The following is a 138195-nucleotide window of genomic DNA, read 5'->3' on the forward strand; positions in this document are numbered from 1 at the left end:
ACTTCAGGCCTGCTTGCACAACGCACATACTGTACATACTTAGCAGTTTTGCTGGGACAGTCCATATGAATTGCAGGCTTAGGCTATACTCAATCAGCATGACAGTGACAATGACAATGAGCAACTATAGTGTGCTCAACGCAAATCTTTGCCAGGCCGGTTGACCTACCCAGGGTTGTGTAAGAGGGAGAATGTGACATTGCAGGGATGATGTGTGGCATTACGTCAACTGAAGCCACTAGGTGTAGGTACATGTGTTGATAATAGGTTTTTAAATTAGGTGTTGTAATGGGGTCGATCGGACAATGCATTCACAATTGTCTAAAATTGGTACGTTATATGTTTATTACATGAGTCCAGAGATCATGCCTAGCAATTTGTGTGAGTTTTGTACAAAATTGGTAGGAGTTGCAAAAAGTGTGTTTTGAAGGAAAAAAATGACTGTAAATCTAGTTAGCAGACATGGGAGTGGCCTATATGGGCTGTTATGTCATGATCCAACGAATCCAGCAACACATTTTCAATGGGATCTCATAATATGAGTCAGGTGCCCCTTGTATCTCTTTTGCATTCGGCCTGGCAGAGATAATACTATATATAAGCAGGCATATGATCTGCTATGGTACTTAGTGTAGTACATCCCAGTATAGTCCATATGAAAATGTACCAGAGTAAAGCTGGAGTCATTAATCCAAGAACAGAACAGAAAGGGTGCGGATTGGTTATGGAGTAAAAAAAGGACAGACCAAATCACTCTGTCCTGTGCTGGGGGGGACATGAGTCTATGGCTGAAGGTGCTCCTCATCCCGGTGGCTAGCTCATTATACTGGGAGGGGTTCATCAGGATGGATTCTTGTCTCCTCAACCTCCCCTCCACAACCACCTCCAGATTGGGGGTTGTCAAGTTGAACTCCAACTACAGTTGTCTACATTGTCATTCAAAAACTAACGATGTTGCAAAACAAGTTTTCCAGGTTTTCTTGCTGCGTCTGTGAGAGAACCACGTGAATGAAACCAACCTGCTATGCTCTTCTCTCTTGAAACTCAAGTCATTTGATCTTACCCCTCAGTCAGGCACCTACAGTACCATCATAGCCTGGGGAAGTACAGATGCAGCATTAGACAAATTCAATTGTACCCATACAGGACACTAACGAACAACGCAGACTACTGCCGAAGCAAGCAATAAGGTATGTTTGGAATGAGTCCATTTGTTAGTGCGGAGGAAGGGTTGACTCAAGTGTGTGTGAGTGATGTTAAGTTTTCAGAGGTCTTGTTTTAGTTTTTCTTTGGCTTAAATGTTATATTGGATTTTATGAGAAATGTAGACTGCATTCTGAAGTTATGCTGAAATGAAAGTGTCCTATATTCCCCAAAACAAATAAAACTAACCTACTGGTAGCCAGGGAGGGATTGAGACCTGCGGGGGCCCCCGTGATAGGGCCCTTGGCCCATTTATCTTTTAGTCTGTGTGTGCGTGTGAGGCATTCCTCCATGTGCCAACATGCTGCTCTTGGTGTTTTACTGTAACATTTCAGGTACAATTAGTAATTACTTCTATGGCAGCCTGATGAGCATCTATCACAAGGTGTTCTGCACCCTGATTCATATCGCCATCTAGAATCTGTCGCACGTATTTGGCTGTACTGCATGAGGGCTTGTATACTGCTGAACCACGTGACCTTATATGTGAGGTTTTACCAACTTATGTACGTCAGTACAAACACTTCTGTGTGATGGCTGCATGGCTTAACACTACTAATGATCTGAAGTCGAATAACAAAGTAACCTCATAGTCAAGCTCAGTATCAGCTAGTGGCATATACTGTATGGAAATATATGTAGACGGTGGTGATGTTGTTCAGTGTTGGGAATGCCCATCAACTCGCTATTAGTGCATTGAAAATGGTTGACCTTTAAAGCTGCAGTATTTTGCTGCATAAAACCATTGTAAATATTTGAATCTCCAGCTGAATAAACTTTTATATCTAAATAATATATACATTATTTGTTTTTAATTTAATTTGTTCAATGTTGGAAAATATTCCTTTGCGTTACGTTATGACTGACTGGGTTCGCCTGACATAGAGGATACTTTGAGTTTAAATCTATGCATTTCCACCCCAACAGGTCTGTTATCCATGGGGGGCTCCTCCTCTAAGAAAAGTTTGTTTGGGAGGAAGAAAAAGAAACCTGCTACACCCTGGGGGAAACTGAAGAGGGCGCTGGGAAACAAGAAACACAAGAGGAAGACGGGCATACTACCACTGGACAAACTCAACTTGGATAACCTGAGGAAGGGTGATCGCTCCCAGAAGAGGTTCTCATTGGCAGGGAAGAGGAAGAAGTCCATTTCAATCAAAGAAATCTTCACAAACAAACCCAGGAAGGAATCTGGTGTAAAGACACTTCCACTGGGGAGGAAGCAAGGGAACGCAGGGGGGATGGGAAAGGTAGGGGAGAAGATAAAGAGACTTTCCTTAGGGAACACAAATAAGATATCACCAACACCCAAGAAGAGGTTCTCTCTCGCTGACCTTAAACCCTCTAAACGTGACCAAACCAAGGCGAAGCCCTCCAGTGTTTTGTAGAGACATGGAAATAAAGAGAACGATGTGACAATAAAATAAACAGCTGAAGTGGGACTAAGAGGAATGACATCCACTCAGCCACTACAGTCCTGTGCCTTCTATACATACATATTTTGCTTAAAAGTGTTATGCCCTGTTTTGTGTATACCCTGCCTTTGTAACATAGTATATGTCCAGCAGGCCCATGAGTAAATCAAGCCAGATATTCCAGACAAAAGTCTTTAATGACAGTTTTCATTGATGAGTCAGATTGACACAATACCGTGTCTGAGTCAGGCTCCCTGTGAGACACAAGCCCCACTCCAACTATATAGAAACACAATCTTCCTTCATATCAGCTTAGCATTACATTTGATAAAATATACAGCATTACATGTATGATGTATCACATAAAACGTTACAACAGAACATTGAGTGAACAGCAAAACAAAACATTTTCCCTTAATTTGCATCACATTTTCAAACAACAAACACTTGTTTCATCAAGAGTTACTAAGTGAAATGTTCTATCCATCGAACTGGATTAGACGGATTTGACTGTGTCTACCTGTTAATGATGTCATTACCGCTGAAAAGGAGGCAGCACAGTGTGCTACAAGTCTTAGACAGCAAACTAAATACAATATCAATAATGTGATTGTAAATAGATTTTTGGGGGGGAAATATTTCAACAGCAGTCTTATGCAACATACAAACCCCTAAGCAATTGTAAAATGAGAACTGACAAGTTGTCAACACATAGACAAACACACAGTATGTTGTTTTTTTTGTCAGTATTTTATAAAGCCACATTAAATAATCAGACATTGAGGACGGGTCAGCTTATAGTAGGGTTTTTGCACTCTAGGCATGTCAATTTATATCACTTGTGACAAAGCTTTTGAACTGGTTTTGGATCAGATCTACGGTATGAAGTTGTCAATAGACAGAATGTGTTGTAATACAATCTTATAGGTGCATTTTCTTGTGTGTGGACTTCTCTCTTTAATATCAGTATAAATTAACCACTAAAGCCCCATTTATACTTTATGGTATGGTGTCGCACAGCTAAAAAGCTGATCTACAAGCTTACAATGTGTCCCATCGTTGTGAGCTTGTAGATCTCTGCAATATTTTTTAAATGTCTGAACATTTTCAACAAATGTTGACTATAGTGACATGCTCAAAATAGTGATGCCACTTTGAAAATCGTTACGTTCATAACCATAAAGAGACAAAAAAATCTGGTGGTTTACATAGGCCATTGCATCCTTCACAAAAGGACTACATAGCCTTCAAATACCTCACGTATGTCACGCTTGAAATGCTTTGCTTGTTATTTTTCAAACAGGCACAATAAGTACAAAGAAAAAAACTAAACAATTTGATATTTTCCAGTAGAATTATTAAGGTAACGAGGACAGAGGTTCTTTCATGAGCATCAGTGACCTTCAGAATATATTTCATGAAGGTCCCTGAATTCTGAAGGTCAGTCTAGGCTCTCATTTCCAATAGAACAACCTCCAAGGATTTCTAAATACATTACTAAAAAAGAAAGACCAATAGGCGTTTTAAAAAATAGGGAATTGTCTATGGCTTTGTTACAAACCACAAGTTGCACAACTTTTCTTTCAGGTTGTGAATGTCCACACAGAGCTCAGTGGATCTCAGTTTCAAATGCCTGTGTGTGTGTTTCTTGAATGTATGCCAAATGTTTATCTCAGTTTGGGCTCATGTCAGCTCTCAGTAGAGGCCTGCATGTCTTCTGAGCCCTCCAGGATGAAAGGGGTTCCGTTGGTCACAGTCTTCTCCAGGTCGACACTACGGTTCTTATGAGGCTACATAGAGGAGTGATACAAGTTCAGGCCAGAGATGAGAATTAGGTAAGAAGTGCAGATAACAGAAAGAGTTAGGGATTAAAAGGGAGGGGATTCGGTATAGCACAGAAAGTGAACAGAAAGTAAAAAGAAGAGAGAGAAAACAGGGTTAGTCGTCGTTACAACCTGAAAAAGGAAGGAAATCTAAGTAGACATGCAGTTGTAATACTTCCTGATATGAAAATGCCAATTTGCATTTTTTCACAGACACACAGGACATAGACACACAACAGACAAACGAACAGGCTGACAGACATGCGTGGATTGAAACTTGTGTATTTATTCATTTTATAGCAAAACTTTCAGTGGTAATTTCTGTACAAAAATAGAACAAATATACGGTGAAATGTTTTAAAATGTCTACATACTAACAGTAAGGCTATAATATAAAAAATAATGAGTATCAAACATATTCCTTTCAAATCAGGAGATAAAGAATATTGATAGCTGGTACACTATATGTCCCATAACAACTTCTTATATTGACATTCCCTTTAAGAGTATTGGTGGTAGTTATAGTAATACATGACTAATAAGTGGTTGTATCCACACATCTATAGCTTCCTCTTTAAACACTATAATGGATATCTAGGCTGCCATTATGAAACTAAAAACAAAAACATAAAATCTTTATGCCATTACAACTCCTGGTGAGGGGAAGGTACTTTTTTTCTCCCCCATTCCATGTCATGACATGGCCTCCTTTTCAAGGTTGATGTCATTGACAGGACAAGTAAATATTTAAAATGGCATTTCTTAGGATTCAGGCCACACACACGCAAAGTGATATGACAGTATTTCATGGTTGCAATAATGAGAGAAGTATGGGCCTGTGATTGTCAGTCAGAGTGTGGGTATGTGATTAAGGGAGAGCGTGCTTCCAACGCTCGTGCATGCCAAAGCAACAAGTCAGAGGAAACATGGCAAGGAGCATGACCCATTGAAACCACCAGCAGACATCTGGAGTGGTTTAAGGCCGTACAGTGCTAACACAATATTACACAAACATTAGCAACAGCATAGTGAACACAGACCAGTCACACTAGATACGGCATAAACACATATTGCATAAACCTCTAGCACTTGCAAACATTTTAATCTCAAATGAGGCTTTGGGAGTCCGTTTGGAGGCCTTGATATAGCGTGATTTTCAGAACCATGATAAAATCAATCTGATATGTTTTTGTCTGTTGGAGAACTCTCAGTGAATCTATCTAATGTATGTGTTTGCCCATTTTGTAGTAATTTCTTCTTTCTACTTAAGAGATACACATTTGTGTATATACACAAAATGTGTGTACACTATCCGTAACACTGAGATGTGATGAAGTGTGCCAAAATCTTTCACAAACAACCTATGCAAATGATTTGGTCACAGCAGACATTTCCATTTGGCATGAGCGCCCTTCTGATACCGTGAGATAGTGAGACGGAGGGTGAAAACCTGTGTCACATGCCAAGATTTGCAAGACAAGCCTGCCATTAAGGTTAGTCTAGACACAATAACAGAGACAGAGAAGAAGATTCACTCTATAGTGTGCGGATGCCTTTACAACAAAAACAACCATCATTGTTGCCCCAAGAGAAAAGCTTCACTGCTTTTCATGCTTTGTTGAAGTTGCTAGCTGTATACATACGTACACTGCTTCACCCACTCTTCCTTTTATAGTAGTGATTAGGTAGTGAGCATTATAATTGAAATATAATAAAAGCCTCATCTCATTACAAAGTAGTTAATTGGCAAAAGTAGATCATGGAGAATTATGCAACAATTCTACCAGTTCAACTACTTGATCACTTGCGATGCAATCTTTTTTATTGTCATTAATTAGTATGTGCATTCTGCAGTCAATTGTTAGTGTGGTTGTTGGCTGTGTGATGGGGAGCTGCTGGGAAATCTGAGGCTCATGGGGGACAACACAGAACCTCCAAATATGTATTAAACAATGCAATCTATAAACTTTCAGGGGCCCAAACAGCCCCAGATCCCCTCGGAATCACCACCGATCTAGCACTCCTGCCTATGAATGTTGCTGGTATTTACTAGTTAGTCTAGTGGTTGTCAGTTCAGTGACATGGGGGGGTTGTCGTCACACTGCTCTCAGGACAGTGCCTGGCCGGTGGCTCTCTGGGTCATGTGGCCTGTGTTAGCCACTTTACAAATACATTGGCGTGTTGTGGTTTCTGTTAACAGCACTAGTCCTCGATGTGGTTTAGTTTGTGGCTGTTGACCTGATGGTGGCTGTCTCCGTTACTTGTTTCAGACAGTACCTCATGCTCCATGGTGTTGAAGCGAACTTCGGACTCCCTACTCCGGTCGTCGCCGCGTCTGCACAGGCGACACAGGATGCGCTTGAAGGTTCTCCTCATGTCCCTGTCCCTGAAGGAATAGATGATGGGGTTGACGAAGGAGTTGCACTCGGCCAGCACCAGGCAGTACTTCTCGTAGCGCAGCACGTTGCACGACTCACAATTCAGGCCGTCAAGAAGCAGTACCACCAGGCCAGGTGTCCAGCAGATCACAAAGCAACCTGCAGGGTTTTGGAGGAAACAATGGATAAATCAGAGCACAGCGACTGAACAACTACATGTACATTAAAGACTATAGGATCAGAACACTGGGGACATCTAAATTCAATATGCGGTGAGAATGGCCACTAACAAACAAGCGCTTACTGCATTGAAAACCAATCCTTTTGCATTTTTTAACCCATTGATACCTGGAACGCATCTGTGTCACTTTAGATGTCTTTGGCTATTCAAAAATAGCAGATATACAAGCTCATAGCGCGGCGCCGCGCTACGAGCTTGTAGATCTGCTATTTTTGAAAAATCGTGAAAAAATATTTTTATATTTTTTTCAAAAAACTGTTAGGATTTAGATTTTTTTAAAGAATCGCCTAAGGTCTTAATGGGTTAAATTTCTGAATTGGCGTTATGGTGGTATGAAGGCAGGGGAGGGGGGGGGGGTGGAGAGGTGATAGTGGTATGTAGGTGGGGGGTGATGGTTGGAGGGGTAGGGGGGTGGAGAGGTTATAGTGGTATGCAGGTGGGGGGGGGGGGTGAAGGTTGGGGGATGGGGTGGGGTGGGGTTTTGTTGTGGTATGGAGGGTGGGGAGGAGGGGGGTTGTTGTGGTATGGAGGGTGGGGAGGTGGGGGGTTGTTGTGGTATGGAGGGTGGGGAGGTGGGGGGTTGTTGTTGTATGGAGGGTGGGGAGGAGGGGGTTGTTATGTATGGGGTGGGGAGGTGGGGGGTTGTTGTTGTATGGGGGATGGGGAATAGTGATGGGTCGTTCAGGATTGATTCGTTCATAAGGACTAGTTCTTTGCCGTGAACGAACCCGTTCACTTCCTGAAACTGTTACTGTTCACGATTTCATTCATGTTTGAATAGAGTTCATGTTTGAATAGAAGATGATGCAATAGAAGATGATGCAAATAAATAGTATGCTACAACTACTATTCATGAACTATATTAAGTTAAAGAAATGGTTGGAAATCGATAGTCATGTGAGTGCACTGACTTAAGGTCGTGACAGACGGTAAGCGGTACACGCGGGCGTTACCGCTCGGATCAGCGGTTTCACGCCTCACCGCCCCTCAACTTCTCCGCACGTCCCAAATAATGGCCCGCCTCTCATTGAAAGTGAATTACATAGGCGCGTTGCCCGCTTGCCATCTGAAAGGACCTTTAGGCTGCTTTGTAAAGAAAATGGAGATAATTATCGACAAAAAACAACAACTTATTACTACATTATATATTGTAGTTATTTATTACTTCTACACATTATTATATTACAAAAGAAGGTGGTGCAATTAGATGGTGAATGACAGTGCTGTTTCTGTGCAGTCATGTCAGTGGGATCAGATATACACAGTTGCATACATATAGTAGCCCATGCGCTCCAGCCGGGACCGGAAGCGCTACTGAACGTTGAACGAATCAGTTGAACGGATCATTGCCGTGAACATGAACGAAATCGTTCGTTCACTGAAATGAACGTTTTATTCCCACCACTTAATGGGGAACTGGGTGATTGTTGTGGTATGGGGGGTGGGGATGTGGCGGGTTGTTGTTGTATGGGGGATGGGGAACGTGGAGATTTTTGTGGTATGGGGGGTGGGGTGGGCAGATGGGGGTGCTTTCAGGTAGGATGGGGCCAAACGCCCTAAGGGCACTTTTTTACTAGCTCATTGAATTTAGATGTCACCAGACATATGGGTAGGCGGAGATCTCTGAACATCTGGCTACGCAAGACTAGGATTAAATTAACAACTAGGTAGACAGAGTGGTGAAGAAGAATGTGAAGAAGTATGGGGAAGTCAAAAGGAGAGGGAGGAAATGACCACTGTAAATTCCTCTGTTCCACTGCATACTGTACAGTACACGTGAAACGTATCCACACACACACATGTGTGTGCGCACCATGTCAGTGTGTGGAACAGGGTTAGCCTGTAAGATCAGATTTCATTACTGTAAAACTTAATTACACAGGTTCACAGCCTCGGGAATCCATACTGTACCCACACAGTCACGTGTTATGTTTGTGCAAATTTATGCACAGTTGCAAACGCATAAGATATGCATATGAAAAAAATATGCACACAAACGCATGGCTGTCAGTGTCATAAAGCCTGATTTATACATGGCTGTGCACCAGTATCGTCCACCGACGATAGTAGATCTACAAGCTCACAGCGTGTCATGCTGCGACACGTGAGCTTTTAGATCGGCTATTTTTTTGGTGCATGACATGTTGCTCAACCGAGTATAACTCGGGCTTAAGGGCAGGAGAAAGGGAGAAACTAGGCGACACAAGAATGTTTTGGTGTGTCATGGTAGTAGCGCTGCTCTCTCTGTCTGGACATGCTCAGTGTTTCCTCACCCTCTCCACATGCCAGAGAACGTGAAGACTATTGAGCGAGAGACAGAGAGGAGGGAGAGGTATAATATTTCCTAACTTGAGGAATTTAATCAAAAGTAAAAAATGCACCAGCAGAAGCGTGGGGTGGGAGTGGGAGTGGGGTTTTTGGCATGGTGAGGTTGTGTGGTGGGAAGAGAGGAGTGAGGAAAAGTGGTCCAATCAACAGAAAAGAAAGGAAACAGGGGAAGGAGAGAGAGAATAGGGTGGGAGTCTGGCGTAGCAAGTTTAGACAAGCTAAGAGAGGAGCCTGCACAACTCCCTTTGTGTGTGTGTGTGTGTGTGTGTGTGTGTGTGTGTGTGTGTGTGTGTGTGTGTGTGTGTGTGTGTGTGTGTGTGTGTGTGTGTGTGTGTGTGTGTGTGTGTGTGTGTGTGTGTGTGTGTGTGTGTGTGTGTGTGTGTGTGTGTGTGTGTGTGTGTGTGTGTGTGTGTGTGTCAGTGTGCAGGCTTGTAAGACTTTGTATTAAGTCACTCTGCTCTGGATCTTAAGTACTTGTGTTCACATTGCCCAAGTATGAGGCATGTGAGAAATGCCTGTGACTGCAGGTTGCTTCCTGCATGTGACTGTAAATGGATGCGTGTTGTGTAGGTGGTACTACAGTACTTCAGCTTAAATGTAACTAATGGAGTGAGTGACTGAGCTAGTGAGCGGCAGACTTTCTCTCACCCAGGATCATGGAGACGGTCTTCATCAGGTTGACGACCGTCTCCTTGTGGTTCATCTGTGTGGTGTGCTGCGACATCCTCTGGCTCTTGTGCCTCACATACACGAAGATCCGGGTGTAGACGGCCAGCATGATGGAGAACGTCAGCAGGTTGAGCAAGCCCCAGAACACCAAATAGCTGCGGCTGTACATCGGAGCCATTGTGGAGCAGTTAATCAGGTCGCACATGCAGTGCCAGCCCATGGTCGGCACCAGGCCCATGATAATTGCCACGCCCCAAATGCCCAGGATGAGCAGCACCACGCGGCGGTTGGTCATCTTGCTGTGAAGCTGCATGGTGAAGATGGTTTGATGGCGCTCCACTGCTATGGCCAGCAGGTTGACCACGGATGCTGTCAGGCTGGTGTCGATCAAGCCCTGGCGCACAAACCACTGGTTGATGGAGAGCTTGTTTGTCCAGGGGCCCGTGTGAAACATCAAGTGGAGGTAGGATATGCCTGTCAGGGAGAGGCCAGGGAGGGAATCCGGTTAAAAGTTTAAACTAGAATCCAGTTTATCAAGGCAGCAAATCAACACAGTGAAATCCTCAATGTTAATTTAACTCTGAGCGCAAAAACAGACCAAAACGACCGAACCTTGCAACAATTCATTCGAGTCATTGCATTGTGTTGAGTGGTCATGATGCAGAATTAAGACTGGTGGAGTGGTTAGAAGAGGCCTAAATCTTACTGCAGATGGTTATATGTACAGTAGATACTGCTGCTATTAGTGCTACATGTGCAAGACGGGCTGAATTTCCCGTCTTGCACAAGTACAAAGAGTCAGCAATAAGCCCCATTGTAAATGTTTTATTATAGCTGTGTATATAGGCCAAGTACTGCTATCAGTATTTTAGGTACCTGAGCAGAGGTCTGCAGCAGCCAAGTTGCCCAACAGGTAGTAGATGGGGAAGTGAAATCTTCGGTTGATAAAAATGGCTGCAATGACCAGCATGTTGGAAAAGATGACAATGAAACACACCAGCAGGCCTAGGCTGACAACTACAAAATCACGGGGCCGCCAGTGGTCGCTGATGTTCTTGCCACTTTTCTCATAGAAAAACTTGACGGATTCGTTGCTGTAGCAGGTTTCGTCGTGCTCCATCTCGACCGGTCAGGTAGCAGGATTCAGAGTGTGTGGGGCGGAGAATGAGGGCAGGTCAGATGGTAAGTGGCTGGGCAGCAGGTTGGGGCTAGGGCGGCATTCAGATATGCTCTATTGGTAGTTTGAAGACGGACATGTCCTCAGTTGGACCAGTGGAGGCAAAGATGCATCTATTTTGACCGGTACGTGCACACGTTAATTACTGCCTGAGACATTGATCCCTCCTCTTGAATCTGTTGGAGAGAGAAAAAAGGAAAGTTTCATTTTAGAAGCATGTCTTTTCTTAAGTGATCATTCCAGAGTGACAGGTAAAGGTCTTTGCACAATGTAAATCAGTTTTTAACGCATCCGAAAAAAGCAGGAATCAAACTGGGAGTAGGTGTGCAGAAGTTTTAAACGTTTGTCTGTAAACGTCTGTTTTTCATGCAAATAAAATGTACTATTTACGCTTTAGGCTCTGTCCTTTGTCCTTTCTGCATTTGGTTACTTGTTGTTATTATGGTGTTGGTGGTCTAGGAATTGAAGAGCATTAGTTAAATGTAAATGTGGAATAAACAAACTTTCCATATACTGCCATTGCCATGTCTAGTGGTGTTAAATCTGCATGCTCAAACTTGTGCCCCATTTACTTATATCCTCTGATGGGCTAGATTGAACCCGACAATGCTTTTGCACATAAATGAATAAAACGTTAATATTCAACTAGTCTTGCGTTGCCAGACTGTTGCCTCCCACAATTTTCAAACGCTTCCGGTCATACATCTCATCATCTATATAGCGTTCATAGATTGTGTAATAGTTGACTGGCTACGCGAGACTAATATTCAACCAATGTGTATTGTAGTAGAGTATTAATAAAATATAGCCTAACTAGCACACCTGCAGTGGTTGGGGGTGGTCTCCCTACTCTTCCATTGATACATTTAGACAGTAGTGTCAGGTAGGACACCTACAGGTTGACAAGTAGTACTGACTGAAGGTCATAAGCAATTCTCCCTGGCCAAGCGGGGACAGAAAAGTATTAACTATAATGTGTTTTTTGGGGGGTTTTCTCACTGAGCTCTATATCGCAGAAGACGGCTTTGCAGAAAAGGAAATGCTTTGGGACAGAGAAGCTATAATCAAAGATAACCACATCCTTGGAGCAGAGTTCAACCAACTCACCCACCGTTGTTTGAAAAGTCACTTCCAAAAATGAGGACAACATTGAGCTATAATCCTGTTGTCGGTAAACTCGCAAGCACCACACATGGTGGATTTGAATCTACAGCTTTCCCCTCACACATGCTCACCCGTTCCCACTGACACTCACAGCCAACCAAACACTGAAGTACAGGGCCAGCCCTGCTTCTGCTCTCAACAATGGAAAAAGCAGTGCAGTTCCCTATAGCGGAGACACACCTCGCAATTACACAATCCAACTATGTAACCCAATCTCAAACCAAACACACACTGTGTGTGTGTGTGTGTGTGTGTGTGTGTGTGTGTGTGTGTGTGTGTGTGTGTGTGTGTGTGTGTGTGTGTGTGTGTGTGTGTGTGTGTGTGTGTGTGTGTGTGTGTGTGTGTGTGTGTGTGTGTGTGTGTGTGTGTGTGTGTGTGTGTGTGTGTGTGTGTGTGTGTGAGAGAGAGCCTCAATGACCTACTCTCCTACTGAGGGTATGGGATGATGCCAAACAAAAACGAGCAGGAATTGCAGAAAGCATTAGGGACAGGCAGAATACCAATGACAGATAAGATCATAATAAGGATGACAGAGAGACTTAGGGTTGTAGAGGTAGATCATAAGGTAGATCATAATCCTTAATTTAGGAAACATTTGTAAGTGAAATGTTCCAATTGGTGAGATATATATTGCTCTGTAACTGTTGCGCAGTTGATTAGAAATTAATAATCCACAAATAGCGCCTCGTTGACTTCCATTGTGCAGTGAAAGAAACGGCTCTCAAAGTGACTCGAAGTTAGCATATAAACGAACGCAAACAAATCTGATTCTGACAACATATAACATCACAAAACCCAGTATGGAGTTTGTTTTAATGAAAGATATGTTGATTTAGCCATTTGTGGAAGAAGGAAGGAAGAAAACCAGGACTGGATCCATACTGGGTTTTGTGATGTTATATGTGGTCAGAATCAACTTTGTTTGATTTCATTTATGTGCTAAAAGAGTGACTTAAGAGCCATGGGGAAGATAGTTAGACCCAGTTTTGAAGATAGAAATAGTATATTTTGCTGACTGGCGTCAAATTATGGACATACGCAGATGTGTGATATACAAACGTAACACTGCATATTTTGCACTTTTTCCATCTAGTTTGTCAAAATGGTTACACCAACATGGATTACCACACACACGGTTCCCTCTCCAATTTGGAAAACAGTGGCTAATGAAGTCTACTATCTATCTATCTATCTATCTATCTATCACTGCACGTAATCCTACAGGCTGGGGCGGCTCCTGTCAGAGGAGTAGGACGAAGGCTCTACGTCCTCACGGAAGGCTCCTCACTGGCAGGTGAGTCTGTAGGATACAACAGCAGTGACAACACAGAAATGTGTGCGGGAGGAAACGACTAAATTGGGGAGAGAAAAAAGAAGTCGACTGGAGCACGAGTCGAAAAACTGAAGAAATGTGCATGCCTATTACACTAGTATGTGGCTGAGGCAAGCTATTTGAGTGGACAGGAGATTGGGAAAGTCCCGGAAAAGACGCGCTGTGACTGGCCAGTAGTCACTTCTAGTTTTTAGTTTATTTCGATCCACATTAACAGTATTACTAAACATAACACACCGTAATCCAATACTTCATTCTGGATGATCGAAAAGGCATAGTGGCAGTTGGGGCAAACGCTCACCCCAAAACATGATTTACGATTCTGTGCCTATCGGTACATAACTCGGACTGTGCGGACTGCGGAGTCTGCTCAAGCGAACTTCGCAACGTTCGGCGACCGCAATGCTCGGTTTAGCTCGCATGGCGGTGCCTCTCGTGGCTCCAGTTCGCTTGAGACGGCGCGCCTCCATCGCGGTCAAAAACTGCGTTTGTTGGGAAAATAGTGGCGGCAGCGGGATTCGATTCCAGGGGGTTGGGGTTGGCAATCTAATGATCAGCGAGGCACACCACAGAGGCAGGTGCTGAAATGTTTTTTTCAGAACCGTATAGTTTCATATGCAGCGTGGCTGAGGTGTTGACAGTAAACCACCGACAGGAAGTAACAGCTGTGGCTCACAGCTCATGTTTACAGAAATAGTTCCTTCCTACACTAGGAAATAATGATGGTACACTTGAAGTCGTCTTTCCAGTTTCTGTTGTTTCTTAGACAGATAGATAGACAAATAGACAGACAGAAAGTAATCAAACAATCATTTGGTTGGAATATGCCGCATTGCTCATGTTTACAGAAAATGTTCCTTCCTACACTAGGAAATTATGATGGTACACTTGCAGTCATCTTTCCAGTTTCTGTTGTTTCTTAGACAGACAGATAGATAGATAGACAGACCGTAATCAAACATAATCATTTGGTTGGAACATGCAAGGAAACATCTTGAAGTAATAGTGATATTGTACACAAAGATAGAAGCCTTGGTATTGGCCATGCGCCGAGTGTTTTGCCTGGAGGCCGTCCACCCAGGGATACCTGTCTGTCAATCTCAAAAACACCATCCGCAGGCTGCCATCTGTGCCGCCACGATTACTTTCGTTTATCTGCGACCGTTTTTTGTAATACTTTTATTTGTCTAATAAAAGTATATTTTCCAAAATCTTGAGACTATTCATATTCATATATAAACTAGACAGATATTCCTCCTGCTCATTACTGTACTGTAGATACTTAGTGTTGTGTTGTTTGAGCAAAAGATGCATTTTGAACACCACACTTTTTTTTTATATATTCACCACCGCTGCTATAACTTCATCCTAGGGGAAACACTGTATTAACATACACAGCCAAAACAAACTTGTTACAGAATACTATGTAAACATTTAGGCCTTTCAATATGTCGGTCATTCCCCAACCATCACATTTCCCATTTGTGTGTCGCTCTCGCTCATGATAGCATGACCAAATACAACGGCTGGAAAGTGTGATTAATAATCATTAACAAGAATAATGTAAAACAGAAGCGCATTCTCGATCAGCAGCAGATTGAGAACACGTTTCCTTGTCAAATTCAAAAGGTTGTTTTGATCCGTCTTTCAATTTTGCCACTCCATTGAAACTACTGGATGGTAACTTGCCGGATGGTAAGTTTATGAGACCAAGCTACAGCCTAGGGCGAGGTCACACATGGGGCTAGGGACAGCGAGTGTGTAATGTAACATTAGCAGGGATTTGGGGAGAGAAAGTGGAGTTGGAGCATTACTTCCCCAAATGAAGAAGTAACAAACCAGTGAAATCATTTTCCGTGCAAGATACAATTAGCAGTAACAAAATATAGTCATTATAAGAATAGAAAATAAATTATAGAAAAAAGTCCGATAACAACAGTGACTAAATGAATGAACATGTCAATTATATGGATGGATATATTCATGGTATATTCATTTAACAGTCTATAAACACTGAGTATACGAATGTACAGACTATAAACAATGAATATATTGTGTACAGTCTATCAACAGGTAGCTAGGTTTTGTTTAATGTTTCTTTCTCTTTGATAGCAAACCCATATGAATACTGAATATAGGACTAATGTACCAATTAAAAATAGATACCGTTATGGGGTGCCTGGTGGCTTAGCCATTTACTGCACAGACCCTGTGCAAGCCAAGGAGGACCAGAGTTCGAATCTGACTCCCAGTCTTGTCTCACACGTCTCTTCTCTCTGCCCTTGGTTTACTGGCTCTCTACATTCTCTTATTTAAGAAATAAAGCATAAAAATATTAAGGATTACCACTGTGACAATCTGGGAGCCCATCGCCAAATAAAAAGGAAAAACAGCACCCTCTGCTGTTTTTACTTATTCATTTGGCTCTGGGCGGAGCTGAACGGACGACCCGTGCTCAGGGAAAGCGGGGTTTTGGTCTTTCACTTCCGGTGGTGCGACTATGTTTTCATTCCCACTAACAATATTTCTCCACGGAACACTAACACCATTTGTCCCAAAGAACATGGATCGTTTTTTTTATAAGCCCACTTGTTTCTATGATGAAAGAGCAATTTAAAATGTTACTAACTTTCCATGGTTTTACCCACTACATTTGATTGGGTAAAGCGCGGCCTGCTTCCTGATCTGATGGCACGCCCACTTGTAGCCAATGCGCACGGGTTGTCAACACGGCTACCGACAGATTCAAGCGCAGAGCAGAATCTGTTCTTGAGAGATTACCACTGTGATAATGTGTGCAGATTGTTAACAGAGAACACACAACCACTGCCAGGGTATCTGTAGTTCCTGAGTTGCAAACAGACTAACCAGCAGCTGCCAACAGCCTTTAAACAGTAGCATAACCCGTTCAGGCCAAACCAAGGCAGGTTTCACCTGGACCTGCCAGAGATTAACAAGTTATAAAGTAGAGAGCATGCAGTGCTGTTGGCAAGAAGCCATATTGCTTTAAGCATATTTGCTTCAATGCATCTGAATCTGTCTCCCTGTAGTTCAGTGAATCTGTCTGAAGGCATCAGGCTCCAGACATGAAACAGGTGCATCATCCTATCCTATATAGCCAGCCTACAATCACCTTAAAAAGGTATCAATGATTAAAGGACTTATTCTCAGCATTGCAACATTTAGAAAAGCTTGTCCATCCATATTCATGGACACAAAAACTTGACTACTTCAACAGTGTCTTTACAGGTCTCCCTACATAATTGATCAGACGATATGCAGTTGATTCAGAATGCTGCTGCTCGAGTCCTTACTAATACCAAGAAAGAGGATCATGTCACTCCAGAGATGAAATCAATTAATCAAAAGTAGTACCCAACCACACACACACACACACACACACACACACACACACACACACACACACACACACACACACACACACACACACACACACACACACACACACACACACACACACACACACACACACACACACACACACACACACACACACACACACACACACACACACACACACACAAACTAATCTACAAGCTCACGATGTGTCGCATCGTGAGTGACGCGTTGAGTTTGCAGATCTACTGTTCACTATTTTTGCACAACACCATTGTGTGACGAAGTATAACACTTTAATCGGTTAATCGGTTCGTTAATATATTAAAACATTAATAAATAAATAAATAAACACACTTCTGGATAATTTGATTAATCCAAAAAGTAATCTATAGAATAATTGTTAAGAATATAATCAATAGTTGCAGACGTAGTTTACAGTAGTAGTAGTAGTCTATGGTAGTGTGTCTGTGGAACCTTACCACATCCATGCCAAACAAAACCATAGGCCTTGTTCCCGTATCAGAAGTATTCACACTTCCACGTTCTGTTGTGCTTTATGCACGCCATGGGAAAGTCAACTGGGGTTGTGGGTTACTGTTTCACTTTCCTCCGAGTTTGGCACACACGCATGTGTACAGGGTTTCCACAGAATCCACACGGTGCAAATTTACATTTGGCCATGAGTGTGGGGGGGAGCTATTGTGACAAAGTACACAGCATAAAATCCTGAGTGTTGATTTAACTCTGAGTGTACAAATTGAACCGGAAGGGTGTCCATTTGTACGCAGAATCTCCCTAAAGAGATTCTCCATATCTCCTTGGGGGATGTGTGAAGTGTCCTGTTAAAGAGTGAATATTTGTACACTCCGAGTTAAATTAACAGTGACTTTCACAGGGTAAAAAGGCTGTTCTCAATATGGGCTCCTCGGTAAACAACTGCATATGTTCGTATGCATGAGTGTGTGTGTGTGTTCATGTTGTGTGTTTGAGCTGGGCTGAATCCATAAACAGCAGTTTGAATTCAAACCAGTCATTACTAGAGTGGCCACACCCATGCCCCCCATCACCAACATTTTCTCTCTCCATAGGAATAGACCTCAATAACGTAAATAAAATCTACGTTAAAAGGTACACATATTGTTGATGTCGGGCAGGAAACTTTGTATCTCCATATTTCAACTTTTAATGTTTTTTTTTTGTAAATTAATGGCCTACATTGTCGCACAAAAGTGTCATGCAAAAGTAGTGGAAATAGCCGATATACAAGCTCACAACGCGTTGTTGCGAGTTGCGACGCATTGTGAGCTTGTAGAGCATCTATTTTAGAAACTATTTTTAAGTGAAAGTGGTTCAGTGTGTCTGTGGGGTTTATTAATATTGAACCAAAGAAAAGTATAGGAGCTTGTGACTAAATAATAACTACATTGGATCCATCGGAACACACAGGTTGTTTGTTTTTTCATTTCCTGGCCATTCAAGGTTTCCACCCGACGATATCTTAAACAATTCAACAGAGGTCGATCAGGTCAGCACAAAATGACAATGGGCCCGATTCTAAGCAAAAAACGACGTTCAATTCACAAAGGGGTGTATAAAAACTATAAATCCCTGATATGTGCGGATCACAGTTGTTCCTCATTTTTGCCTGAAGGTCAGAGACGCGTTCATATGGAAGATCCTTTGCATTGCTCCACGTCCCCATTTAAGACCATAAAGCTGTTTACACTCAAAATATGGGTGTAAACAGCTTAGTGAATCGGACCCAATTGTCTAAGGGTTGGACTCTATTGTGAAGAGCACTGCTAACTCAGGCCTTAGTAATAATTCCACGTAAACGTAGAAATTCTGCGTAATAATACGTATCTCCTATAACTATGGATGTGTTGAGTGTCCTGTACAAGTGTGGTCACCCAGCTGGGAGCTCAGATGGATGCCCGGTGGAACTGCACTGAGAGAGCTTGTGTGCATAATGAGCAGCTTGAATATGAGTTATGGTTATGAATTGTGTCACGCACACACACCAAAAATAGCAGATCACAAAGCGACTGTGAGCTTTTGGATCAGTTATTTTCAGTGTGCGACATAGGCGCACAACTAAATTCTAAATCATGTGTTAGAACTGCTCCACCCGTTAATCAGTTATACAAATGCACACACACACACATCCTCCATGATCTCATGTAATGGAAAACCTACATGAAGCATTATCTTTGACAATCTGAAGCCGTTTCTCAGAAGATACACATCTAGCTGCAGATTGTGAAGTTTTATCAATGATACGCTACCTGTACAAGTTCTGACGTCTAGGTACCAAAGTGTAATAACCACTTCCATCCGTTAGACTTTATCAATCACGTTTAAAAGAATGTTTTGATTGCCATGATCAAGCCCCACAACAATTCCCAATAAGTGCATAATATGTCTCCAATTAAGTTAAAGTTTAATTTTGGGCATGCTACATTTATATTATTAGATTTTTTGGGTCTTCTTTTGTTTTATTACATACTGTAGATCATAGAAGAGTGTAAAGAGACAGTAAATCGAGGGCGGAGTGAACTCCGATCCTGATGACTCAAGGAGTATAGGTCACATTGGCTTGATAGTAATAAAAAAATAAATGGTATACTACATTTCACAATGTAATTGTGAAACTGGACAATTAACGAATTAAAATATGTATTTGGTCAGCTGTTGCACCTTACACAACTCAATTTATAAAGCACAATTCCAACAACCAAAGGTCGACCAAAGTGCTGCAAGGTCAAGTTTAAAAACAGGATAAAAACTGTTACCCTCATCGAATAGAATTACCCTCATCTCCTCACCAGAAGAATATACAACATGTCTCCCCATCCATCAGGCTCACAGAGGCACAACAAAATCACAGAGAACATTACATATCAAGATATGGCAAGAACAACAAAGCAATAAAAAAGGATAATACATAAAACATATTTCTCCACCTAAAATCATAATTGTGATAAATAATCATGATCACAATAGTAAGCAACATTGTTCAGGATTAGACATTTAGACAATCATGCAGCCATACCAGGTGCCCCAAATAATATGCTACATTTTAATCCAGAAAATGTTTTAAAAATCAATGATACAACACTATCATTGTAGCAGGTTCACCTGTCAAGTGTACCTACAAGAAAACCATGACTCGTGTTTAAACGTCCTAAAATATGATGCATGTGTTAGTCAGATTTGAGATTACATGCATTGGTATGACACGTAGGGCTACTTGAAATGAGAATCATTCTTTATTTCTTCACTAAACAACAAACACCTCTAACATGACCAAAAGCTTGACAGTTTCAAATGCATTTATTCAGTAGGCTGCAAAATATACTTTAGCTACGAATACATACAGATTAGACTGATCCCAAGATGTCAGTGAATACATTTTTAATGGCCTAACTATACAGCAGAGTAATAATGTAAGTAAGTGTAAGTGTGTAATAATAAGTGTGTGAGTGTGTGTGTGTGTGTGTGTGTGTGTGTGTGTGTGTGTGTGTGTGTGTGTGTGTGTGTGTGTGTGTGTGTGTGTGTGTGTGCGTGCGTGTGTAGTTGTGTGTGGACATGTCTACACATGGTAAAGAGCGACGCGTAATACTTGCTCGAGTCTGTGCAAAAGTGCCAGATTTGTTTGGACACATTGGGGGGGGGGTGTAACTAACATTTACGAGAAAAGACAGGGTCGAATTGAGAAGAGGCTGTAATGAGCTCCAGGCTCCTCCGACCCCCTGAGACACAATGCAGATGCCACAGAAATGCTGATGAGTGAAGCATGTCGTCCCCCCGAGAGAGAAGAAGACACACCAAGAGAACGAGGACAACAAGGACAAGAAGACTGAAAGGCTGTGGCAACAAGGTTTTTTTTTGTATTCAAAAAGCTTTTCATATAAAACCTCCACGTGGCTTCACGTAATACATTAGTAGCCTACCCTGACCATTTTAGCTTTAGCCCACACACATAAAAGAAAACATTAAAAAAGACTTGTGTTAATTTTAAACTCGACAATCAGGTAAATCCAGACTCGTGGTACAGTCCTGTAATGCTATTGTCGCGCCTACTGTACTTACACTCACCTTCACCTTGCCTACGCATTCCAACAACACCACCCAAGCAAACAACGACACATAATGGCATGTAAAACGGAAAAACGTGTGCTTTACTTACTGGTATTTTCTTCTTTGCCTCTGTTGAATATCCATTCCCTCCCCAAAAAAAGTGATTATTTCCGTCCAAAAAACACTCAAACTCGGGAGAATATTCCAACAAAAGTGCGTTTCAAAGTTCGGTTTGGTTTCGGTCGTACCACCTTACCTACCTGTGCGTGTCGTGCGCAGAGAGTGAACGGCCGTCTACGCCCGAGGACAAAAGGGCGCGGCGTCCTGCTCGCTGCTAGACTTGTTTCTATCACAATAGAGATGGAATCAAAAGTTTGGAACGCAGCGCTCGAGCGCTCTGCTCCACACTGAAGCACACAACCTGTGCGCCTGGCGCCAGTGTTGCCAGGTTGTGTGAGAGAGACAAGCAACCAGTTTTTTTTTTTTGATTGATTGAATATTTTATTAGGCAGAAATGTAAAAAAGAAAAACAGCAAAAGTACATTTAAAACACGTTGTCTAAAAGGTCCGTCCAAAAAAAAAGTCCTTGCTGTCTTGTTTCCATTGAGGTCCTTGGTATTCAATTCATAGACAAAGGGTCTATGAAAACAAGTCAAAAGAAGCGAGCCCTATCTTCGCCCTTTACACATAATTGCCTATTTGAAAATAGCTGATCTACAAGCTCACAACACGTCGCGATGCAACCCGCAACCATAGCCCGCAGCAACTACCAATATTTGCAAGCAACTTTAAAGACAAACAAGCCTATATTCGCTCATAATAAGCAGACATGGCAACACTGCTTGGCGCCCCGGCGTCCGCCCACAATACCTCCCATTGGACGCTATGGCTTTATTTGTGCTCCGTTGCACGACGGTGTCGCTCGTCTAAAATAGCCCGATTTACAAGCCCACTATCCGTCGCATTCGCGACGAGTTGTGAGCTTGTAGGTCGGCTATTTTTGGCGCGCGACACCGTCCGTCGTGCGAAGAGGTATGAACACGAGCTGAAACAACCAATGGGCGAGGGGAGCGAAGGTGTGACGGACCCGGGCTATTAGGTGTCATATTCGCTCCCAGGCTGTCATGAATTTGTTTTTTTTAAATCAGGAGTGAGTTATTAAAGGTTAGAGGGAGGTTGCTCATTTCTACACGGTAAAATCTTGAGTGTTATTACGGCTCCATCTGGCAGTGGTGGAAAAAGTAGGCCTACTGATTTTTTTTTACTTAAGTGAAAGTATCAATACTGCAATGTAGAAATACTCTGTTACAAGTAAAAAGTCCGGAATTCATTTCAAAATGTAGGCTACTTGAGTAAAAGTACAAAATTACATTACTGCCAGTATTACTAACAACAACACAACCACCAACCTCCACTGACTATGGCCTTATCGGCTCATGATTTGTTCAACAATTGAGCCCCCCCTCCCCAATTCTCTCTGTCACACACAACACACAACACACATACATGCATGCGCGCAGCCTCACACACACACACACACACACACACACGCACGCACGCACACTTACACACACACGCACACGCACACACACAAACACACACACACTCTCTGTCTCTCTCTCTCTCTCTTTCTCTCAATCTCTCTGTCTCTGTGTCTTCTAAACACACAGTGAGTTACAACTCTTGGCGACCATGCAGAGACCAGAGACCACGTAGAGACCAGAGACCATGCAGCGACCACACCCACCCACACAACCACATCCACACACACAAGCACACACACACAAACACACACACACACACACACACACACACACACACACACACACACACACACACACACACACACACACACACACACACACACACACACACACACACACACACACACACACACACACAGGCCAGCTCATCAAGAAGGCCAAATTCTTAATCCGATCATGGTAAGAGGTTGATTTTTGTAGACATTGAATGATTGAAAAGCAAACAGGGGTGAATGAAGTATCCCTGCATGTAGGCTAGCCCAGACGCCAGGGAGGGGGGATTCTACTTTGGCTGAGCAGTTGACTTTTGGTTTCCCATCCATGCAGGAGATCCAGGTTTGAATCCATCCAAGTGGTTCCACATAATCAGTGAAGTTGTGGTATAAAGGATCATATATTACTCAAGGCTGCTGAAATTGTCAACAAATTGCAATTGCGTGTACGTTTGGCATTACTTTTGGTCACAGATGAGCTAAATGATAACAGCTGCAACATACTGCGGCCGACAGATTTAATTTAGCCTATCAACAGACAGCTATTGTGTAGTACCAAGTGTCAAGGACGCTCTCCTTGTTGAATCCTCCACATGCCAAAGAGTAAAGAAAGACGTCAATGTAACGTAAGCACAGCATAATGAAAAGACTTAAGCCTTTTCTGTTTTCCCTTGTTACAATAATGTTAATGGAACTTCAGACATTTATCGGGAGTACAAACATCTAATAATGAAAATGACTCAAAGAATGAGGGGAACAAGATAAGGAGGTAATGATAGGGAGAGCGGGACAGAGGACGTGCAAGAGTGAAGAGGCAGGGTGAGGAATGAATATCCATTCTTTCCTGTTTACATGTTAGACTGAGTGTGTGTGTGTGTGTGTGTGTGTGTGTGTGTGTGTGTGTGTGTGTGTGTGTGTGTGTGTGTGTGTGTGTGTGTGTGTGTGTGTGTGTGTGTGTGTGTGTGTGTGTGCTTGTGTGTGCTTGTGTGTCTGGATGTGGTTGTGTGGGTGGGTGGTAGCATGCATAGCAGATGTCATGTGAGAGACAAATTGTGTTTGTCCTACATGTACAGTTTACTTTCCTCGTTGGGTGCCCTTGTGTGCGTGATACAGTATACTGTATGCCTCCCTGTGCTGCTGTGGGTATTGTTGTGCGCATCACTTTGTGTTTGCGTGCATGTGTGCGTGCGTGTGCAGTGCGTGATCCAATGGTCAAATTTTCCATTTGTTGTGTCAGGACCCCTCCGTCCACTGATTTCCTTTCAGTGGCACAAAGAGCTGCTCCAAAGCTGTATACTGTTGCTATATCAACCATGCCACTGCCATCCTCCAACACCTGTCTGAGAGGGCTAAGGAATCCCGTGAAGCCTCATTTATACAGTGGTGGAAAAAGTACTCACATTTCTTACTTAAGTAAAAGTATCAATACTGCGATGTAGAAGTTAAAGTCCGGAATTAAAAATTGACTTGAGTAAAAGTACAAAAGTATTGGTATCAAAATATACTTAAAGTACAAACGTAGAAAGTACTCATTGTGCAGAATGTCCCATTTCACAAGTTTTCAAATGTATAAAATTCCTTTGAAAATAGCAGATCTACTTGTAGATCGGCTACTTTCAAATGGCCGAAATGTATAGGGCTGAAGTGGTTAATGTATGTTTCTGTTTCCCAGTGGGGTGGTTAATCTATACATTTCCTGGTTTATCAATAGATTGTTAAATGTATATATAAATATATATATTTCCCACTGTAAAGGAAACATTTTAAATGCACCAGTTGGGCATGCATTATGGTTAGACCTCATTAGTGGTTAAGTTTAGGCGTGGTTTTGCTGTGGTTACGTTTAGGGTAGGATGTGATCTTGCCTAATAGTATATGATGGCTTTACAGCGGTGAACCCAAGTTCATCTACAGGACAGGAAGAGGAAGAGGAAGAGGAGTAGAAGAAGTGATTTAAGTCTAAAGACAAAAGGAAGGGTCCGGAGCATGGTGATTCTCTTCTCAGAGGAGGTTAGGGAATGTTTTAAATCTGTGGGTCAAAAACCGAAAGAGCAAAAGGGCAAAACCAAAAGACCAAGACAAGCAACAAGCACACTGCACTCCCATTCCATGTGGTGTTTGTGCTGGAATGTTTTATGTGTGTGACTGTGCATGTTTGTTTATGACTAATACTATGTGTATTTGTGTGAGTGTGCACTGTAAAATCCTCAGTGTTGATTTAACTCTGAGTGTACAAATGTAACCAATTGTGGGTCCATTTGATTACATTTGTACACTCTCTGAGTTACACATGGATACATCAAACTGAGGATCTGTGTGAGTGTATGTGTGTGGGGGAGATGGGGGGCAAATGTGAGAGTGGATTCAATTTGGACTATTTCAGATGTGTACAAGTCATGCTGTATGGGCGTTTGTGAATGAGTGCGTGCGTGTGTGTGTGTGTGTGTGTGTGTGTGTGTGTGTGTGTGTGTGTGTGTGTGTGTGTGTGTGTGTGTGTGTGTGTGTGTGTGTGTGTGTGTGTGTGTGTGTGTGTGTGTGTGTGTGTGTGTGTGTGTGTGTGTGTGTGTGTGTGTGTGTGACTAAATCACATATGGAGTTGCTTATTGTCATCTGGCGTCGATTTTGTGAGGGCCTTGATGTCCCAATGATTATCCTGATTCCTGATTCCAAGCCCTCATCCCACAAAAGCCATTAATGGGAGAGTTGCAGCAGCCCATGCTCACTCCTAGCAAAGTTGTGGTGAAAGAAACAAAGAGTGTGTTCCCTTAAATACTATGAGCGCATGTGTGCATGTATGTGTGCATAATGTTAATTGCTGGTAGGTACTGTGTGTGTGTGTGTGTGTGTGTGTGTGTGTGTGTGTGTGTGTATGCGCACGCGCACGCGCACACACGCACGAATACACACACAGTTTCCACACTTACAACAATGACATCATCTCCTCTGCATGGTCGCCAAGAGTTGTAACTCACTGCGTGTTTAGAAGACACAGAGACAGAGAGATTGAGAGAAAGAGAGAGATAGGGAGATTGAGAGAGAGACAGAGAGGGTGTGTGTGTGTGTGTGTGTGTGTGTGTGTGTGTGTGTGTGTGTGTGTGTGTGTGTGTGTGTGTGTGCGTGTGTGTGTGTGTGTGTGTGTGTGTGTGCGTGTGCGTGTACGTGTGAGCGTGCATGCGTGCGTGCATGTGGGCGTGCATGCATTAACAGTGACAGGAATAGCAGGTATTGGGCCAACATTTTAGTAGTACACATCTTAGGTGTTTGTAAGTAAATAATGACACATGATTTTAACATATAAACAATGTTAGAAGATCGGTGATCCCAAAGTGGACAAAAACATTTCCTCTGCATGTTTTTCCGTTATCTCTGTCTGGTTGACAGCAGGAGGGCACAGCAAACTGGGTCTGGATCCTGTGGAGAAGAGGCTAAGAATGTAGAGAGCTATATGGTTCTCTGCTTCTACAAGATGATCCTACGGTTGTTCTGTCAACACACCACACACAACGCTTACTCACACGGAACATCTCTCGCTACCATGCAGGCCTGCCTAAAGTAATGACTAATTTCCCACTTCCTTTCAACGTGTCTCAGATTTTTTATTCCTGTTTCCATTTTTTTCTCATCTGTTGATTTCTCCCCCTCTTTCATCAACTCAATCATCCTCTCACCATGTATAACACACATTACTGCTCAGGTTTATTATACAGTACTATCACCACTGGGACATGCTCACAGATGGTAAACATGTCCCAGGGGGTTATACCAAGTTAATGTTCCCCACAACTGGTATAGATTTCTGTCACAGCCAGTCGGCCACTATATGTATTATTTTCTTGTTGTATATTTCTACGTATGTATGTATGTATGTATGTATGTATGTATGTATGTATGTATGTATGTATGTATGTATGTATGTATGTATGTATGTATGTATGTATGTATGTATGTATGTATGTATGTATGCATGCATGTATGGACTCGTTTTAGTCTTTTTTCCTTTGGTACTGGACAGCAGACTGTATAGTAAACTGAGGGCAGAAAACGGGCAATACAGGTCTCTAGCCATAATCGAACCATGTGCACTATCCACTCATCTACCAGTGTGCCCCACACAATATTGACCTTTGCAGGCAAATGTGTAGGCAAAACAACAGTGGTGGCATTTGAAGTCATTTGAAATGCAAAGTTAGTGGGTGGGGAAAACCTCAAGCAGGGAAAACCTATCTAAAGGCTAAGCTGCTGACTACTAGATGTATCAGTCTACCTAGCACACCAGACACTGCTGTCTGACTTCTCAGGGTCACAGGCAATAGAAAGTATAACTTTGTTAATGATACACTTTCACAAACAGCACACATTCCAGCAGATGGCAAAGAGGCCGTTTAGATGCTGCCTTTGTGTTTCAAGAATCAAGGTTTTATTTGAATATATATATATATATATATATATATATAAAATATATAAAATATCAAACGGTAAAGAGCATATATCTAAATCAATAGCAGCAATATCACAGTCGTGGAAGGAGTTGAGCATATATACATATATGATATGAGTCATTTAACCCAATTGAATGTGCAAAGGAGTCGGCATATATATGTAGACAGATTTGCCATTTGGTGCCATTTCTTATTTTAGTTGTTTTTTGGTCCATGTCCTTGTTAGCTGTAGGGGAAAAAGCTTTTGTTCAGCCTCCAGCCCTTCGCTGTAATGATTCTCAACCGTTTCCCATTTCAGGAGACAGCTCCCTGTGGTGCGTTCAGCTGCCTTCACCACCTTCCGCAGTGGTCTTAATTCCTGTGAAGAGCGCTGTCCATACCAAATGGTCATGCCCTGACAGGATGCTCTGAGTTGTCAGGTGGTTTGGATCTTTTGAGACACCTTAAAAATGAGACAGTCTTCTCACATGGAACAGGAGTTGCAGTGCTTTCTTAGCCACAGCCTCAGTGTGCATGCTCCATGTCAGGTCCTTGGTGATATGCACACACTTGAAGCTGTCCACCCTCTCCACAAGCTCTCCGTTCCATCAGAAGAGGAGCATAGGACCTCTGTCTCTATACAGAAGTCCACGATCATCTCCTTGGTCTTGCCGACGTTCAGGAAGAGACCATTTTCCTCACACCATTTTGTCAGGCCTGCCACCTCCTCCAGGTAGGCCTGACAAAATGGTGTGAGGAAAATAGTGTCTTTGTCAGTGTGTGAACAACCTCCACCTGGCCTAGTCGTAGGCAGATTATGAGACAATTGACCCTTGGGCATGGGAGCCTTGGTTGTACAGCATCACTCGCCCACAGTAGCCATGGGTGCACAGCATCACTCGCCAACACCAGCGCCAGTCGGTGGTACAGCATTAGAGGTGCTGCTAACCGGCTGTACCTCCTCACCATCTCTACAGTGGGTGGGTGGCCCTAGCAACTTTGTGGTAACCTACCCATCTAATTAGCACCCTCTTCTGGCTGAATTTCAAATAGCACAGCACAGCATTTGGTACTAGTGCCAATGCAATTACAACCATTTCCCTATGTTCCCTTGGTTTAGGCCAGGGTTGGGGTTAACATAGGGCTCAGGTAACTAATTCCCCTTAATACGAATAGGTATGTTAGTTCTCTTGGCACAGATCATACCATTTGTGTGGATTAACAGTGCCTACAGCACTGTAGCTGTATATGTATGTCTGATTAGACATATAGTACTGGCAGCCATGGAGGGAACAAGCAAGCAAGATGGTAATAAAAAAAACAACCACACCACACATATAAGTGGGTTATTTTATTTTTTTAATATAATTTTAATACTTTTTTCTTAAAAAAAGAGATGTTTTACTCCATAATCAGAACAGGATGAAACTATCGCCCTCAATACCTCACTCACCAACATACCAACAGGTTGTTCAAGAAGTCAAAAGAAAAATGTCAGAAGGAAAACTGAAATAAAATATGATAAGGGAAAAGAAATAAAACATTAAAAAAATGTATAGAACCAAATACACTCATGGATGTCTGAGCCAACCAATGAGGTGGTGGGACAGCATCCTTCCCTCAAAAAACAAAAACACAATGGCACACAATAACTCCAACTGTTATCATGGACACTGAAAATATCATGGAAAGGGAAAAACACAAAAAAAAATAACTAAAAACGGGATTGCGAAAATGACCCTAAATTAAAGTATATCATACAGATTGTAGAAGCGGTGGTGATGAATACCATGACTATGATGATGGACGACTAGGAAAGATTTAACAAAATGACCGTCATAATGTAATATATATAAAAAAAAAGAAAATGTGTCAGTAATGAGACATTTAAGTGCAGTAGCCAGTCATTATGGCTACAGAGCTGACATTAGTGCCTGGTAAAGAAGTGACATCCAATGATTCGTAACCGCTTATTCACACTATTACAGAGCAAACTGGTGCATCACATCTTATTTAAAAGGGATAAAAGGAAAATCAAATTTAAATAAAAATAAAAATAGAAAAACAAAAAAAGGTAGCCTTTAATATAAAGTGAAAAGATGATGCAAGTTTAAGTGTAAAAAAAAGTATGGTGAATGAACCTTCAGCACTCAATAGATTGGTTTTGGCATAGAGTCGAGGAAAGACAGAAAAAGTATGAGAGAGAGAGAGAGAGAGAATAAAACAGACAAAACAATCCTTTCAATAGAATCATAAAAAAAGTTTTTTTTTCCTTCTTTACAGTAAATTCTACAAAAAAAATCAAACCAGAGCTCAGATATGAACACAGAGACGAGCTTTGCTCCCCACAAACTCCCCACAAATTCTTCTCATGTTCGCTTTTTTTTTTCTTTTTTGACTTTTCATCGTATATAATATATATTCATGTATCTATTTATATATAATATGTATAATTTGCAAGGTGTGATCCTTAGTTTACAGGCCAGAGCTCTAAGGCAAAGGACACATTCCAACACTTTGTTTAATAAAAATTCGTCATTCCTTTCTTGTTCCCCTCTCTTCCATGACAGCTTACACAGACCAGGTTGTCAACTGGACCGCCGAAATCCAACACAGACCTTGGTGATCCACATTGCGCCACACTGGTAGCATGACTTGTGATGAGGGAAGGAACAGAAGGAAGAGAAAGGTAGGAGAGGAGGAGGAGGAAAGAGATTGGAAGGATGTTGTTGAAAAGTTTGTGAACATGGTCCTGGGCGATCTGTTCCCACTGTGTCCTGAGAAACCATCTGACTCTCAGATGACCTCTGAACCTGACAAACTGGACTGTCATGTCACCCACCCCACCCAAGTTTAAAATTCGTTTAAATTAAATAAAAAAAACATTAGGAGAAATAAGTCAGGATTGGAAGAGGGGGGAAAAACAACTTGTTCACTTATTCTTTTCACTGCCTCTCTTCTCTCCTGTCAAGAGATTAGAAGGACAACGTTTTCTTCTTTTTCACATACTTCTTAAATTAAATCCTCTTCTCCAACACTATTTTTTGTTTTCCGTTTTCATATAAAAGTTCTGTCCCACTCCTTTGTCTTCCTTCTGATAGTCAGTGTCCATTGTCACTCTGCTGTCTCCCAGAAAATCAGAACTGAAAACCATAAACAAGTTAGACCCCAGAGACACAGCCGAGGTCGGAGGGCAGATGTTTCTGTGGGGTGTACCCTCTTATTTCACTCTCATTCACGTTACAAGCAAGTCGCTTCTGCTGAGAGAGAGGGACAGTCATTGTGTATGTCTGTGTATGCATGAGCAGCAAGCGTATTTATGAGAGCATTGCAATCTACATGTACTGTACATGTGGGTGAAGTGTGTCTTGGATGTGAGCCCAGCCTTTGTGGGACAGCAGACAGTTTGTCTTCTTTCTCTTGTCCTTCTCCTTTCTCACTTGCGTCGTCTCCGTTGTTTCTGCCTCAGAAGAGGTTCTCCTCAAAAATGGCCATGAGATCGCTCTGGAAGTTGATATCAATGGTGTCGGCCATCTATGGAGTAGAGAGAGTAAAACAGACGTGAACATACATCGGTCTTAGCTATCTATATTCGCTCAAATCACATCTTTAAGCAGCGTTCATACTATTTCATCAATGGTTTAGCAGCGTTCATACTATTTCATAAATGGTTTTGTGGCTTTTCCATGACTTCGCCATACGTTTGAACTTAATTTCCACGCCCAAGAGATGCCACTAAAATATGTCCAATGTAACATTGCAATTCTGTGGCCTGGAATTTGGATTTTTGAAATTTTACTGACTATAAGATTTTAGTGTGATAATTACCGCTTCTCTCCTGCGTCTTTCCTGCTCACGACGGCGCGCCATCTCTCTCTGGTGGTCAAGGGCATTCTGTGCGGCTGAGGAGGTGGGGGGCGGGGCTTGTGGCTGACTGGGAGGTGCCTGCGGAGAGTCAGTGGGTGTGGTGGAAGCCGGGGGTGTAGGCGTTGCAAGAGGCGACTGTTGCTCTTGTCGTCGGCGGGAGTCCTCCTGCCCTCGTCGAGTTTGCTCCATGGAATCCTCGCCATCGCGGCTACTGCATGGAGGAATGAGAATGTGGAATTACAACTGTAGTAAGATGGACCAAATGGGAATTCTCTTTCTGGCTCTTGAGTTTTCCTATTTGCCCCATAAAACTGTGGTACAGTTGATCATAGCGATAATGTGACCATGATGAGCTGTGTGGTCAACCATAGACTTGGAATAAACATGACTTTACTAGGCCAGAACGTGGCTGAAGCCGTAGTATATTGACCTAAAAATAAGTATGAGGCCGCTCGTGTGGTTATTAAGAAAATAGTTCTCACCCTCAGGCCAATCAGAATTGAGTGTTCTCTGTGCATACAACAATCACCTGATGTGTTGATATAGCACCCTAGAACGCTGGGTGAAGTAACCTGCCCAGTTGAATAAAACGTATGCAAAATCAAATCCTTTAATAACATAATTTATCTAACAAAAACAACTCCTGTGCAGACCCACAGCGCATGTGATGAAAATGGTGGATAATAAATGGAGAACTAGGCTTGCCTAGTCTTGTCTCCTTGCTTTTGCATTACACTCTCTACCACTATTCATGTTAACTGTACAGGGGTAACTGGCGGCTCGATGGGGGTTAGCGTTTGAAAATGTTAATTTCATCATAATCGAAGAGCTTCTGTATAATCTCACTCAAATGATGGAAATTAGTTCCTACCACTGATAGTTTTTAGCAACACTAGTGGTGTTTGCCAAAAACGAACAGATCTACAAGCTAACAACGTGTCGCTGCTCGACGCGTTGTTAGCTTGAAGATCTATTCCCCTTGCTCATGCATGCTTCCACCCGTCCCCCTTTTTGCAAGCTGTTCTTTGCAGCACAGCACACGCAGTAGCAGCACTGTACAGACAGACACATACACACAGAGGCGTTGCTTGTTCTACCTCGGTCTATGGAATTGGTTTGTACTTTGGATATTCCAAATCCGACAGGGTGCAAACTAAAGTTTTTTGCAAAGTTTGCAACAACAATGTTCGAACGCGAATTGACATAACTTTTAACCAAACGTGGACATGCACATGCCGCGCGTACCCGCGTGCGTCTACCTCGAGTATCTATCAAAAACACCTTCTTACAATAATCATATAATGAATCTCTAGATCATATATGTTATTAATAATCATAATAAAATAATAACAATCCTGTCCTAAAAATCGTGATCATGATACTGGCTGAAAAGTATCGTCATATAATATTTTGCCATATCGCCCATCCCTAGATTGTAAAGCAACTTGCCAAGTGTAGTCATGCTCCATGGAGAATGGATGGAATGTCAGTTGTTTTTTTAAGTTGCTGTAGGCCGGGTGGAATGGTCTTTGACAATATAGCCAGGGCTGATTTACTTGGCACTTTAAAGTTTAAGCTTTTTTGTGACCATATTGTGACGTGTTTTCTAGTGAAACAGGGGCCGGGTGTGTTTTCCGTCCTGTCCCCTCGCCTCAGGCATCTAAATGCAACTACATTGTCGGCACTCTCGCATTGCAACAAGGCAGTGCCGGATCACGCTTATGTTACAGCATTGTCTATTTTTCAGGCAATAAAGTAACATTAACTGTTTTCAGATAAATATTTTAGTATACTGCTTAGGCTGGAATGTACCATCCGGCCTCCATCTCAGCAGTGGCATATTTTAATATGGCCTCCCCAGTGTCTAAATAACATTCCCTCGCCATTCCCCCAGCTCTTAACCCGTACTTACCGTAGTTTCTCCTGCTCTCTCCGGGCCTGTTCAGCCTGTGCCTTCAATTGCCTCTCTCTCTCCTCCTTCTCCCTGGCGGCCCGTCTGAACTGTTCAAAGCTGTCACTGGAGGAGCGGAGCGAAGAGGCTGGGGTGGACTGGGACCTCTGAGCCAGGCTGGCCCATGACCCCATGTTCTTTAACTTCCCATCCTGGATAGTGAGGGAGAGAAACAAGATTTTTTTGAATAAGGAGTATGCTAGGTTTTGTTAAAAAGTGTGGGTCAATCTTGCTGCTCATCGCTTGCCCGCTACATTTGCCCAGTGCCATGTGTTTGCAGCTGAGTATCGTCCATGTTTGACATGCCAAGTTCCTTAGCAGGGAGCTGGTGGAACCCTAATGCCAGTTGAGCACGGGCAATTTAGCTGTGCTGATTTGTCAGCTGCCATATAACCCCTAGGGAAGGATATGGCTCCAAGGATCCGAACAGCTTTCACAACTCGCGGTCGCGGGTGGTTTCACTCATGGACGTCTGCTCTGCTTCACTCTCACACATGGACTGACACCGGGCCGCGCCATCTTGGCTAGTCCATTCATAAAAACGTGAGTGAGTAACGTGGGTGCGTCAGGGGTGTGTCGGGGACTGTATATGGCCGTGGGCGTGGATAAATGTAGGGGGTTGTGTGTGTGGTGTGTGTGCGATAGCAGATCTCTACAATACATACCTGCGACTTCTTGGGGGCAATGGGCGTTTTGGGCTCTTGCTTGACTTTGTTGTCCTGCTGGGAGGAAGGCGGGGCTGGCGAGTCTGGGAGGCGTGAGCCAGGTCGAAAACCATCCAATGGCTTCAGATCTGATCCTGTGTGGGTCAAGTAAGTGATTTGTCAAGGATTATACATGCTCACTAAAACTGCCCAACAAAAAGACATGTCTCTACAGTATACTCACTGTGACTATGCTTGTTGTCAAGGGATTTGTGTGTGTCCTGGCGCAAGGCTGGGTTAAACGTAGAGGGTGGCAGCACAGGTGAATGGGAGGGCTTCTCCTCCTTGACTCCCACCAGACTGGATCTCTGCTCCTGCAGACACACACACACACATGTAAGGGTCTGTGGCCGCAGAAAGTGTTTTCATCTTTCTGTCCTGCATTTCTATGGTAAAGACACACCAGGAGCGCTCCTTATCCCTGCGGGACGATCTCGCCGTCCAGTGTTTTTGGCAGAGCACCCTGGGCGCCTTGAGTAGAATAGTTCAACTTTTGGATAGGAGCGGTGCTCAGTGTAATTTTTTTTTTTAATGAAACATCACTCCCGGAGTTCCCCGCGACCAGTGAGTGAATCCAGCTGGTGTTGCTCGCCAAAAACGTCCGATCCACCACTACCACGACACATTGGGAGCCTGTAGATCGTCTATATTCGGCGGGCGACACCATCGGATTAATACATTTGCATAATGATTAGCGTACTTGACGTTGTTGTTGTCCTCTCTGCTCGTAGCAGGAGCTAATTAAAAACAATCTGGGAAGGAACCCATTCGGTAACAAAACAAAAAAGGAAAAAAAAAACGTTTTTGCTGTTAGCAGAATCTGTCTTGAGAGATGACATTCAAATTATTATAAAAACATTCATATTCGAAATACATTCGATTCACTAAAGTACTCCATGACTGTAGTTAGGAACTCTTTTTGTGAGCGTTATAAGCATAACATTAAATCGTTATGCAGAGATTAAATGGTGATGTTTAATTGCCGTAAACTAAACTTTGAAGAGATGCTTTCTTTGGGACAGTATCTCCGCCTATTCCCTGCACAAGTGTGAGGCATAGTGAAATAAGGTGATTGTTTTTTGCCTTGAGCATAATAATGAAAGTTAAGTCAGCGATAAGGTCATTTATTTCCTTGAAAATAATGAAAGGCAAAATGTAAAATAAAAAGAACATTTTGGAAATATCTTCTTTTTTTGTTTGTTTTTACTGTACCGAAACCTTGACCAAAAACCAAGGTGTGAACCGAACCGTGGGCTAACTGAACCGTTGCACCCCTAACTAAAACAATGCAGATACTCACAGATTTCTTGGGCTGTGAGGGCGACTGCTGTCCGATTGGATGGAAGTGAGGCATTTGAGGAGAATGCATCAACAGTGAAGAGGGGCTCTCTCTCAAAGGACCTTTCAACAACAAAAAAGAAACCAAACAAACAACAAATACCTCAATTAATTTACCGGCACACCAAGCCAATCAATGTAATAGAATGTTTGACTTATAATATGTGCAAATGTGTATGCACAAGTGCCTGCAATTGTGTGCATCTTACCTGTTGTGAAAGATTCCGTTTTGCTGCGTGGTGAGGGCTGTTGTTGATGCTGTATCTGCTGTAGTTTCTGTTGCAGTGCCGGCACTTTCGGCTGGTGCTGTTGCGTTGTCGAAGTGTGCGTGTGCGTGAATGGCTGCTGCATGTGTGTGTGCCCGGCCGTGTGCCTCTGTGTTGGGGCAGGGGGAGGTGTAGGTACAGCCTGTGTATGCATTGACTGCATCAGTTGCGGGGTGGCCTGTGCAGGCGAATTGGTGTGCGTGTGGGTGTGCGTCGGGGGCGGCTGACTGTGCGAGGGAGGTCGTGGCTGGAGCGATTGAAGGTACATCTGGACCTGGCTGAGAGGCAGGGAATGGGGCGGGGTTTCCGAATTGGTGGGTGTCGGCTCTTCGTCATCCTCCAGCAGGGCTTGAGGAGGCTGTGCTGAGAGAGCGTCCAAGATGCCAACAGAGGCGGGGGAGGGAACGCGGGGGCGGGGCACAGGCTGTGGGAGATTGAGGGGAAGCGATGGCTGAAGGGGGGCTGAGGGGGCAGGGGGGAGAGAGGGGAGGGAGGGGAGGGAGGACGGGGGAGGCTGGGAGGCGGGTTTTGGAGGGAGCGCTGCTGCTCGGTTGCTAGGGCGAGATGGTTGTTGGGGAAGAGCGTTGTGCAGGGCTACGGTGAGTAAGGGTAGTGGACACAATGAAGGATGACGACAGTGAAAAGAAAAGGGAAAAAAATTAGTTTCCTTGGTTGGTAACAGAGGATATTTTAACAAGAATATTTACACAAAGACATAGAGTGACAGGTGTGTCTGTATTCAAAATACATTCTTAAATGTTCTTGAAGCTCACACCATGGAGATACTAGTTGTAAAAAGGTGTTTCTTTGAGATATACGTACCCGGTGAAGGTATGATGGGATGTTGGTTCAGGAAGGGGTGCGTCTCAGCGGGTGTCTGGTTGGTGTGAGTGTTTGTGTTAAGGAGGCCCGTGCCGACGGGGCCCCCAGCAGCAGAAATGGTAGAGTTGGGCTCTGTGTTCGTCTGAGACATGTGGGGGTTCATGAAGTGGGCAAGGGGATCAAACGCTGCAGACGCCAACAGGGAGGAGTCCAGGGAGGGGACAGAAACATGGACAGGGGGAGGTGGTACAAAGGGTGGTTTGGACTGAACCACCTGATGCTGGGTTTGAGGCTGAGGCGGAGGCTGGGGAAGCACTGGCCCAGTCACAGTACTGAGGGATAGGTGTGGCCTCTTGGTGTCCTTGTTTGACGTTGTGGTCTTCTTTTTCTTCTGCTGCTGCTGCTCCTGCTGCTGCTGCTGCTGCTGCTGCTGCTGCTGCTGCTGTTGCTGTTGCTGTTGCTGCTGCTGCTGCTGCTGCTGTTGCTGTTGCTGCTGCAGTAGCTGCTGCTGTAGCTGCTGCAGCTTGGGAACCAGCCCTGACAAGAATGCAAGTAAGAGCAAGAGGAAGAGGTAAGAGGGAAAAGATAAGAAAGACGGGGAATCCAGACAGAGCTATGTAATGATTTAAGTATGTGTGATGAATAAAAGAAAAGCAAAACTTGCTGTGAGCAACCATGGTGGTCAAGTGGGTTTATATTGGCCAAATCCTTTCAGTAGTGTATGTATTTAATATTATGTTTTTCTCCCTTCTCTCCCTCACCCTGTCTACCCTGCATTTTCTTTTTCTCCCTTTCTGAAAAAAATAATTTCACCCACTTCTTTACACCTGTAAACCAGTGATGTTACAATAAAGTTGATATTTGATATTTATGTTACCTTTCTCAGAGTCTTCGCTGTCAGAGGAGTCGCTGCTACCTGATGAAGATCCGGTCTTCATCTTCGTCACATTAGTCACCTCCAAACCTTTATCTGCTGCTACAACACACACACACACACACACACACACACACACACACACACACAAGTCAATACACTTCATGACCACAGAGGTTAGCGACAAAAAAATTACAGATTTTAACCCTGTGATGTCACTGGAGCAAACTTGCAAGTTGCACTTTTATGGCTTCTAATGGAACACAGAATGTTGAAATCGTAACAGTGTCCCTTTAATGGGGAACTTTGTTCTATTGGAGTGAGTTTTGATGGATAGTGCATTGACACATATTTTCAAATAACTACATGTGACAGAATTCTATTTGGAATATGTTGGTATTTTTGTTTTCTATATGCAAAAACATTTTCATTAAACATTTATAATTGGTTTGGCTTGAGGGAGTCATTCTTACCTATATCATGATTCATGCACTTTAAGGGTTTGCAGGGCAACATAGGCTACCATTACATACTAGCCATATATGACAGCCTGGTATTTTCCTCCTTTGTCTGGCAAACTGAAATATCCCCTGACACATTGACCAGCACCACAAGTGTGTACATGTATATATATATATATTTTTTTTATTTTGGCGTTTAATTTCAGTTTAAGTTACTTTTACGAGTGAATAAGTAGTTGTAGTTTGAGTTATTAACTTGTTTTAGAGTTATTTTTTCAGTTATGAGGAAAACCTTCATTTATAGAAGATGAAAAGATAGGATGAAAGAATGCATGGCATCAAATATGATTTAGAAAATGTGTTATTGTTCATTAAAGGTCCCATATTTATTAGGCATCTACCTGCTGGCCTTTTCTTTTTCCTCAGGCTGGAGGAGACATATTTTTCCAGCTCTCTCAGAGTGGAGGGCTTCAGTGTCTCAAAGTCTATCTCGATCTCATCAGGGTTGGAGTTCTTCAGTGAAGGCTCGCGCGATTGTATAATGTGTACAACACGGCCCAGCTTGTCACCAGGCAGTTTGTTGATGTCCAGGCTCAGCTGACGCTTCTCCTCGTACGACATTGGCTTACACTTTTCACCAGACACGCCTCCAAAAACACCTGCAAGATATTGAGCATATTGAGGTTCTTGTTGATTTTTTTTGTAACTTAGAATAGCCAGTTGTACCCAAGTTTTCTACCAATTTAGTCATAATGACAATAAATCTTCCCCACACATTTCTATGTCTTGCCACTGGTGGTTTCCTACTGGCTCACCTACCAGTGAGGAGTCCTGGCCCAGAACTCCGTCCTGCTCCTACGTTCAACACCCCCCACTGACAGGTGCCACCCAGGCCCAGTCGTAGGAGTAGCTTGCGCAGTGACAAAGATTGCCCTCCAATTTTAATATAGGAAGGATAGCTGTTTGTTTTTGTTCTGTCAACACGAGTGCTGGGGTGGTGCAGGGATAAAGTACCTACTTTATCCCTGCACCACCCCAGCACTCGTGTTGACAGAACAAAAACAAACAGCTATCCTTCCTATATTAAAATTGCCTTGTGGGTGGACGTTGGATGGCGGGCGTCACAAACGTAACATGCCCATATATGGAGACCACTTTAAACTTTAATACATGCATCCACACATCACAATCTATATGTGAAGGCCATGTAGCGGTTATAAAAATAAACAAATAAACGTATGCTCAGTTCAATTCAAACAACTACATTTCTCAGTGTCTTTCTCATACACACCAATGTCTTCCTCTGCCTCCAGAGAGGCAGAGGGGACGAGAGGGGTTGGCCCAGCTTGAGTAGGTGCACCCGCGCGACTGTTCTTCATCCCTTCTTTCTTACTGTTGATGAGAGAGAATTTGATTAGGCCCCTTGAATTATGTAAATATAAACAACCATACTTGTCTGATTTATATATACGTCCAACACAACCCTTTTGACGAGCACAGAAGAGCGACATATGACAATATGTCTTGTTGCAAGTATAAATCAGCCTCAAATCTACATTGCCTACCTGGTCTTCTTCCTTTCCTTCTTGGAGGTGATCGGCTCCTTGCTGTTCTTTATCTTCTTGGAGGAGGTCTGGAGCAAGACAGGCGGCGGGGCCTCCACTGGCTCCTCTGTCTTTTTCTTGTGCTTCTCTTTCTTTCTTTCCTTTTTCTCTCTCTCTTTCTTCTTAGGCTTGCTGGGCTGGGGCGTGGACAGTGCGGCCAGCTGCTCGTGGACAGCCTTGAGCTGCAGGAATACATACACATACCATTAGGGCCTGAAGACAGACAGACAGACACAAACACACACACGGGTCATTCACATTTTCTTCTTGTGCAGCCGGATGAACTGAACAGCTTAATCAAAGGTGGGCTAAGGCTGGAACACAATTATTCATGTACCATTATATTGCGTAATTGTGAATTCTACAAATAATCAGGGTATACAGTTAATACTGAAATATTGTCTGTGCCATCTAGCACTCTAACACTCGGTATTGTGTATTTATCCTTTTAGTCATTATGGTGCAGCCTTGATTGCCCACCCAAATGTCATTTCTCGTCTCCCTCCATCCACATCCACTTTTCCATCCGCTAACCTGTTCTTGTAGCTCAGCCAGTCTCTGCTGTCTCTCATGTTCAGAGTCTCCTGCAGAGGATTCTGATTCGGAGGAAGTGGAGCTGTCATCGTCGGAGACGGCAGCGGGGGGCGGGACTTGTCGAATGGAGGGGGCGGGGTGGAGGGCTGGTGATGGGGTGTGGACAGGAGCAGGCTCCTCTGGTTCGTCTGGCATTTTGGCAAAGCGCATCTCAAATACATCCTGTAAGGAAGCACGCCATCAGGGATTTCCCTCAACATTGTTTTTTTTTTGCTTGAATTGAAAAGATTTCCTGCTTCCTTAACACATCCACCGCCAGAGGTTAATCTCATAATGTACTCACCAGTGCCAAGGTGTTTTTGTTGTTTTTTTGTTTTTTTCATGTCGCCATAGATCTTGTTAAAATCCTTAAGATTGAGCCGTGAACGGTCTGTTTACATCCGCGAGATCTCCCTGTATCTCCCAGTGAAGATCGCGTGTCAAACGGGGCATCCATGTTGTAGTTAGAGCGGATTACGTTAAACAGTGAAATCCGAGGAGAAAAAACTACAGGAAGAGAATTGAGTTTCAGTTTCGTCTGTAGAATGGGAGCGGGCGTGATCGTCGAAACCGGATCCCAAATAATTCTATTTCCTGTCATCAAACCGGAAACGGAAGTGGATCAAAAAAATTCCGAAAGTGCACCCGGACCGCGCATGCGCGAAAAGACCGCAGCCCGTAGGACTACGGGCTCGGCGCTTAACCGTTGGATTTAACGGCCCGTAGAACTACGGGCCCGGCGGTAAAGGTGTTAATCAGCAGTTTATGTGTCGTTAAGACAGATTAACTATGTTGCAGTATTCCTGGTACAATGCTTTATTGTTATTTGCTTAAAAATGTGCATGTCTCTTGTGTTTACCTGTAATTTGCGTGCCATGGCAACCACATCATGGTCTGGAGGATTATACTTGTAACAGTTTGAGAACATCAACCTTACATCAGCTGCAAACTCCTGGGCGTCTCGGTATTGTCTGTTGTCCAGCTTATTCTGAGGAAGGACACAGAGGTGCACACACACTTCATCATGATTAAGGACTATCCAGGAAAAAAATGTTGATTACAGTATACTCATCCATCCTGCAATGTTGCGGTTATGTGGTCCAGCACATTAACTGGATGTGCCAGTAGGGAGTCCTATCTGTCTTTTGCTGATGACTTCACCACTAGCCATCAAAATATCTTCATGAACACACTTCAACCCCTCTCCCTTGCTCTTCCCCCGTCCTGGAAAGCTTACCTTGGCGGTAAAGAGGTCCATGGGGTGCTTGATAATATCATGGTAGTCGTGGAGACCCAGGGCACGCACATCGACTGGTTTGTAGAAGGGCCAGGCGTATGCCACATGTTTCTTGGACAGCATATCTCTGACCAGGCCCGCGCAGTACCGCAGCTGCTCCTGGCACTTTAGAGCTGCTGTCGCTCCCACTAACAAACCGGCACCGACACTCAGCTGGTGCTGTGAGTCGGGCTGCAAGGTGTCTCTTTTGGGTTGCTTCATTGGGCGAACGCTCTCTCTGCGGGGGCGTATCTCGGCAGAGGAGATGGGCGATGATTCGCTGAGCTGGTCATTGGCGGTGGGTGTGGTGGTGTCGGCTTTTCTCTTCTGGCTCTTCCGCTGCTGCTTGAAAGACCAAGATCAGGGGTCAAAGGATAAACAACAAAACATGAATAAGAAAGTGACAGTTGATGTGTTACATCTTAGGCTTACTACTTGAGTAGTCTACATGATTCCAAGTGTTTGTGTGAGTTTGTGTGCCTAGATGAACACTGTTTTAGGCTTAAGCGGATCAATAAGTGCAACTGTAGAATAAGCTTCAGATTGTTGATCTACTACAAGCAACCAACTTTAAGAACAATTACTGCACACTATTTCTTCTCCACACTCTTCCTCATGAAGTTTGTCAATCACATCCCCCCCCCCCCCCCTCTTATTTCCGTACCTTGATAGGGGCTGCAGAGCTTTGTGGCAGAGGGCTGGGATGGAGGCCTGGATGGGTCAGCGCTGGAGGGGGAACGGAGGTCAGGCCCTGGGCTAGAACGTCCAGTGTAGAAAGGGGGAACGGCGGTCCCAGCTGGGGGGCATGGGAGGGTGGTGTGGGAGGCACGCGAGGAGGCTGGGGTTGGGCAAGGGGTAACGTAGGCGGGCCCTGAGGTGTGGGTGTCAGGAGTGGTGCACGGGTCTGGGGAGTGGTCGCAGGGGAAGAGAAGCCTCGAGTGTGTGGGGTGGAGGAGGGGGAGGAGGAGTCCTGGCCCGAATCCTGCTTGGTGATCGAACCTGGATGTAGTGAAAGTGAACAAAGGAAGACAATATTAACCACGTAAGCCCCATCTACAATAGATCTGCTATTTTCACTGATTTTTTGCCTATTTTTGCTTCATGTTTGCCTATAATGACTCAGAATAGATATGCTAATGAAAATATATTTCCCCCTACGTACTTACATTTTACAGCTATAAACTTATTTGAATGAATATAACATTACTTTAACAATTCTATAGGGTAGAGTGTGTAAATACAATATAACTAGTACATTTGCAGTGGTTGGTGGTGGTCTCCCTAGTCTTCCCAAATATGTTTTTGGAAGAGTGAGTGTCACCAGCGTATTTAGAGAACCGCCAAATTGATCGACTTAAAACTCAGCATGCGTATCAGGGAGGACCCGAGGGAGTGATGCGCCATGTGGAATCGGTCGGATTAGCTGATCTACCAAAAATGTTGATAAATCCCCATATATGGAGTACCCTGAAAGCAATACTTAAATTGCCATTAAGTTTTATTTTGAACATATACACGCTATTTTTGTGCGACACCGTTGTACGTTGAAGCATAAAATATGGATAAGTGGTTAATCAAACTAATCTATTTAGTCAATTATTTTGGCGATTTGTTGATATAAAAGAAATATAACAAATTATCAAAAAAAAACATGCTTCTAGATTTTTGTATTAATCAAAAAAGTAATCTAAAGCAGTGTATATCAACCCTGGCAAACGTCCCAATTTTGGGCCGGGGCTACTGCTGAGGTGTGCCGCGCCGTTTGAAAAAATATCATTTTGAAAAAAAAATTTAATAAATGTTTTTACAATAATAATAATCAGGCGTGCAAACAGCCCCGAGGTGAAAAGGGTGACAAAATGCTGTTTTATTTCGGGTCAGGTGTCACACTATTGCCCTATTTGGATTCAAAACGGCTAGTGGAAGCTGAAAAGCTACAAGTTTGCATGTCTGAATAATGCAAAAACTGAAATATTTGTTTGCATTTGCTTTTTTTCTCCCCCATATGATTTCATAATAAAAAAGTGCGTATCGTATCGAAGTTGTGTGCCCAATATCGTATCGTATTGTTTCATGAAATTAGTGTATCGGCACACCCCTAGTGTGTGTGTGTGTATATATATATACATATAATTATATATATATATACCGTATATCTAGGTGTGCCCTGGGATCTTTTGGCTATGCCAGGTGTGCCTTGGCACAAAAAAGGTTGATATACACTGATCTAAAGAATAGTTATCACTGAGAAAATAATCGGTAGTTGCAGCCCTAGCGCAAAATATTGGGAACAGCACGGTGTCAAATTTAACATGAACATACACAACAGATTCAACAGCTTGATCCTTTATACATGAGGGACAGGACAGATTAAGAAAAGGAGTAAAATGTCAAAAGGAAGCTGTACCTGAATCCCGTCTGCCCCCACGGCGACCCTTGGTAACCACAGCTATTTCAATCTCCTCCTGGGGCATCTCAGAGATCTTACTGAGAAACGCCTTCTCCAGAGATTCAGCCATCAATACAATGTCATCGCCAGGCTATGCAGAAACACAGAAATGCAAGTACGCACGCACACACGCAACGCTTAAAAATTGTAGATCATCATTAACAAATCATTCAAGTAGATTAGATTATATGTTGTGTGAGATTCTTGTTTTACCTTATTGTAGATGTAGCAATTTGTGAACATTGTGTTGAAGTCATGGATACACTCTTGGGCATTCCAGTAGTAACTGTTTTCCAAACGTTTCTTTATCGTACCCATGTCCATAGGGCACTTGATGATCTTGTAATAATCCTAGAGAAAGAAGGGTAAAAGGTTACAACAGAAAGACATTTTCAGTTGAAAATAAACAATATTTTGTCCCATCCTTCTAAGTATTTCATGCAGTTTTGTGTGCATGAATCTTATCATAAATACATACACACTCACACACACACAAAATACCCACAGGCAAGTTGAGTTTGATGGCATCGACTGGAGCCTGGAAGGGCCATGCGAAGTGGTGTTTCCATAAGGTCTTCAATACCACTTTCAGCAGGTACTACAACAGCAACATCACGTCTTATCAATCAACCTACATTACAATTTTAAGACACAGTTTAATTGAGCAAAGCACGGAACAAAAAGGTGCAGCCACGGAGGATCCTACCTGTAGCTGATTGGTCTGTCGTTTGGGCCTGGAGGGGTTCCATATTTCAGGGTGTGCAGGGTTGAAGGGAAGAGGGGGTGGGACAGGGGGAGGGGCCTGGCTGCTGCCTGCCTCCAGTCCGTCTCCCATGGTAATGGTGGGTTGCGGTGACTGCGCAGACAGGTTAGACCAATTGGACCTGGCAGGGGCAGGCGGGACCACAGGGGGGCCCCTCAGGCCATCACACACCTGGCTCGACTCTCTGAAGAAAAGACCAGCGATTCTGTTATCATTCAGCTCCAGTGCTGCTGTTACAGGGGTTACAGCTTCACTTTCTCATGAGCAGTGCTGCTGTTACAGGGGTTACAGCTTCACTCTCTCATTAGCAGTGCTGCTGTTACAGGGGTTACAGCTTCACTCTCTCATTAGCAGTGCTGCTGTTACAGGGGTTACAGCTTCACTCTCTCATTAGCAGTGCTGCCGTTACAGGGGTTACAGCTTCATGTACATCAGCTTATTCTTATTAAAGGGATACTTCACTTTCACATAAAATAAACATTAAAAATAAATATTTAAAAAAAAATCACACCCTGTGTGAAGTGGGCGGTGTCTTCCTAGCTAACCACAATACTGAATGGAGTCAACCAATATATATGCTTTGATCTGAAAGAGCCACTTAGTGTCAGCATGTGTCTTGCTAGCTAATCACAATACTGAATGGAGTCGATCAATCATGTACAAAAGATAAATACATTTATCTTTTGTAAAACACACTTTATGATGGACAAAACCATAACTTAAAAAAAACAATAATTTGTTTTTTTTTTAAGTTATGGTTGCTATATAGGGCTATGCACATGTGTCATGTGACACTGGCCAATCACAGTCCTGAATAGATTGTGATTGGCCAATCACAGCGCAGGATAATTGTACAAATTTCCAAACCTCACTTTTAGGGCCGGTTTCACTGCCCAAGATATTTGTACATTTTTCCAAATCTCACTTATAGGGGCGGTTTCACCGCCCACAAAGAAAGAAGTTATGGCAAAATAAAGGCCCCCTCACACATTAGTAGGACACTCTAATGCGTGAGGGGGCCGTGATTTTTCCATTACTTTTTTCATTTATTTTTAATATATTTTTTAAATGTTTATTTTATGTGAAAGTGAAGTATCCCTTTAACTACTACACAGTAAAATCCTGAGAGTTAATTAAACTCTGAGAGTGTACCAATATAACCAAAATCATTGTACATTCGAGTTAGAACTGGATAAATTATGCACATTAACTGTTTAAATCATCTGGCACCAGAACTGTTTTATATTTTCTTTGAGAAACAGGACATTAATGCCAACGGCCCACATATTCCACACTGGAGTATTCTTAAGTAGAGTCTACATTATACATACATGTTGAGGAATGCTTGAGCAATCAGGATGTTAAGTTAAATGGGAGCTGGTGGCGCACAACGCTTACACAAGATATCTAGTCAGGTCAGAGCCAGGATAAGTATTATTGAATTGACCAATTGAAAGGACCTGATATCTTCCCTGTTCACAAGAAAGGCAAAGCTATCACTCTTTTTGGAATAAACATGATTGTTCCAGACAATGTTTCCATTAGCCATGGTTATTTGTTTGACTACAATTTCAATTGGCCGGTGAATACATACAAACACAATAACTATCAAAACAATAAGTTAACGTTTTTTTTTATGAGCGATTGGTGATTTGTGAGTGGTCGTGTATGCGTTGGTCGTGTGTGGCTTACTTGCATGCATAGACTACTACTTTTCTTTTTTTTTGCATAAACTACTACTATGAAGAGAAAAAAGGAACATGCTGAAAACGTTGACGCCAGTGCCAGACTACCAGTGAAAAAGAAACAGGCTGGAGTGGCTGAGACATGAAACTGTGGAAGGTGTGGAAGAAATGTTCTGCACATTTTGATGAGAAATAAAGAAAGACCAACGGATTTACCAAGGGCACGACCAACATGAAACGGGAGCAATAAATGATCACAGTCGGATCACATCACCTCATTGCAAGCAAAAAGCAATGAAGGATTACTGTGATAAAGCCACAGAAGCACTCATATCGCAGGTCAAAGTTGTATCACGTCGCAAAATGATATTATTCATCATCAATTCGTTGCAGTGACGAGTTGCTAAAATCTGTAAAAGCACCTGAATTTCAAACCAACGTGGGTCTATAGTATACAGACACACTGAATCATCAATGACATGGTGACTTCCTTTGCATCATCATTGATTCAACAGTAAACATACATTTAAAAAAAAGATACATAAAGTTTTAATGACATGATGAAACCCACAACTTGTTTCTTTGGAAAATATGATATGATATACATGCAGGAACAACGCAATGCAACATTTCTAAAGTTGTCGAAGCGCTACAGGAATGAGGTGTAGTGATCATGTGTATTACATATGGCCAGTAAATTATAATTATAATCTTATCATCCAACCGGCCGGCCTAACAAATGGCTAGAGGAAACCCATTGCATCATTTAACCAAACTGAATGTTTCCTGCAGGAAAAAAAACTGTAGTCTAGGTGAGGGGGTACACGTGCCTGTGCACACTGGCGCTGCATAATATGGAAAAAATTTCAACCCCTATCGTTATGCCAAATATCTCAATAGCGATACAATATACACTATGACTATGGGTTCACATTTATTTTATATTTTAAGTGTAGCAACAGGGAAATCTAAACAGCTTTAAAAAACGGCTTATTACATGTCAATTATGCTGTTATTTCAAAATAACAGCTGAAACAATGTAGTGGGTGTTTTTTGTAGTTCTGTCTATTTCTACTGTTCATATTATATAGGTTTAATTTTGTTTGTTCGCACTATTTCATTGAGCATGATACAGAATACGGCACTTTGTGCAGATAGACAATAAACAATACTATATTTTGATATATTTCATTTATTTCGTTTATATTTTGTAAACTATGTAAAGAAGTGAAACATGTTAAAGATGCTCTGATATGTTTTGGTTAAACCAAAAGGTTTTTTGTTCAAATGTTAAAGCTCTATATATTAACCATTGCTATTGTTTGTAATAGGGTCTACATATCTCCAGCTCAATTTCACTTGATAATTCTGCCTCCTGATTGTATGAAATAGGTATCCCAACCTAGAGCTGAGGAGACCTATTACTGAACAAAGACACTGTAGCAATGAGCCAATGACTTACTATGAGGATATAGAGCTATTTAACCCTTATTTTAACAAAATAATAACCTTCAACAATGAGAAATCAACTCATGACAAACATGTCCAGCTACAATGGGAAAAAATCCAAAGAATGATGATAAACGGTTTGATATCATACAAATAACACCATTATAACCACGGAGGGGAAACAATTAAAAAGTAGCAAACAGGGAAGGAAGACGAATGCAAAGCAAACTGCTACAGCTATCAAGGGGACTTTTCACTTGTACTATTTAATGTCAGTTACATTTCTGACCAAATACATAATGGTGTTAATTATTAGGCCTACTTATTCCCCAAATGTTTTATTTAGGTTTAGCTGTGTTATATGGCTCGTATAAACTGCTTCACATGAGTTAACACTTGTATGCAGCCGCAGGCCCCTTTAAAACAAGTCTTACTATTAGTATGTATGTCCACATTTCTTGCCTTGATCTAATTCAGTGTTATTAAGCAATGTTAACGTAGCTGATGTCCGCAATGTATAACCCGAAAAGACAAGGCACACAACAAGATCGCTCTTTATTATGCAACGGTTGAGTGTATAATTTCCGAAGTGCACCTTTGCTTTGCTAACCTTCTACATCGGTGTGTCGCCATGTCCGCCGCCTGCCTGTCAGCAGACTAGACAGTTGACAGCTCCGCACGTAAACGGCCTTTCAGAATACAACTTGAAACGGGACTGCTATTCTCGAAAGGAACATACGTCGCATCTCCTATGTGCCCCCGCGCCACTGTGCGTAAACTACGCTCCCGGGGAAGACGTAACTTATGTCACGAATACGGCCTACGGGGGCTACAAACAAACAACCTAGCAGCTAGCTGTGTGAGGCTAGCGTGATGCCGTCCCGTGTCCTGCAGCCACAACGTGCGCACAGTGACAACACGGGAGTGCCCCGTGCGCTGAAAGCGACCACAACGCGACCGTTACCCACGGCACGAACACGACACTCGGCGCGCTGCAACGAATGCAAAGCTCCCTACGACGTTAATAAGACACATTTCATGTTGCCCGTGCGCCTCGCACCGGTTGCTGCGAGGCCTGCGGAGAGACAGCTCATGCTCCGCTTGTCACAGGCGTCCACTGACAGCGTGTGAAATACGCCGCCGACACGCATTGCGAGCGTCCCGTGCGGGTCCCCGGTTCACGCGCGACCGTTTCGTGTGTCGCCGTTGGCTGAAAAACACGCGTGAAGAGGCCACTTTTTACCTTCTTAGGTCGGTTGTCAGCGCGCGCAGATCTTCCTCGCCCCGAATCCAGAACAAACAGTCCCGTTCCGACGACGTGGGTGACGTCACACGCACGGCGTCGGTCGGACGAACGTCGTCACCCCTGCGCCCCCCCCCTCAGTGAGCTCGTGCAATACCATGCAATCATTACAATGATAGAAGTAGGTTGAGAAGGGAATAAACAGTGATGGTGGAACTTGGAAGAAATACTCACATGTTTTTACTTAAGTAAAAGTATCAATACTGCAATGTAGATATACGTTATTAGAAGTATTATAAGTACAAATATACTTGAGTAAAAGTACAAAAGCAATGGCATCAAAATGTACTTAAAGTACCTAAAGTGAAAGTTCTCATTATGCAGAATGTCCCATTTCACAAGTTTTCAAATGTATAAAATATGAAAAATCTTTTGAAAATAGCATGCGACGCATTGTGAGCTCGGCTATTTTCAAATGGCCAGAAATGTGGAAAGGGTTGAAGTGGTTAATGTATGTTTTGTAATAATCAAAATATACAAAGTAACAAGTAACTAAAGTTTTCAAATAATTGTGATGGAGTACAATATTTGCCTCTGAGATGACTGAAAACTGGTAATACTTAGTAAAGTAAAAATACCTCAAAATTGTACTCAAGTACAGTACTCGAGTAAATGTACTTAGTTACTTTACACCACTGGACTGCAGCCTCAGAGGTTCCATTAGTAACTTTCTTTCAAGTGCACTTGCTGCTGTTCTTGCCAGGAACTGTGTACATTTGAAATGCAGCATTTCCCATAGACTGTAAAGTGCGACGTCTAAACTGTAGTAAAAATAAAGAATATAGTTTCACTACTCACCAAAACAAAGGCTATTTTATGACGTTGAATGCCTATTCTCCGCGGTGGGAAGCCTCTCAGAGCCCCAGCTTTTGTATAAAATCCATCTTTTTGGCTAGAAAATAAAATATATCCACCAGACGGAAGTACTTCGATTCACTCCAGTGCGCCACCTACATATCTGGTCAATAAAATGCTACCGAGCAGATCTGTAGATGGCGCACTTGAGTGAATCATACGATTCTCCGTATGGTGGACCTATTTAATTTTCTGGGCAAAAAGTGGATTTTACACAAAATGTGGGATTTTGAGAGGGTCCCACCGCGGAGAATATGCTTATATCAACATCATAAAACTACCTTGTTTGTTGTTTTGGCGAGTAGCGACATTATATTATGCTTTATTTTTTACTCAAGTGTAGCGATCGTACACTTGGTCAGTCAGTTCCTGACAGGTACAGCAAGTGTAGTTCTCTCCAACACTATGTTTACTGCTCAGTCGAAGAACTATGGCTTTACATCCTCATTCTTGACAAGGACCACCTTCTTTGATGAAAATCACATAGGCCTACACGTTGATTTACTTGATTCTCAATGTCTCTTGTTAGAGTTCGAGATGGACCGGCTTCTATATTGTGAACCGTGTCCGGCATCATTGATTGGTAGTTTGGGATGGACCGAGTCGGTACGCCGCCTGGTGGCCAATGTCGATACCGCTTTTAAAGATAGGTCAGCCTGCCCTAGGTGATGAAACCCCAATAACCGAGGAGTAGACAGTGGCGGTCTGAACGATGAAAGTCAGAAGTGAAAACAAATCCTATAACAAAAAACTGTTTTAAGATTTGTTTCTGTCTTTTACACATTTGATGAGAAGAGGAAAGAAAAACTCCTCAATAAAACATTGATGTATTCAACAAGTTCTTTATTTGTACTTTGAGACAAAACAACTCTTCTGTTCTCACTGCTGTTTCCACCCCACCCACAGAAGCAAAAGTTAACCGTTTCAGATTTTTAACACAAGGTGAGGTGAATTTATTGTAGCATTTTCAACAATCAGTGACCGCTATCGGCTCTGTGCATAACTGTAGTCCTAGGTTTTCAGAAGGTGGCATACCCGTTTCCTGTTCATTTTCTAACAGCTTTGTCTGATTGGCTCAACATCAGGTTTGAGCACGAAACACCTTAACATGTTTGGGAAAACAAACCACAAAAGAAAAAGTGTATGCAACCTACTGAAAACCTGGAACAACAGTTATGCACAGAGGTGACTGACAGGAAAGTCCTCCATCACCATCATAAACAAGTTTAGACCACTGTGTCAACTCTCAGTGAATGAAAAATATAAATACATTTCTCACCACTTGACAAGTCTAAACTAATGAATTTCAACAAAAATAAAGGTCGAAACAAAGGCACAAAATAAATCTATAAACAAAAATAAAAGTATACATGATTTTCAGGCTTACTAGTCTAAGAAACCTGGGGGAGACAGGGTATTCCAACAGCATTAAAAAAAAAAAGTAGAAAATTCACACTGATGTTTAAAAATTGTCACTCTAGTCTAGGACCACCACTCCATCGTCATCATCATCATTCTTTAACTCATCTTCCACCTCTGTTGCCACTATTCCTTCATCCTCCTCATCATCTTCTAACAAATGTTCTACTCCCTCCTCATCCTCACAGCCCTCCTCGTCTCCGATCTCAAAACCTTCCTCATCCGCCTCCTCGTGTTCTCCCTGCTCCTCGTCCACCACTCCCTCTACTCCTAAATCCTCCTCCAACTTCTCTCCCTCTGTCCTGTCACCCTCAACCACCTCTTTCTTAATCTCTGCCTCTCTCCCTGCACCTTCAACAGCCTTTTGGCCAATCTCTCCCTCTGTCCTGTCACCCTCAACTGCCTTTGGCACAACCTCTCCCTCTGTCCCGTCACCCTCAACTGCCTCTGGCACAATCTCTCCCTCAGGTTCTGCCTTAATCTTTATCTCAGGCGCTGCCTCATCCTTGGTAGGCTCCACCTCTGCCTCGGTAGGCTCCACCTCTGCCTCGGTAGGCTCCACCTCTGCTTCTGCCTCGGTAGGCTCCACCTCTGCTTCTGCCTCGGTAGGCTCCGCCTCTGCTTCTGCCTCCACCTCCGCCTGGTTGTCATTGGTCAGCTCCAACTCTGAAACTTCCATGTTCATGGAATCCTCGGGATCCTGGTCGTCTTGGTTATCAGCAAAGGGATTCTCCCCCTGCCAAATGAAAGTAGAATCAAAGTTGCAGATGTATTGTATATAGCTTGAGCTTGGCAAGGGACTTGCCGCTGAACAAAATACTGTGATATTTTAATCCAGTAAAACATGATTAGTCGTGAAAACTATCTATGACAAATTTATCAGACATACTATTGCATTAGAATCTTACATGTGTCAAATTGACAATTTTGTATAAAATTTGATAAAATCTACTAAGATATTCGTTGTTGGAAGTTAATTTAGCTTGCAACACAAGCAAGCTTACACAATACCCAAAAAATGTGTGTATACCTTGAGGAAACTCTCCAACTTCTGTCCAATGACTTTGTGGTTAAGGATGCTACGAGCGACTGACAGACTGTCCCTCTTGGATTGTTCCATCATGCCCTTTGGTAATACCAAGGATAAATAAAAGTCATTCAAAAATATCAAAAGGAAAAACATGCTTAATACATATCAATATTGATTCAGCTTGACAGAGTACTTGATGTAGTCTCTACTAGTCTATAAGTATAATTCTTTACACTGTAGCCATAATAAATGCTCCATACTAGAATGAGGTTTGGTTCAAAATAAAACACTGGTGATGACCTGAAGGGCGTGACTCCCCTACCTGTCTAAATTATAATAGTAAATTATGTCCTGTATAGACTTGGACAATGTAACCAACAATAGTTAGCATACATCTTGACGTCTATCCTTGACAGTCCTTGTCTGACAAAAGATAATCTTCCATGGATGTGGTGGAAATAATTGATGCAATGTCAATTAACCTTCACCACATCTGCAGACCAGTTGAATAGCTCATATAATTTCAGACAAACAAAAAAGTTGATAAACCAGTTAACTATGACAATATTCAGTGTGTCAAGGGATCATGTGGGTGAACACATTATACACCTAAAACTTGTCAAACGTATTGTTATTTTGTCTGCACTGCATGTTATTTAATAGGGCTGTAACCGACTCAGAATTGAGTTGGTTGAATCAGATTTGCCATTTCAATCCTGATGCAATTACCTAGTGCAATTTTTTCAAATGAAAACATGACATAATTTGTATAGATATCCAGCCTGAGTCCTGTTACCTTTCGGTTGTAGTTGTGGTCAGGGGATCTCATGTGTTCCTGAATCAGATGGTGTTGCATGGGAATGAAGACATCACATGCCGCACAGTGGGCTGCCTCCACCTTTTTCATGAAGTGTTCCATACCTATATCTACAGAAGAGAAGAGAGTGAGAACATTCAGAATACTTTCAATGGGTACTACAACCATCGTCTCCAACATGCATGGTACTGGTGCCTTTACCTCTAGTGAGGTCCTGGTCCTTGTAGAACTGGCAAATGGAAGCACTGTGGTTCGCTAACTGAAGTGTCCTCTGCTCAGTCTTCTTACACTTGTCCATAATATACTCCTAGAACAAATACCCACACACTTGGTTTGAAAAATAAAAGCCAAAAACAACCTGTGCAGACGCTTCAATGTATGAGCTAGACCTGGGTATATTGTATGCTCTAATTTGACTGTAAATGGGGTTTTATGTCAAGTCTTACCTGTAGAAAGTCTGTGGTGGGTTTGGACATACGGTTGATTACAAACTTTAAGTGGGCCTGGTGGAAGCTGCTCTCAAGGTGAGTCATCAGGTCTTCTTTGTAGAATGACCGGAACTTACACAACAAGCATGCAAACATGGCTCTGCATGACAGGAAAAGGAGCATGTCACATTTCAAAAGTAAATTATCTTAATATACATCTTTATTAATTATTAAAGCTACACTGTGAAACTTTTTTAGTAAATAAAATTCTATTTTGACCAATCTGCAGATTTAGCAAACAGGCTCAGTGGTAAAAATGGCAGCACTTGTGCAGGGGACCCAGTTTGAATCCCTGATAGGACATGAAAGGCACTGAAAGTTACGGATCGCGGCTTTAATACTTTAAAATGGTGATACAAATTTGTATTTGTATTATTTCCTTATTTCAAATACAGAAAGCAGTGTGTTGTCATTAAGTGCAAGTCCACAGTAGTTTAAATCATTCATGACTGATGACTTATTACGCATAATATTAAAAAAAAAATGTATCATGCTTTGTAACCAGTCAGCCCCTTCTCCCTTGCCCCATTCGCCAGCTTCCACAGTCAGATACAGAGTTAGAACGAAAGAAAATGAATAGTAGGTATGTGTTTCATTTGTGCAGCAGGTCATCTCTCGAGACAGATTGTTGAATCACACAATTTTCAAATGCTTTCGCCTGAAAATTCAGGTCTCAGGGCCTGAATTTCGGGGAAGGATTGGGAGAATTGCGCACATTTTAATTGATTCCCGCAAATGTAGTACTTATTGCCACACTTTTACAGCAATGTTAATAGTAACCAGAGCCACATGAATGCGGGAGTCTCTTTACTGGCAAGACCTATAGTTAAGCTTAATATGTAGTATTCCCCCTAAAGTGTAAAAATCACCCCTATGTGAATCTTATAAGGGGAATTTCAGGCCCCGAGTCTGTAATGCTGAAAAGCTGCAGAAAATAAAGGCAGCCTCCCCTTCACTTTGTAGTCCTTCTATTGTAAATCTAATTAGTCAAAGCCTATCTAGCTTGCTGCTGATCAGAAATGGACATTTAAAAATATATTTTTGTGAAATGAAATGACAAACATGGCAGCTTCCTGCACAGAATTCTTAGGGGGCGTAATCAGACTCTGTACAGTAGCATTCCAAGATTGTGGAAGAGTTGGCCTGGGCCGCTGGCGTAGCGATTCAGGCACCTAGGCTCCAAAGTAGCCTGACAGCGATCCCGACAGCCTTTGCTGCATGTCACTCCCCATCTTTCTCCCCATTTACTGTCAGACTACTATCCTAGCATAAAAGCATAAAAGCAACAAAAACAAATCTAAAAAAAAGAAAAAAGTTGTGAAGAGATGTCTGGCTTATGAGACTAGTTACTAGCTCTCAGTGTTTGCGCTTGGAGTTGATTAATAATTTTATGATTTAGGAATGCCATTCATTCAATTAGCTGGAGCTGCCTTTTTCCTGCTATGAAACATCTGTGAAAAGGATCCATTCAAGGTCGGAAGACCTACAGTACATCATGTTAAACTCACTAAATTATAAATCTTTTTTATTATTATTAACTTATTTTTTACTATGTATTTTTGGCCCAGATATGTTATTTTCAAAGGCAGACAATTAATGTCAACAAGGTCGCGATGACCTCGTTGACATTTGTGAAACCACACAGTGCAACCCTCAGTGATTAGCACCCATCAGGGGATCGATTATACTGGAGATAAATATTCTGTGACTACTTGAAAAAGGTAAGAAAATTTAAAAATGGCTGGCACAGTACGCAATTATTTTTTTATTTCATTGGCACTGAATGAGTTAAAAGAACCCTCTGGTTTAAGCTTGGGTCATTATCGGGGTGCTCTTGGCAGCATTTTCAAATTATATATAGTGATAAATATACATATTGATCAATATGAAAAAGCCCAGCTCTATTTGTTGTTAAAACATTATTTCATGTTGAAAGATGATCTCTGACCTTTCCACGTACCCCCTCTTCCTCCTTAGTTTGGGGTTTCTTTCCTGGCCATGGGTTGGGGTCCATTTGCTCTGTGGCTTCTTCTTTGACTTGGAGTTCTCCTCCTGCACAGGCGAAGCTAAAAAAAGAAAAAGTACAATGACTTTTTCTATCCTTTACTCACAATGTGATGGCTTGAATAGGAGAACTTTCGTTTGTATAACAGTCCTTTACGTAGCCCCATTTGGAACCTTTCCCTCCGCTATATAGCTCCGAGATGAGGTCCCACATTCTCGGGTGCCTGGGAGGGGACACCAGCGAATATTTTCCACTATGCATGATTCTTACCCTTTTCCGCACATCGTATCCAAAAAGTAAAGGTCGTCCCCTCTGCTCTCAGATGTTTAAATTTTTAGCGGCCAAGAAAATCTAAGCGACGGATTGAAACAAGGTTTTAAATCGCTTATTTAGTCAGCCTGTGGCCAGTCAACCCCTGTCCGCATGCGCAGTACTTCTCCCGTAAGATTGCATTGGGAAAACATGTCACAGGCTGACAAAAAAAAAACTTGTTTCAACCCGTCGGTTAGATTTTCTTGAGCGCTAAAATTTAAAACATCTGAGAGCAGGGGGACTGACCTTTACTTTTTGGATACGATGTGCAAAAAAGGGTAAGAATGCATAGTGGAAAATATTCGCCGGTGTCCCCTCCTACAGGCACCCGAGAATGTGGAACCTCATCTCGGAGCTATACAGCGGAGGGAGAGGTTCCGATTGGAGCCATCCTTTACGGTGAATGAAGAGATCTCAACAAATAAATACTTCATGAACTGAAGTAAATAGGCGTCCAAGATTAACAGCAGCAAAACTACATTAACAATCTGTTTAAAAACTCCAAAATAAAGCTCACAGTGTAATCCCAAGTGTCACTCATTTACGACTGGATACAAGACACTTGGGATTACACTGCGAGCAGAGTTTTTGAGTTTATAACAGATTTTCTTACATAGTTTTGCCAAATTTAGTTAATCTAATTACTTCAAGAATCTTTTTTTTATTTTTTTTATTCTTCATTCACTGCAAACTGCGAAAAGAAATGTTATACAATTCAAGCCATCACATAGAAAAAGTCATCTTTGGGGTGAAATACTCCTTTAAAATGTGCCATTATGCATCTGATGCAGACTTAAGCAGAAATAGTCAAGTAGTGAATGAGAAAGACAAGAAAATAATAATAGGGAGTAGGAGCGCTTACCCGTCTCCCCCTCTGCAGTAGGTTCATTACTCTGTGGAAAAGACAAAGACATTACAGTAGAAAAAGAAATTCACACTAAAAGCATGGCTAATATTGACAAAAAAAGATGATCAGTAAATGAATGAAAAAGGTTATTCTTTAATATGCCGCAAAAGTTTGAGCACAGTGGTAACAGAAACATGTTTGTGCAATTAACACATTCACTGCCAGAATTAATTAAGTCAGCCAGTGCCAGCGGTTTTACTAATCTTTCGGGACCCAAAGAATATTTTTTTCTATGATGTAAACACAAGATGTCTCGGGGGGGAAAGTCTCTTCTTTCTTCCGAAAAAAAAATGTGTTACCACGATCTTCCGTTCTTTAGCTATAGGCAGTTGAATATAGCTTTTTTTCACCAAAAACGCAATTGGGGAAAATAAATCAGAGAAAAAAATATTTTTATAAATCTTATAACATTAGACCGGACGGATTGTTTTTAGATCACGGGATTTCCGTGAGTACTCTTCTTCGGGAGTCCTAGGATCACTCACTGGTTGCGGAAGAGCTCCCTCTGTCGTAATCACTCGTCTATAGACGTCAATGGCAGTGAAGCGTTGGATTTTAACGTAATAAATTAAGAAAACACAAATTAACAATGATGAATCTGGCTGTACTCACTTCATCTGGAGTGTTAGCTTCCTTGGTATCGCCATTGTTCTCTATCGACTCTGTTGAGATCGAACAGGATGACATCAGCAATCAACCACCATACAGTTAAAACATCACAGCCGGAGAAATATGTGCATTGGAAATTTAGTGTCGCTTACATAGCGTTGAAATCAGGTAGAAGACATGTAAATGGACACAGAGTCCAGTGGACAGTCTGCAGAAATGTGCCTTTCAAAAAATGTATTTGTGCATTTAAGTTATACTGTGTCAACATTCATTTTATTCATTATTTTGGCGACACCTCTCCCAGTTCCGTTGTCATTACAGAGTTAATTTATACAAAAGTACTGTTCAAAAAGAAATGGGACAAGAAATGGGTTCTAGCACCCAAGGGTTTAATAGTGTTTAGACATTTGTGGAATAGTTAGTGAAAAATATACCAGAGAAAGATATATATAAACAAATTTATTTTTTTGTTTAACAAATGTTAAAGGTAGGGTAAGTGATTTTCTTTGGTTAAAATAAGTGTTAAATAGCTCTATATTCTGATAGTACTCATTGCTATAGAGTGTTTGTCTCCTTGTCTCTCCAGCTCTTTATAAAACAGAAAATGCATTTTCGTTTCAGTTTCATTTCCAATTTTATCCAATCAGGATAGAGAACTCAATCAGGATGTAGATTACACAAGTGAAATTGGAAGTGATGACACTAAGAAATGAGCAGGCAAAATTGGAACTGGAACACTATAAAAAATGAAGCTTAAAAATTGGTACTTTCTCCTGATTGGCTGAGAGTTGGCTGAGAGTTTGACACCTACACGAAAAATAAATTTCTGTTTATTAAAGAGCTGGAGAGGCAGGGAGACTCCTGTTACTGAACAAACACTCTATAGCAATGATTACTATCAGAATATAGTGCTTTAACCTTTTAACAAAATACTTTTGGTTTTAAACCAAAAATATCATGTCATACTTTTGGATCAAATTTCAAACACTGTTTTTCAAACTAGCTCTTGTATTTCCCAGATTGTATATTACAATGTTATGCTGCTGTAAACCATACAAAAAGGCATGCATTTCTCTCACAAAGGCATGTATTTAAACCATAAACAGCCTAGGATATGAATTTATCTCGAATCACACATACGGTACATTTGGCTTCATAAGTTCAATGTTTGAACTTCTGAAAGCTACAAGGTTTGCCCACCCATGTCCGCTCAGGATGAATGGGCTTAATGCGAATGTTTGGCTGCAGTGTTTATCCGTGTAAGAATGTGTACCATGGGTAGGCTCTGTATCCACTGTATCCACAGTTTCCGTCTTGTTCAGCTTGGATTCTGGCTCATCAGCTGCAGGCGTTGTCGGCTTCCTCTTCTTCTGAGAATTAGCGGTCTTCATTATCTCCCGCTGAGGTTTCCCCTGATGCAGGGCAACACATAGTAAACTCAGCCTAATCCACAAACATGTACACAATCACTGGCAACATAATTCATGCCAGTTGCATGCCAGGGCAAGAATTAAGCTCTAGAGTGAACTCAAATCAATGGAGAGCTCCACTGGTTTTAGGCCAAAATAATATTTAAGTGAAACCAATTGGCCTCTAGGTCACCGTTATGAGGACTTGAAACATGCACAGACTGTTAAACAGGACATAGCAAAATGGTAACAGATTTGGTTTCATGCACCTTCTTCAGTATTCCTAATAAAGTGGACAATATCATGAAAAATAAATTGGTCTTATGAAGATGATGCGTGTAGGACATTTTCAGTAAGACATCATTGTGCAATTCCAACAAAAATAAATAAAAGTGACAGCCATTGATTAACTAAATGTGATAATCCTAGCTTTGCTAATTGTTTTGAAACAAAAACATTTTTACCAACAGGCAAGACATCCAATAAAGAATGGAAACTATGAAATATGCCAATAGAGGGCAGTGCAGTGGCAAAATAATTATGCAGTGCATAGTAGTGAATAACTATTGGTGCACAGAGGCTAAAAACTATTGCACCAGTGGTCATTGGAAATTATTTTGTCAATGATGTAACTAAAAAACAAAAATCCAACACTTGTCATCTTTATACCTTTTTGGTGCTGTAAACCCCATACATTTTAAAGAGGAAATGAAATGCCAAAAGCATATTCACTAATCGAGTTTGAAGGCAAGTTTACAATTTTGCCAATAGCTATGACAAATGTAACCTGGCTGGTGATGTCATGCTAATGTTTGCCTGGTCTTAAGAGTGAACAACTTTAAGTTATGAATGCACTTGAGAAAAAAGGAACAACTTAAAGAAAATCAACTGATGACATATTGCCATACAATGGGGTTGTCACAAATCTAACACTAAATAAGGTATTTAGTATTGTCAAATACTAAACTGGCTGACCAGTGAACATCTCCCCTACAACTGGCTTATCACCCCTGCCTGTCAGCCGTCAACATCAGATATGATCATGTTTTAACTTACAGCTGTGTGTAACCTAATTTGGCGAGGTTAGGGTTATATATATATGTTAGGCTAAATAGTCTGAATTTTTCTGTTAATCATAACCCGAAACGTACTACCCGACTATCCCATTCCCAGCAAAAAGTTAAAACAGGCATACATTACTGATAACTGTATTTGAGTGCTAGCTGCTAATAGCCTATTTGAACGCTATTTGGATCACCATCAGTTGAGTTTAGTCTACCAGCTTCCATTAACATTTCATTTCCCCTTTGAATCATCACCTTCAATCCATATCATTAAACACTTTTAAATATCAGCAATCTTCCTTCTATGGGCAGTTCCTGATCACTAGCATTAGCCTTATTCTACGGACACCTTAAGGGAAAAAAAGAACCCAAATAAAAACCAAAAGGGGAAATCTGTGGAAAACGCATGTTCCTGGGCACTTAGGCGGAAAAGGGGCACTTAGGTGGAAAGGGGGCATTTAGCTTCATGGGGCACTTCTAACCGCATTATCAAGGGCTGGAGGACATTATAGGACAGAAGTGGCCGTAAATGTGAAATGCAGATAGTTGGGGCTAGTTGATACGGATGGAAAGTAGATCTGAATATGTCAGCCTGGCTTGCCCACTTGTTGAGGGGATTGAAGGATATAATTAAACAGGTCTTAACTTGTGCCTGGTGCTGGAGGGGCCTGGAGGTACTTACTCGGTTGACTCTCTTGCGGCCTCGCTGGCGGCCGGCCTGTTGGCCCCCTCCAAAATTCCTCCCAGGGAAGTTGTGAGGCCCTTGGGCAGAACCCTGATGGAATCCCCCACTCTCGGGGTACATGCGGTTGGACAGGAGGGATGGGAGCTTGCCCCTACCACCTCCTGGAGAATGACCGTGATGGGAGAGGCCACCACTGCCACCTCCCCGCCCTCCTCCTCCTCCTCCCCCCATTGGAGTGGGGTCAGACCTGCGGCCTCCAAAACCTCCTCCATTGCCTTGGCCACCGGCATGGCCACCGGCATTTCCACCCCCTCTGGGGGAGCGCCTGCCTGCTCCAGCCCATCCTTGACCTTGACCTCCACCTCCTGAACCTCCTCCTAGGCCACCGCTGAAGGAGTCTCTCATGTCCTGTCGCATTTTAGCGACTCCGTAGGACGAGGAGGGGCCACCAAAGCCTCCTCCTCCCCCAAGCCCAAATCCCCCTCCGAAGCCTGTGCTGCCACGCTGCTGACCCAACAGCATGCTGTCCCCCCGGCCATCGCCGTAACCATAGCTACTGCCGCCGCTAGATCTGTAGAGATCTCGGGAAGAGGTGAGAGAGGAAGGTTGCGAGTCGTAGGACTCGTACTGCTCAAACCTGCGGGGAGGGGGGAGGAAGGGTGGCAGAGCAGAGCAGAGGGTGAGGGAGGGAGTCAGGTTTGGATTTCTCCACCTGCTCTTCCTTCACCTCCACAGTCTCACTTTCTCTCTTCCTTTAGCTCCCAGATTGACAACACCATACAGTGATGATCCATAACAAATGAACAAACTGGGTCAATCTATCTGAACATTTGATTTACAAAAATGCACTGAAGTTCTTCCCACAACTCATCTCACCACATCTCTGCAGGAGGTTAAAATCATTTGCTGGAGATTAAAATGTTACTAGCAATTAGTGAGTTTAGGGGAACTGTAATTAAAATTTCTCCCCGTCTGTGTGATATGTTGGGGTTGGTCAAGCCTTGAAGGCAAAGAGGAATGGCAGAGAGGAAACTGAGGAGAGCTGTTGGATAAATTGGTCATATTGAGACAGACAAGAGTCTTGTCCACTCACATCATTATATCTCGTCTTTCATGTCTTAAGACTTATCCTATCTTAGGTAGGAAACAGTTCATACCCTAATTACTAGAGAGGTATGCTTTAACGTAAATGTCTTTAAAGGGGTTTAAGGCCGTAGTTCTTTTTTATCTTATCATCACCGTTCAGTTTGACACAGATATGCCACACCAACACCTTTGTCACCTCTGCAACCTAAAGCCAGGACACTGGGTTAGGTCACATTGACTGGAGGACAAGAAAAAACAAGAAGTGGGTACAAATATAAAAAAGGACAAGCCGCATATGGCCTTAATTATACATAAAAAAGAAGGGCCATGTATGTTCTTAAACGATTGAGCTTTAAGCGGGAATGGACATCAACTGTATTGCCAAGTCCCAAAAAGCATATCATATTAACACTTCCGTATGTCACTTCGGTGTTTGAATTTAAGCATGCACGGCTGAAGGGTAATCATTAGTACAGAAAATGGACGAATTGCCATTTAAAATAACATCGTAAACTGTCCCCATCTGTCCCCATAGAAAACCACTCTGTGAATCAGCATGTTAGACATGCTTAACCAAGTTAGACCACTGACAGTATAAAATCAAATGTGTGCATTACCTATCAGTAGTACGACCACCAGACTTCATCCCTCCTTCCAGTTGTGTTAGCATGTCGAGGCGCTGGTTAATTTTTGCAATGACATTATCCGCACCTGTCGAGGAGAGCAGTGAGCCCCCAGAGAGACCCCTCTTCATCTGCCCACCGCCTCCATAACCTCCCAGCCCTGACATCGACATCGAGTCCTTATAACCTCCTCCACCTCCATAAAGATCGAAGTTGTTAGAGCCTAGTTGGGAGATGAGACAAAACAATGTCAATTATTGTTCAGAAATCTCACATAATAGAAAAGTGAAAAGAAACGCCAAATACCTGTATACATAAGATACAAATGAAGGTATAAAATAAAAGTGTAATATTGAAAACAAAGCATGCAGACAAAGTGTTCACAGCCAACATGGAAACCCCAAACATTAATAAAACTCATACTGATGAGTAAAACTCAAAACTTGACCGATTTTAGACTGGAACAAGGGATTGATTAAGTTGATCACTAAATGGTCGCTCAGTGGTGTAAGGAATCAACAGCTCATCAAGACAGAGCTACGCCATGCACTGCCTTACAATAATTAAGATTATCCGAATGTATTCTAAACTTTGACTGTTAGTCAATAGCCAGTGAAGGTAGGATCTATGACTGAATTAGTGAGCCTGGCCACTGCATTTTGAACAAGTTGTAGTAGGCTAGCCAGGGCAGCCTGGCTGAGGAAAGCTAAAATGGCATTACAGAAGTATAAACGTGAGAAGGTGAAAGCACAACATTTACATTTGTGTAGAGCAAAATCTAATTACACAAACATTCTTGGGAGATGGTCTCACTTTCCCTAGAGGACCAGCATTAAGCTCATTCACAAAATGTTCTCAAGAAATCACACGGACCAGTTTTACTTGAGTTTCAAGTTTGGAGCAATCCATTCTGCTATGGATTAGTGCCAGACTTGATTTGGCTTGACAGATAATTATACTGTTTAATTTGGCACAACAAATAGGTAAACACACTAAACGTGACATTATTAACCTCACCTCTGTTGCCTGATGATCCTCCTCCCCAACTTGAGTACCCTTCAAGAAAAAAATAAACACAATTAATGTTATAATAACGTGAATGCACAAGATAGCTCACTTTGGCAACCTTGCTAGCACATTTTCACGAAGCTGTTAGATGAATATTAGCTGGTGGGTGGTCTAGCTGACGCTGGGTTATGGTGCATAACTGCAGCGATGAAAAAAAAATGCACACCATGATAAGAACTAGAATAGTACATTTTTTGCTTTGAGGTTTGTTTATTGACGTGGCGGCCATTTTATTAGCTTTAAGAGACTATTAATGTCAAGAGTGACTCCATTTTAACGAGGTAAAGCTACAGTGAGCTTTCTAACTTCAGCGAGCAGCTAACAAACGAACCGGAGCATTTGTGTTAGCTTATGCTAGCGAGCTAGCAGTGTGGACGTCTAACGTTAGCTACACGGCTAGCGACTACCCCATTGTTCACGTTACCCGAGTGTTGTTGATCTAGTTAGCCGTTAGCTTTAGGCTAGCTAACTCAAGACAAGCACAGTGGAATCATCACCACTTAAGGTTTGGTTGGTACTAGTCATGTCGACCATTGTCAACAAACTAAATAACGCTATTAACGTAAATAACGAGGTTGCACTGCGGTTTACGAGCCACACAAAGCAACCAACGTTAGCTAGTCGGCGAATATTAGCTGGCAACAACATTTTACACGAGCAGTGCTGTTAAATATACGGCTGTGATATAAGCTTCATGTTGGCGCATAATGTGCATATTTCTATTTACCAGAACCATAGTTTCGTCCGTCCATAGTTTTGAATGTACGCTGTGTTCCAATGAGCTCTGATTCAACACTCTGTCCACACAGCACGACTCAGATATTCTACTCTTCTCCGCACTTAACATTTGCGGAAGGAAAGACCCATTTAGGGCGTGTTGCTGCCCCCCACAGGTAATGGACACAAACTTCAGTTCTGTGCAACATATCAGAATAATCAGAATCCTAACCAATACAAACATTCACTGCCGACATTTCCCCTTTTCTCCTTTGTACATGTTTTTTTATTTGTTGATAATATGTATTGTGTTATTTTTGTTATGCTATGTTGATGAATTGAATACATAGGACCTAAATGGAAACAAGTCCCCAGAACTGTTTTGTGTTTTTCCTTTTTAATAAGTCATAAGATGGACTAGTTAGATCATAACAAGGTAAGAAAACAACCCAAACCTCTACAAAAGCCCTTTAATGTCTGTTTACATTTCTGACGAATAATCAGCTGATGCAGCCATGTCCGAGGTTTGATAAATAGGGCTGCCAGTGCCAGCCTCTGCCCTCACCATTACACATCCATTCTGTGAACCGTCGAAGGTCACTGTTGTTTTCCACTCTGTTCTGGTTCTTTTGCACCCAGATAAACTCCAGCGTCTCCTTACATTTACCACATCATCCACAGCAACTGTGCTGGCCATGTTTCCTCCATGTATGACATTGTTGTGAGTTCGTTCAGCAGTGAGACAGTTAGGGACCAATTGGTCACTTAACTTACCATACCACCCCTTGGGCTGATGTAGCTTTTGCTTGCACTTGATTGACTTTAACTTATCTCAGTCCTTTTTATCACCCAATAACCCAGGGCAAATAAAGGATATGTGATAATACTATATAGCCTATACAATAGCCATACCAATTGTTCTCAGACTTTTTCATGCATGTGAAGGACCCCCAAATTTAAACGTATTGGGCCATACCAATCCAAATAACACAGATAATCATTTTTGTTATCTCAACAAGTTTCAGGGCAATTCTCAGCCAATTTGATTATATGTGCATGGTAAAATTTTAGAGATGCCTCCGTCTGCAGACAATATGACTCCATGAATCTCCTCGGTTCTCACCTGTGGGGATGGTAACACGTCACATGTCCTCTCCTGTGCGGATGTGGGTTCCTGCAGAGCCGGAGAGCTGGTTCCTGCAGTGTCAGCATTACTGACGGCACTCCTAGCATACGTAGATACTAACACGTACAGTAGATAGAGAATCGGGCTGCTGCTCTGACTTCATTGGAGCAACAACACAGCTGGAATAGGATTAGGCGCAAGCTGTGCCTCCTAATATACATGTATGCCTCATGTATGTCTACTGAAGCAGGAGCTCTCCATAATTACTGAATTCAAGTTTCAAGCATAAACAGAAAAAACAATGTAAAAGGGAAGTTCCATCTAGTATGGGATTTCTTCTTTTTGTACATAAAGGGTTTGATCATTGACCATGTGTTGAAACAGATCACAATTGACATATAATCACAACTGATAAATAAAGGGGTGTAGGGGGGTGTTGTCCGCTTAGCTTAGGTATGACTGCCTGCTTTAGTTATGTCTTGTTTTATTTTATGTATTTTATGTTGTTTTATCTATTTGTACTGTTGTGTTGTTGGTCTTTGTCTGTTATGTTATGTCATGTTTATTTGTTGAAAAATGAATAAATACTTTAATTACAAAAAAAGTTTCAAGCATAAAAAAAAAAAGTCAGACATGTACGTAGTTACGATATAGGATACTTGTTATCTTACATCAAGTTTTCAATATAAAAACACCTCAACTTGCATTGCATAGATAGTAACAGTAATGCCAAAATTGGCAGCAATGTGAATGTACGATCCACTAGCCAATGCAGACTACATTATGTCTATAGCCAGATCCCAATATTCAAACTTCCATCCCAATGTCGTCCACTTTGCGTAGTTTCGTCGCACCTTAGCCCCGCCTCTGAGCGAGAAGACAAGGAGAGGAGATATTGATCGTGTTCGCATTAAGGAACGGGAACGTTACTTGCTCAGTCAGCGTTGTTTATGAAGCAACAGCAATTACTTATGACATGTCACACAGCTGGATCACTGGATAACTCCAGAGCCCAGAGGGTTGTCATGTGGAGAATTTCTACATCTTGGGAGGGACAAAAAAAAGGGAAAACATGTATACATTCCAACAAAAAACAAAACGCTGTTTCAAGTTCAAGCAAGAACAATTAATTTACAAGCTTGTGTTGAAGGCAATGGCTGACGAAGATCGGCGCTCTATGGAGCGCACCTTTCTAATTTTGGTTGTTTAAAGCAAAATGTGCCAAAATGTACATGTAGACTACCTTAAACAGTTACAGCTACTTAGATTTCTTACTTCTTAATACTAATTACATGGCCATTTTCTTACTCATACAGACAATCTGCACATCTGATCAATCCTAACGATTTTGCTAACATTTTATATGCAAGAAAAAAAAATACCTCAATGAAGCACCGATTTATTCAACAAGTTCATTTTTATTTGGACCGTAAGACAAAACAAGTTCTGTTATATTAGAGAGACCTATTCTACAGACATCAAAATCACTGCTTTGTCTTCTTTTCACATCACTCACAGAAGTAAAAACCCACACATTTCTCAGCACAAGGTTGGGAAAATTTTTATCTAGCATTTTCCATCAATCAGTGACCACTATCACTGACTGAAAGGGAAGTCACCCATCATAAGTGGGTCCATGCCATTGTGTCAACTCTCAGTGAATAAAAAATGTAACATACAATTCTCATCACTTGACAGATCTAAATTCCATCGGAAAAAAAATAAAGTTTAGAACAAAGGCACAAAAAAAAAGCCTATAAACAAAAATAAAAGTATACATTTTCAGGATTACAAGTATGTGCAAGAGCTTGGGGAGCCAGGGCGTGTGCCATCTTAATTTTATGCGGTTGGTGATGGGAGAGTCAGAATGGTTCTATTGGGAGCTGTTGACTGGTCCAGACAGGTTTAAAAAGGTCTAAAATTCACACTGGCGTTTGAAACAAATGTTCAGTCTAGGACCACCACTCCACTGGCATCGTCATTCTTTAACTCATCTTCCACCTCCGTTGCCACTATTCCTTCATCCTCCTCCTCCTCTTCCAGGTCACCCTCTACTCCCTCGTCACCAACCTCATCAGCCACCACAAAACCCTCCTCGTCTCCATCTCCGACCTCAAAACCTTCCTCATGTTCTCCCTCCTCCTCCTCCTCCTCCTCTACTCCCAATTCCTCCTCCATCTTCTCTTCCTCTGTCTTGTCACCCTCAACCGCCTCTTGAACAATCTCTCCCTCAATCTTTCCCTCATCCTCGGTAGGCTCCACCTCTGCTTCTGCCTCCACCTCCGCCTGGTCGTCATTGGTCAGCTCCATCTCTGAAACCTCCATAGCCATGGAATCCTCGGGATCCTGGTCATCTTGGTTACCAACGAAGGGATTCTCCCCCTGCCAAAAGGAAGTGGATTAAAAGCAACTAATTAGGTTTCACTGAATAATTCAAAAAAGTATCAAACAACCATATTGTATGAATACGTTAAAGGCAGGGCAACAGATCATTTAAACACTGGAAATTTAAATAATGTGACTATGTTATAATTTGGCATTCTCACAAAGAATAAATATGTTATATACAATTTGGAAATCAATTTTAACAGGTAAATCTCCCCTAATAACGCTTTGTGATGTCAGGAGTGGAAGAAGATTAACCCAGGGAAACTCACCCAAGCTCTGTATAAACCATTACAAGGACACTCATCAATATACATATAATTTCACAGTTAACATTAGATTGGCTTCCACAGCATTGCAAATGTAGCTGCTTTTGAATGGGAGACATTTACATTTATTTATAAGTACACTGATGGCATGAGCTGCTTTTTTCAGTTATTGAGAACTTCATATTTTAAGTAATTTCCAATTTTTTAAAAAGCAACAGATATTGTCGTCTAGATATGGACTAGTGTGTAAATATCTCATGTTGTCCCTTATCTGCTGCCCTAACTTAAAATGATTTCAGTACAAAAATCTTGAAAAGTATTTGCTTTTTTGAATTTATTTAACTTGGAAAACAAGCAAGCATACGCAATGCAAAAGAACGTGTTTACCTTGAGGTAACTGTCCAGCTTCTTGCCAATGACCTTGTGGTTAAGAATGCTACGAGCGACTGACAGACTGGACCTCTTCGACTGTTCCATCATGCCCTTTGGTTATACAAAGGATAAACAAAGTCATTCAAAATGTCAGAGGGTAAAACAAACAATCAATAATCATCATCATAAGATAAATTCTGCAGACCAGAGAACTTGCTAAATATTTATCTTGTAATTACAACTGATGTCCAGTACCTTTCGGTTGTAGTTGTGGTCAGGGGACTTGATGTGTTTCTGAATCAGATGGTGTTGCATGGGAATGAACACATCACATGCCGCACAGTGGGCCGCCTCCACCTTTTTCATGAAGTGTTCCATGCCCAGCTCTACAGAAGAGAACAGAGTGAAGACGTTCAGAATACTTTCAAAGTGTACTACAACCGTTGTCTTCCACATGCAAAGTACTGATGCCTTTACCTCTGGTGAGGTCCTGTTCCTTGTAGACCTGGCATATGGCAGCACTGTGGTTCTCCAACTGACCCGTCCTCTGCTCGGTTTTCTTATACTTATTCATCAGATACTCCTAGAACACACCCATACACTTTCCTTGTGACCAATGTTATGAGTAAAAGCTAAAAAGCCACCCAAAACCAGTGGTGGAAAAAGTACTCAAATTCTTTACTTTAGTAAAAGTACCAATACTGCAATATAAAACTACTCTGTTACAAGTAAAAGTCCAGAATTCAAAATTTACTTGAGTAAAAGTACTAAAGTATTGGCATCAAAATGTACTTAAAGTACCAAAAGTAAAAGTACTAAATATTTGAAAATAGCAGATCTACAAGCTCACAACGCATCGCATCGCGACGCGTTGTGAGCTTGTAGATCGGCTACATTCAAATAGCCTAGGTATAAAATAGGGTTAAACTGATTAAGGTATGTTTCATTATATCATAATTTATATCTGAAAAGTAACTAGTAACTAAAGTTTTCAAATAAATGTAGTGGAGTAAAAGTACAATATTTGCCTCTGAAATGTAGTGGAGTAGAAGTAAAAGTATTGGAAATTGGAAATACTCAAGTAAAGTACAAATACCTCAAAATTGTACATAAGTACAGTACTTAAGTAAATGTACTTAGTTACTTTCCACCACTGCCCAAAACACACATGTACAGCTGCGCTAATGTAAGGGGGCTAACCCCAGGTATACTGTATGCTCATGGGTGTTCAAGTCTCACCTGTAGAAAGTCTGTGGTGGGTTTGGACAGATTGCTGGAGAGGAACTTGAAGTGGTCCTTGTGGAAGCGGCTCTCGAGATGAGTGGCCATGTCTTCTTTGTAGAACGAGCGGAACTTACACACAGAGCACGCAAACATGGCTCTGCATGACAGGAAAAGAAAGAATGAGTCACATTTAAGAGGTTAAAGTTATTAAACAGTGGTTGACATGAAGTGTGAGTTTAGTGTGAAGTCAGTAGAAATTGAAATACTCCCGCATTACCATCATTCATGGCTATATTTCACCATCTGATAGGGAGATGGATAGAATTGTCGACAAATAGGAAAGGCAAAAAGAGTGCAATCAATTGGAAAGAAGTGAAACTAGAGAACGAAGAAGAAAAGGTATCAGAATGGGAGAAAGAGGAGAGGATACTAAGGAGTAGAAGCAAGATTCGAATTAGGTGATGTAGGTAGTTCTGACCTCTCGGTAGGGGATAGTTTGCTCCCTGACCTTTCAAGGAAGCCTCTCCTCCTCCTTAGTTTGGGGTTTCTCTCCTGGCCTTGGTTTGGGGTCTGTTTGCCCTGTGGCTTCTTCTTTGCCTCAGAGTTCTCCTCCTGCTCAGTTGGAGCTGCTGTGGGGAGTGTGTATAGGACACTGTTAGAGGAGCATGATATGGAGAAAATATTCAGTGTGTGATAGATTTGTTGGAGATGGCGACATGAGATGCGATAAGACTAAGAGTTATGTATACAATTTCCATGTCTGATAGTCAATGTTCCCTGTTCCTGACTGCGTCGCAGCGCACACAACTAAAATTCATAGCGCAATAACAAGGTTTGTGTATTGTATTCGCCACATGGTCAACAGTAATCCACAAAAAAAGTCCCACAGCTGTCGTCGTAGCAGCTCTTTCAACTTGCTGAAGTGCTCAGCAACTTTTTCCCTGTGATTCCTTTGAGCAGCCATGCAGTTTTCAGCATTGTAAAGTGGTGGCTGCCTTACAGGTGCAGTTGGGGGGGAAATACTACCTCCCCAACATAAACAAACCAGCATGCGGAATAGAGTAAGAATGTTTACTTGAGTAGAATTAAAAAACGTTCAGTTAACCCACGGTTTTCCACATTTAGATTTCAAGTGAGAAAGACGATTTTCTAATTGTTTGAATGAATTGTTTTCATTTTGCCGGTGAATATCAGTGATGATAAAATCTGATTATGTAGCTCTACTGTTAAGTGTTTTAGCATGCATCTGATGAAAAAAGAAAGAGTAGAAGACGTGTGCAGTGAAAGGCAGGAGGAGCACTTACTTTTCTCCCCTTCTGATGCAGGCTTACTACTCTGTTGAAAGGATAGAAAGATTACCATTAAAAAACTAAGTAAGGAAAGTTTCACGCCACTGGCCTTCAACTCATCCGAACTAGGAACAGTCGGAAACTATTGAACAGTGCCCAGGGAGCAGTTATGGGTTCAGTGTCTTGCTCAAGGACACATCAACACAATGCTGAAGGAGGCAGGATCGAACTGGGAACTGGTTCGTCCTCTTGAGCAGTTACTGTAACAGAATACTTTTTGGGGTAATGGAATAACCTCAAAGTACTCGGTTACCTTTTCCAAATTAACACATTGCGTGCCAATCGCGTAGATCTACGCGAACCTAAATAATTGCGCAGCGTGCCAGTCGCGTTTCCGGAAACGGAAATATCCGTATCCGGAGATTTTCGTTCCCATCCGCCTCCACTCTTCTCTGGGCGTCTCACACAGCTACCCTGTGTGTCTACAAACAGTTGAACGTGCGATTTTAAGGTATTTAGCGAGGTCTGTGGCGACGTGAAAAAAACAACAATAAATCGCTGGAACTGGTGAGTACATTATGATATTAAACTCTGGCATGGAATGTGTTAATGGTGTTACTACGATACATTTAAAGCCTAATTTGTTGCCACAAAGGAAAATCCTGTGCCGTTTCCTGATCAATTAACAAGCTTGTCTCTATCAACGGAGACATGCACGGATGTTACACAGAAATCAGTGACCGGGCCAGCAGTCTGTGGTGATTGCGTAATCATTCTATTCAACGGGTCACCACTTATGGTGTGACACACGGGCCGGCTGACAGCTGGTCTTGTTTTATTACATTAATTTGTCGCACCCGTGCGACATGGCAGAGATTGAGAGACGACAGAGGTTGCCCTTTAGTACAGTCGTGGAAGTATTCACACTATTTTTGGATTTATTGGTAAAAGGAGGAGAACGTCACTGCAAATAGCCTTGGTGAAGCCCAGCACAGCTCCACCTCCACAACACTGGTGGTCACTCTGGCAGGCTTGCTTTTGATTTGATTTTGGGAAAAGATAGTAAAAAAAAGTAAAAGAAGTAAAATCCATATAACTTAAACCCAGGATAACACATTAAAGTGTAATTAAACACTTGTTTCCAATGTGGTCCTGCAGCTGCACTCTTGATCAAACTTCCTCGCAGAGGGGTTTTAATTGTCGGTAACGCAAAAATGTTTTAACAAGTTTTTTTCCTCAGAGCAAGACATTGAACCCCTAACTGCTCGCCAGGTGCTGATCAACAACTGCCCACTGCTCCTAACAGTAAGGATGGGTTAAATGCATAGGGACATTTCCTAAAAGCATAACTCATAATGATTATAATAATGACACCAATCTAAATGTACTCACTGCAGCTGGACTCTTGGCATCGCCATTTTTCTCCACCAACTCTGTTGAGACAGAGACGGTTGACATCAGCCATCACCCAACAAACAGTGAATAAATCACGCCAGAGAGACTTGGTGTGTACATATGTGACTAGTGTAATGTGGCCTCCCAACATGTCAAATCTTTACTGGGTGTGTGTATGTATACCTTGGGTGCCCTCTGTCCCTACAGTCTCTGTCTTGTTCATCTTAGATTCCGGCTCATCAGCTGCAGGTACCGTTGGCTTCCTCTTCTTCTGGCCATCCCGCTGCGGTTTCACCTGCTACAGGGTAACATACAGTGAACTTGCTCTCCCACAAGCATGTGCAGAAAGTTTGAAACACTGGCAAAATAATTCATGCCAGTTCCATGCCAGGGCAAGAATTGAGTTCTAGCGTGAACTCAAGTCAATGGAGAGCCCCTTAATTTAAGGCCAATAAAAAAATCTTGATGTCAGAACCAATCAGCTACTTTATTTTTATGGAAAATAACCTCAGTGGGCAATATGTAACATCATGGGATAAAACTGGAGGCTCCAGTTTAGTGCTAAGGGCACTGTTAACTCATGTCTAACATTCTGTAAACCCCAAATTCATGCTCACGTCTCACATTGTGACAGAAAACCTGATGGACGCAACAGCACAATAAACCAGAACCTGCGGTTTTAGACCACGGCATCACCTATTTCCTCCAAAGGCTAGTCATATATATATAATTAATCAACAATTAGCCAATGGGTTCTGAGATTTAAAGTATTTATCCTAGTGACACCAATTGGCTTCTAGCTCACTGTATGACTGGACTTCAAACATGCACCATATGCAAAACGGGACAATACAGATTGAACAGAGTTTGGTTTCATGCACCAAATATCACAATATCATTAAGCTGAAATTGGTACTATAAAGATAATGTGTGTAGGACATTTTCAGTAATATATCACAATTTGTTGTGCCGACATATTCTGACAGCCATTGATTTTTAAAAAAATAAATAAAGGTAACTCTTTCAATTAAGTCTAGGAGGAAAGTACTTAAAAACTATGGGAAATATGCCAATAGAGAGCCATACACAGGGGCTAAAAGAAATAATTACACCAATAGTCATTGGAAATGACTTTTTTTTAAACAAATCCAACACAGGTCATCTTTATAGCTTTGCAGTGCTGTTCACCCAATCTTAAAATCACTTTCACTTTCAATCCATATCTTCACACACTTTAAATATCAACAATCTTCCTTCTATGGGCAGTCCTCATCACTAGTATTAGTCTTATCCTACGGACACCCAAGGGTGGAAGAAAAAAGCCAAATAAAAACCAAAGGGAATCTGTGGAAAACACTTCCAGATATGTACTGGGCTGGCAGATGAGGATGATTTCCTGGGCACTTAAAAGTGGGACACGGGCACTTAAAAGTGGGACACGGGCATTTAGCTCCATGGAGCCTTTCTGGACTGGACAGTTGACATTAGGGGACAGAAGTGGTCGTAAATGTGAGATACAGATAGAGGTCATATGGGGCTAGTTGACACGTAAAATAGATTTGAATATGTCAGATTGGCTAGCCCAATAGTTGAGGGGATTGAAGGATATCATTAAACAGGTCTTAACTTGTGCCCGGTGCAGATGGGGCTGGCAAGTCTGACTCGAGGTACTTACTCGGTTGAGGGGTCTCTTGCGGCCTCGCTGGCGGCCGGCCCGTGGGCCCCCTCCAAAATGCCTCCCAGGGAAGTCGTGAGGCCCTTGGGCAGATCCCTGATGGAATCCCCCACTCTCGGGGTACATGCGGTTGGACAGGAGGGATGGGAGCTTGCCCCTACCACCTCCTTGAGAGTGGCCATAATGGGAGCGGCCACCACTGCCACCTCCCCGCCCTCCTCCTCCTCCTCCTCCTCCCCCCTGTGGAGCGGGGTCAGACCTGCGGCCCCCTCCTCCAGCTCCACGGCCCCCGGCATTTCCACCCCTTCTGGGGGAGCGTCTGCCTGCTCCGGCCCATCCTCCACCTCCTCCTCCACCTCCTCCTGAACCTCCTCCTAGGCCACTGCTGAAGGAGTCTCTCATATCCTGTCGCATTTTAGCGACTCCATAGGACGAGGAGGGGCCGTCGAAGCCTCCTCCTCCCCCAAGCCCAATTCCCCCTCCGAAGCCTGAGCTGCCACGCTGACCCATCAACATGCTGTCCCCCCGGCCATCGCCGTAACCATAGCTACTGCCGCCGCCAGATCTGTAGAGATCTCGGGAGGAGGGTGAAGGGTGAGAGGAAGGGTGCGAGTCGTAGGACTCGTACTGCTCAAACCTGCGGGGGAGGGAGGGAGGAAGGGTGGCAGAGAAGAGCAGAGGATGAGGGAGGGAGTCAGGTTTGGATTTCTCCACCTGCTCTTCCTTCTCCTCCACATTCTCAGTTTCTCTCTCCCTTTTATCTTTAGCTCCCATTTTTATTTGATGATGAACCATGAAGGCAACATCATACACTGACGATCCACAACAGATGAACATACTGGGTGTGGTCAGTTGTGGCACAGCAATGATTTCCCCTCTTAACTTGGTTTACAAAAATGCACTGGAGTTCTTCCCACAACACATCTCTGCAGGAGCACCTGCTGGAGGTTAAAAGGATACTAGTAGTCAGTGATGTTAGACACAAACATGTAACTTTTGAGGTTCGGTCAAACTAATTGGCAAAGCCAGGGGGGAAACTGGGGAGAGCATAAATTGGTCATATAGAAAAGGACAAGAGGCTTGTCCATTCATGATTCATGGTCTCTTGTCTCTCGTGTCTTAATACTTAACCATGAGATGTTATTATCTTGGGGAATCAAATGGCTCATATCCTAATAACAGAAAGGGGTTTGATGGAACCCAAATCTCTTTTCAGTGGATACGGCAGTGGTCCTTGGCATTGCTAAAGTTCAGTTTGACACGGATATGCCACACCAACACCTGTGAACTCTCACCTCTCTCATGCAACCTACATCCAGGAGACAGGGTTAGGTCACATGGAGGATGAGAAATAAAAAAAAAATGGGTAAAAAAAAAAAAGAAAGAAAGAAAGGACAAGACAAAGGCAATGTTGACCAAGGCAAGATGCTACCTAAACTGGGAAATGTAATGTATGAAACAGAGGCTGGCCTTAATTATACATCCATAAGACAGACCCTGCCTGTTACTATCATGTTTGAAGCTTAAACGGGAATGCCCCTCAATAGTATTCCTTGAGTCCAAAAACTTAACATGAACACTTCAACACCACCACTCTCACACCATACAGTATAGAACTAAAACCACAGCTGTGGAGATGAAAACCTTTAATTCAACAATACTAAAATAAAGTGGCGATAAACTATGATTATAATTTTTTTAAGTGACTGGCTTCTTCCATTACAACCGTTGCTAACCTCATCAAATTCCTCAACTTGAAAACACAGTTCTCAGATCAATGCTACATAAGAGTTGATCTGACTTGATCAATACTATATTGACATTACCCTTCACGTCCACACATTCTGAAACATGTAACACTGTATCCTTTTTTTATTTTATGATAAAGTTAATTAATGACAGGAACTGAAAAAGAGAGAAATGGGTAAAGCCTGCATTCTAGACTACTCATAATGAGTCTCATATCCACATTATTAATTTAGAATCAGCAGAAGGGTAGTGGAGGGTTTCTGTCACATGTGTGTTGCTCCACCAATTGACACTGTCTGCACATATCAACGTGTTTGAGAAATTGCCAATGGCGTAGTCTTTAGTCGTAAAACAGATACGAATGCCACAACTGTTGGTTATTGGAGAACCCTCTAGTTCTTCTATAGCAACAAGCTACTACATTGCTAGCTTGTTAAGAGTGCAAATATGCCTGGTGTGCGTAACTGGAGTTGCAAATGTTATAAGTTATGCGAGTGCAGAGGATTGGCATTTGCATGCATGGCATGCACGTGTTGGCATTTGCTTAACCAACTATATGCCGACTTGAGAATATTAAAACATTTCATCCCATTTAAGCTATAAATTATATTATAATAAATTATTAGAATGAATCAAATGAATAGTCTAATGCAAACCCGAGTCCTTGTACTACATGTGTATCGTTACACCCCTGGTAGTTTGTGTCATAGTGTGCTAATCATAGTCAGTCATTCTCTATGATTAGTAGGGGTGTAACGATACATTTTAACAACGATTCGATACGTATCACGATACTTGGTTGTCGATACGATACATGAACGATACAGATTAATTTAGAACGATACGATATGTTTCGATTCAGTGATTTAGTCGATACGATACATGAACGATACAGGACAGGTTAATTTAGAACGATACGATTCGATTCAATGACTTAAAATCGATATAGTAACTATTTATTTACCCAAAAATTCTGTGTGAAAAATAAATACCTGGATACTGGATATAAACCCCTCTTTCTCTTTTTTTCTTCTTAAAAGTACTTAGTTTGATATAATTGATTATTTGCATTGCAGAACGATTCGATACGATTATTTGCATTGCAAAACGATTCGATACGATACAAAGTCAAACGATACGATATTTAGCTGTTTGCATATCGATATAGTAGATCGTTGAAAATTCAAAACGATGCATCGATGCAGTTACTGTATCGTTACGGGCCTAATGATTAGCCTAATTTCTTTAATCGACACCACCATTCTATAGTTAACCGTTAAAACCGCTAGGCCTACAAACACAAGTGATAGTGGCAACACTTAAGGTACTGTAGTCAGTGTACTGTAGACTATTGGAATTTGGAAATACTGAAGCATTATGATCTCATTCAGTCGGATATATTGTTCCTCTGCACCATCATAACCTGCATTCCATTCTATTAAAAGGTTATATCTTATAAAAGTAGCCAATGTTGCTGATGTCTGTATAATTATACTCCAACCAGATGATCGGTGAACAGCCTGTTCAGAATCCCTCAACTAAGAATATGCTTGATAGTTATGAGAACATTTTTGCAGTCTACTTGTTGGCGCTGAGTAAGACCTATTGGGTTGAAACACGTCTATTGTTCTGCCTGGGTGAGGTAAATAAAATGTGAAAGGGACATTTATTGAGTGCTGGCCATTTTCTCAGTAGCAGTCTACTTGTGCCATAGCAAAGTGAGAAAGGAGATATTAGACTTGATGAGATGAATTTAAATCATTACAGACTTCTAGGCTACATCCAAGTACCAGGGGATGCTCTACGTATTGAAATTACAGTCTTCTAGGCTACATCCAAGTACCTGGGATGCTATACGTATAAGCATGGCTTTGAATGTACATGCAAGATGAAGTCAAGTATCTTGACATGAGAGTGTGATTAATGAAGAGCAACAGTTAATATGACAAACATGACTACGTTAACATTTTTCACTATAACGATTGCATTATCCAAATTTGCCTGCTCATGACCATACTGACTTTCCATTAATATGTAGAGAACATACAAAGAATTGACATTTTAAATGGTCCATTAACCATTAATTGGGCGATTGTGTCCGTGGGTACAACGCTCAGTCAATATGAAGCATGTCTAAAATGCTTATTAAGCAATTGATTTTATGCCTGAGAAGCAGTGGTCTGTGCGTGCATTACCTCTCACTGCGAGCAGACTTCATCCCTCCTTCCAATTGTGTTAGCATGTCGAGGCGCTGGTTAATTTTTGCGATGACTGCATCTGCGCCTGTCGTGGAGAGCAGTGAGCCCCCAGAGAGACCCCTCTTCATCTGCCCACCACCTCCATAACCTCCCAGCCCTGACATGGAGTCCTTATAACCTCCTCCACCTCCATACAGATCGAAGCTGTTGGAGCCTGGCAGGGAGATCAAGAGACAATTCAATATCATAATAACCACAATCAATTAAGTTAGGCAATCTGTGTTTTTAACAACTTGAACCCCAGCATCCGTATTGTGGGGAAAGTTTTCACTGAAAATAGCAGATCGACAAGCTTACAAATTACAATGCGACGCGTCGTATTGTTTCCCAGAAATAACAGAAAACTGAAAAGACAGACACTAGTATTGAGCTCTGAGGGTCTCCGGTTACCCAAGTGGGGTTTAAGTGGTTAAATACTGTGGAATAAAAGTGAAATTATGGTGTCTGCATTTCTTTACCAGAGAGAGAGAGAGAGAGAGAGAGAGAGAGAGAGAGAGAGAACAGATGCATTCAACAGCCATCACCCTTGCATAAAGACAATAGTATTGTAATCAGCCTGCTAGGTGACAAAAGACTTGGCCCGGTGACTTGTTTTGGTTCATACCTAAAGATGAATTCCTGCTCTAGGACAAAAGCCAGGATACTTAAAAAGTGTTGACTGATCAACACCTCAATAGCAGAAACATCAGACAACCCAATGAACATTGTGGCTATCTCCTGGCTCCACTGTGTCTCTCTCCCTTCAAATACAATCAATTAGAATGAGCTTGTACATTTCGTTTTTTAGTCTTCATAGTACATATATATATACATGTTTTATAACCACATCCAGGACCCGATTACACGACAATTGCAAAGTGACTTCTCACCTCTGTTGCCTGATCCTCCCCAACTTGAATACCCTTAAAGAAAAGAACGAGCACAATGAAATATTAATGTTAATATCACATTAGACATAATGAACAATATATGATGATTAGAACAATACTCTAAAATACTCTTTTGCGTGTAGGTTAGCAGACTTGGCGGCCATTTTATTTAGCTTTCACATTATTTAATGAGTGACTCCATCCATTTGGTAAATACGTTTTAATTTTTTACTTCAGCGAGCAGCTAACAAACCAGAGCAATTTTGTTAGCTTGCTAGAGAGTAGGTATTCGTGAGTAGCAGTGTCTGTGGATGATGATTTATTTATTGACTGACTGAGGCATTTATTGAAAAAACAAGGCATGCAATAGTATGATCAAATACAAGTATACACATTAAATATCAAAATGGATAAAAAACACAACAAAAGCCCGAAGCCTTATTTCCAGTGTGGATCCTTAACGCTAAACAGCTAGTAGCTAGCTACCATTGTTCACATTACCCGAGTGTTGTCGATCTGTTAGCTTTAGCTATTAATGTGAGGTTAGCTACATGAAAACAGTGACCACAAATTCATCACCACTTTAATTGTCAACAAACTAAATAACATTACTAAAGGTAAATAATGAGAGGTCGCACTGCGGTTTACGAGCCACACAAAGCAACCAACGTTAGCTGGTGGGCGAATATATTAGCTTATTTTATTAACAGTTTACATGAGCAATCCTTTTAAATATACGGCTGTAATATAACCATAATGTTGGCGCATAATGAACATAATATTTCTATTCACCAGAACCGTAGTTTCGTCCGTCCATAGCTTTGAATGTACGCTGCGTTCCTCTTCCAATGAGCTCTGATTCACCAGACTCAGTCGCGCACCACTGAAAGAATCAGCTTTTCTCAATGTTGCCAGATCTTGCGAGAGAAACAAGCAACCAAGTCTATGAAAACAAGCCCAAAAGAAGCAAGCACTTCTCCATTGGCTATTTGAAAATAGCCGATCTACAAGAGCTTGTAGATCTGCTATTTCCCCCCAAAAAAAGTCTTGAAGATCTTTTTTAAAACATTGGAATCTTTTTTGAAACATTTTAACAACACTAATCTTGTATGGCATAAAATATGTTCATATGTCTGTGGCCCCTTTCTCCAAAATACAAAAAAGGTAAACAGGGTCCCGAAAGAGGCTAGGCGGTCTGCAGAAAAATATATATTAATGTGGTGGTCCTGTCCTTGACATGAAAATGCTTGAGAACCCTTAAACAACATTAGGAAACAAGACCAAAAAAACGCAACCGGCAACTATCAATATTTTCAAGCAACAGAAAAACAAGTCCAAAGTAGCTTATAATAAGCGGACATGGCATCGCGCTGCTCCGGACTTTGCGGCTTTGCTCCATGCGGAAGTAAAGACCCATTTGGGCGTGTTGCTGCCCCCCACAGGTAATGGAAGCAAACTTCAGTTCTTTGCAACAACAGTACTGTACAAATTGAAATATTCAGAGCAAGCAAGTATTCTAATATAACAAATATGAAAATGAAATATTTGAAAATGTATACACAAGTATCCAACAAATCCCACCCCACATCTTTAAATAAATACAAATTAGAGAATTTATTTATTTAGAGCACTTATCATCTCAGTCTAACATTGGATATGCATTGGGTAATTTTACCCCTTTTCATTTCCCCTTTGTCTACAACACTACATCAATTATTGCCCTCTGCCAATACCCGTCTAAAGCAAGGACAAGCAGGCTAAGGTAAAGTGCAGCTAAGTATGTAATCCCAGCCCTGCTGGGAAAATCTGCAATAAATTGTAAATGCTTTCCCCACCGTCAGTACTGTTAAGCACATAAACCTCACTTATATCATGGTTGGAGTAAGCCCAATAAGAGTATCTAAATGTATTTAGTCACAAGCCACTTAATCTCCAACATTAAACTTTTGGCTGGATATGATTAGTGAAAAGGCATGGTGTTGCTGCAAAGGCAATACACATCAAAGCCGAGTCCATACAGGAGTTTCAGCAAATTCATAAATGATCAGGTCTCTATGTTGTCATTCAAACTGTAAAATGTGAGCATGAACAGCAACTCATTTATCTTGTTCAGTTCGTCTCTCTCTAACCGTTCAATGTCTCAGATGTTCTGTAAGACAGGATATTAGTTATGTCTTTCTTTAGTACTACTACTAGTGCATTAATTCAATATACTCCACCGTCATCGCTTAACAGACTTTTATTATTTCCATGCATTAAAAGCATACCATAAAAATATCCCATAAACAGTCATTCTGTAACATATTTTTCAAAGACAATACAGCACATAAATAATTGGTCCCTACTTTGTCAACAACTGCTTCCCCCCCATTATATATAACTCATAATACAAAAGTTAACTACACCATAGGTAAAAATGACACATTGTACACAACATACACTTTAGTGCCTCTCATGTTAACATCGCTCAGCATTACCACTTGCTCACTGATATTTCTTGGTGTACCATTTCTGGGAAAGGATTTGTACCAGTGTAACAAAAAAGAAAAAAAACTCATGATTTGGTAACATTAGAAAACAGTGCATATCTTCCAAGCATTGACAAGTTTGACTTCAAATGCCTTTTTTCTGTCCATTAATTTAGGCTTGTCTGAAAGAGTGCAACTCTTGGTTGTTAAGGATGTACTAGTCAGAAATGAAATATGCCTAAAAGTACATACAGATGTATATGATAATGCAGATGCACAGTTCCCCCTACATATTTAGTAGTGTAATCTTCAACCCTGTATTCTCTTCAGTTTCTTCCCCAAGAGGTATAATAGTCTATACATGTTATGGCAACACATACAATCCCATTCAAATGCGCCTATCAACGTTTTAAATAAGAATGCTCTAGCAAAAACTAAGGAATACAGGCGCACAACTTAGCTTAAGTTAAAAAAAAAATCAAATGCTATAGCTACGGCACCTACATGGCTTTGACATTTTGACACAAACTGACAATACATATGACAGGAAGACTAGTGTTCCAGGATAACCTTTCAAGATTACCTACATAATTATCGTCGCTGTCAGGCAGAAACCTTGTAACTCCAAATTTAAACTTTTTTCATCATTAACTCCCTACTTCATCATACAAGAGTGTCAAGCCAAAGTAGTGAAAATGGCCGATCTACAAGCTCAGAATGTGTCGCATCGCAATGCATTGTGAGCTTGTAGATCAGCTATTTCCATTATTTCAGAAACATTTGGACATTTGGTTTTGGACATATGCGGTTTCCACCCGACAGGGACGATATACAAACCCACATGGGCCTAATAAAACTTCATAATGAACTCGTTTTTCCTTCATCTCTATCGTAACACGAGGAGTCATCTTGAATCTTCTTATTAGATAGCACCCACCACAGAAACCTGACATTGTTTCAATGGCAAAGGGGAAGTCAAAGTGCAACGGTCATCAAGTCTATGAGGCACTTGCTGCTGGGACTGATGGCCTGGTTCTCTTCGCAGCAGATTCTTCCACAGAAAATGTGTAGCTATACTGAAAGAGCAAAATTATAATATGAATATCAGAGATTTCAGTTCACAATTCAAAGACCTCTCAAAAAGTCATGAACTGTAATTAGATTCTCTCAAGTCATATATAATGCCAAGCACTTATAGACCTCAGCTGAGGACTCTAAAAAGAGAAGATGGAAACAAGCTTAAAGAGAGATTGATAGAGAGTACAGCATGGAAAAAAAGGGATAAGTTCCACTTAGTGATTATGTCACTTTTGTAGTGCTTAAAAATAAAATAAAAAAGGAAACGCACCATGCCGTTCATCTGGCTCTCAAACTTTGGATGAAGGGTAAAGGGAACTCCATCTATAGCTAGGGTGAGTAAAGGTATAGGGAATATGGGTTAATTAAATTATGGAACAGTAAGACAGTGGCAATTCAATACTGTTGAATGTGTATATAAAAGGGCAACTTGAAACAGTATACCTGTGATCCCAGAGATACTGCTATCGGCAGTTATGTCTGGAATCTCCTTGCGTTGGAGTGTACTACGCCGCTGACTTAGTTTAGCAGGGGGCTGAGGTGGAGGGTTGCTTTGGAGACAAAGGCAAAAAGAGAGCAAAGTTTTTGAGAAAGGCATGTGTATCCTGATAGACTGAGATGTTTTAGTTTTTAATTAAATAGACAGACGCATCAGATATTACTGCTGTTATTACTGATTCAATGTCCATATGCCAAAACAGAACTTCCAATACATTTGTTTTGCATTTTATAATGTATAATGTCACACAATTTCCACCTGAAATTAAATGTTGTGCTTACTTTTAACACTTAAAAGTTTCTCTTTAGGGAGTGATAAAGCTCTTTTCTTATACCTTGGTCTGAGAGGCAGAGGGGAAGGTTGTTCCAGGGACAGTTTGCGGACATCCAGGGTGACACTGCGAGGCTTGGCCTGGGGCATGGGGCCAGAAAACTGGCCTTTTCTACACCACATCACATAGCCATGGATTTCTCTGGAGAACAGTAAACCCAACTTATGAAAAACTGTAATATTTACAGTGATTTACATAATTGCATTTAAGCACAAGCGGCACAATGTAAATTTTAATGAATAAAATGTAATTTTGTCCAATCTGTATGGTAGAGTATGTTAATAAAATATAACTTATACAATTGGGGTAGTTGCATTTTGTCTCCCTGCTCTTCGATTGAGACATTTAGATCGTGTCAAAGGTCATGTCTCACCTAGACACAAGATCTGACACGAATTTTGACCTAATGGTCAAGTTTCAATTTATCCCCTGAGCATTGTAAAAATGTCAGCACTTGTGCAGGAAACCGGGTTCAAATACGGGGTAGAAGATGAAAGTTACTAACCCCACACACGTGTAGTGCTGCAACATCATTTTACTTTTAGCAGTCAGTTTGATGTCCAACACAGCAGTGTCCACACTGCCGACTGGTACGACTCGCACACACACACGCTTCTTCTTCCACACTGAGGCCTCTGCATATGAAATATACACATTAATTTTAAAGAAAATCTAAGTGCACATCATTTTTGAGAGACTGTTTGAGAGACTATTTACTCTGTCGCTATTGTAGTGATATGATCACTTATCTTCCTATTTGTATTCTTCTATTTGGTAATCTTCCAAGTAGTAGGATTCCTTATAGAATGTGTAACTATCTCTGCATTTGGGTGTATGGAACCTGTATTGTTTCCCCTATTGCATCATTCTGCTCATGTGATACAACAAGCCTAGATAAGAGTCACCCACTGTAATTATCTTAATTTGAGGAATACCAAACTTGGTAGGAACACTGTGTGCTGATTTTGGACAGTACAACTTTTCAGAGCATCAAGCTGTTGCGCCGACTTTTTTCTTTTCTTTTTCTATTCATATTTGTTACTTTGTCTTGCACCAGTGACAGGTCATATGGAACTACATACATTTTGAGCACACTTGCTGCTGCCTCTGCCATGTTACGAATGCAAACAATCAACTGGTTGTGGGCGAGTACTCACTAGCTTCTAGGTACTCTGCTATATAGCAGTAACCGTGAGGGATAGTCTCCTTGTCTGAGATGATCTGAACATCTGACACCACCATACCCCCCGATAACTCCTGAGGGAGGACGAGAAAGGGATAGATGGAGAAAAAGAAACGTACACGTAGGCAGAATAAAAGCATAGATGAACAGCAGGGTCAGAGGGTACAGGAGTGAAGTATGAGGGTACTTTGAAGACAAAAATGATCAAATTTTAGCAAAATAGTATGTGTGTCTTCCTGATGTTTGCCTGCGTTACCTTGCTGTAGCAGAGGTAATAACCAGACTTCATCCCAAAAGTTCGAGTGAAGTTGGCTGTTGCTCCATCTTCTGTAATACTGATCTGAAGGATGATGGCAAGAAAGTGAGATAAAGAGAAGTGTAGGTATTATTAACTAGAAATGTATAAACAGTGGTAAAAATTAAGGCATTTATAGCATGTGACAGACAGAAAAGTTCCTGTGCCCTATGGACACCCTTGACTTCCCCATATCCCTACCTAGACTGTACACGGCACGCATAACACAGAATTATATGCATTTAATATACACCCCAATCCTTACCAGGGTGAAGTCTTTAGGGCAGATGCTGCTATTAGAGGTCCAGGCCACTGCAGCCATTGGTCTGACAGGACCTCCCCCATACTCCTTCAGAGACATCTGAGGAAGATGAGAAAGGAGACAATGATGAGAAAAATATGAATATGTGGTTTTGGTAGACGACGTAAATATCAGGGGGGGTAGTACACAAAACCACAATCTGTTCCTTGTAAAGACAGCTTGAAACCACACTACCAGTCCCACTGAATTGCTCACTCTCCCACCTAAACTAATCCAACCTTATTCCAGAACCACTCCATGGAACCTGATGGCTCTTAACCCCTCCACTCTCCCGTTTTCCATGATCTACTCTCTTCTCTCCCCTGATTTCTTTCCCTCTGAGTCCCTCTCAACTGACTGACAGCAACCTCCTACTTTCTCTCCACAATTTCATCTGTCTTTGTCCATCACAGTCTCTCTCCTCCAGGCCCGGTTTGTCTGTCTCTAACCCTCTCCTTTATTGGAAACTCTCTGAGCTGAGTGAACACGTCTCAGAGCAGCTGAAAGTAAGTGACGCAAAACTGATAATCAGATATCTCTCCCTCTTTATTTCATCTATGCATTCTCCCTCTCATTAGCAATGTCTATAGTACTATTTCTGTTGCACAAAAATTCAGTCATCTGCCTCTAACCCAAGGAAGCTCTTCCGTCTCCGTCCCCCTCCACTGATATCCCCATCCCTCTCTGCTGAAGCATTATGTCCCACACTTTGACATGGTCGATAATATCAGAAGCTTTCTCCCAGCCTCTCACTAACTCATCTAACCCCAACATCTCACATCTTACTTCTCTATCTCCAAATGAAGTCTTGAAACTTGTGTCATCATGATCATACCCTTCTCAATCTTCCAGACCATTGCCACTGATCTACCCCCAATCATCACCACCATCAACAACATAAACCCAGGCTGCTTCTGTCTGCCTTCATTTCTGCCAAAGTTTCTCCGTTCCTAATTTATTAATTCATTAACCCTCCGATGTCAAGAACTACAGACCAGTATTACTCCTTTGCTTTCCTTAACTCTTGAACAAGTTGTTTCTAATTAGATCTCTCTCCATCTCTCACAGAACAACCTTCTGGATATCAACCAGTCACAGTTCAAAGTGAAACTTTATTGTCACACATGGGGCAATTTGGTTTACAGCTGCAATAGCTCAAGCAGTCTAGAGTCACATTAATTTAAAAAACAGAACAAAAAAAACTCCTGGTCCGACAAGTTCGGTGTACCTAGCAGGCTTTTAGACTCTTGCAAGTAAGATTCCTTGCATGTAAACTTACGTCTGAATCTGATTCTGATTTTAAACTTCAGTTTTCTCATTGCTATACAAGAGTCTGTGTCCTGGCTCTATGGAATAATTAAAAACATTTAAACAGGAGCTTTTTGCTGGCTGTATGGAATAAATGACACAATGAAAGCTACACTGCGTGCAAAAGATGCAGTAAGAAAAGAACAAGAGGGAAATTATAGGGTGCAAGGCAGAGGACCTAAAGAGGCAGGATATACTTTATACAATCATATCTAGTTGTTATAATTTGTAATATCATACTTCATTCAAACAACTAATTTGTTAATAAGAATAACTCCCAAAGTCAGGAACCAGAGAGCTTTTGGAAACTGTGATGTCATCAAGGAAAGTCTGAAGCTCCTTCATGAAATGAATAGGGGATTTGTTCATTCTGTGGACCTTTAGGCCTATGTTTAAGTTTTCATAATCAAGTACATTTCATCTAATATCATCAACATTGAAGTGAAATGACCCTTATTTCCACAATTGTTTTCATGGTCGCATACTTCTATAAAATTAACAAAGCCTCACGTATTCCCATTTAAGCAATTGGAGTCACATAAGCAATGCACTCAATACAAAAGAATGTTGATCTTATTATGGCAAGACAGTCATATGCCGACTTAATTAGATTGTGTAAGAAGCCTAAATTAAAACTGCGTCCCAGAATAATAATGTCATTTTAATCACAAATAGCAACGTCAATGTGTGTAGGTGTAGGGCAGTAATATTTCTAACAATAACATAGCCTAAATACAATGGGTCCACTGAATGTTTCACTGACACAACTATCGTCCGCTCTTATACTTAGTTTAAACTAAAGCATTGGACTCCTTCATCCAGTGCGTGTCATGATTTTTACTCAAATAATCGCAGAAATACTTACTCTGCCTTCGCGTTCACTTTTTCTTGTTTGTGGATCAGACTGAAGACAGGTAAACAACTTTTTAGGTGTCAGACAAAAATCCTTGGTCTTCGTCAAAAAAGCCGGAAGGAGTGATTCCATAATGACTTCAACTCCCATCAGGCTAGGCAGGGAGGGGAAACATGATCTGGATAAATGCAGCGGTGCAAAAAGTACTCAAATGTTTTTACTTAAGTAAAATTATCAATACTGCAATGTAGATATACTCAGTTACAAGTAAAGGCCCGCAGTTAAATGTCACTTGAGTAAAAGTACAAAAGTATTGGTATCAAAATGTACTTAAAGTATCAAAAGTAGAAAGTATTCATTCATAATGAGATAGTAACTAAAGTTTTAAAATAATTGTAGTGGAGTAAAGGTAAAAGATTTTCCTCGAGATGTAGTGGCGTAGAAGAAAAAGTACTGATTGGAAATACACTCGTTAAGTAAAAAATACCTCAAAACTTAAGTACAGTATTTGAGTAAATGTACTTAGTTACTTTACAGCCGTGGAAACATGATCTGGATACATGGACCGACGACCATACGCCGACGACTCGTCTGAGCCAAACACAAGATGGCGCTGTAAACTAAATAACACAGCGTGTATCTACGACTCGCCCAATGTCCATTGTACAACTGTAAGCATAAAGGGGGCTGGTATGTGTTGTGCGACTATCAATTTTACCATAAATGCACTTAATACCGCGAGAGAGAGGGAGACACACGCACGCACACACACACACACACACACACACACACACACACACACACACACACACACACACACACAGAGAGAGAGAGAGAGAGAGAGAGAGAGAGAGAGAGAGAGAGAGAGAGAGACACAGACAGAGAGAGAAAGAGAGAGACAGAGACAGAGAGTTGCGACAATTGTAGTCCTTTTAACAAACAAATTGCGCACACAGGTGCGTGCATGAGGTGTGCTGGTGGTGGTGGGGGGAGAATAGACAGTGCTGAGAGGACGATCGATTCTCATTTACATGAAAATGAGGCAGAACAGGGGAGATTGAAGGAGGAAGGGAGCGAGGGAAGGATAATGGAAAGGGGGAAGGGTGATAGAGAAAGGGCAAGGAGAGAAGGAGAAAGGAGGCAAGAGGAATGATAGAGGTATGTGAAGCACAGAGCGTGGGGCTCTAAAGGAGATAACGGGGAGGACGGGGAATGTGAGATAAGTGGGGGATGAAAGGAAAAACGGATAAAAGGAGCTGGAAAAGAGACAAGGGGAAGAGAGAGGGCAAGGACATTTTAAATATTAAACACTACACACACATAGGTCTACTCATATCTGGTTGTTGGATGTTTTAATGTGAGCACATTGTGGGGTGATACAAGACACATTTAAATGCAATAATACATGACAATCAGCTGACCCCACCAAGGTACACAAATACATAGGTTATGATTAATACGGCCCATCTTCCTCCTGTTAATTTGGTTGGTCTTTCTTCCTATGTGGTTTAAGAAGGAAAGGACAATGCTAAATCTATGGATATGATGTGTATTAATGGTTTCTCTGATCCCCAAATGCAATATGGATTCAACTGTAGTGAATACACATTCACTGTCCTGGGAGATGAAACGCTCTCAGTCCCCGGGCACCAGACAATGCACACTCACACTCACAGAACACATAGATATGTGTGTTTTTTTGTGTGTGAAAGAGAGAGAGAGAGAGAGAGAGAGAGAGAGAGAGAGAGAGAGAGAGAGAGAGAGAGAGAGAGAGAGAGAGAGAGAGAGAGAGAGAGAGAGAGAGAGAGAGAGGGATGAGCTGCTACAAACATGGAGCATCCAGAGGTGCTCAGGTCCCCGTTGGCATGGCAACATGCAGAGCAGACCACTGGGGGTGGCTGTGGGGGGTTAGAATTGATGGACTGTTCCATCTGGGCAAAAGAGAAGATCAGTGTTTATTCAGAGCATTAAGCTTAATTGGCTGATTGGCCAATTAATGAGAATGAACCAGCAGTAATCTGCTGAGATTCAACTGGGGGTAGGGGGATACAAATTGCCTGGTGTGAGTATGTGTGCGAAGATGCATGCATGCTCACGCAAGTGTATGTGTGCAATGCATGCACTTGTGTGTATATGTTGCACGTCCATGCGCTTGTAAATGAAAGAATGATAGAGTGTGAGAGCAGTTTGGTCTGTTCTGTTGTTTCCTGCCATGTCCTGGGAATCATTTATCTATTCCGATCCTTCTGTCTCTACCTGAAAGACAGGACAGGCCGCATGCAGGCACTTGCAAGTTCATGTGCAAAATGTGAACACACGCATGCACACATTACCACACACACACACACACACACACACACACACACACACACACACACACACACACACACACACACACACACACACACACACACACACACACACACACACACAGAGGATGTTACCATTCGTTGCCTGCATTCTTAAAAGCATTGGGTTTCAATAACACTGGATTGAGTGACAAAAAATACTACAATCTGTAACCCACAACCACTCTTTAACTCAGCAAACACATGCGTGGGCACCCTCGCACAAACACACACAGCCTCTAGACTACTAGTCTAGATATCTGTAGGGTAATGGAAGAGGTGCTGCTGGTAAGTGGGGGTGTAAATGAAACTCTAAACCATGGCTTCTGCCCTTCCCCCCTCCTCCAGACCAACCGTCAATCATCCTGAAAGGGGCGGGCTAATGCCCCAACGTTCTGTTACCTCCTCCTCCTCCTGCTATGGCAACCAAGCTGCCAATCAAATGGGGGGGGGGACTGGGTACAGCTGTCTGAAATTCTCTCTAGTTAATTTATGGTTAAGCTTTGAAGGGAGACCACACAATCCTCCACTAACCAGTCAACATGCTCTAGCCTTTAGCTCTGTGTAGCTCCTCTTTTGTGTGTCCGTGTTGTTAATTATCATAATTTATGGCCATTTTATGGAAATCACATACATGGCATGTCAAAAGAATTTCATGGTCTACAACCACAAATGTCAGCAGACTCATATCACTGTAATATGCTATAAAAATTAAAGAAAATAGGTTTTAGGTACTTGTGCAGGCCTATGCTTCCCCACACCACTGTAACCGGTAAACACATAGAGATGCATACACACAAGCGAGCTAATTGAGTCGTTAGCTCAAGGCATGAGAGCTCAGTCACTCCTCTGTCTTCATCAACAGCGGTTTTCTCATTAGACGAAAGAAGAAAGGATGACTCAATCTACGAAACAAAGGACGCTCAGACCAGTGTTCTCAACCTGTCTGTGACAAGGCCAAAGGATACCCTTGAAATATCATCTTGGTCTTGGAGACATAATTGCCTATGAGACAATTAGCTGGGCCTCTCTAGGGAAGGATCTCATTAATCCCAAATATCTCACAACATGATCATGTACAAGATTAACTGGAATGAGTGTACTACTTATAATGGTTGCTTCAATTGCTTTGGAAGAAGTTGTGCACCACTGCACATCTTAAGGGAATCTAGGGATACGATTAAGGGCACCACACAATGTGCATCCCACATTTTTTATGGGCAATACACATCACGTTACGTCACGTTAACAATCTAACAAAATTGTAGGCAGCAAAAAAACATATGGAAGGGACTGTATTTGTGAATGTAACACAATAACAACCCCACCACCACCACAATTAAAAGTATTTAAAACATGTATGATAGTCTGGAGCTCTCTAAAGGCCCTCTGAAGGCCCATCTGAAAGGTTATATGGCACCACAGACTAGTCTACTTTCCAATTACTTTATATAGGCCTACACAACTATGCACAAATCGTGGTGTAATGATCTGAGTATGAGTATGTAGGATAAGACATAAGACTAGTCATGTGTCTGACCTATTACCAGTGCTGGATTCCAGGGACTCTCAGTGTTCCTTTTGGGGGGCCTAAATGTACCCTTATACAAGTCTGTAACTCTGTTGTTGACCTGGCATCCTATAGTGTGTATAGTTTCAATGTAGGCATATGGTAGGTTCTTAGTTTATGTATGTATTAGTTATGATTAGATTATTGGTTTACTTATATATTACTTTATTATTAGATAACTATTTTTATGCATTTGATGTATTATCTTGTGTCCTTGTTTACTGTAGTAAATCGCTCTGGATTAAGAGCTCTGCTAAATGCCTAAACTGTAAGTATACAAATGAAACCAAATGGACCCGTTAGGGTACATTTGGTTCCAATTGTATACGGTCAGGGTTAAGGGGAGACCTTGAAATTAAAAAGTTTGAGAACCTTTTAAGAATTGCTATTCTTTAAGAATTGCTATAGAAAGACCCAACATGACACGAAATAGACGAGATATGTTGTGGTAGATAGCCCAGTAGGCTATCATCCTACGATGGCGGTTTTAGTATAACTTATGAAAAGAGCGAGCCCAATAACTTCTGAAAAGACGGGAGCACAGTAAACTGTCCTCGCTCTTTTCAGAAGTTACAAACAAAAACCGCCATAGTGTATCACCACCACCAACATAAACAAAACAACAATAGGCATGGTTTCCGTGGCGGTGAGCACGGCTGAACTCGCCTCTCTGTGGTCTGAAATGAAACTGCAGCGTTCTCCCCGGGGCCCGGTGACGTAGAGGCCAGGGGATGGAGGGATGGGGACTGACTGTGTGATCGGTAATGAGGCGTTGGGAGGAGTGGAACGAGGTGAAAGAAAGAGAGCCGCGCAGAGAAAGAAAAAAACGGGAATAATAAGGGAACCAGCTGTCTATACCGGGCATTGTTGGATATAAGACGGAGCCTAGTCGAATCGGCCTGGATGGAGGTCACGTAATAGCGTTTTTTCAGTCCGTCTTTTAGGTGAATCCGGCGGTCATTACACTTTTAATGACCGTGCTGGTCGCCTGGACTTATAATAGGTTATCGCCGGAGAAACTGGAGAGACGACGACAACAGTAAAAACGGTCACGCTGGAATTTTCTGATCGGGTCTACTCGGCTACAGCGCCGTTCCTGCCATCTTTCAAAATAAAAGGATTTGTATCATTCCTGTAGTATATAATAGCCTATATATTTTTTTTCCTTGCCGAATCCAGAGGCTGCATTTTTGGAAACAGGCCCGGGTAGTCTTAATAGTTACAATGGTAACAGGCTAGTCTGGTTGGTAATTGTTGCCATTTTCTTGCTCGCAACAAGCCCCAGCCACACTCCCCCCTCTTTTGTCGTTTTTGCATTGCCGACCGTTCCAAAGGAAGCTACTCTTCTCTACCTTTCTTTTCTTTTCTTTTGAAGCCTCTTCCCCCCTCGGTGGGCCTCCTGGTCTCGTCTTTAGCATACCGTGGAAGAATTAAAACCATGCACACAATCTTACAATAGTGTGTGTGTGTGTCTCTCGCAGGGGAATGGTGTGAATCGTGGCCTTACATGCCAAAGAAGGAGAAAATTGTAGAGGCCTACGTTGCTTTTGCTACTTTACTTAGACCAAGTAAATGGTAAGACTGCACTTTTTGTCTCTTCCTTTCTTTTCAAGACTAGGTTATGTGTCGATTGCAGTGGGTCAGATAGACCGCACTTCTCCTGATTTAGTTGCCTGTGTTTTTGGGGGGGATTTTTCTTACACCCTTTGAAGTCCTCGCTGCTTCAAGTTAGTTTGCTCAAAGCTACCTCTGAGAAGGAACCCCTTTCTCAACTTATCCCTCCTGTGTGACGACTTGTCACATTACTCCCCCTGTATTATTGTCAAGACGACGTTTGCGACCAGCATGGAGGACCAGATCCGCATGATGTCGGGTCTTGTCGGACTGTCTGGGATGTCTGGACTGTCACAGGGGGACGTGGGACTCGGAGACCCCGACGAGATACGAAAACAACACAACCACGGTCTGTCTCAGCAGCCTCAGCAGATCGGTGACATTCTCCAGCAGATCATGGCCATTACAGACGAGAGTTTGGACGAAGCTCAGGCCAGGTAATATGAAATAAGCAGAAAGGAGAGCTGGGGAACACCTGGTCATCCACGAATAAGGGCCAGATGGGTTGAAAATTTGCAAATGAGAGTTTATTAGGGGTATGAGGTTTGGTGATGTGAGTTGGGGGCAGTTTGAGAAGAACAGATCATGCACTCATGCGGTCAAGCTCACACATACATACACACACACACTGCATTTCCCCTGTCGTCTCTTGAACAAATGCTCTTAACTTTCATGGGCGCCCAGCGGGCTAATTAACTGAAATGAGTTTGCTAGACGCCTCTGATTGATCGGTCATCACGTCATTAACGCTGAATAATGACAAAGGGCTGGAGAGAGAGAAAGAGGGGAGGGTGGCTCCTGCATTTGAAATGTTGAGGGCCATTTGGGGGACGCTCTGGGGGTGGCGGTGTGTGTGGGGGTCTGGTGGTGAGGGAGGTGGTCTGGTAGCAGTTGGTGTGAAGCTGCTTATCGGTTGCAGGAACGAGAGAGGCTGATCGAATTTCACTCCGCTTGACCCTCGTCTGCTGTAAATAGCCTCTGTGACCCCCCCCCCCCACACACACACACACCAACACTGGTGTTAATTTAGTAAGCTGTCTTGTTATTATGGAATCACTTACTGGCCTGTTATTACTGGCCTGTTATAAGATACAAGGCCATCTGACCTAATTTTGAACTCCTGGTAGGTCAACTCTGGCTGGAGGCCATAGGCCTTCTATACCTTGTTGTTCTTTTAGCCTGTAGATCTTATGTTGGTTCATTATTAGACAGCAGAGTTGACCGAATAATGATTCAGGAAAGAAAGGGGGATCACATAACATACTACACCACATATCTGAGCAGCCGGGACCATATATCGATATAGCAGGTCTTTGTGGATACCTGGCTGTTTAAGTTTGAAAAGACCTAGAATTTATTGAATGGCACCACCTGCCTCAGTTTATTTACCAATACATTACAAAATACTGCAGAGGGACTGACAGACACACACACACACACACACACACACACACACACACACACACACACACACACACACACACACACACACACACACACACACACACACACACACACACACACACACACACACACACAATAAACACACCCATGCAGTCTGTTCTCTCTAGAGAGGTTTTTTCTGGTTTCATTGCAGAGTACAATCAATTGTCCAATAATAGGTGTGCAAGTCCAGCTGTCCACACACACACACTCCTTCCCTCTCCTCTCCTCTCCCCATCTCTCCTCTTTTCTTCCATTCTTCTCTCTCCCTGCCTGTCCTCGCTCCTCTTCCTCACATCTCTACTTTTATCCTCTTTTCTATGGAGGTAAATAAGTTCAGAGTCAGATGACTAAGGCTAGTTATGTGCTCAGGCCTGTTTTCAGTTGAAAGGTTCAAACTGGTCTGGTAGCACACTTAACATGTTCCGTTGGAAGTCTATCTCTGGTTAACAGTGACTTCCTCTTTGTCTGTAGGCCCATATGTGTGTGCACGGCACATGTGTCATTTTGTGTTGGTGTTATGTACTGGCGTTAACAGTCTGACAGAATTTCACGAATGTCACTGTTTGACATCATAATTCATTCTCTCTCTCTCCCCTGTCTGTATATATCTCTCGTTCTCCACAATAAAGGAAACATGCATTAAACTGCCACAGAATGAAACCTGCCCTCTTCAGCGTGCTGTGTGAGATCAAAGAAAAGACAGGTGAGTGCTCCAATCCACATCAACCAGTCATTATTTATTATTACATGGTGATGGGGGCCAGTGCTTCACATGATATTCATTACATAGTGTAAAAATTTACCCGCAGCTATACATTATTACACTCTCAGCGTGTCCATTTTTACACCCTCAGAGTTGAATTAAAACAGAGGATTTTACTGTATAGTTGAGTGTGGGGGCTTGTCTCACCTCTTTGGACTACTTTGTCAGAAAGTAGCTGTCCTACTCCTTTCTATCACGCATTATTAAGTGTGTGAAAAAGGATTTTTTTTTTGTAGTATTCTAGTATTGCTGTTTCTGCTTTGTCTTGCTCCCTGGAATGTCATTTGTGTGGGAATATGATGGCTGTTGTTGTTTAACATATCCTTCTCTCCCGGCCTTTTTCTCAAAGACACCCACACACAAACACATTCATTCTTTGTTGTCTCACTTGCTCACATACGATAAACTTGTGCGCATGCATGCGCGGCACGCACACACTCTTTCCTTCATTTTCAGTCTTAAGTTAGAACCATTAAAAATAACACATTCCCATGACAGTACCAGTCAAAAGTCCCTGTTGTTTTCTGAAGATTTATACTTACTGTATCTCCCTGTTTCGGTCTCTGTCTGTCTATATTTGTCCGCTGTCTTGTCATTCTCTATCTGTCACTGTCTGACCTCTTTGTTATAGACAACTCCTTTTCCTGCCCCTGTCTTTCTTTTTTTTCTTTTTTTTCGTCTATTTTTGAGTGCGTTCAAGCCAGGGTACAAAATAGGCTTACATTTTTAGAGGCAATGAGGCCGCAAGATAGAAGGAGAACAACAGGAGAGCGTGGTAGAAACAGTTAGCTGGAAACTGAGAGGCGGGAACGGGTCTGGAAAAGAAAGGGAGAGGGACAGCGAAAGAGGGAGAGAGACAGATTGATGGATGAGTTAGAGAGGGAAGCAGTAATGGTTGTGTTTCATGGATTGGCAGACAGTTGATAAGCACCAGACCCCGAGTCCGTCAGCTCTGCCCACTAACATCTACTTTCACTGGGGGGCAGTTGTCACCCGATGCCCCTGCTTTGGCCTAACTTTGGTGGTGCACAAAGTGGTTTTAGTCTGCCAGAAAGCTCTTGTCTTTTTCTTTTTTACAATGAGATGACATATAATCAACTGTCTCTCTCTTAAAGGGATACTTCACTTTCGGGCCGGGGACACATTTAAAAAAAATATTAAAAATAAATGAAAAAAGTTATGGAAAATTCATGGCCCCCTCACGCATTAGAGTGTCCTACTAATGCGTGAGGGGGCCATGAATTTTCCATAACTTTTTTCATTTATTTTTAATATTTTTTTTAAATGTGTCCCCGGCCCTAAAGTGAAGTATCCCTTTAAGCTCTCTATTTCCCCCTCTCATTCTCACCCATTGGGTGCATACATGTAATACACTGTACAGGGTGGGCAGTCTGGGAGGCTGGCCCATAATCCAGACTAATTACGGATTAATTGAAATTAATGGGTTCCTCAGACATAGCAGTCTCACATCGGCTCTACCATTCTTTTCTGTCTCTCCACTCTAACTACTTGTATATTCTTGTACTGTATATTTTAGTTTTCCTCTGACTATATATAGTAATAGGGACAATGTCTTTTTGAAGGCCAACCTGGAACTTACCACCGCCATGGGTTCCAACCACAGATTTCCAATGGAATTTGGTTTTGCATTGATTAAGAAAATTAGTTCTGTAGCAAACAAAGGTTTAACTTGGGGTGCCTGGTGGCTCAACCAGTTGGTGAACTTGCCACGTACACCTTGTGAGTTACGAAGACACAGGTTCAAATCCAACTCCCGGGTAGAGGGAACCCATTTCAAACTCCCTTCCGGATTTTAGGCCTTTAAACTGCAGCAGTTTTTTTGCTTGTCATTGCTTACGTGTCTCTTGCTATTAGTCCCCCCCCCCCAGACCCCTACTTAAACAAGACGGTCTAATAACGGCATCGATTCCACATAGATCTTGGATGTCACGTTACTTTAACTCGCACCGTAGTTGGACACTCCACTTCTATATACAGTGCATTTTTCTCTCTGTCTTTCTCTTAGTTATGTCAACATTGCGCTGAAGAATTTTGTTCATTCAAATGGTTGAAGGCAGCCTTGCTGTCACATGTACTCTCTCTCTCTCTCTCTCTCTCTCTCTCTCTCTCTCTCTCTCTCTCTCTCTTGCTATAACCCATGCTCACTCACACAGTAAACCTCACTATATCCAATGCTCTTGACCATAGTCTCTGTCTCGACCCAACCTCAACGGACACACACAGCTTTCTCTCTCCCCACCAGAATGCATACATTAACTTGTCTTTTACCAGTGAATCTGTATTCGCTAATTCACAAATATTGCTTTTATGAATCATTGTAAGCACCATCATGAAGCATTGTCGTGATGCTACCAGTATAGAACACTGTGCATTCACACTAGCATGCCATAATAACAATGCAGGCATATTGACTAAGTAGGGGCACGTGATATTACTTGCTTGCCAGTATGAAATTCATCATTTAATGCCGGCCTTCAAAATTGGTGCACGTTCACACAACACGCATCACGCCAAAATAATATTATATCACGCCAATATAATAAATATTCCAGTAAATTGCCAGCATTTTAACTTAAGCAAGTGTGTGAACAGGGTTCCAGTGCCATGTATCAAGTTGTCTCCACAATACTTTCAAAACACAGAATTTTCTCTAAAACTTGACTACAGTAAATCACTCCCGGGATGAACAGTCTTCATGCACGAACGAGGAGTGTGCCTGGACGATTGCGCGTGTTTGAACTCAGCTTGTGCTAAAACCCTCATGCACGCTCAGGCGCGTTCCTCGTTCATGTATGAGACTGTTTACAAAGGAAATGTTGTCAATAGTTGTTTGAGCGAAAATGCATGTGTTTTGGAAGTACTGTGAATGCGGCTGGATGCATGACATTTGCATCCAGATTCTTTGAAGAACTTTATAGTAAAAGTAGGTTAATATAAACTCAGAGGAAGACTGGAGAGAGAGCTGGGGAGGTTGATAAATGAGGGGGGGGGGGTAATTGCTATGTGGTTGGGAAGTATGGAAGAATACTTAATGCAGAGAAGAAAGGGAGGGGGACTCGGGGGAGATTTAAAGCTTGTGTGCTAATGCCCCCTCGTCTTCCATTCTTCCAAGAAACTGGAGGATCCTCTTTACAATCTGTTTCTCTTATGCCACAAACACACACACAACTGTGTCCGTGTGAATAAATGAGTACGGTGTCTGTGGATTGAATGCTTGGATTATTGTAATCCGGTTAATCTGCCAAGTGAAGGTGTGAGGTGCATCTGTGTTAACAGAAGGTCTGATTTTCTGTAGGTCATGGCAATGTACACACCTTTTATTTGGAACAGAGATAAGGGTAGGAATTTGTGTAATAAAATCATTGAGTATATGTTTCTATAGCTGTGTGTGTTTGTGTGTGTATGTTTTCACTACAGACAGTGGCGTTTGGCCAGATGCGGAGGCTGTCATAGGCCTCGTTGTGGGATTATGAATGTGAGACGATCCCTGGAACTACACAGTAATTGCCACCTAATTTGCATAACTGTGCAAATTAATGACCTCTCAAATGAGCATTCATTTTTCACAGGGTCTTTAGTAGCTCCTTAAGAGCCAACGTTAATTAACGGTGGTGTGTGTTTGTGTCTGTGTGCGAGTGCTGGTGTCTGTGTTTGTCTGTGCCTCGGTTTTTGGCCGGGGATCCCGGGAAAGGCTGGCATCCATGCCATAGCAACAGCTACTGTTTTTCTGTCTATTCATTCCCTCTCTCTCTGTTTGTAACCTTTCTCCTGAACACACAAATGTATCAGCAGCACTAGTACAGCAGTATACACACAGTAAAAACCCTTAGTGTTAATGTAACTCTGAAGTGTGTACAAATGGAATCAAATGGACCACACTGGGATTTTACTGTTTAGAGACAATAACAGATGCTACTAGACTTGATCTCCTTACCTCACGCTCCACTCCAGAGAGAGAGAGAGAGAGAGAGAGAGAGCGTGATGCCTAAGTTTCTTAAGTCATCCGATGTCTAAAGTGTGTGCACTAACCCATGGTTGCTTTTAAGTGAGTTGGCACCGAAAGTCCTATCTTCTGTGCTGGCCATTCAGCGCTACATTAGCCTTGTCAGGCTACTATACCAAAAGTTATTTCTTGGTTAATTATTCTGATGACACAGCAACAATGCACCAGTGGAGACAATAACTCAGACTGGGTAAAGGCAAGTGTCTAGGTCACAGAAGATTGGAAGATGTGTCTTGTTTCTGGGCTGGGCTGAATGCCTGGCAGATAATAATGATGGGCTATGTTCAGATTGCTGTGGATAATGCAACCTTTTTTCTTTCACTGTGACTTTTGATTGACTTTGACTGTCAAGGACATTCTAATGAGCAGCATCAGGGAAAAGTTTCAATGAAGGAACAAAAAAGGGTCTAAAATGTAGTGCCTCTGCTCTGTTGAATTATGTTTGTGAAAGGTAGTGCTCTCTCCTGGCTGCCAAGGGAATTACAGATTACATATAAGCCATGTTCTAAGACAGGGGTCGTTTGTCAGGCCAAGGACCCCTTAGGTGAGAGAGAGATGAAGCAGGGACCCCCACTACATTGGATTCATGTTAAATGTGTGTTTTCAGACATTAACGACTTAAACCCTCAATACTTTGTAAACATGACCTTTGGCTCTGTACTTGGTCTGCTCTTTTTTTCCCCTGTACACCAAACCTCTTCGCGGAAAATTGCCAATCTACAAGCTCACAACGACGCGTTGTGAGCTTGTAGATCGGCTAATGTTCTCCCAGGAATAGGGATGCGAAGGTTCATGTGATTAATGTAAAAATTCCGAGTTCCAATCGCACAAAGATTTGGCGGCCCCCCTGTAGTATCTCCGAGGACCCCCTGTGGAAGACCCCTGTATCCAAGACATTAAACATTACATAATTTGAGGAAGGAAGTACATGATGCATGATACAGTGCAGCATATAGTATCATGCAGTGTTTGTACACTGATGTGTACATGTGTTCATTTCTGTGATCAGTTCACTTTGCGAACACTAATATTGTTCAGCATGTGAACATAACTACATGTCTGACATTTGTTAAAAAAAAACTGCTCACTAATTTGGATTGATATTTGAAATGTCTACGTAATTAAATCTGTGGGAAACAAGATACTTGCATTTTCAGATTAGTGATGCTGGAGAAAAAAAATGCCCATTATGCACGTTACATGTACTATGCTTAGGTCGCAATAAGCAGGTGTCAATAGATATCTGATTGAGAGGTTTAATGCATCGTGTGTGTATAAAGACTGCCAAAGACTGGTTGTGAGATTGGTGCAAATATACTCTTTCTCTCTCTCACACACACACACACACCTCTCTAGAATAGATCAGTACAATTGACTAACTTAGAAGCTGCATGTAATGTGTAATGACCCCTGGTAGCTCCCCAGCCTATAGTCTGAATCACTGGAGGTCAAAACCTGAAGTGTCTATAGGCCCCTTTAAAGACCCCTTGAAAAAAAAAGTGGGACCCTCAACCCATTTCAAGTCTGTCATGAATGTCGTCTCAAGACAAATTAACAACATTGAACACTCATGCAAGATGATGATGTTGTTATGACAGCTTCCTCTTAACTTTCACAGTCCTCAGTATCCGTGGCATCCAGGACGACGACCCCCCAGATCCCCAGATCATGCGATTAGACAACATGCTGTTAGCGGAAGGCGTGTCTGGCCCAGAGAAGGGCGCCGCGTCTGCAGCGGCGGCAGCTGTTGCCGCGGCAGCCGGGGGGTCACCTGACAATGGGAACATAGAGCACTCAGACTACAGAGCCAAGCTGACCCAGATACGAGGGATCTTCCATGCTGAGCTGGAGAAATATGAACAGGTACATGAGAGAGAGAACGCTCTCTCTGTCTTTGTCTCTGTAGTCCTTCTCTCTCCCCCTTTTTTCTCTTTCGCCCTTTCTGAGACGCACCACAACAGACAGTTTCTTAAATTTTCTACTTTTGATGTTTTTTTGTAAATGTATTCCCTATTTTGTTGTACAAGAGTGTTGCACAAAAATAGCAGATCTATCGTTAATTCTGTCTGTGGGTTTTTATAAATATTTATTTAACCAATGAAAAGTATTGACCAGAGCTTGTGACTAGATAATAACCACATTGGATCCATTGGAACACAGGTTATTTTTTACATTTCCTGAAAAGTAACGGTTTTGGACATAGAAGCCGTCCATCCAACAACAACGACGATATGCAACACAGGTCTCCCAGCTGAATTCAGTCTGGGGATATTGCGATTATTAACATCATCAATACACTATTTCCGGTCAGCTACCAGCTCATTTTCTCCTCTCGTGCCAGGCATGCAGTGAGTTCACCAACCATGTGATGAACCTGCTGAGAGAGCAGTCCCGCACGCGGCCCATCTCACCCAAGGAGATCGAACGCATGGTGGGCATCATCCACCGCAAGTTCAGCACCATCCAGATGCAGCTGAAACAGAGCACCTGTGAAGCTGTCATGATCCTACGCTCCCGCTTCCTGGATGCCAGGTCCGTTCTGTCTTTGATTGTCTTCTCTCTGTCTGTATTTACAGGTGTAGTGATCGTTGCAGGCAAGCTTGTCTGTCAGTCAGTCTTTCTCTCTCACTCTGTTTTTCACTGAGTGACAGTGTGCTTGGATGTTTCTGTAAAAATAGCAACTGTCTCTCTGAGACGTACACTGATAGCACACCTGTTCACTGAGGTATACTCACTATACTGTTACTGTGAAGCCAGTCCTGCTTGCCCCTCTGTGGCTGTTGTTTTTTGTATCTGTTGACTGTTGGTACACTTGTACCACTCTCTCACCTGCAGCTGTATGTTCACTGTGAAATGGCGCTCTGCAGTAGAACATTTATTTGCTCTGGGCGAGCAAATAAAGGGGGTGAGGGGGTGATTAAAGGATGATAGAGTGATCATTATTGCGCTGATTGTTCAGCTGTCATAAGCCCATATGGCAGCTGACCAATCAGCGCAAGCTAAAGCTACAGAGCACTGACCATGTGAAACACGTATATACACCTTCCGTGTTCTCAACCAACTGTGGTACTACCATTTCGTTCGACCGGTCAGTTCCTTGTTGATGGTAATGTTTATCTATTTATTAACTTGGCGTTGATCAAAAGTTATTATTTGTTGAACAAATAATGCTGTGGGAATGTGATAAACAAATGATCACCTGATATTCAATATTTTCAAAGTCCATTTATGACTTTGCACCGTTGAGCCAGCTCTCTATCTCTGCTGGCATTGTGTGTATAACTTCTCCCGTGAGTTGCTCCCCCTTTTCCACCCATCGTCTGTCGGGGCTATGGGACTGTGACAACAAATCTCATAGCCCATGGTGAAAATGCAAATAAACTGCTTCCTTGCTTCCTGCATATGGCAATGGGCAATGCCAGTGTGCAAGTTCAGATGGATTTGTAAACCCAGTGAGGAGAAAAATGGGCTTTTGTTTATTTTAAGCTATTAAACTAAGATTATAGTAAGTAATAAAGGGGACGTCCGGGTGGTGCAGGGGTAAAGTTACTGCCCTCCCCACACTGGGGTTAGACTCTGCAGCTTTTGCGGCTTGACTGGACACTCCAACAAACACAAATGTGCTTGCGGGTGGGAAGCTGGCAGGGGGATCTCTGTCACTGCACTAGCGACTCGTACAGGTTGGTCAGAGCACCTCTGTTCAGCGGGGAATAGAATTGGTTGGGATAGCGTGTTCCTCTGCAGGCATTATTACACCGTTCCGGTGAAACTCCTCATTGTCATGTGAAAAGAAGCGGCTGACAACTCCATGTGTATTGGAGGAGACATAGGCCCCGTTTTACACTGGCAGCCAGATCCAGCCTGAATCTAGCCCGAATCAGATCTGTGCCACATCCAGATTGGAATCCGATTTGCTTTATGTAGTCTGAACAGAGACGGGTCACCTGGAATCAGATTTTTACAAATCCGACCTGAGCCACATTCAGATGTGGTTTCAAATCTGATTCACATCTGATTTCTAAAGATGCGTCTCAGTCTGAACGCAGTAACCTTATCTAACCACCCAAGTCACATATCAAACTGTCCAAAACGTCACTTGCAGCGCGACCCGAGCGCCACTGACGTCATTACAGAGTGTGTGAATTGATTTTGATTTACGAGAGAGCAAGGGGTGTAATGAAAACAAAACAATAGTGCAGCATAAGTTTTACAGAAGAAATGGCGAGCAGCATTCAGTGGACAGACGGAGATATTCAATGTCTCCTAGCACTTTGGGGGGATGCCTCAGTACAAGCTAAATTTGTAGGAATGTATAGGAACAAGGCAATATATGAAGATATATCTCGCGGCATGGCAGAAAATGGGTTCACAAGGTCCTACTGTATCTGCAGTGTCAGAGTAAATGATGCCTACGTCGTTACCACGGTAACCAAAGCAGATATGTGGCGCAGGGCGGCTTTGGGCTGATGTTTAAATCAGTCTGAACACACAGATCTGTGACCGATCAGATCTGGTCACTTGCAAATGCAGTGTGAACACTGCGGGCCAAAAGATCAGATTTGAGAAATAAATCCGATTTGACTGGATGTGACTGCAGTCTAAATGGGGCCATAGGTCTCTACACCCTCCCCAAGACCAAACAGTAGGGATTGGCAGTGACAGGGACTATGCAGGCATTGAATTGGCATAATTCCAAATTGAGGGGGAAAAAATTACGGATAGATCTGTTATCTAAGCCACAATTACTATTTAATTTGGTATAATGCAGTTTTAAGTAGTTTTCCTTATTTCTTAAAAATGCAGGAACAGATAACATTCTGGAGGTTATAATGCCACTTGCCAATTTATGTTTATAGAAAAGGGATCAATTTACATTCTTCATTCATCCCAGCTAGCATGGGTGGAATATTACATGGCTACTTATGAGCCAATAATTTAACACACAATATTAATTTTAAATCATTTGTATTAGCTTACAAGTGTCCGCTTTGTAAATAATCACTGCAGAATGGCGTGATCAGAATCGAGTATTGATCAAAGCAGTGCTGGCCATCTTCATACTATTATTGTCTGTTGTCTCATTGCAACTAAATGTGATATCTTGTCATCTCTATGTACTCATGTGTCATGGCTTGACTTTCAACATGTCATTGCACCAATGTCAAGACAAACCCCTGTGCAGCTATTGCAAATGAAGTGACTGTGATGCAATGTCTCTCCTCTGTCAGGCGGAAGCGTAGAAACTTCAACAAGCAGGCAACGGAGGTGCTAAATGAGTACTTCTACTCCCACCTGGCCAACCCGTACCCCAGTGAGGAAGCCAAGGAGGAACTGGCCAGGAAGTGTTCCATCACTGTCTCTCAGGTTAGTACTGGGGTCAAGGGTCACACCATCAAACACAGGTCAACCTGGAATCAAAAGGGGCTTCACCATAAACGACAGACACACACACACACACACACACATATATAAAAAGTAAATTTCACTGGGTTTCTTACTTTTTTACTTTTTTTTTTTTCAAGGTGTCCAACTGGTTTGGTAATAAGAGGATTCGTTATAAGAAGAACATTGGGAAGTTCCAAGAGGAGGCTAACCTGTATGCCATGAAGACAGCTGTCGATGCAGCTAGTGTGTCCTCACAGGCCAGCCAGGCCAACTCCCCAGCCACGCCAAACTCAGGTACACACACACACACACACACACACACACACACACACACACACACACACACTCACACTCACACTCACACAGAAAGCCAGAGGGAGAAATGTACAGACAGTTATACAAACTCACTGACAGACTATACATGCACGCTCAGCATGCACACCAGCAGCAGCCTCTCTCCTGATTGGCTGAATATCATATTCTGCAGTCGACCAGGTGTGAACTCAGCCAATGGGGAGGGGCCCCTCACTGCAGCCTCAGGTAGGACCGCAGTAAGGTCCCTCCACCTCAGTGACCCCAACCACTCCTCTCAAAAATCCTGAGTGCTAATTTAACTCCTTTTGTACACTCTGAGTTACAAGTGGATAAATTAAAATGTTACTGTATAGTTAATACTACTAATACTTGGTACATATTTGCTTTGGAAAAGCATGCAGCAGATTACATGCGGTCAAAATGATGTAAATGCAGCCTTGGGGGCGCACAGCCCCAGCACAAGTGGGGGCTGTGCGCAAGTTTGTTCACAGCCATACAATTGAAACTGCGCTGCAGTCAAGTAGCCTCCATCAAGGACTGAATGAAAAGGTTGACGCCAGCTAGTCAAAGTGTGAACCAGTCTTTAGTAATACCTCCACACGACATCTGCAGGCCATACTGTAGACTCCTTCCTCTTCCATCCCACAATTCTCCCTCAAGTCTAAACAGGGATGACATTTATTTGCCCCCTCCTAGCCAACTCCAACAAGTGTACCCTGTGCTGGGTGTATTCCATACCAGTGGTTCCCAACCTTTTCTGGATCAGAGCCCACTTGAAAGTCTTGAAAGTATTCACAGCCCACCCACCTGACCAGTTAACTTCAGTGGTCAGATGGGTGGGCCACATGCATTTTCAGAGCATGTTTATTTTAATGATCAATCAGTCGATTGTGTTCTGGCTTGGATTCACGGAACCACCTGAATATAGCAGATCTACAAGCTCACAGCTTGGAGATCTGCTATTTTCGGCAAGACTCTGTGTAGAAGGGCTGACCAAGTACAGAGCCAATGGTCAAGTTGACCAAATATTGAGGTTTAAGTGGTTAAATGTCTGAAAATAAACATCAAGCCTGAATAACGTTGAAGACCCCTGCTCTATAGCAATGAGTACTATCAGAATATAGAGCTATTTTACACTAATTTTAACCAAAGAAAATCACTTACCCTACCTTAAGTTCCTTTGTATCACAATGAAAACACATTTTCAAGGTTTTTAAAGAACATATACCATGTAATTTTTTGAACATACATTTAAAAAAAAATAACATTATCATTAATATGTTTCCGTTTGCCAATTATTTGGGGTCTCACTTGCAATATCCTCACGGCGCACACGGGTTGGGAAGCACAGTCTGTTCTATACTAAAACAAGCTGTTCCCAGCCATGCCTTGGTCCAATTTTCACAGATTAGCAAGAGTGAAACTTGAGCGGTTGGGTTGGCATGTACAGTTGATCTGTGGATGATATTCTGTTCAGCTACTGTATACTGAACAGAATGTCTCCAACATGTTCCTCTTGAGCAGTTATTGTATGTCATAGTTTGAGGTTCTTTATATTTTAAATGGCTAGTAGAGTAGCCATTTAAGTAGAATGATCCCAATGAAAAATAGTTATAGTTATCCTTGTAGTAATTAATAGTTTCCCTGCAATGTCCCCCCCCCCCCCCTACAGCTATCCCTTTAATAATAAAAAATAATAAACAGGCGTAATTAATGATATGGGGAAATGGTTACAGTCTAGAAACAGTTTGTTAGCTAATAGCTACCTAGTTATCGTACGAAAATCATTTTGGGAAAAGATTTGCTTTGAACCTACTCCTTCCTAGGAGTGTCAACAGCTGACCGGATGTTGACGAGGCTTTTGTCTCTTGACCATTTCAGCAACAGACATGTTGAAATGGTCTATAGTTCTATGAGTATTGTAGTCTACAATAATGTGTGCCTTCTTGCCCTCCGTGCAGGTGGATACCCAGCCCCGTGCTACACTCCTGACGAGAGGTTATGAGGACCTGACTGGAGGAGCACTCTTCCCCCCTCGCTGTCTCCATGTGAGTAAGACGGGTTGTGCACCGGTGTTTCTATGGTAACGCACTCTCCCAATGAGTAGCCATGGTGATGGGGCTTTCCCTGTGGCTCGCACACACACCTATTGTAGACCTATTGATGCAGTTTGTTGTATTCCGAAAAACACCTCACTATATACTGTTAGCCTTCTGAACCTGAACGGTAATAGATATTGAGCATTACTTAACCAGTTAAGGTTCCGAATCCTAACATTTCTAAATCCTAACAAGTTTTTTGAAAAAACTTATGTTACTATGTCAGTGGTTCTCAAACTTTTTTTATGTCAAGGACCCCAAAATGTATTTGGCCACGGTCCCCCATCTCAAAATATTTAGTTCCAGGGACATTACATTACATTAATACAGTAATTTAGCAGACGCTTTTATCCAAAGCGACTTACAATAAGTGCATTCAACATAGGTAGGGAACGAAAACTACTAATCACCAGAAGTCTTAAGTGCATTTTCTGCAAAAACAAGCAACCAAGAGTATACCTAGCGCTAAGGTAAAAGTGCAATATATCAGCTACCTATTTCCTTAAACAGATGAGACAAAATAGCTAAATCAAATGAGCAGGAGCTAAAACAAATAATTGTATCGACTAAACAAGATCCAATAAAACAATACAACAATAAAACAAGCGTTCGTACAACTAGTTAACAACAAGTAGGCCAGGCAAAGAGGAAGGGTAGTGTTTCCTGAAGAGGTGGGACCCCCAGAAGCAAAGATTTGAGTTACAAATGTTCTCTTTAAAAAATAAATATTCAAAGATTTGCACACATTTTCATGATTTTTCTAAAATAGCAGATCTACAAGCTCGTATATCTGCTATTTTTTAAATAGCCAAAGTATAAAATAATGGTTATAGCTCAAATCTAAACTGACACAGATGCGTTCCCGGTAACAAACTTTATGTGTCTCTCTTTGTGTATGTATTTTCCTCTGTCTCTGACCCCCCATCTGTTTGTGTGTCTGTGTTTTTGTTTCTCTCTCATCCTAGATTGCTGAGGGCTGGCAGGACCACGTTGACCCCCCCCCTCCCTCACCCTTCCACCCAGGGCACCGGGCAGCGTGCACACTCTGACACCTCCAACTGAGAGACCCCCCCCCACCCCCCACCGTCCTCCTCAGACTAACACAAAACCCAGAAGACCCCCACCTACCTGTTACCTGTAGTCATACCTCAAACTGAGCCACCGATCGGCCACTCCTTAACTCCTTTATTTTGTCTTGTTTACTTTTATACTGACCCTCAAACACAACTCTTACCCCCCCAAAGGGTCTTTTCCTCCTTTCCACATGTTAAGCCCGAGTTATGCTTGGTGGTTGCACACTGTGTCATGCACCGAAAATAGCTAATCTACGTGATGTTGTAGGTTGACTATTTTCGGTGTGCGACACCGGTGCAACACTTGGTATAAATCGGTTTGTCTTGACACCACCGTCTGATTTTGCTTTCTTTTTTATATAATTGTTGACTTCTTGGCATACAGGTTAGCCTCCTCTTGGAATTTCCCAATGTTCTTCTGCTTTTTTTTTTTTAAAGGATAAATGTAGTCACGGATGTAGAGAGAGCTTTTCTTTTTCTAATACTGTTTCACTACGACAGGGCACCTGCCTATAATGTGGCCTGGAGCCAAAATGAGGATTCATCATCTTGTTTCAAAGAATGGAAAAAAAAATGTTTAAAGGAAAAAGGAAAAAAAGAGGAAGTATGTTACTTGTCTTCCATGCATGTAGTCCTTTTTAGATGTTTAGCAATGATTGTATTTTTCTTTTCTTTTTTCTTCTTCTTGGACTTTTTTAAAAATGTTGCTACAGAGAAAGATGTATAGGTACAACAGAAACTTCTAAATGGCAGAAAATAACCAAAAATGAATAAACACATTGTATGTCAGTTATTAACATTTTGTGTCCTGTTTTTTTCTTCTTTCTTGTTTGTGATTAGATTTTGAGGTATTAATATCAATATTTGTATATGAATAAAAAATACTACTTAACACCTACAAGGCACTGAACAATCTGGCTCCCCCTACCTCTTCGATCTCCTCAAACGTCATGTCCCCTCCCGCTCCCTCAGGTCGGGTGACACAAACCTCCTTGAGGTCCCCAAGACCTGGGTCGACAGAGCTTTTGCTTTTGCTGCCCCAACCCTGTGGAATGCGCTCCCCAAAACTCTCAGAGATGCCCCCACCGTCAAAACTGCCCTCAAAACCCACCTCGTCAATATCGCTTTCCCCAGCTAACTCCTAATATATATATTACTAACTCCTAACTCCTAGTGTGTGTGTGTGTGTGTGTGTGTGTGTGTGTGTGTGTGTGTGTATATATATATATATATATATATATATATATATATATTATTTTTTATTTGACTTATGTTTTTGAAACGGCCAACATCAAAATTGAACCATTGTGAACCATTCTCAACTGTTATTTTGTTCTTTTGTAAATAAGGACATTTAAAGTCATGTAATCCAGACTATGACACCAAATCAAGATGGGACTTGAGCCCCTGCTGGTAGGGGTCTAGGCCTAGGGTATTCATGGTTCCAGTGAAGTCCCACTTCTTGTGTGCTTATCCTGTCCTTAGCATCTTCTCTCTGCCTCCCCTGTCATGTGGCACTAGTCGGAAACGGGTATGTTCTTTTGTCGAATGGCGCCCTCCAGTGGGGGGTATTGTTCCTAGGCAAGCAATGTGATGCTGCATAGACAAAGGTACAGCATGTTATCTTATTCAAGGTGTCGCTGGCCCATACTGTATCCAGACTTTTGTTATGAATCACGTAACCGTACTTCTATCAACTAAACAATTTTCTACCTTATTCTCTACCCATGTTACAAGTGCTTCTCCACGTGTGGTGTCGGGGACACCCTTGGGGGGGTGGGAGGGGGGGTTCCCCTGCTAAATGATAGTTGATCGTCGCCAAATTATTTTGATGTGCAAGGAAATAACTAGAATGTTTCAATGTTGTCTGTATACATAGACATTACATTCATTCTGGGCCAAATGACAGACTATCTCAAATCCCATCATAATTAACAATAAATCTTTTTTTGTTTGGGGTCCCAGAGAAAAGCGATATTAACAGATGGAGAGCCGTAATGTAATGCATGTCAAATTGGGGGTCCTTGTGGAATTAAAAAGCTTGAGAATCACTTCTCTACCCCACACTGACCATAATCCCCTAGCTGTCCTTGCACATCCCAAATCAGCAGCTGATGTGGTTGGTGCTGTTACATTAAAGGCACAGATAACAACTTTGCTCCCCGTGCCGTTGGCTTAATGTTGTTTTGATGCCTATTCTCTCTGATCTCCCCATGGCTTCCCCAGTTTTTTCTCTTTCTCACCCTCTTAAAAGTGCTGCGGGAGATGTAGAGGCAGGATGGAGAAGGAAGGGGTGGTGAGGAAGGAGTCATCTGCATCCTTTTTAGGATACCCACATAGGATATTCTTCAGTGAATAAACAATATTGTATGAAGTTCTTAAAGTTCATTGTGTTGGATTACTGATCTTAAGCAAGTTTCATGTCTACAAAATGATTTACTGAAATGAGTGGGTTACTCACACTGGAAATGGAGGCTGCTGCCTCTGCTACAGGGCCACTTTCTTTGCCAGGAGGCACATGGCAGTTAGAAAATAAACATCATTTTATATCAAAAAAGACGGTTAGGATGCCAGATATGTGCCTAAAATGTACACTCTTATCCAGAGTGACTTAAAAGGGCACGAATCAGTGTAGGCATGAACCCTAGTCAACAAATACAGGGTAAATAGTCACAGAGAGTGTGACTATTTACCCTAGGAAAAACTAAGATAACCTTTCTGTTAATAAAAACAAGAAACCTAGCATCTTTCTAAACAATATAAATAAAATGTTTACATTTGTGGCCAAGCAAAACAGATCTAAATTAGAAAAACATGAAAAGGTTGAGAGTCTGAAGAGTTCTGACTGCAAGGAGGAAGAAGAGTGAGGAGATGCGGAGCGTTGTCCAGACTCCAGAGTGTTTTAGGAAAGTCTCAAACAGCTCATGTCCTTCTCCTGAAGGTATAGTGGTGCCATGCCTTTGGTTTCCTTGTAGGCCAAAACACCAGTGTTTTGTACTGTGTGGGTGCGGGCAGCAACTGGAAGCCAAAGAAGGGATCACAAAAGGGGGGGAGACGTGAAAGTTTTGGGAGCATTCTGTTTTATTTGGACATGGCTTCAGTGATGGTCTACCAGGGAACCAGGGAACCAGGGAAGGGATGCGGTCTAGATGACCTGTGGTTGGTCTGGTGGATGACACCAGTTTTAGGTCCTCAGCTCAGCTGGAGAGAGAGGAGAGAAAGAAGACGTCATGCATGGTATGTTTCTGGGGTTTAGCTTTGAGTGAGTTAGAGTTAGACAATCGATCAGTGGGACAATGAGAGAAAGACCGTCTGATGTCATCACCCCTCTTATCAAAGTACAGTAGGTGACGAAAGAGAGGAATGAGGGGAGTTGGAGGGGATTTAAGGACTTTAAAGAAAGAGCTTCCTTTGGCTAGAGGTAGAGGACTGAATTTAGTGCAATAAAAAGAGGACTTAGCAGTTCATTTAGACAGAGAAGCATATTCAACATTTCAATGAAGTGAGACATTTATACCTAGTATCCAGAATTACATAATAGTACATTGAAATGCTATATAAAAGAGCTGCTGTGGTCTCTTGTTGACAATGGTCTGTGGGGTAAATTTGAGGGAAAAGAAGGACAAACAGTAAGTGGATGGTTAAAGGTCAAGAGTGCCAGTGTGAGAGAGAGAGAGAGAGAGAGAGAGAGAGAGAGAGAGAGAGAGAGAGAGAGAGAGAGAGAGAGAGAGAGGAGTTAGAGAGATTGGGGAGAAGAGGAGCAATAGCAGGCTTTCTGGTCTCTGTTCATCATGGATATCTTTCCCATAGGTCTGGTGCTGTGTTCTCTGCTATTTTCAGGTAATGAAATGGGTTTGGGATTGGACTAAAATGCACAAAGGTTTAGCAGATTAAGAATTAAACAAATTAACATTTTTCACAGAGTTATTTTTGATAATTCTGACTGCTTAGTAGTCGTTCATAGTTCTAGTCATTGTGCATGTGTCACTGATGATTGTGTGTTTTGTATCAGTTATTAAGACTGTTTGCAAGGAAATAGTTTTGTCTTACCACATATTAATATAATCAGCTATAACATAGCATTTTTCATTTCATTTTGTGCATTACATTTTTTTGCTTAGTCATAAAATTTCCTATCCAGTTAAATCTGCGTATTTGCTTTTGTTGTTTGCTTTGTGGCATTTGTGTACACATTTTGTTCCCAGACCTGACTAAAGGTTCACAGAGTTTTGTTGTTCCCACGTGTAGCCTACGTGCATAAAAGCATGTTAGTGCCTGTGTGAGTGTAGCTGTGGCATACATGAAGTTAATCAGTTTTTTAATTCCCATTTCTCTCCAATTCCATTGCCAATTCTAAATGTGTACTTCAGTCCCTGTCACTAGCATGACCAACCAGCAGAGGTCACTAATGCAACGACAAGGGCATAATCCCTCGCTGGTTTCCACTCACAAACACTGCAGCCAGTGTTCGTTGGATCAGAATGGCATCCAGGGATTGAATCCGGGTTGGCAGGTGTTTCCAGTGGTTCCCAACCTTTTCAGGCCGCGACCACCCAAAATGATCACATTTGAACTGGAGACCCCTCAAAATAATCATAGGGCCTATTTGAACTGGGGACCCACAAAAATAATCATATGTGAACTGGAGACATCCCACCCTGTGACCCTGACATACACTTGGAATTGTAAGAGTTGAGGCATTACATTTAGTCTGACTTGGTGTGGGATAAACATTGTGAAAATCGCCAATCTACAAGGCAAGCTCACAACGCCTTGCAACGCGATTTGACAGTTTGGCTAATGTTTGACCAGTTTTTATAGTATAGTTTGTCGATTACTTTTGATGCAGTAATGGTCTTTTTTAATTTAATTTAATTTCTTAGCTTTTTCTTTTTTGTAGGTATTAAAAAGGTCTTAAAAGTCCTTGAATTGTCACTTTACTCTCTTGTGGGTATCCCACATAGTCATATGGGGACCTTCCTGGGGGTCACGACCCACAGGTTGAGAACCACTGCTCTACGCCACAAAAACAAAACAAAAAAACACAAAAAAATTGCTTTGGCCTATAGTTCTCAATAGACAGTTTAAAGGGCTAATATACTGTCATATGGCTGTGCATGGCCATATAATCTGTTGATAGGATTCTTTTAACCACTGTGTGTCTCACTGCAGCGGGTGCACAGGCTCCTGTCATCTTAGTGGAGCCCCGGGTGGCTGCAGTGCGTCAGGGGGAGTCTGCCAGCTTTAGGTGCACAGTGGTGAGTGGTGCCCGGCCTGTCCAGCTGGAATGGAAGAAGAACAACAGCCCTGCATTACCAGGTATGGTATGGTTCTGAGTTTTGAAACCCCAATAGGAAAAGGGGAGTTCATGACATTGGATTTGTCATTGGCAGTACTCGACCCCAGTACTTGAGTAAGAGTACAGATACTCCTTGGTCAAATTCACTCCACTATAAGTAAAAGTAGCTCAGTCAAAATGTTACTCAAGTAAGAGTAAAAAAGTAATTGTTTTTAAATATACTTAAGTATTCCAAAGTACATGCTTTGAAAAATACTTAAAGTACAAGTAAAAGTAGAAGTACATTTCTTAATTTTGATATCAATGAATTGCTGTAATGTTTTCACAATGAATTTATAGGACCTTGTAACTCTTGTTTCAGAGAAGTACTGTAACTCTCTGAAACCACCTGCACTGCATGCACTGATGTGCTTGCTAGTAGATGTTATACAAAGCCTTCAGAAACACCTATAACAACATAGAAATGACTAAATACTTTTACTCCTATACACCCATACAAGATGTAACAAAGAGGCAGAAACACGGCTAGTGTGAGAGCAGAAGTTAGGCCAATTGCAGTTTAGGGAAGAAAAAAACTGCCAACCTAAAGGCCAAACCGCACCAATCAATGCAACTAGTCGCAACTCCTTGCAACAAAACTGTTTTAAGGTCAACCACACCAATGCAACTCCTTGCAACTGCCATTGGGGTTGGTTGCAAGTAGTTGCAAGTAGTTACATGTTGCAACTCCTTGCAACATGCATGGCGAAACATTGTTGTGGATGTGGAGTGGGCTTAAAAGTACTCAGTACTTTATAGCCTTCCCAGAAATATACTTGAGTAAAAGTAAAATGTTTGTCTTGGAAATGTACTCAAGTAAGAGTAATACGTATAAAAAAAATCAAATACTCAAGTAAAGTACAGATCCTCAGAATCTGTACTCAAGTACAGTACTCAAGTACATTTACTCCGTTACTGTCCACCACTGGTCATTGGTGTTGCCAAAAAATATCACACATTCCAATGGCACCTCAGACTCAGCAGTGAACTGTGGCATCAAGCTTTTCACACACTCCACACCCGCTGTCAACACTGATCCTCACCCACAGTCCACACAACACTTGTCCGAACCCCCATTGAAAGTCCTGGGTTTATCTTTTGTCAACCGCTCACAATGACTCATTGGTCCCAAGCACAGTTTAATAAGATGGCTGACCCAATTAATTAAGTAATAAATGGCTGTACTTGTTTGTTTCTGCAGCCAATGCAAAGCTTGGACCTGATGGCTCTGTGCTGACAGTTGCCAACACCCGACCTCCTAACCACGGCCAGTACCGCTGTGTGGCATCTAACTCTGAAGGCCGCAGCTCTGGCACAGCCGTGCTGAATGTCAGATGTGAGTTTGACAATGCAAACATTGTGTTTCTGTAAACATGTCTGTGACTCTGTGTGTGTATGTCTATATTTATAATTAATTCTACAGTGCCTGAGACTCACCTGTGTTTAGTTTTATGTTCTTTACAACAAAATCGACTTAGTTCTGATCTAGTATGTCAGCATGCTCTCACATTCTCTCTCTGTGTGTGTGTGTGTGTGTATGTGTGTGTGTGCGCGCGCGCGCGCGCGCGCGCGCGCGTGCGTGCGTGTGCGTGTGTGTTCCCCCTCAGACTCTCCGAAGGTGCGTGTGACTCCATCAGGCCCCCTGCGGGTGAGGGTGGGTGAAGCGGTGTCTGTAGAATGCCGTGCCACCGGCCGGCCAAAGCCCACAGTGACTTGGAAGCGCCAGGGCTCCACCCTCCAGCTTTTCACGGCAGTGACGGACGATGCAAACACCATACAGGTGAATGATAAACACAACCTTTAGCCCTGATGAAGTTCTGCACTTCACCCATCATCACCATCATCGTCATCATTATTTCATGTTGTCCCCTAGTGGGATGCAATGCGTCCAGAGGACTCAGGGGTGTACGTTTGCCAGGGTGAGAGTAACGAGGGGATGACAGAGATAAAAGTTCAGATCATTGTTGAGGGCGGACAGGGAGCACCTGTGGCTTCAGTGACCCCCCAGGAATTGACTGCAGTGGAGGGACGTCCAGTTACTATGGAGTGTCATGCCAGTGGTAAGTCAGCGCGCGTGCGTGCGTGTGTGTGTGTGTGCGTGTGTGTGTGTGTGTGTGTGTGTGTGTGTGTGTGTGTGTGTGTTCAAGGCTGTGTGCGTAAATCTTTGCTCAGACTGGAGGAAAATCCCATTTGTTTCTGGTTCTGAAATGAAAAGGGTTGAGAATCAATGTGCTAAATGCTTCAGTATATCAGTGTTGCCCTCCCATGTGATATGTTGTCACAGATTCCAGGCAACACCCCTGGTAGTGGAAAAACAAGGCCTCTCCCCTATACTCACTCTCTTCCTGACTTTCCCTCTCCGTTTCTTTCTTCCCCTGTAATCCTACCTTTCTCTCTTGAGGCTCTCCTCCTCCTACCATCACCTGGTCCAAACTACGGTCACCGTTGCCATGGAAGCACACCGTGGCGGGCAGCGTTCTGACCCTAACCAGTGTGGGGCGTCAGGACTCTGGACAGTACATCTGCAACGCCACCAACATGCACGGCTACAGCGAGGCTTACTCACAGATGGAGGTGGAGTGTGAGTCGAGGAAGCAGACAAACGCACACTGACATGAAGACTTTAGATTTGTTAGTCATCGACTATGAGGGTAATTTGCTTGCGCTCTTTCCTTCTCATAGCCCCTCCCTATGCCACCTCCCTGCCCGACCAGGTAAAGCTGCGCCAGGGTGATGCCCTGCGCTTGCAGTGCCTTGCCCACGGCACTCATCCGATGACGTTTACCTGGAGCAGGATGGGTAGGGTGCCCATGTCCGCAGTGGCAGAAATCACAGAGAGTGGCGAGCTGCTGATAGCCCAAGTGAAGCTGACTGACAGCGGCACCTACAAGTGTGTGGCCTCCAACCACATTGACTCCAGTGAGGCACTGGCTAAAGTCATCGTAAAATGTGAGTGTGTGTTTGGAGTAAGACAAGGAATATCAATGCATCAGTCAATAGATAATTAAAACACATTATCTCTGTATGTCTCTCTCTATCTCTCTCTCTCTCTGTCTCTCTTTCTCCTCTCTCTCCCCCTCTCAATTTCTGTCCTCCCTCCTTTGCTTTGTGTTACAGCTTAAGCCAGCGTCCGTCATGACACAGATCATCTTTCATCATTGACAATCGTTGTCAAACCCTCTGCAGTGCGCTTACCATACTAGACTACTACTACACAGTACACACACACAACAAGGGTAAATACCATGTAGAAAACCTTGACTCACAAAACGACAACCACACGCCAAACCAACGTTTTGTTCAGAGACTTGGGTATATGCTGTATGCATATACCTGAATATGTTTCAATTTCATATTTTTATATCGAATCAGAGCGTGTCCTTGCTTCAAGTAGTGCATCATACCTTCCCTCTGGAATATTTTACTTTGGAGCTCTGGGATGGCGTACATCTGTGTACCCCCCCACGCATTCCCCTGCATGGCTCTCATCCTCCCTTTGTCTCAACTGCCAAGAACCCACTGTTGCACGTTTGAACACAAAAAAAGAAGGTCAGGGAACAGCGAAGACAAAGCTTTGACCATGTTTTAATTCAGCTATTATGTCATAAAATATGAATTGATTCCACCACTGCTTGATTGAGTTATTTGATGTGTGGTTCCTGGTATGAAATCTAATCTGTAGAATCATCCGTTAACTGTTGAAAAGGTTGTTTATGAAGCTTTTCTTTTTACCACTTGGTGGCAATATGTAGCCATAAGCTACACATATAAGCCTGCATTCCAAAAAGAGTGATTCAGTCTTGTCACACACCCTGTAGGGGCTAAAGTGGAGTGAACGCACAGTAGAACTATTGTTTCCCAGTGTTCTCGAGTTAGGCCTAAGTTTAAAAAAGAAGAAAATACTGTCTGGTTAGGTCATATCAGCTCAGTCAGTAAATATGGACTGTAAACTCCTCCTGAACAGGCAAAGTTCGTTTTTTGGTCAGATATACAGTATGTCACAGTGGAACTTCATCGGCCGAAGGCTGTGCTGTTTTTGGAAACCTGCAGATCTGACTAAATTTGATTTGAAATGAAAAGTCACACATTTGTTTATTTGGAGATTGTAGAGGCAATGCACAGGATTTTATCATATAGACCAGCAAGGAGTATACGTTGTTGGGATGTCAATCATGACACAGTCACAAGTATCACATGATGGTATTATTCACATTGTCCTTGGCTTATATTTGCTGTATTTGACTGTGGCTTGTCCCTTGTAAAATAATTAGACCTCTTCTTTTCCTTATTATCTTACCTCTTTCACTGGACTCTAAATCAGGGGTTCCCAAACCTTTTCAGCTCGAGGCCCAAAATAGAAACGTGGTGTCTTCTTGGGACCCAAACTTACATAAACACATGAATTAATTATCACTTACGCCCTATTTCAAAAAGAGTGAGAAAAGCCGATCTAAAAGCTCGCAACGCATTGCATTGCTTTCTGAGATTGTAGATCTGCTATTTTAGAGGTGATAAGTGAAAAGTGATATTTGCTGTATAAGTGATATTTTTGGTTAAAACAAATTTTGAAAGTTAAAGCCCTATATTCTGATAGTAATCACTGCTGTATAGTGTTTGTTCAGTAACAGGTGTCCTTTTTTTTGGGGGGGGGGATTTGGATTTTATTTCTGATATTTCTGGAAAAAAAACTTTTTTGAAGAAAAAAAAGTAGGAAAGGTTATAAAAAGGATATAAAAACAGGTCTGGGTCTTAATGTTCCTGTTGTCTTTTCATCCCTTCATCTTTACAGGCATCTTCAAAGTAGAGGAGGAAACTTCTGTTCTTTGTCATCTCTAACCACCCCCTCACTTCACAGGAGGGGGGGGGGGGGGTCAAGCTGGCAAGATTAACCATTTAAGCAGAGTTTATACTTTGTCGTATCACTGTGTCGCACAGTGCAAATAGCCGATGTACAAGTTTACAACGCGTCAGTATGCGATACATTGTGAGCTTGTGGATTGACTATTTTCAAACCGTCTTTTAAAATGTTTTGCTATAATGACGTAACCCCCAAAAACAGGAACACCAGTTTGAAAGTGGTTAAGACGGAAGTGAAAGACAAAAGAAATGTACAATGTCAAACCTGGAGGTGCAGCGCATAAAGTAGCTGAGTCACAAAATGTAAAACGTTACATAATGTTAATATTGACTTTCTTGACCTTGACCGTCGACCAACAAATTGCACCATACTATTGAGACAGAGATCTAATATACTGTATGTTTCATGTAGATTTCATGGCGTTACAGTATATTGAGTCATTGCGGACAGTGACATACAAACAGTCAGACAGTCAGACAGACAGACACAGACAGACAGACAGACAGACAGACAGACAGACAGACAGACAGACTGATAGCCTCATTACAGAGGTTTCACAGTCGCTTCATGGCTCAGCTAATACATGAGAACAGAGAGACTAATTGAGCTATAAGAAAGAAATATTCAACTCTTGGAATGAAGAGACTGATGAGGAATAGAAAAAAAAGAGATGAAATCAGTGACTGGAAAAAAGCTACGTTTCCCCATGTCCGTTGTGTGCGTGCGCGTGCGTGCGTGTGCATGTGTGTGTGTGTGTGTGTGTGTGTGTGTGTGTGTGTGTGTGTGTGTGTGTGTGTGTGTGTGTGTGTGTGTGTGTGTGTGTGTGTGTGTGTGTGTGTGTGTGTGTGTGTGTGTTTCGGAAAGTAACATCTTGACATAGATGTATTTTCTGTAATGGACTCTGATGTAAACAGTGAGGCTTCTCAGAGTGCAGCTGACAGAACAAGGATGTGGGGAAACACACGGGCGTACACACACGGGCGCACACACACACACACACACACACACACACACACACACACACACACACACACACACACACACACACACACACACACATAGATGTGCACATACCCATACAAATCTCACGCACACGCACACACACACACACACACGCACACGCACACGCACACGCACACGCACACGCACACGCACACGCACACACACACACACACACACACACACACACACACACACACACACACACACACACACACACACACACACTTCCTCACTGACTCACCCATGCCTCACATTAGTTTATATTACTGTAGAACTACGCAAGAGTGCTATATTTACTCTGGACCAACATTGCTTATATTAGCCTTGAGAGTGGACTGTGGCCGTGTGCGCAAACACACGAGAAGGCATACGTTATAGTAGTCTCCAGCACCATATAAAGAGAATGATAAAGGATTGCTATGGAGAGGTCAATGGGATGCTCTGTGATAATGAACTGGAGAACTAGGCCTTTCAGGAAGGAACCAATGAGGTGAGAGTTTCCCCAGGAAGTGAGGGGTGGAAGGGAGGTGCCTGTCAAGTCTGTTGCTATGGCTTCCACCTGTGGATTTGTGATAAAGCCGGAGGGCAGGCCGGGTCCTGGAAACAACAGTCACTACTTGGCAAAGAAAGAAAAGCAGAACGATGGGTTGATACTATGGAACAGAGCTCCACTATTGTGTTGAATGCAGAGTCAGAATAGCTACCACTGAGCCCAATATAACTTCACGTTGTCCCATATCTGATCTCACATTGTTTCCAATAAGTTTTTCTTCTTCTCAACTGGTACAACAGGAAACCAATAACAATCTCCATTGCTTGGTGACATTAATCTCAAAAACATTTAAGGTTACTTGGACCCAAGCATGGATGCAAACAGTGAGGGCCAGACAGTAATCCTTCTGTGAACTCAAACTGAGGACAACTCATCTCCTAACAGGAAGTGGTATTCCCCTGGGCTCTAGGAGGTCAAAGGTCATGAGTACAAGGGAATACAGGAAATATAGCTGATTCATAGTAGCCAATTCGTTTGAATCCTTTTACCACACTGTAAAATCACAGGTCAATTTTTACACTCTCAGAGTTAAATTAACCCGAAAGGGTCCCACTTTACTTGAGCGTGCAAATTCACGCGCGTATTCGTAATAATGCTTAATTAATGATGAACTCATACATTAATTCACCATGAATTTATCACTCATCATTAATTCCTGGTCCTCATCATTAACTGATGGTGAACTTGTGTAATATAGGATTTGTTAAGGATGTTATTCCACAGTTCCACTTCTATGCCCAGGATGAGTGCTCATAGGCGGGTAGGAGTAGCGAGGAGGGTCGGTCTCTGACCCTCAGTCTCAAAAATATAGAAAATCTAAATATACAGATTACATTCATGATAGTGACATAAAAGGGGGCGGGGGGACAGGGAGTGAGCCGTTTACAACCCTGGGGGGGGGCTAGGCCATCCTAGCCTGGCATGGCCAGACTAATATCACTGCGTATATATTAGTCTGTTAAACCCGCCCCATATTTGTATACTGGGCCATGATAGGTGCCCCACAACTTCAGGGGCAGGGAAATCCAATCACAACCGAGCGGGGCCAGACCAAATCTGCAGAGGGCTATTTTTTATTATTTTTTTGCATTGGAAGATTTGTCTGGTTTCCAGGCTAAGGCCATCCGGGGAACGAATTTAGCTAAGCATCAAGGTTTCTTGGCAGTGTAGGATAACCATAGGACCATGTGGCGATGCCACCCTTATATGTGTTTATTTTAAAATAAGGTCTGTTGACTTTGTTTGTTGAAGTTAGCCAGCTCATTTGTTGCACTAGACAGAGGCTTAATTGGTGCTAGTACACAGCTGGTGCACAGGCTGTGCACCAGAGGCTTAATTACCATGGAAATTGGAGTCACAGCTGCATCAAATTTTATGTTACCATAGTCCCATGACGCTATGTTTGTAGGGTGTCTCAAACCTTTTGGATAAAACAGGTACCTAAATAAGGAACATTCTAACTAGGTACCAGGTGAGAGGAAGCTTCCTTGGTAATTAGACACAGCTTGAATGGGAAGGACATTCTATTTTACTAGCTGTTAACAGATTGTATTGTATATGTTGTCTTTTGAAGGTCCATATGCAGATTAGGATTACACCACAATTTACAAGAAATATGCTCATGGGAAGTGCATGAGGCAAATGATGACGGGACATGACGTAACTTGTTTGTGTAACAGCAGCTACAAAGCCACTGAACCTTCCCCCTCAAAAGGTGCCATTTATTGGTAAAGTTTGTGGCGAGTGTGCTTTTATGCATGCATCTGTACTAGTGCTTCAAAGTGTAAGGCCTTGCAGGGAGTCATGGTGGCTTGCTCGAAATGGGCCCAGCATTAACAAGATCTCCTAAATCTCCTAAATGCTGGGCCATTAATGTGAGCTAGACCTCTATTAGGTTACGTATTCTGAAACTCAGTCAGGCCCTATTCGCACAGGACTAGTATTACCAGGGGACCTCTGGTAATTTGTACTAATTATGGAGGACGTTGGTGATTTTAATTCTGTGTGAATATGGCGCACAAAACAAAGATTTTGGGGGGGGGGGGGGGGGGGGGGGGGCTTAAATCTAAATGACATGAGGTCCCCACGTAATACTAATCCCGTGTGAATGGTACTGTATATGAATTTACAACAATAGATATCTGCTCTCTATGGGTTATCATGTTTCCTCTTTTAAGAAGAAACAACACAGACTAATAACAGTGTTATAGCCAATAATTAGCTATCAAGAGTAAGATATTCTGTTTGTGAACAAAGCTGCACAAATCACAATGCATGTTCATTGGCAAACAAGCTGCTGGTGGGCATGTCTAGTGGGGTGACGGTCATCATCTCCTTTGGGCAAAATAAATGTGCGTTATGACGGAAAGAAAAACATTGTGTATACAAGTGGAAGAAATTACTTTTCTCATTTGGGTGGCTTAGCCTGGTAAACCATCCCGGTCGCGTGAATTCACACTATCATGTGTGTTCTGCCAATCTGGGAACCCATCGCCAAATGAAAAAGATAAACAGCGCCCTCTGCTGTTTTTGACTATCTCAGTTGGCTCTGGGAGGAAGTTGACGTAGCACCCGTGCGCAAGGAAACCGGGGTTTTGGTCTGCCTTCAGCGCATCACTTCCGGTGGTGCGACTGTGTTTTCATTCCCACTAACAATATTTCTACACGGAACACTAACACCACTTCTCCCAGAGAACATGGATCGTTTTGGTTATAAGCCCACTTGTTTCTATGATGAAAGAGTACGTTGAAATGTGAATATCTTTCCGTGGTTTTGTCTGCTCCGCGGACGCTATTGTTAAATTAGTTTCGGTTTGTTTCGAGTGGGGAAGGATCGACGGACGGGTGAATCCCGCCCACTACATTTGATTGGGTAAAGCGCGGCCTACTTCCTGATCTGAAGGTACGCCCACTTGTAGGCCAGTGCGTACGCGATATGACGAACCCCCCCGACAGATTCAAACGCAGAGCAGAATCTGTTCTTGAGAGATTAGTGTTCTGCAGATCGGTCTGGCCCCAAGCACTGTTTTTTTTGACACATGATAATGTGAATTCACACGACCTGGATGGTTTACCAGGCTAAGGGTGGCTGGCATCTCCCTTATAGCTATAGGATAGGGCTAGAATCTCAGTCACCCGCAAGAGACTCTTAGAAAGGAGCTGCTCCTTTACATGGAAAGAAGGCATTTGACTTGATTCAGGCATCTATACGGTTGTCTCCTGGGCGCCTCCTTATAGGGAGGTTATCCGCGCACACGCAACTGGAAAGAGACCACGGAGCAGATCAAGGACTAAATGGGGGGATAATAGGGATATCTCCGTGGTGGCCTTCTGGAACGCCTTGGTTGGTATGCCCCAGTCAGAAGTAACTAATGTGGATTCTGCTGGAACTGTTACCTCTGCGACCCAATTCCGGATAGAAGATAGATGGCCTTTCTAAATACTTGCAAAATGATATAGTCATATTAATATTAACCTCTCACTCCCCCCATGTCACCATGGGTATTCTTGAGCAGCTTAAGGCTTCCCTTTGTTCTTTGTTCACCCTATTCCCACAATATTAACAGTCTGTTTTTTGTCTGCTGATACTGCCTTTGTACCAGTGGTAGAAAGTTACTAAGTACATTTACTTAAGTGCTGTACTTCAGTACAATGTTGATGTACTTTTACTTTACTGGAGTATTTCCAATTTGTTATACTTTTAATTTTACTCCACTACATCTCAGAGTCAAATATTGTACTTTTTACTCCACTCCACTACAATTATTAGACAATTATTAGTTACTAGTTACTTTGTAGATTTGGATTATTATTACAAAACAATACATTAACCACTTCAGCCCTAATTAAACTTTGGCTATTTGAAAATAGCCGATCTACAAGCTCACAACGTGTCGCATCGTAGATCTGCTATTTTCAAAGCATTTTTATACAATTTGGTAACTTGTGAAATGGGACATTCTGCATAATGAGTACTTTTACTTTCAGTACTTAAGTATATTTTAATGGGAATACTTTTGTACTTTTACTCAAGCAAATTTTGAATACCGGACTTTTATTTGTAACAAAGTATTTATACATTATGGTATTGCTACTTTTACTTAAGTACAAAATGTGAGTACTTCTTTCACCACTGCTTTGTACAGTGTTCTGGTACACTCTGAGTATGGGTCGACAGAACACTCTCAGCCTTGCTGCGATGGTCTGTGGACAGTCTGTGGTCTGTGGTCTTCTGGACTATCATGTGTAGCCTATGTTGTCGGGCACTGAGCCAAAAAGAACCTGACAGTATGTATATAATAATAGTTGAGCAATGAGTAAGCCTTTTATGAAAGAGAAACCTAACCTTCAATAGTATCATGTGTCAGTAATTCACCACTGTCACGTGTGGGTTAGAATGCGTTAAAAAACATGCTAAGATATTTCTTCCAGTAGTTTCAGTGTATTTCTTTTTCATTGCTTTACTTTTCATCATACTATAGAAGTATATGTTGACTATAATAATAATGTATAATCACACCATATGCAAAACTATAAATCATATTTCTGGACTTGTGCCAATTTTGCATTTGGGTGACATTTCCTGAGAACACACACATACACACACACACACACACACACACACACACACACACACACACACACACACACACACACACACACACACACACACACACACACACACACACACACACACACACACACACACACACACACACACACACACACACCAACACATTCTCACACATAACATAGATATATACAGTACTTGCTTGTCCATACAGTTTGTGTGGGTGGTTGCATACTGTAAATGCAAACACGTCTTGTCCTCTCACTTAAGGATGAAACTTTAGTGGGCTTTTAGAGACGTAAATGTCAACTATCACCAGATCAACCACAAACAGAAGATGGTGCGTTTGCCAAGCTTCCTGACAGTGTGTCGCAGTCCTTAATTTATGTCATGACAAACCACTTGAGGGTAACTTCTGGTTATAAATACGCACTATAAAAGCAGAAGCGGAAAGAAAAGGAGGTGCACAAGCAGACTGATCACAAGCCAGTGGTCGTGAATGGCAGCTGAACAGACACAGAGAGAGGGTTGTCGAAAAATAGTGTGCCGATGTCAATGGCGAGAAGGTACGGGTGGAAAGAGTAGAATATGCAAAAGGTAAAGAGGTAAAAGGAAGACAGACTGTCTAAGTCCAGGGTCAAGCAGTAAGACGCCAAAACACTGAATACTTTTTCTGCAGCACGCATAATTTACCTCCCTGCCACAGAAAAATGGCTTGAAACAGTTACCAAAAGAGTTATGCTGAGTTGTTGGGGAGAAGAGAGGAGAAAAAAAGTGGACGGAAGAGAGAAAAAGTTAATCTCTTCTGTCTTCATTCATCCATCATCCGAATAGTCTCTGTCATCATCTTCTCTGTAAAACTGCCCAGAAATCTTCTTTAAAAGATTACCCAGAATTCCACCGTTGGTGACTGGAAAACCCATGAGAACCTCTCTCCCAGACTAGTGCCTGGCTCGAGTGTATGCACGTGTCTCTGTGCACGAATAGGAACTGCAATTGGACCTGTAACTGTGTCATTATGGTCCATTTACTCACTGCATGGCTCCATATGGAAAGTTCCTCTGTGTGTGTGTGTGTGTGTGTGTGTGTGTGTGTGTGTGTGCGTGTGTGCGTGCGTGCGTGCGTGCGTGCGTGCGTGCGTGCGTGCGTGCGTGCGTGCGTGCGTGCGTGCGTGCGTGCGTGCGTGCGTGCGTGAGTGAGTGAGTGAGATGTAAAGCATTTGAAACAGTATAATTATCCTCTATTCCTTAACAATCTTTCCATACAGAAAGCACTTGTGTTTGTGTGTTGTTGTCTGTCTGAACGACTGTCTCTATGTGAGTGAGGGTCAGCATGTACAGTCCTGTAACTATCAGTGTCTACAACTCTATGATTATGATGCGTTTCCCCTTCAGTGTTTCCATATGGAAAGGTCCAGTGTGTGTGTGTGTGTGTGTGTGTGTGTGTGTGTGTGTGTGTGTGTGTGTGTGTGTGTGTGTGTGTGTGTGTGTGTGTGTGTGTGTGTGTGTGTGTGTGTGTGTGTGTGTGTGTCATTTGTTATTTAATAAATACAAAAACAATGTACTTTCTGCAGGGCAAGGAAATGTGTATTTTGGAGAAGCATGTGTGTGATATACATGATATCCACATATTGATCATATCATTCTATCATTTGGCGCAAAACTATTTTGAAATATAGGTCTGTAATTGAAATAAATGTCAATGTTCTGTCTACATCAGAAGCCAACTATTGGATTGTTTTTCCTCTTTCTTAAATAATGATTTGAATTTATTGAAGATAGCAACTATCCTGAACTAAAGCTGTGTAAACTCCAGATCCACACAATACAATTTAGCAATTACAATTTACTGTCCTTTTTTTTTTCTTAATTTTTTTTACTGTATACTTTAAGTCAACTTCCGTGCAGTTAAAGCTACAAAGTAAGTGGCACTTTGCAATGCATGCACAAACACCCTACACGCCCTCCATATGCACACACACACACACACACACACACACACACACACACACACACACACACACACACACACACACACACACACACACACACACACACACACACACACACACACACACACACACACACACACACACACACACACACACACACACACACGCACAGGAAATGTCAAGGCATGCTGATGTCTTCTGTGCTTTTTTTGTGGTTTACACAAACACATGCTTATACAAGCATTATACTGTTCATTATTCTCACACACCCACCCACACCCACCCACACACACCTGCTTAAGATTTACAAAATCCGTGAGGACAATGATAAACAGGTAAACATATTGATTCTTCTAGAACAATGATAATGGCCCCAAGAAATTCAGTTTTTTGTTTGGTTTTGTTTGACTGCACCAGATGAAAATGGTATTTTTCTAAATATGAATGATATCCACTCCAAACGTGAACATTCTCAAATCTATTTATTTTGTCTTTGTGTATGTTTGCTTGCATTCTTGTATATATATGTGTGTGTGTGTGTGTGTGTGTGTGTGTGTGTGTGTGTGTGTGTGTGTGTGTGTGTGTGTGTGTGTGTGTGTGTGTGTGTGTGTGTGTGTGTGTGTGTGTGTGTGTGTCAAGTCGTATCTACTTGTGGCCGTTATTAGTGGCCATATTAGTAATTCACAATCCATAGATGAGTTTCTTTATGCTTCATTGCATGCATTGCGTTCTTCCTGTGACACGGTGGCTTTTGGGGACGGAGAGCTTGTTCCTCCTTTGAGCTGCTGAGTCTACCACTGTAACCTCATCCACGTCTTGTGATCTGACCTCATTAACACACACACGCACACACACACAGGCACACGTATGCATGCGACGGAATAGCAATATTGACCTTTTTCATCTCCATACCCACAGTATATCCTAACTAACATTACAGTGTCTTACTGTGTTTATATATATATATATATTACCTACGACAAATCATTCACGACAGCATGTTCAGTCTTACAATATATATTACATTATACTAATCTACCAATGGCAACACGAGTTTGAATGCATTCGTAGATACACGTATGTTGTGAGAATCTGCTCTGATTTCAGAGTGCTCTGGTGTTGACGTCATAGTATACTGGTAATTTATTTACAAATGATCATTTATTGGATCTTTTGAAATGCATTCAAATGAACGTTCATCCCATGTATAAACAGGATTATAGCCTGTTTTTTTTACAAGTAGATGCGTGTTGAATACTCCTCAAGAGTAGCAAAGAAGCCACAGCCATCCAGGACTGGACTGGGACCGAAATTCGTCCCTGGACGTTTTGGCCCAGACCGGCCCTCCACAACCAACTCTACTGACTCGCCCTGTTGCGGCACATCCAAACAAACAAGCCCTTAATACCACCACCGTTTTTATGAACAATATCCTATCCATATTCTGGAGCCTTGAGTAAAATAAATGATACTACACACAGCAACTCCACAACTTCACAACCCATAAATGATATCTCTGCTGTCCGGCAGAAACCAACTCCAAAATGTTAAAGAGGTGGTGCCATGGTTTTGCACTTTTTCTGTTTTTCATGTGTCTATGAGGTTGATAGAACTTCTAGCCTGATTATCAGCCTGAAGCTGCGTGGAGCTTCAGTCTGAAATTGGCTGCAATGTCCGCGATTACATGGGGGAGGGGATTGAAATTGCCCTAAACCAATCACAAGAGATCGACGGATCCTCCTACATCTGACGTCATCGCACAGCTTGTTTTAGCAGATATTCGCTGATTGGCTTGTCGTTAGACCACCCCCACCTACGACTTTGATTTGACAGATTTTTCTTCGATCGTGAAAAGCCACAGGCTGACATTATGACACCAGACCAAGAGGAGCTCACTCAGAGAGTGGGCGGGGTCTATGGTCTGGAACCAGGCTATAGAGCATCGCAGTTCCCGCCCACTTCCGGGTTTTTCCTGGTGCCGGAAGGAAAAGCTCAATGCATTTTTCCCATTGACATTTCCAAAAATATTTATATCAATTAATTTAAGCCTCGAATCAAGCCATCCAGGGTCCTGGTGAATCATGACCATAAAACGTTTGATTCTGTGAAAAAACTTTTTTGAAAACGGCAAAACAGAGGGTATTTATTAAATATAGTATATCATATCATTAAATATAAAATAAAAAAAATCACAGAAAAAAACGTTTTATGGTCATGATTCACCAGGACCCTGGATGGCTTGATTCGAGGCTTAAATTAATTGATATAAATATTTTTGGAAATGTCAATGGGAAAAATGCATTGAGCTTTTCCTTCCGGCACCAGGAAAAACCCGGAAGTGGGCGGGAACTGCGATGCTCTATAGAACTTCATTAAGCCCCCTGGTGGTGTTTTTAGGTGTTTTATGTCTTCTCTGACTATTTTGAGTTTCTACCTGGAGGCTGAAACCTTGAGGGTCAAACGTGCCAATAGAAAAACAGCCCTTTAGTGACATAGTAAAATTGTACCCGCCCCCTCATTATCATAAGACAACAGGTGTGGGCATGAGGAGGAGGAGGGACTAGGACAGGTGGGTCAGGGTGGTGCTAAGGTGGTGGAGGAGGTGCTAAGGTGAGAACCAGGTATACTTAATGAACTGGAGGCGTGTCCACATAAAACATAATTTTAACAATTTCTGTACACTTTTTTGAAAAAAATCTTCCTCCTAGTATAACCATAATACCCGATGATTATGTTTTAGGGGGGGAAAAAATCACTGAAAATCACGGCACCCCGTCTTTAATTTTTCAGGAAATAAAAAAAAATAAACAAAAAGTGGAGTTAGGAGGTTTTGTTCATCATTGATAAGAACAGCTAAATGGACCTCCAAGCTCACAATGAGGTTGCGGTCAAAAGGGGGTGGAGCCTGGAGTCAGCAAAACCAGCTAACTCCACTTCCCTTTGGTGGAGTTAGCTGGTTTAGCCGAAAGTTTGAGGATCCAATGGATTTAGCTGGTTTGACGAGAAGCGCTTTTTAATGCTTTTCATTGGTTCAATATTTTTTTACCAACACACAGACATAAAGGGTGTTCAATGGCCCTGATTTATGGAAAAAAAATGCAAAAGCGGACAGCTACGATATGATAGTTAGCCTGCAGTACTCACTAACAAGGGGAGTGTGTTGGTCTTATATAATGGGCTGGACTGGGCAACTCATTCCGCCCAAGCTCTCTGAATTTCCAAATTCAGGGAGAGCATACCGGGTGCTTTCCAGTGCTCTCTGAGCATATTTCCAAATGCACAAAATGTGTAATGGGGGCCATGCACTGCCTGGTCACCCGAGGCCACCCCCAGACACACCACTGTCACAGACGACACACGCAGACACACACAAACAAACACACACACACACACACACACACACACACACACACACACACACACACACACACACACACACACACACACACACACACACACACACACACACACACACACACACACACACACACACAGTTAAGTACAAACATAGGACATGCAGAAGATGTACGTGTACAAATAAGTGGATTAAAGGAAACCTTTCAAAGTTTAAGTTTAAATACTGATTTGAATTTATTGAAGATAGCAACTATCCTGAACTAAATCCGTGTGAACTCCAGATCCACACAATACAATTTAGCAGCGTGACATTTACTGTCCTTTTTTTTAACGCGACACACACACGACACACACACGCACAGGAAATGTCAAGGCATGCTGATTTCAAAGTTTAGGTCAAGACACAAGCCTAAAGGCGGTTACACACCGGCGAATATGCGAATATACGCAAAATTCTGACTCGTTCCGAATAATTAAAAGACGCTTTTTTCGCTCCGCGAAACTGGTGTGGAAGCTTGCATTGACTTTATAAGGTTTAAAAAAAAAACGTATTATTCTTATGAAAAAAATCGCCCCGGTGTGTAAGGACCTTAAGTCGGGTCAAGTTTAGAATTGAGAGTCAAGAGTGCTTGTGTTGGCGCTTGGATGGCGCAGTGGTAAAAGTAGCCACCACGGAGGTTGTGGGTGCTGGGGCGGCACCTGTCAGCAGGGAGTGTTGGGCGGGAGGAGTAGGACGAAGGCGTATACGTCCTCCCGGTGAGGGCTCCTCACTGGCAGGTGACTGGCAGTGACAACACAGAAATGTGTTTGGGGAGGAATTAATTGGCACAAAGACTAAATTGCGGATAAAAAGGGGGTAAAACATTATTGGCTACTCTAGATGAAAAAAAAGAGTGTTTGTGTTGTTATTGTAAGAAAACCTGTTTTGAAGAAGGTTAAAAACTTCTAAATACATAAAAATAACTAGTGCTTAGCATTCACCCACCAAATAGTAAACAGTCCTGTGTCCTGCACCAGGGAGATAGAAGGTTGAGAGAGAGTTGTTGCAGCACACTAACAATGAGTTGATGATGTGCCATGTCAAGTGAACCATAGAAAGAGACAAATGCATCACGCATGAACATGACATGAGGAGACACAGGCCTGCGCACACACCTGCAGTACATATGCATACACGCACACACGCACGCACGCACGCACGCACGCACGCACGCACGCACGCACGCACGCACGCACGCACGCACGCACGCGCGCGCGCACGCACGCACACACACACACACACACACACACACACACACACACACACACACACACACACACACACACACACACAGTCACACACATGCACATGCACATAAACAGACAACATTCTTTTTAACGAGAAGTGTCTGCTTTTAGTTATCTCATTGCTTACTGAAGGTACTTAAGATGCATGCTTGCATTTTCTCATCTCCTTCCTGTCTGCGTGTGCTTGTCTCTATGACTCTGTGTGCCTGGCTCCAACTGTCTTGTCTGTCTGTCTGTCTGTCTGTCTGTCTGTCTGTTTGTGAGTGAAAATGTAATATGACCGAATATCAAGATGAGGGAAAGAAAGTCCAGAAGCATGCACACATGCACACAGAATGACCGACCAGGGGAAGGGAAGGAAAGAAAATGTAACTGTGACAGTGTGCTCTATCTTAGCTGAAGTTAGCATGAGGGCCATGGCTTCTCTTGCTGTGTGTTAGGCTGAGAAGAATGCATGGCTGCTCACAGCTCATTACTGAATTAGTGAATTACTGACTCTCTGTGTGACCTTTGTGTGTGACTGCATTAGTACTACCAAAGGCATGCTGTTGCTAAAACATAATTACCCCTTCAGAATGATTTCAAGCACACACACATATAGACGCATGCACTCACAGCAGATAAACCTATATAATATCGATGTCACATGATTCAGAGTGTGCAGTTATTTACTTCTGTAACCTTGGTGACACTGTATACTCTGTGGTGTACTCGTGGTCTCTCACAGAGAGGCAGGTTCCCCACACCCCCATTCTTTCTCTGTTATTTGCTTTGTTGCATCATAATACACCCTTGATACAAGTGAATTGACACACGTGAATAAATGGAAAGGAAATATTTTTCTTTGTATGAAAAGCACTTTCAAACACAGTTCTGCGCAATCCATTTATTGCAACCAATGTTTTTTGCAATAGTGCTATATTGTTTCAGGCCCTGATTTCAGGATTTCTCCATTTATGGGATTTTTTGTTTTTAACTAAGTTTAGTTCGTTTTTTCCGTCCTGGGGGCTGAAAGCACACGGAAATATCACGAGAGGGAGCGGGGTGAGAGGGCTTGATATTTGGGGAGAAACACGTAGGAGTAGGGAGAGAGAGGGAGAGGGAAAGGAGATTGGATTACTTACTGGCAAAACTCAAGCATACAGCAGCAGCTGTTTAGATGAAGTGTTAGTCATGATGTCCTTCTTTCTCTACAACCCCCCCCCCATCTGTCTCTCTCTCTGTCCCAACTCCCCTCTCACTCTCTCTCTGCCCTAGTCTCCCCTCACTCTGTGTCACTAGTCCTCCCCCTCTCTCTCTTTCCCTGGTCTCTCAAGAGAGGGCTCTGTGAATAGCTACTGAAACAGTGCCCAGTAGAGCACAGAGGAAAGAACCAAGACCACAGAGAAAGACGGAGGGGTGGGGGCAGTGGCAGTATGACACAATACCAGTGTAGAGAACTGTGCTTCTGTTAGATACATAGTGAAAGAAAGGTGCAAGAAGAGGGAACTCAATGTGTGTATGTGACAGAGAGAGAGAGAGAGAGAGAGAGAGAGAGAGAGAGAGAGAGAGAGAGAGAGAGAGAGAGAGAGAGAGAGAGAGAGAGAGAGAGAGAGAGACCGAGAGGGAGGGAGGAGGAGGAGAGGGAGAGGAAATAGAGGGGCGGAGAAATCCAAGAGAAAGAGTGAGGCGGGCTCAGTTTGAGAGACTGGACCAGACGCAGACCAGACAGTGTGAGGAGGGGAAGAGGCTTTCAGTCTAACTTCTACAATCTAGATGAAACAGGGAATTACCGGATCATTTTGCTTCTAACTTGGGTTTTCTTTCACTTTCTTTTCCACCACGGCATCTTGGATTTTATGGACACTAGTTGTGGAATAGTTGAGGATTTTACAAAACAATTTTGAGGGCCCTTCCAAGAGTTCCTCTTATGTGTAAGGCTGTTGGTGTTGACAGAGGACCAGAGACTACATCAGAGCTGCTCTACACTTCTGATACAGTAATCAGTTGAGCAAGCTCAATCGGTCGGCCTTTGACATGGGGCCGGAGAGGGCGTTACTGATTATTGGTAAGTCTATCAATTAGTGTGTGTGTGTGTGTGTGTGTGTGTGTGTGTGTGTGTGTGTGTGTGTGTGTGTGTGTGTGTGTGTGTGTGTGTGTGTGTGTGTGTGTGCGCGTGTGCGTGTGCGTGCGTGCGTGTGTGTTCATGTGTTCTTTTTCAATGTGTGTCTGTGTGTGTATATGTGGCACATACACATACACAGACACATACTATGTGCATTGTGTCCAGTATTGGGTGTAAAGGGTAAGAACAGAAAGCATATTGTTCCACATACATGGAGGGAGAGTCTCTATTGACTGTCTGCTGTACTTCCACTAGTGGCTTCAACCAGTGCAATATAGTACAGGCCAGGGCACGGCACACACTTTGAAAGGCAGATTGTAGGACTGGTCAATTAAACACACTCCTCTTGTAGAGAAATTATCTTTCATTTCATTTTTGATTCTGCTCTTGAATTCAAGTCTTTTGCATGGCTGTTGCCAGGCTGATAAACTGCCAGTGTAACGTGTTTAAGACTGGCAGGGAGTGTTCAACCGCAAAGGAAGCAATAACGCAATCTTGCATGAATAAGATCTGTTAGGTGACAGTTAGTAGAATGCTGCGTCCAATTTAGTTTCAGTTCTGCCCGGTAATAGTCTGCTGTCATGCTGCTTGATCCTGGCAGAGGCTCATCCCTGTCTGTAGAATTATGACGAAAATTCACAAGCTATGATTTTTACCAGGATATCACTGGTGATGGTCTAGTTGAGTTTATTTGCACAATAATGTGGATAGAGACAGCAGGAAATGAAGGAAGCCTGAAGGGCTTATGTCTTCAACAAACAAATAATAAATAAAAAGACGTAATAATCTAACAAAACAAAACAAAACAAAACAAAACAAAACAAAACAAAACAAAACAACCATACAAACATACATAACACAAACATGCTCTAAAAACACAAAATGAAACAGGCATAAACAATAGAAAAGGACAATAAAAGAAAAACAAATTAATATGAAATGATCAGAAGCATCATACCATAAGTTTCAAGACAAAATCATATTCATAACTATGCAGCTCTACGTTTGATAAAGAATTGATCTGTAAATGGAAATATTTTTTATTTTTCTTAGTTTAACATGAGAGAATGTCTGATGATAAAATAAGGAAAGTGAAAATCAAGCTGCAAAAGTGCTAGTTCAGTTTGAATATTTCTTCCAAAAAGCCTATTGATGGTTTTGAAGGTCATTTACAATAAAGGATGTTATTCTTTACAGTAAAGGATGTTATTCTTTACAGTAAGGGATGTTATTCTCAAATAATTGTTTTGAGATTCTCATATTTACAGGTTTCTCCAGAATTTGTGAAGCCCAGAACACTAGATATTGGATGGTGATGCCAAAATGATTAGGATCCCCTGATTCATGTATTTAATCACTGTACATACATATTAATTACTACATTAAAGTTTTACATTGGTTTCGTCAAAGTCACAAAGAAGTTATTCAGCCTCTTCTTCCTGCTTCTTTGAGAAACTAAACTCAAAACGACCTCTTTAATCCTTTTCATTGCTTCTTTCACTATGACGAGATCGTGCTTCAGGGCATTATTTACAGGAAGTCAAGCATGTACACACACACACACACACACACACACACACACACACACACACACACACACACACACACACACACACACACACACACACACACACACACACACACACACACACACACACACAGGCAGTGTAGATAAATCCTTGCTACTGGAGGGTGGTGTTTTGTCTGCTTGTCTGTAAGAGATATGACTCTGAGTTAGTTATACTTCGTCATACGATGGTATAGCACGCCGGAAATAGCCGATCTACAAGCTCACAACGCCTCGTATCCGCAACGCGTTATGAGCTTGTAGATCAGCTGTTTTGGGCATGCGACACAGTTGTACGATGGGACATAAAATGGGCATTAGAAGCATCTCTGGAACAGGGGGAAGACCATTCATGAGTCATACAGTCCTACTGTCCTAGACCAGGTGACTAGTATCTGAGCTCAAGGGGCGATAGTGGTGTGCGTGTACATGTGTGCGCGCGAGCACTGAATTTGCGTGTGTGCGTGCATGCAATTATGTATTTATGTCTCTATGTATCTCTCTGTCCATGTGAATGTGTGTGTGTGTGTGTGTGTGTGTGTGTGTGTGTGTGTGTGTGTGTGTGTGTCCATATAGTTACAGTATTTCTTTATTTGATTTAATTGAAGTTTGAATTCATTCACCTAAACATATTTGGAGGTTAAGATGCTGTCAAAGTTAGGTTGACAATGCATCCAAGGCAGCACCTTATATCACTGTGAATGTTGTATAACTGTCCGTTTATGAAGGAAAAAAAGCTAAGAGGCTTGGGAGAAAGAAAGATCAAGTGATTAAACTAAACTAGATGCACCAGTGGGTGTCCAATACAAATATCTCTTCAGATATTCCCATTGCTGTTTTTTTAACAGCATTTTGTGACTAGAACGTTTCTGAATACTGTACTGGCACTGCTTGTCATGTAGTGTTAAAAACACTAGGGATTAAACGTGTCTTGTTTTATTCCACAGGGTTACTGTGTATGCTGAAAAGATGTGACTCCAGAGGGTGTGGAATAGGGGAAACAAAAAGTGATGGAAAATGTGTTGGTAATAATGATCTTTTATCCAGTCATTTGTTTTTGCTTATTTCTGTTGGTCAAATCTGTAAGGCACAATCCATGTGTTTCCCAATAAGTCAAAAATATAGTAGGCTACATTTTGGACCCTGGCTCTAGCCAACAAAATAAATATCTTTATATTTATTTTAAAGTCTAAAATATATTTTTGCCTATTTTAAATTTGGAAAAATGTACCATGCTAAAAAACACTACATGTGAGTAACTATCACTTCTTCACAACTGAGTGGACAGTTGGGGGCAGATGTATGCAATCCTACTGCAGCTGTGGAAGTTAAACTTAAAAGATCCAAGACACTCTCATGCAAAAAGTCTTTATGGGGCACGGCATAAAGGTCTTCCTCAATCTGGTTCTGATGTAATTATCTTCCTGTTTTGTTTCCTTCTTTTTTCTCTGTTTTTGTGTAAATGTACAGATTTGAATGAGTGTGAAGAAAATCCTGTTATCTGTGGAAATCATTCAAAATGTAGCAACACACATGGGAGCTATTATTGTCAATGCCTGGAAGGGTTCTCAGATGTGGGAGGTCAAGTCAACTTCACTCACTCGACAGGGCAGTGCCAGGGTGAGTCTGTGTGTGGAGACATGTGGTCCCAATGCCTTCTGTACTAACCTGCTTGCAGAACTACACCTGCACCTGTCAGTGATCAACCTCAGTACCCCGATGTCTGCATAGATGTGTTAAAAACGGGAAAAAAGCAGTTTCAGCTTTAAATTACACTCTCACTGTGTGTGTGTGTGTGTGTGTGTGTGTGTGTGTGTGTGTGTGTGTGTGTGTGTGTGTGCGCGTGTTTGTGTGCGTGCAAAATAGAAAAGACTGATGGTCATTGATCACCCATATTCCTTTACACTTTAGTGAACCTTGACCTGATAAGGTGTCTATTGGCTTCTTACAAAGCCGCAGCTTGTAGCCTAGGTGTATTTTGTGCGAAATGAAAATAATTCTACAAGGATATTCACCATTAGTTTAAGAGGTTACACACTTATTAGATATGGACATAATAATTTATGATTTCTCTTTTCTTTCTCTCTGGCAGACTTAAATGAGTGTGATAACAAGGAGAAATGTGGTCCATTTACCTACTGTACTAACCTGATTGGTAACTACACCTGCACCTGTATGTCAGGATACACCAACCTCAGTTCCACGGGTGATGGCTGCACAGGTATGAAAACAGAACAAAAGCTAAAACATACTTTGAGAGTTACATTAACACCAAAATTAAATTACAGAAATGAACATTCTTGCACCCCTCACTCTGTCCATCTCCCCTCTAATATTTGAGTCTACCACAATTTCCTATCCTCCACTGCAGGATATAGTATAGGTAATCTCACATAAATTGTCTCAGACACAAATGCAGCAAATGCTTCAACCGGTCTGAGTGCCTCAACACTCACTCCAAGCTGCACACATGAGAGAGAGAGTCAGGTGGAGTTGAGCTTGTAGCCTGGGTGTATTTTGTGCAAAATGAAAATAATTCTACAAGGCTATTCACCATTAGTTTCAGAGGTTACACACTTACTAGATATGGACATAATAATTGATTATTTCTCTTTTCTTTCTCTCTGGCAGACTTAAATGAGTGTTTGGACGAGGAGATATGTGGCCCGAATGCCTACTGTACTAACCTGATTGGTAGCTACAACTGCACCTGTGTGTCAGGATACACCAACCTCAGTCCCAACGGTGATGGCTGCCCAACAGGTGTGAAAACAGAACAAAAGCAAAAACATACTTCGAGAGTTACATTAACACTAGAGTTAAATTACAGAAATGAACATTCCTGCACCCCTGACTCCGTCTATCTCCCCTCTAATATATGAGTCTACCACAATTTCCTATCCTCCACTGCAGGATATAGTATATATAGTATCACAATATAGTATATACTATATACAATATAGTATATAGTATCAATATCACAGTGGCAGAAATCCTCTTCAAATTAAATGGTTCATCTGGTGTCTGGGGAAAGGGACACCTCCTCTTAAAGAGGCACTATGTAACTTTTTTATGAATAAAATATACTTTTGTCCACTCTGAATGGTAGAGTATGTTAACACAATATAACCTATACAATTGGGGTGGTTGTATTTTGTCTCCCTGCTCTTCTAGTGAGACATTTAGATTGTGTCAAAGGTCATGTCTCACCTAGACACAGGATCTGACCATTTTTACCTGATGTTCAAGTTTCAATGTATCCCCTCAGCAAGCAGGCAGGCTCTATTAACTCAATGGTAAAAATGTAAGCACTTATGCAGGAAACCAAGTTCAAATCTGGGGTATAAGAGGAAAGTTACATAATGCACCTTTAAGTTTCAAATGTTGGGATTTAACAGCCTGTAATGGTTGTACTGTATATTCTCTCTTAGTTTGCAACAAACACCAGAGAGACTTTCAGTTGTATAAGGATTTCCATGTTAGGTATAAGTCTAGAGCGTTTTTTTGTGTTTCCGTGGTTTGTATGTAAGCTTTTCAGACGTGCATCCGAATGTGTTTCAGTGGTGTATGCCAGTGTTCCATAATACATGTATGGGAGTTAAGTCTAATTTATGATTTGACATTTTTGACTTGTTGTTGAATGTTGTCTCCAACCCCCCTACCACCCACTACCTCCATCCCCTCCTGCACCATCCAGACATAGATGAATGTAAGGATGATGGTATTTGTGGCAAGAAGGGGACTTGCCAAAACCTTGATGGGAGCTACAGGTGCAATTGTTCGGTTGGATACAGTAACTACGGCAACAACAGGACCAAATGCTCAGGTGAGATCCATGACACACTTATGATTTTCAGTTCCCAACCCGTGTTCTCCATCTTTTTTTATTTTCAGGAGGGTGGGGCGGTGGGGGGGGTGCAGAGAGAGAGGGAGAGCAAGGAGAAATACATTGAAACCATTCTATTTTCATATCTGTTTATTTACGTAGAGACGTATAACATATTTCTTTTCACTATCTGATTTGCGTTGTAAAGAGAAACTACTGGAGAAACAGCTGTTAGTTAACCAGCTAGCAAGCGAGTCTATAGAAATATCCATACGTTGTTGTTGTTAGCACACCCCACCCTAGTGGTGTAAACAGCTCACTGGATGTTGACAAGGGTTGTCACACGTCTCCTAGCAACAATAGATACTTGAAATTAAGACAGAAACAACACACGA

General features: G+C 42.2%; 8 protein-coding genes across 23 annotated transcripts in view; 3 read left to right on the forward strand and 5 right to left on the reverse strand.

The window, feature by feature from the left end:
• Positions 1–2796: 2796 nt before the first annotated feature.
• Positions 2797–21624, reverse strand: lpar2b (lysophosphatidic acid receptor 2b). Of its 2 annotated transcripts, none has more exons than XM_080445558.1 (5): positions 21281–21624; positions 10934–11410; positions 10037–10531; positions 6719–6978; positions 2797–4408 (listed from the first exon to the last, which is right to left on the reverse strand). In XM_080445558.1, exons 2-5 carry the CDS (start codon positions 11175–11177, stop codon positions 4307–4309), a joined length of 1101 nt encoding a protein of 366 aa, XP_080301684.1. In that variant the 5' UTR covers positions 11178–11410; positions 21281–21624; the 3' UTR covers positions 2797–4306. The 2 variants fall into 2 exon arrangements, with proteins under 2 accessions (XP_080301684.1, XP_080301685.1); XM_080445559.1 differs by lacking the exon at positions 21281–21624 and adding an exon at positions 12346–12474.
• Positions 21625–28681: 7057 nt separating this feature from the next.
• Positions 28682–48736, reverse strand: LOC308097607 (bromodomain-containing protein 4-like). 8 transcript variants are annotated; one of them, XM_080445487.1, is made up of 21 exons: positions 48671–48736; positions 44237–44477; positions 44036–44128; positions 43744–43881; positions 43489–43621; positions 41746–42080; positions 41043–41426; positions 40665–40793; positions 39767–39988; positions 39194–39414; positions 38920–39020; positions 38030–38287; positions 37171–37269; positions 36294–36830; positions 35415–36065; positions 35168–35268; positions 34052–34181; positions 33829–33962; positions 33125–33315; positions 31174–31423; positions 28682–30879 (listed from the first exon to the last, which is right to left on the reverse strand). In XM_080445487.1, exons 2-21 carry the CDS (start codon positions 44363–44365, stop codon positions 30811–30813), a joined length of 4305 nt encoding a protein of 1434 aa, XP_080301613.1. In that variant the 5' UTR covers positions 44366–44477; positions 48671–48736; the 3' UTR covers positions 28682–30810. The 8 variants fall into 8 exon arrangements, with proteins under 8 accessions (XP_080301613.1, XP_080301614.1, XP_080301611.1 ...); XM_080445488.1 differs by lacking the exon at positions 48671–48736 and adding an exon at positions 48488–48602; XM_080445485.1 differs by lacking the exon at positions 48671–48736 and adding an exon at positions 48038–48411 and having other exon boundaries at positions 37171–37263.
• A 1675-nt stretch (positions 48737–50411) lies between these two features.
• Positions 50412–63953, reverse strand: LOC308099334 (uncharacterized protein). 3 transcript variants are annotated; one of them, XM_080448072.1, is made up of 14 exons: positions 63835–63953; positions 63057–63095; positions 62034–62262; positions 60328–60967; positions 58446–58584; positions 57176–57225; positions 56519–56549; positions 55288–55405; positions 53298–53439; positions 53053–53158; positions 52831–52961; positions 52035–52130; positions 51594–51740; positions 50412–51545 (listed from the first exon to the last, which is right to left on the reverse strand). In XM_080448072.1, the coding sequence occupies exons 1-14, from the start codon at positions 63857–63859 to the stop codon at positions 51063–51065; spliced, it is 2376 nt and encodes a 791-aa protein (XP_080304198.1). In that variant the 5' UTR covers positions 63860–63953; the 3' UTR covers positions 50412–51062. The 3 variants fall into 3 exon arrangements, with proteins under 3 accessions (XP_080304198.1, XP_080304197.1, XP_080304196.1); XM_080448071.1 differs by having other exon boundaries at positions 50412–51740; positions 55300–55405; XM_080448070.1 differs by having other exon boundaries at positions 50412–51740.
• Positions 63954–66348: 2395 nt separating this feature from the next.
• LOC308099353 (uncharacterized protein) lies at positions 66349–79327 on the reverse strand. 2 transcript variants are annotated; one of them, XM_080448097.1, is made up of 13 exons: positions 79228–79327; positions 78436–78468; positions 77504–77720; positions 73560–74196; positions 72068–72182; positions 71882–71922; positions 70505–70535; positions 69679–69829; positions 69216–69357; positions 68454–68559; positions 68232–68362; positions 67992–68087; positions 66349–67332 (listed from the first exon to the last, which is right to left on the reverse strand). In XM_080448097.1, exons 1-13 carry the CDS (start codon positions 79250–79252, stop codon positions 66898–66900), a joined length of 2160 nt encoding a protein of 719 aa, XP_080304223.1. In that variant the 5' UTR covers positions 79253–79327; the 3' UTR covers positions 66349–66897. The 2 variants fall into 2 exon arrangements, with proteins under 2 accessions (XP_080304223.1, XP_080304224.1); XM_080448098.1 differs by lacking the exon at positions 66349–67332 and adding an exon at positions 67360–67912 and having other exon boundaries at positions 67969–68087.
• Positions 79328–80658: 1331 nt separating this feature from the next.
• On the reverse strand, positions 80659–86879 carry mvb12a (multivesicular body subunit 12A). Its single transcript, XM_080449049.1, has 9 exons — positions 86763–86879; positions 84554–84649; positions 84250–84333; positions 83968–84067; positions 83316–83445; positions 82814–82951; positions 82425–82531; positions 82252–82310; positions 80659–81979 (listed from the first exon to the last, which is right to left on the reverse strand). Exons 2-9 carry the CDS (start codon positions 84647–84649, stop codon positions 81902–81904), a joined length of 792 nt encoding a protein of 263 aa, XP_080305175.1. The 5' UTR covers positions 86763–86879; the 3' UTR covers positions 80659–81901.
• Positions 86880–91415: 4536 nt separating this feature from the next.
• Positions 91416–108186, forward strand: LOC308102215 (pre-B-cell leukemia transcription factor 1-like). 2 transcript variants are annotated; one of them, XM_080451815.1, is made up of 9 exons: positions 91416–92243; positions 92496–92719; positions 94358–94431; positions 100134–100378; positions 100857–101047; positions 103744–103879; positions 104038–104194; positions 106177–106263; positions 107280–108186. In XM_080451815.1, the coding sequence occupies exons 1-8, from the start codon at positions 92241–92243 to the stop codon at positions 106218–106220; spliced, it is 1074 nt and encodes a 357-aa protein (XP_080307941.1). In that variant the 5' UTR covers positions 91416–92240; the 3' UTR covers positions 106221–106263; positions 107280–108186. The 2 variants fall into 2 exon arrangements, with proteins under 2 accessions (XP_080307941.1, XP_080307942.1); XM_080451816.1 differs by having other exon boundaries at positions 91416–92719.
• A 2948-nt stretch (positions 108187–111134) lies between these two features.
• On the forward strand, positions 111135–115847 carry sid4 (secreted immunoglobulin domain 4; the record flags this gene model as incomplete). The annotated part of the gene is made up of 8 exons (XM_080442309.1): positions 111135–111227; positions 112560–112706; positions 113927–114061; positions 114363–114505; positions 114599–114785; positions 115127–115306; positions 115408–115674; positions 115843–115847. The coding sequence occupies exons 1-8, from the start codon at positions 111179–111181 to the stop codon at positions 115845–115847; spliced, it is 1113 nt and encodes a 370-aa protein (XP_080298435.1). The 5' UTR covers positions 111135–111178.
• A 16163-nt stretch (positions 115848–132010) lies between these two features.
• LOC308078395 (adhesion G protein-coupled receptor E5-like) overlaps positions 132011–138195 on the forward strand; it is a 14470-nt gene continuing 8285 nt past the window's right edge. For 3 of the 4 annotated variants that reach the window (XM_080419545.1, XM_080419547.1, XM_080419546.1), the window contains exons 1-6: positions 132011–132350; positions 134922–134999; positions 135445–135594; positions 136067–136195; positions 136606–136737; positions 137672–137800. In XM_080419545.1, the coding sequence (XP_080275671.1) occupies positions 132320–132350; positions 134922–134999; positions 135445–135594; positions 136067–136195; positions 136606–136737; positions 137672–137800 (649 nt within the window). In that variant the 5' untranslated portion in view covers positions 132011–132319. The remainder of the gene's footprint in view (positions 132351–134921; positions 135000–135444; positions 135595–136066; positions 136196–136605; positions 136738–137671; positions 137801–138195) is intronic. The other variant, XM_080419548.1, reaches the window with a different exon arrangement.

The sequence above is a fragment of the Gymnoscopelus braueri genome, assembly GCF_963280865.1.
Source record: "Gymnoscopelus braueri genome assembly, chromosome: 2".
NCBI lineage: Eukaryota > Metazoa > Chordata > Actinopteri > Myctophiformes > Myctophidae > Gymnoscopelus > Gymnoscopelus braueri.

What these genes read in the sequence shown, in the direction of transcription:
- LOC308102215 (XM_080451815.1), top strand. An exon ending in AGCTGGAGAAATATGAACAG is followed by an intron (nt 100,379 to 100,856) that starts GTACATGAGAGA and finishes CTCTCGTGCCAG; the next exon opens with GCATGCAGTGAGTTCACCAA. An exon ending in GTTCCATCACTGTCTCTCAG is followed by an intron (nt 103,880 to 104,037) that starts GTTAGTACTGGG and finishes TTTTTTTTCAAG; the next exon opens with GTGTCCAACTGGTTTGGTAA.
- lpar2b (XM_080445558.1), bottom strand. Translation starts at nt 11,177, where the DNA reads ATGGAGCACGACGAAACCTGCTACAGCAACGAATCCGTCAAGTTTTTC. An exon ending in TGCTGCAGACCTCTGCTCAG is followed by an intron (nt 10,532 to 10,933) that starts GTACCTAAAATA and finishes TCTCCCTGACAG; the next exon opens with GCATATCCTACCTCCACTTG. An exon ending in GACCGTCTCCATGATCCTGG is followed by an intron (nt 6,979 to 10,036) that starts GTGAGAGAAAGT and finishes AAAACCCTGCAG; the next exon opens with GTTGCTTTGTGATCTGCTGG.
- LOC308099334 (XM_080448070.1), bottom strand. Translation starts at nt 63,859, where the DNA reads ATGGACGGACGAAACTATGGTTCTG. An exon ending in AGGATCATCAGGCAACAGAG is followed by an intron (nt 62,263 to 63,056) that starts GTGAGGTTAATA and finishes TCTCCCAACTAG; the next exon opens with GCTCTAACAACTTCGATCTT. An exon ending in AGTTGGAGAGTTTCCTCAAG is followed by an intron (nt 51,741 to 52,034) that starts GTATACACACAT and finishes TTCATTTGGCAG; the next exon opens with GGGGAGAATCCCTTTGCTGA.
- LOC308099353 (XM_080448097.1), bottom strand. Translation starts at nt 79,252, where the DNA reads ATGGACGGACGAAACTACGGTTCTG. An exon ending in CGGACGAAACTACGGTTCTG is followed by an intron (nt 78,469 to 79,227) that starts GTGAATAGAAAT and finishes CTTTTCTTTAAG; the next exon opens with GGTATTCAAGTTGGGGAGGA. An exon ending in AAACTATCCCCTACCGAGAG is followed by an intron (nt 69,358 to 69,678) that starts GTCAGAACTACC and finishes CCTGTCATGCAG; the next exon opens with AGCCATGTTTGCGTGCTCTG.
- mvb12a (XM_080449049.1), bottom strand. Translation starts at nt 84,649, where the DNA reads ATGTCTCTGAAGGAGTATGGGGGAGGTCCTGTCAGACCAATGGCTGCA. An exon ending in GCCCTAAAGACTTCACCCTG is followed by an intron (nt 84,334 to 84,553) that starts GTAAGGATTGGG and finishes ATCATCCTTCAG; the next exon opens with ATCAGTATTACAGAAGATGG. An exon ending in ATTACCTCTGCTACAGCAAG is followed by an intron (nt 84,068 to 84,249) that starts GTAACGCAGGCA and finishes GTCCTCCCTCAG; the next exon opens with GAGTTATCGGGGGGTATGGT.
- LOC308097607 (XM_080445481.1), bottom strand. Translation starts at nt 48,060, where the DNA reads ATGGCGACACACCGATGTAGAAG. An exon ending in TGGGGGCAGACGGGATTCAG is followed by an intron (nt 42,081 to 43,488) that starts GTACAGCTTCCT and finishes CACTACATCCAG; the next exon opens with GTTCGATCACCAAGCAGGAT. An exon ending in CCTCACAGCCCAAGAAATCT is followed by an intron (nt 34,182 to 35,167) that starts GTGAGTATCTGC and finishes GTGTGTCTGCAG; the next exon opens with GAGCAGAGATCCAGTCTGGT.